The following is a 144,179-nucleotide window of genomic DNA, read 5'->3' on the forward strand; positions in this document are numbered from 1 at the left end:
TAAAGATAACTTAAAACAAACAAACAAACAAACACAGATCCCTGTTGCTCATCTGAAACTTTAAAGAACACTGACCAGACACTCCCCCAACTACTCCTTCTCACACACACATTTCTCGTTGGCTCCTGACTCGGCTCCTTGATTTAGGTCACCTGGCACTTTTTTTTAAGAAACCCTCAGACACCATGCACCTGCCTCAGCAGAGAGCAGCTGTGGTTACAGGAAAAACAACAAGCCCAGAGGACCCCGCAGCTCACACCCGCTGGACAGAGGACTCCTGCTTCCAAAGTACACGGTGATTTCAGAGATGTCTTTAATGGAAAATGTGGCAAGAGAAGAAGGCACACCAGTTGCCCCAATTACTGTAGTAGAGCATCTTGGTGAAGTCTCAAAACTACCCTAGGATGCTGATGTTCATCCCTCGTTTAGAGACAATAGGTGATGGGGCTCAGAAAAGTAGAAGAACTTGGCTACTGTGTCTCTCAGTCAATGGTGAAGTTAGAATGTGTGTCTCCTCCCGGTCACTCCCAAATTCACCCTCTCTCCATTACGCAATGGTGTAATTATACTCAGGAATGAAACCAACTAATCAAGGGCAAGATAGCTCCCTGACAATAACTAAACAAACTGCTCTGTGTTTGCTGAGCAATTCCTTAGAAAGTGGTTGCCCATGTAGCCGCCAAGGAGATCAAGAAGCAGAGTATTCCCAGTAGCCTCAAAGGCTACCCCCAGCCATAAACCCTTTCCTCAGAATCGTGGCTTCTCTGCCTTGCCTTCTTCATGGTCAAGGTATACCCTATCTTTTTATAATCTCATCATGTATGGAACTATATTAAATGTGTTTGTGTCTTGCTTTTTTCACTCAATAGATGGCACTTTTCATTGGCACTGTTCTATTCTAGTCTAAGAATAAACTATAGTTTCTCTAACTCCAGTGTTGATGCACATTGAATTATATAAAATGTACTACTATTACAACAAAGGTTGCTAGAGACATGAGTGCTTAAATATGAATATTGCTAAGAATATGTATTCTCTTGCATAACTTCATGAGGTTGTCTAAAATTATCGTTCTCAAACAATTTGGTCTCAGAACCCCTTTATAATTCAAAATTTATTCAAGAACTCAATGAGTTTCTGTTTATATAAGCTGTGTCTTACTAGAATATGCATATTAGAAACTTAAAACTATAATTTAAAAATATTTACAACCCCACATGTATAACAATAATAAACTAAAATCTAAAATGCTCTTAATGAAAAATATAACTATATTTAAAAAAACATTACTTAAAACTTTTATTTGTTTCATATTTTTGCCAATGTATTTAATATTTGACATAATAGAAGGCAGCTATATTCTGCTATTTACTTTTGCTTTAAATTTGTTGTAATATGTTGTCTTATCTAAAAGGGAAAAATCTCAGGTGTCACACTGAATAAATAAGCAAAAAAGACCCCGATTTGTCATAGTTTAAGCTCAAATTCCCTTGTTCAAGGAACAGGGTAAATATTTTGCCTTTTATTGCCCATTTATTCTTCTGTGATGGAATGGCCATATCCAATTTTATTCTGCCCTGACAATAACTCTCAGAAGTCCTTCAGTGAAGGTTTCTGTGTAACTGTGTATAAACATGGAACTTTGTGAGCACAGCTACTATCTTTCGTACATGACTGCTGACATGCTTCATTTATCTGCCTGTTTGAGATGCACTCGCTGAGTATGGTCACGTGCAGAATCCCTAAGAACCTGGAAATCCGGCTCGGTTGTCCATCCCACGGAGCTCTCAGCTCCTTTCTTTTCTTCTCTCTTTTTCTGTCAAAATTCGGGTTTTGATTGATGCCAATGTGCCACTTCAGACAAGGACTAATAAGCAAAGCCATCATAGATATGAAAATAGAACACTTCCCAAATAGGCAACCTTAAAAATTAGTTCAAAATAAATACTTTTGAAGATTTTAGTGTCATGTGTTTCAAATTAGTCTCAGGGGTTTTCATCAACAAGAAACTTGATTGTCAATTATTTACACCAAAAAGTCCCTTTGTTGAGCAAATCCTGGGGCTGTTACACCATCTCTGCTAACTCGGGGGTTCATTTCCGAGTGCTGTATGCATTTCTTCTAACTTCTGTGAAGCCAAATATTGGCTCAGGGTCTAAGGAATTCTTTCTGGTGGCTTCTCGGAGTCAGATGTTCCTCACCTGCATTACAAGGAAAAAGTCTTAAAATATTTAGAGACCCTCCAAGCTTGGGAGCTTTTAAAGACGCCAGGAAGCTCACGCTGGGAGCTTGGAATTGCCAGATCAACAATATTCCACAAGGAATTGTAGAGTTATTTTTTTCCCCTTTCTGCTTGGGGATAAATAAGGAATTGTAAAATGAAAACTTAAATTTTGCCATTTTTACTTACTATTGATAAGTTCCATTATGACCCAACGTTAGCCAGAGTTTCCAAAGAAGAAAACAAGAGGAAGAAGAAAAAAACAATCAGTGTAAGAATGCCTGTGGATTTTTTAGTTAGAACTTGGTTATGCACCCATGTACCCTGCTTCCCTATAACTGATTACCATGAGCCTCTATTTTATCTGAGTCCCCAAGTGGGGCTTAGTGTTTTCCAAGGAAATCCAATCAAACACAGAGATTCTTCAGCCTTTTTATTCATCTTAGGATACCCCCTGAGCCTTCAGTCTCTCCAGGTGCTTTGACTTGCAGGAAAGATTCCATCCCCTCTTCACCCCCCACCCTGACCCTGCCTGACAAGTCTCGGTCCTCTAGCTACCTTATCCCCCTCTTGGAAGTTATCCCATGTGGTCCCTACATGGATCAGCTCTCACAAAATACCAGCCAAATATGAGAATTGCATGAGTGTGATGCTGAAGAATTCTGGATGTTTCTCTTGAGTCTTCTGATGTCGAATGATAAGCATTCGGTGGCTTACCTGTTATCAGCTTTAGGTTTATCACATATAAAATAAGAAGGCTGTTTCTATACAGAATGTTTCCTCTTCATTATGTGATTTCATCCTGTCAAAATCACAGTGAGTTGGCTGCTCCTGCCCTCATTTTGTAGGACTTATGTAATAATCCCATAAAGTGCTTTGTTGGAATATAGCAGAGGGCACAAATCTTTGCTATTCACAAGATAGTGAAAAATAAAATTTGACTGGAGGTCAACTTTACTCTTAAAACACATTTATTTGGACAATGTTTGTTTACTCTTATAAATTCTAAAGGGATAAAAATCGATTGCATTCATTTCCTGGGTCTAACTGTATCTAAATATGAACGGTAACTTAGATATCTTTCTTATTCTTTCTGTCTTTGCCCTTCTTTTTAGGATCATTAATGTTAAGGTACAGAATAAAAGAAAATGAATTCCATCAGGAGTCATCACTCATCATCCAACGTCTGCAATTTGTCTTGGGACATTTATTTTTCCTAAGCTTTCCTAGTGAGAAACATTTCTATATTTTCAAAATTTTTTCTTAAGCCTTGGAAGTTTCTTTGATAATCATAGTATTATCCCACCACCCACTTGTATTGAGACTAATACGAACATGTAGGGTTGGGCCACACAGGATGTTCTAAGTCCAGAAGAAGCCGCTTTCTAGGGACTGGACCATCCCCAGTGCGGAGGTCAGGGCATGGAAGCGCTGGGTAGGATATTAGAGTAGGTCAGCTAAGGTGCCTTCTGACTACATCGACCCAAAAGGTGCATGCTGGAGGAGATGAAAACATTAGCATTTATGCATGAAGTCAACGCCACGTGGTTTATTGCAAACCAGAATAGGTCATGGAAACCAAAGGATGCTGGGAGAAGTCACATATCCTTTCAGAAGGAAGTATCTCGGGGTCCTTCTAGGATTGCCTCCTGATCACTGACTCACTGGTATGATGTATAGACGAGGACCAGGGAGCTCAGGTCCCCACGCAGGAGGACTGGTTTTGATCATCTGGTAGTTTTGTGTATATTGCCCTACATTTTGCATTTTGTGGCCTTGAGGAACATAAGAGATCTAAGAGAAAGCCAAAGCTTCTAATGTGTAAAATCTTTTCTGTTGATGTTTCTCTCTCGGCTCCTCCTCTCTCAGCAGTGATGTCAGGCAGACCTCGTGGAACAGGCCTGCTTTGCCAGCAGCCAGCCGTCTGTGGATGGGGAAGTGTTTTCCGGTTATCCTGGCATGACTGTAAGAGGTCTGCATGGGAACGAAGTTAATTAGGCTGAGCCCCCTGCACAGGTGCCTTCTGATGAGTTCACCAGAGTCCGTGCGAATCTCCAGCAAGTCATCTTCCTAGGATCAATTCCCATTCCCGAGTGTCTTCAAAACTGACAGATTTCACTGAAACATACTGGTGTGTTATCCTAGCGTCACAGTGGGGCTGAACTGGAGATGCATTAATGCTTTATTTCCCTCCCCTCCCCTCCGTTCTCTTCTCTTCTCTCCTCTCCTCTGTGGTTTCATTCACCCACACAGAATAATGCTAATGGCATTGACACCGTCTACCATAAAAACAGACTGGTACCTAGTGATGCTGTTAAATGATTCAGTGTAAACATTATACACCTATGGGAAAATCATGTTTTATTTATCCAGACTTAAGATGTGTGCTTTATTTGGAATCTGACATCTTGTAAAATAATATTTGCTTATCAGTTGCTTAAGACTAACACCAAGTAATAATAACTGTTGTTTTTTTTTGGTGTGTTTTTGTTGTGTGTGTGTGTGGAGGGGGGGAGGGGAGTATTTATTTATTTATTTATTTATTTATGTTTGGGTAGCGGGGAGTGTGGCAAGTAGGTAGAGAGCAGCTAACATAAAGTTTGAAGTCAGTTTCTAGTGAAAAAGTTAGGCTTGGTAAGGTATGGTGTATTTTGAACGGCTGATGCTTAATCGACAGCCTTAGGGTTGAAAGTTCTGATGAGGAAAACAAGACAGGCTTTATTCAGATAGAAGATGTTTTATAATTAAATCTTGTTGGGATTTTTTTTGTATAAAAAAATAGAAGATGTTAGAAGAAGACAAGCATTGTGTGGCATATACATCATTTTGCTACTCTAATGCTACAGTGAGAAGTGAGACAAGAGTAGATGAGAAAAAATATATAAGAAATAATCAGACAGATGGTTTTAGGAAAATTCATTGTTAGTTAACCATGGTCCAGCTATACACCTGCATTTTTAAAATAGAAGAATAGTTCTTTCAAGATAATAACAAAGTTGATACACAGAGTAATAATACTGGAATCTTAGAAAGGTTATCAAGCCAATGACCTCATAGATAAAAACAATAAAGAATCCATTTATTTCTATTCAACACAATCTAGCTTAAATCTGAGCCACTTAGGCATTTGATTTGTACATCTGTAATCTGGAAGTTCCCATTTACCTGCAGTCCGGACATGCCGCAGAGACTGTGTGGGGGTTGGCACACAGATAAGAGCCAAAATGACCTTGTCTGTCACAAAAGAAGAATCAACAAATAAACACCTGGCTGGGTGTGGTAAATATAAGTTTAGCATTGTTATATTATTGTTATAAGTGACTGAAGGGAATGTTTGATTATTTGAGAAACATCTATTTTAATTTTATAGGAAAAAGAAGTTTACAAAGTAGGACATTTCATTGAAGAGCTTGATTTGGTTAGGATACATGAAATTATGGCTTTTGGCGATATTTCCTAAGAAACTAATGGTAACTAAGCTTAACGTTATTATATTCAATCTCCAAATGGGAAAATAAGCTGACATCAAATGTGTAAAAACACATGTAACTTTTAAAGGGAATATGTTCCATCATGATCATAGAGCCAAATCTAGGTATATAAAACCAATCATCAAAAAAGCAAGTTAAATTGAATTCCATAGTAAGTGTTCCATAGAGGTAGTTATGATGTGATTAATTGTATTTTATAATCCCTTTCTAGTGAAGATACACAGTCTTGTATCAAAACAGGTTTGTGTGTCACTGGAGTTTATAGAGTGCTTTATGAAGCATCTTTAAATGTTTATTGAGCTGTGAATATCTTACATCAAATGGTTAACTTGCCAAGTAACAACCAACAAAGCGACACTCAAAGGATTAGAAATTAATTTACATTTCCATAATAAAATGACTGCATCAGGGTTGAGATTGGAGAGTAGGCAGATTCTTCAATCACTTTTAATTGACCTCCAAATGCAACTTTTCTGAACAGGAGCAGCTGTTTTTATTAGACCACCTCTATCTATGGCTGAGGGCGTCCAAAGTGCAGAACACACGCCCACACTCTGCGCCAACAGCGGGTGCTTCCATCCATCACGCCTGTTTCTGAGTCATGAAGAGAGCCTTCAGACAATGAGAACAGCACTTACACTTACTTGGATGCTGTCTCCAGAGTTTAAGAAACTCACATGTTTTCCCAATAATGAGGCTTGGACACAGGGTTTTCGGTGAGGTCCAGGAGGTTTTTATTTATCTATTTTTAAGTATATTTTTGTTGATTTCAGAGAGGAAGGGAGAGGGAGCCTGAGAGAGAAACATCAATGATGAAGGACAATCATGGATCGGCTACCCCCTGCACACTTCACACTGGGGATGGAGCCTGAAACCCGGGCAGGTGCCCAGAATTCAACCCTGATTTCCTGATTCATAGGTCAATGCCCAACCACTGAGCCACACCGGCCAGGTTAGGAGGACGTTTATAGCAGACGTTCTATTAGTTCCATCAAGCAGAACACAACAAAGATCAACACCATGTCTGATGTCCTCACTTTTCGTTACCGTCTTGGCTGAAGGATGAGAAACATATTAATGAAACACGTCAGCTCTTTACAACTTGATAAGGGACAAGAAGGAGGACTTCTAAGGTCATGGGTCATGGAAACTCACGTGCTCACCAGGCCCGGGGCCGTAGGAATGCTGAGGCCTCTGCTCCTGTGAGCTGCTACCCCCGCCGGCGGCCAGGGAGCTGGGCAGAGAGAGGTTCTCTCTCCCGAATCGCCTGAGCCTGAGGAGCCTGGGTGTCTAGATCCTGTCAGTGTGATCTTTGCTCCCGTCTTCCCACAGGATCCTTGCATTTTCTCTGCTGCTGTCCATCCTTTGAGAGGTCTGACCTGCACAGGTAAACCAGGTCTGTTCTGAGTGAGCCCTCCCCTGGGAGCAAGTGTGACCCATGGGTGTGGCGGCCAGACCCCAGTCATCTGGGCGTGTTCCCCGGAGCCAGGGTCTCAGTGCTGCCTCTGCTACATTCCTGCATAAGCAGAGTTTAATTGTCACATGTGGACAAAATGGCACTTCCACGACGCTTGTTTAACACTCCGGAACAAATTCTCTCCTTGTTTCTGAAAACCCATGCTCTCCCTCTCCCTGCTAGCTGAGGTAAGTGTCTTATAAGATTCTCATTTTATCCTCCTATTTGGTAGAGATCCACTAAGAAAAATGAAATTATGCATCTACTGATAAGTTCATTTCTCCTGGCTATTATAACAGCCAACCGTCCCCTCTGTGATTTTCAATTATTGTAGAGACTTTGGAATTTGAAAATAAGCCAGAATTTTTCAAAGAGATAATATAGTGTAACGATTAAGTAATACCAGTACTGCAAACAGTTTCTAGAAAAGAAAAAAAAAGAAAAGAAAAAAGTTTCCTTCAATCGCAAGAACTCTAATATAATACTCAACATTTTTTTAGGGGGAGGAAAAAACTCATTTATCTAAATGTATTGCCTGAAACCATTCAATTCAAAATTTAAAAATCAACGCCATTCAAATCCTATTTTCTTTTTAAATCCGTTTTGGGACCCCTGAGTCTGTGCTTGTAGAGAAGAGGGTTCCGTTTTCCCTGAAGTGGCACCCTGGACACGTGACCCTGCTCCGGGGGTGCCATTGGACTTGGGGGGAAGGGACCCTGTTCAAACAGTCAGAACCATCAGCTTGGAGGATCTCCCACAATTGCTGGAACATTCCCGGCACATCCCAGTCTGGAAGGCAGCTGCAGCGCATGCTCAGACGTTTCCCTCCAGGGTTTCTCCATCCTGGGTGTCTGTCAGGTCTTTGGAGGAAATGATTTCTCCTCTGCCCACCGTCCGCCACTCTCTCCTTTGTACAGACTTGGGGGTGAGGGTGGGGCGATGTCTCCACAGCCTGTGTATGTTTGGCCTGCATCCCTCCCTCTCTCTGTGAGCCCTGCTTGTCCTGTCTCCTTCCTCCTAATGGGAGGGGAGAGGCTGTGAGGCTGAGCCCAGCTCCTCAGGCCCTGCCTGCAGGAGCCCTGCGCCTGCCGGGGGTTCTGCCTCTCTGCCTCCACTTCTTCTGCTGCTGTTTGGGGGCATTTAGTCATTTACCTGGTCTGAGCCGTTCTCGTTCTCTCTCTCTCTCTCTCTCTCTCTCTCTCTCTCTCTCTCTCTCTCTCTCAGCATTTCCCCTGACCCCCACCTTGCCTGGAGGAAAAGTCGGCATGTGTCCAGGGAGCACTTCCTTGAGTGAAGCCTGGTTCTGACCGACCCCCTACCGTCCACAGAGAGAGATCTGGGCTATCGTGGGCCAAGGTGCGGGATTGTTCTGGAAAGCTGTTCCTCCCCTTCCTGTAGCAACAGGTAACCAGCCTCCCCTCCCGGCATCTGGTGCTGCCACTGCCTACGGGGCATTTTGTGGCCTGGTGCCCCCTAGACGGGTGCCCCTTAGATGGCTGTGAGGGGCACCCCCCTCCTCCGGGGCAGCCCCAGCTCTGCCAAACGTGAATGCCCCTCCTTCCTGCTTCTATGCCATTTTGTAGGAATACATTTAGTGAGGACTGCAACAGAGGGGGCACAGGCACCCTCTCTCCGGTTAACCCTGCAAGCGAAGCCACATCACTCACTCCCTGAGGGAGGCTGCAGAGACCACGGGGACAGATGTCAAATGTCACACTGGCCCCAGGCCTTGGAGTGGCCTCCTCGCGGGCGCTGATGCATTCTGCCCAAGCAAAGGCGTCTGTCTGAGGGGAGCCTGCAGCGGCTGGAGCAGGCTCCTCTCGGCCTCAGACAGGCCTGGTGCCTGTTCTCCTGTCACAGTGCTTCTCTCTGCAGACCGCGGACAGGTTTCCTGTGAGCCCGTGTTACGTGCGAGATGGATTACCGGGACCTGCAAAGCCCGGTGGGATCCGAGGGGAGAGGGATGGGATTGTAATTCAGCTCAGCAGGAGGACAGCACAGCATCCATGTTTAAGGAATGCCTCTGCCCTGCAAAAGCCAGCCCGGCCAAGGGCCCATTTCCTGAATTCCTCCAATGAGGCTCTGCAGGCACTGGTTTCATTTGCAATGCTGACAGCTGCTCCTCAGGGAAAATCCTGAGCCTGTGAAACCTCTTCATGTTAGCAGTCGCCAGGATAATGCAGTGACAGCTATAAATCCACAGCAAATGTGCGGCTTCCTCTTACCCACACGTCCACAGAACCCGCACGGCGGTGTGTAAGCATTTCCCTGGCAGAGGAACGTGCTCTGATTCTTTCAGGATGGCAGCTGCTGGAGCGCCCAGGTCCCCAAGCCCATTCCTGGAATGTTTCCGGAGCAGAGGCCTGAGGACAGGGGGCGCCTGGCCGGGGCAGCCTATGGCACTTCTGAGAAGGGACAGAGCCGCCCAGCAGCTGGCCCGCCCTGCCCGCCTGGCAGGCCCTGCGTGGCGCTCAGGGCTAGGTGCTGTGTGGTTTGGTCGTCCTGCTCTCAGTGTCCCTGGGGACTCCCAGTCCCGTAGATGCTTTCTTGTTTGGGCTGCAGACTCCGGAGACGTTACCTTCCAGGGAGGAGATCACTCTCGGCCCATCAGTGCCAAAAGCAAAGACCTCAGGGAGATGGAGGGCACCAGGACTGGCTGCTGGGCGTCCCTCAGAGCCCCCGGAGGCGGGGACAAGGGACCCTCCCCAGCTGGTGTGCATGGCTCCTGTTTTATTAAGTGACTCCTTAACGGATGTCCTAGAAATTAATTCATTTCTCTTGGCCAGAGGAGCTGATGACACAAACCCGAAGCATAAAAGGAAAAAAAGCAGAATAAATATGATCTTTTAATTGGTTTTCCATCACTTCCTTTGTCATGTTTCATTCCGAGGCCCCAGAGCAAGCACACAGGCCGCGTGATCGATGGCGTCTCCCCGACGCGCCGGCCTCGCTCGGGAGCTGGAGGGGAAGAGCAGAGCCCGGGATGGACCGCCATTAATTGTGCCATTGATTTGCTTTGTCGCCGTGTATTTAGCAAATATGGGTAAAACGCCCCCAAGGAAACACATGTGGCCGGAAGCGGGTGCTCTGTGGGCGCAGGCGCTGACATTGTCCGCCTGCTCTCATTCCAGCCTGAACACAGGGAGGAAAGTCCTGTTCCAGGTGGAGAGAGGGGAGGGGATGGGCCCTGACCAGGAGTCCTTAACCCTTCCCTGTCTGCACCTGGACGAATTTCAAATGATTAATGAATAAGGCTGCATAAGGCTAGAACTGTTCAGTTATTTATTAAGTTAACAAATGGCATGAGAAACTTGCAATTCCTTGGGCAGACTGAGGTATGATATAATAATACAAAATCTGACCCAACACTCCCTGTAGCCTCAAAACAAGCAAAACGATGGGATGAGAGAAGACTCGTTTTTGCTGTCTCTTCCAATGTTCCACTGCAAATTGTAGAATTATTTGGGGTTCTCCAAGAGTAGAAAAGGTGTATTATTTCTTTTATCATCACTTTTTGCACATAGTAGGTACTTAATTTGTGTTGCATGATTATATTCCTGTACACACAAGGAAAAGTTATTAAACTTAAAAATTGTATCCGTCAACCTAGCAACCATTATGGTCCTACCACTCTCCTAGGTACTGAAAAGGCAGTAATGAACAAAACAGACACCAGCTCCTGCCTTTACGACACTTGCATAAAATTCAAATTCAAAAGTGACATGTTCATGCTTGCAATATACACAACCTAATTATGAGCCATAAGACCTCCCATATCTTTTAGACATAGCAACTGAGTATTGAAGATCCTATTAGGATTAATTACCTGTTCATTAAAGGATCATACCTGTGGGTACAGTCTATGAATATTTAAGTGTTGGAAAGTTATTTCTGTAACGTGGGATTGCTTTACCTAAATTAGGGCGGTGCTGCAGGGCTGGCTCTGAAATAAAGCTGAACAGGTCCCCGAATCAAAGCCTGATTTACATATGGAGATAGTTAATCATTGTATATGAGTCTCTATGGAGTGTGGGAATAGGAAATTCAGAGTTTGGATACTCCATGGATTTTCAAGATTTTGCAAGCCATGATAATGTCATGGGCATTATTAATAAAGACTGAGCAGTCCTTCATGCATGGCTGTAATTGGTTTCATGTGCTTAAATCACACTCTTGAATATGTTAGGCCAGAAATCAAAATAGGTTTGACTTCCCTAGCTCCCAAAATAACAAATATTTCTTCAGAAATTTCATCTTTCCTGCCCTTCATTCATCTCACCATTTCTTTATTCTTCCAACCATAGTTACTGAGCATTGATGCTGTTGCTTGGCCGCCCTGATGCAAGTTTATGAAGAAAAGAGAGAGAGATTGAACAAATCTACAAAATATTGAGTTTGTTACAGTAAGGGGATCACTGCACACAAGAGATAAGATCTATGAGAGCATACACAGAATTCTGGTCAGTTTGGGGGGCTGTTCCATGGTGGTTTCATGAAGGATGTGACACGAGCTAAGATACGGAAGGCTGATTGAAGGGTAACACTGGTGCCATTAGGAAAAGGAAGACATATAAATAGCATTTGTTATAGACAGAGAAATCGACTGGTGGCGAGGGTGCGTGTCACCTTTAAGGAAGAAAAAGGAGACTCAGACTCACATGGCTGTGCCAAGCTGGAGGCATATTCACGGCCACAGTGCACAGATCCTGCAGCTGCCATGAGTCACTGTGATCCTCATGCTTAATAAAATAGTAAACCACCCAAAGGTTCTAAGGAAGATGGCGGTGTGTGTGTTGCTACACGTTCAATCTGGCTCTGAGTCATTTACAAGGCAGACGTAGGCATGGAGAGAATAGCTGAGAGAGCATGGTGGTATTCCAGACCAGAGACAGGGCCAGTTCCTTCCATTAGATGTGGAAGGAAACAAAGAGAATTAAGAAAACAGGGTGGATGCCCTGGCCAAGTGACTCAAATGGGTGGGTGGCTGTTCCATGCTGGTTCCATTCCCATTCAGGGCATTTACCTAAGTTTTGGGTTCATTCGCCAGTGGGCGAGTGTGTGGGAGGCTAGCAATCCATGTCTCTCTCTCCTGGTCTCTCTCTCTCTCTCTCTCTCTCTCTCTCTCTCTCTCTCTCTCTCTCTCTCTCCCCCCCCCCCTCCTTCCTCTTTTTCTAAAAAAAAAATCAGTAAAAATATATCCTCATGGGGAGGATTAAAAAAAATAAAATAAACAGAGTAGATAAAATCCAGTGGGGATAGTGGGTGAGAGATCAACAGATATTTGCTGCAGACAACGGGTAGACAATAGGACCAACTCAACAACTAGGGATCACGGCATGTGAGGCCATTTGAGTGGAAAGCATGGCTTCCTTTGCAGACATAGTTAACATTCCTGAGTAAACTGTTAGAGACATTTCTGTACCTGTGCACAGAAACTTTTGGAGATAGAAATGTTGATGTCATCCATGTAAGGTTTTGTACATATATGCTTTTTTTTTTTTTTCCAAGGATACTAGTTAGGCTAAGGACTAAACAATGTTACCTAAGCAAAGTGTCAGGCTGTGTACAGAGATGATTACCAAAACCTTCGCCTCTATAGTAACCAGTGGAACTAACAAACCAATAACTTGAGAAAACGGCACAAGAAATATTTTTCAGGGGAAACATTAAAAAATGGAATAGACCATATTTTTAGCTTGATGCTTCACTGCTCAAAACTGCCATCTGTTCTGCAAACAGATCAAAACCTATGATGTAAAGTCGTAACCCTTAGGCCACTGGAGAAAGCCCCATATAATGGGGTGCGGGCCAGCGTCCAATATTACTGGGCACTTGCTCATGTTTTCTTTCAGGTCTTGACACAGTTCACATTGCCTCCCTCTAGTTCCCACACCAAATCCCCGGCCTTCATGTCTTTCTTCTTCCTCTCCATTAGCACAGCAGCTGAATAGTAAGGGGCCAGCTCTAGTCACAACTTTCTTTTCTTAACTTTCCCACATGCCTACCCACCCCAAGGGTACAGAGATCATGGTCATCTCCAAATCCCTAAAGTATTATTGAATTTATTATACATTTAGGTCTTAGATATATTTCCTGATATATTTTTTAAATTATTTTGTAAAATATACATTACTAAGAAGTTATGAGTAGATACTCACAAACATTTACATTATTGATGTTTTTTTTACACACCCTTTATTTTACTATCGACAGCTGTGTACAAGATTGTATAATTTTTAAGATTCACAGCAAAATGGAAAGTAAGAGAAAGCACAATATATCCTAACACAGGATCCCCATGATGCACACAGCACAATCAGTGAACACGCTAGGTCACACAAGCAATCCATTAAGTGTGACTATGACTTTCGCAGTGTCTTTGAAAGCCCAGGTCTCTCTGCTTCAGTGGTTGGGTTGTGACGTGATATGTAGCCAATGAAGTAGAGTGGATATCTGGCACCAAAAAGTTCTGTGGGAGAGGCTTCTTTTTTCCTACTAATATTTCGTTTTTATTTTTTAATCAAAAGTATATTTATTTTTCTGCCTAGCCAGCTTTGCTCAGTGGATAGAGCATCAGCCTGTGAACTGAAGGGCCCTGGGTTCATTGCGGTCAAGGGCACATACCTCAGTTGCAGGTTCAAATCTCCCTGGCCCTGGTCAGGCTCATGTGGGAGGCAACCAATCAATGTATCTCTCACATCAGTGTTTCTCTCTCTCTGTCTCTCCCCCTCCCTTCCACTCTTGAGTGCAGCATCTAGGAGGCTCATGGGGAAGATCTTTGGGAGACAGACCCTATATGAGACAAGGGAAGCAGGGTGAAGTACAAGATAAAAAACTGTGGTTGAGTTGCAAATGAGACAATAAACATATGTTCCAACTATCCCAAGCTAACAGGCCATAGCGCATGAATTGAAATTCTGCCATTCTAAACCTAAATTCAGTATTGTTCTCATCACATGGCTGTTAGGGATTTAAGAAGTCATTCATTTAAATTACCTTTGCATTTACACACCCCTTTTTGGTAAAATTTAATTAATTGAAAAGGTGAGTAAAATTAATTACCTGAGTTCATTTGAGTTTTCACATTATCCTTCTAAACAGCTTCTCTATTGGTGCATGACACCTAACTATTCACACGTTCTGTTTCATATCCCGCCATGGAGGTGAGATTTCCTGAAGTGCCCACGTGGTCTGTCTCTTTGGTTGGGTCTGGGTTTTTTCCGGCACTATCACTTTATTTTGGCACAGCATACTGTATAGCATTATAATTAAATACAAAAGTTATGTAAGTGCTCAGACACTCGAGTTCTGATCAGCAGAGATATGTACACACTTTGCTTTCTGGATAAGTGCCTACAGAAGAGCATTACTGTCGATTTTAATTTCGTGTTGCTTCAGTGGCAGAGATAAGTGTGATGCCGAGCAGATGGCTGTCCTCACGCAGGGCGACTTAAAGCCCGGGGAAGGGACACAAAGCTTGGGACAGCTCTCAGCATCGAGAAATGCTCTTTGGACGAATGGAAACAGAATAAGGGCAAGTAAAGCAACGACATCAGTGTTAAGGATTAACACATATTGTAAGATTCGGAACGTTTTTTAAAAAGTAAGATCGTAATTGAAAGAGACTCTAAGACTCTAGAAAAATTTAAGTTCCCTGAATACATGCCCTATTTTATGGTGACTTCTTATGTGAACATTGGGGGCATGGGTGCATTTAGTCAAGGTTATGTACACACAAATAACTGTAAATCAAGCCAAATTATCCATAGGTTCCATTCATATAGTACTATTGTGCTAGAAAAGGACTCTACTAGACAAATTTACACTAAGAAGGCATGATTGCATTTCTCTGGTCTATAGGAACTTTGGAAATTGTTTGCAGTTCATGCGTTTATAGTTTATTTCTGTTTGGCAAAGTTTGCTTTTATTAGGTAATTATTTTTATTAGTTTTTTAGCCACATGTTCAACTAGACTCCTAAGAATTTTTGTGTTTGATAGTGATCTTATAATACAATTATTAGTAGTAAAATAACGACAAAATTTACTCATTCTCTTCACATCCCCCAAAAGAAAACAAATAGTATGTTGCTGACAAAAGCATGGGTGGAGATTAGTTTAAATGGCACCTAGCAGCAGGAGCATCTGTGACACAAATTCTCCAAACTTACTTGTTATTTTTCCCAGGGTTCTTCCTTCTTACATACCATTTCCTAAATTTTACTTCTAATCCATCCTAAAGAATAAAAGCCTAATATGCTAAGTGTCAGGTCATCCAGTGGCCTGGTCAACCAACCAAAGCATAATATACTAATAATATGCTAAGGCCGCTCACCTGCTCACTATGACATGCACTGACTACCAGGGGACAGACAGTCTGACCAGTAGGTTAGCTTGCTGTGGGGGTCTGGCCTATAAGGACTGAGCAAGATGTGCTGGACACGGCCTGGAGCCCTCACACAGTCTCTCGCTGGCAGGCCAACCTCCTGAATCCCTCCCCGACCTGGATCATACACTGGTGGGGTCCCTAGGCTTCGTCTTCACCCTCTTGAAATCCAGGACTCCTTGGGGGATGGCGGAGAGCCGGTTTTGGCCTGATCCCCTTCCACACAGGAGCTGACCCCTGGTGGTCAGTGTGCTCCCACAGGGGGAGCACCGTTCAACCAGAAACTGAGCACAGCGGAGGTGGTGGGAGCCTCTCCTGCCCCCACAGCAGCGCTAAGGATGTCCGACTGATGGCTCCCTCCCAGGCTCCCTGGGGGGCTTCTGGACTGTGAGAGGGCTCAGGCTGGGCTGAAGGACTGCCCCCCGAGTGCACAGATTGCACTGGGCCTCTAGTTTAAAATAAATAAAAAGAGATCCTCTTTGGGCTTTTTTATCCCCTAGCTACTTAAGATCACGTGTTTTTCTCTAGAATTCCTTCAGTTCTATTTACATTCTGTGTTTTGAGTTTGCAACAAAGATCAATAAATAAAACTGTCAAGGACACTGAAGACAGAAATTTATTTTAAACATGAGAGACATGATAAGACCATTTTCAAAGTCCTTTTATTATCTGACATCAAATAAAATAGTATATTAGAGGTTTTTTATTTCCCCTGCAACCTGTAGGCCTCTCTGCACTAATAAATGCCAGTGAACTTCCAGTTCTGTGGCGTGAGCACTTGTCATCCTCTCCACAGACTTGACGGAGGAAGAAAGGGAGCAAGGGATTGTCACTGACGTTTCTCACTGCTGTTTCCCATGTCCAGCAACCCCTGGGCAGCACCTCAGCCTCCGTTACCTGTGCTGTCACTCTAGGTATGATGGGAAATGACAAACTCTGGTCTCAGCTCTACAACCAACTCCATAGCTGATCTGCCGTCATGACCATGTGCAAATAAAGGACCACCTTGGGTGTGATGGAGGCAAACTACCCTCAGGAACCACCAGCTGCCTGGAAAAGAATACACTACATCTCTATCTGCCCTTCTGTCCAGCCAGCATCTGAACTCTGCATGAAGGATGCTCCTCTATTTAAAGCACCTTGCACTGTTTTCCCTTAACCTCTATCCTGGGTGGAGTGACATGAACAAAGAAAATGTTGATATCAGAGGAGACGCTAAGCTTCTCCTAAGACACTACATGTTCTTTCTGTTAGAAAGAGAAACAGTCATTTAAATGGATTAAATGGATGTCATATGACAAATTTATTTTTAGAGATCATTCTCAATTCTGCATAGAGAGCAGCCAAGAAGTGAAAGCAAGAAGATCAGCATTCTAAAACCAAGGTCACTGTATGTATTTATTTTTATTATTATTAATTTTTTTTTACTGATTTCAGAGAGTAAGGGAGAGGGGAAAAAGAGAGAAATATCAATGATGAGAGCGAATCATTGATAGGCTGCCTCCTGCATGTCCTACACTGGGAATAGAGCCCTCATCCAGCACGGGCCATGACCAGGAATTGAACTGTGACCTCCTGGTTCATAGAGCGATGCTCAACCACTGAGCCACACCAATGGGACCTATACTAACACAGCGGCAATGGGCATGGAAAGAAAATGGAAAATTGGGCATATTCTATAAATAGAATTTTAAATAGAATTGATTCAAGGGGAGAGTTATGGAAAACAAGAACGATGGAGAGAGGGAAAGAGAGAGGAATGGGGAGAGAAAATTACTAAATACACATAGCAATTACCAAAATACACAATACAAATATCAATCCTGTTGCCATGTTCAGAGGTGGGGTGACTGAGCCTGGGAATCTCATGTGTCCAGGTCGGACTTTGGCTCGTGAAGACAGTGATGGGCAAGACATCACGAAGCTCCATCCCCTCTTTGTGATGGCACAGCAAATACTTCAAAAAACATGCATTCGTCAAAGGGCAGGTCACATGCTTGGGAATCCTTGTGGAGCCCAGATTGACTCTCACAATGTCTGTACCATGTTTTCTTGTCAAACAGCATCGATGTTCAAATATTCCAAGGTGTTCAACATATCTGCAATTTCTCTCATTACTACCCTTACGTTCACTTGTGCTTTGGTTTAATTAAAACTTTGGTAAATGTAGAAACAGCGAGAAATGGAAAATTGCATATCCGTACCAACGTAAGGCATAGCTGATAGGATTTGATGCTTATTCTTCAGATTTTTTTTGTATTTTTCTATGATTAGCATGATACTGTGTATACAGCTCTACCAACTTTTTGTTGTGTTGTGTTTACAAAAAACCGTAACGAAAGCCTGTATATTATCGGTCATTATAAGGCTGACGCACTGTCAGCACATTTCCTACCTTTTGCTTTTGCACTGTCAGTACATTTCCTACCAATGTGTTTAAAAAAACCTATCCTATCAGTGGGATCTGGAGACCTACTGGTCATAGAGAAAAATAAAATGCTGGTTTTTTCTACTTCCTTTATTATTTATTTGGGCTCCGAGCTTCGATGAGTGGAAAAATAGGTCGAGATTCATATTCACATTATGCCAGAATTTCATATAAAGTGAGTGGAGAGCAGGGAGAGCTAAGAGCTCTGCTTCCTAGTGAGACCCACAGGAGCCCCCGGGCATCTCGGTAAGATGAGCCTGATTCCCAGAGCACCTCATTCTCTTCCTCCGCCCAGGACCTGTTCACCTCAATGGCCACTGGAATGACTCATTATTACTCAGTTATTATCCATGGAAATGGTCTTCCAAAACCCTATCGCTAAAATATTTACCGCATTATAATTGCTTTCACTTCAGGGAACAATAACAGGGGAGAGATTTTTTTTTTTTTTTTTTAAGCATGAGAACAGCTAGTTCATAAAAGAGATATATCTCCTAACTTTCCAATAACCTTGAATTAAAAATAGTGTGTTTACCTCTTTCTGAAGAGATATAAACAAATATTAAAAAAAAAACAACAGAGGCACACAAAGAAATTTATTCTGAGGAGAGAGGAACAGTGCAGCAAATACAAGCTGTGACTTCTGAGTACTGGAAAGCCAAGGTCATTATTAAGAAGTGCATATCCCTTCTCACCCAAGCCTTCTCTGAGCATTTTCTGATGTTATTGTCCATGAAATACATAATTGTTTATAATCATTGGAGTATATACATAATGCATGTCATTTGAAAACAAATCAAGGAGTAAAAATTCTTATTAGGAGCCATCACTTTGTGGTCACATGCCCATATCTACATATGCAGTTACGTTAATATCTGTAAGCAATACAAGCGCTTGGACTTTATGAGATTAGCCAATACCTTATCTTTAACACACAAGGTAGACAGAAGCCACATTGTCAAAGCCACCTTGCTGCTTTAGAATCTAAACTTGGGTAATTTATTCAATAGTTTGGATACTTAGGCCTTGGGTGTTGGTAATCCCACAAGTTCAACTTCATAAAAGGGAAGTTAGTGTCCACAAGATTTCAGGCCTGGCTGGCCTGACAAGGGCTCCTCTTCCCATAGACAATATCCAATCCATGTCAAATTTTGGGGTTTAAGATTCAAAACTCTGGGCTTCTCTCCTTCTCCTCTTTACCTATGCTTTCTTCCTTTGGTCTGGCTGATTAGACTGTTGCATCCTAATTCTAAAAACATTTGAGTTTCTCTTTCTTATTTTATTCCTAGATCAATTTACTTAAACATTTTGATGTTAGCATTCAAATTTTTCAAAAGCAGTTCCTGGAGTGAGTATAGAGAGTAAACATAGTGTCACTGTGCACAGCTTTGCTACCAATGCTCATCTTGGTCTCTTTACCTTAAGCTCTTGGGGAGCTACTTATGCTCACACCCCTTAAACCTGGGAGAGCATAGAGCCTTCCATGTGTATTTAAATAGCTTGTGTGCCAACTGTGTCATCATCTCCTTAATTGTTTTAGATTCTATCCCAGTTTATGAAGGTCAACAGGTTAGGATATGGGCTCCCTCCCATATACCTAAGAGGACATTACAAATGTAGAGCAGGAGAGAGAGAGAGAGAGAGAGAGAGAGAGAGAGAGAGAGAGAGAGAGAGAGAGAGAGAGCGAGCGCTCAATGATGAGAGATAATCATTCACTGATGCACCCCGCACACTCCCTGCTAGGGACTGAACCCGCAACCCAGGCTGGAACCTCTTGGTCCATAGGACAATGCTCAATCCACCGAGCCACCACCGCCAGGCTATAGCCAACTGATTTTTGAGAAGGGGGACAAGCTCTTTCATTGGGCAAAGAAAAGCCTTTCCAGTGAATTTCCTGAGTCAACTGGATTGGCACATACAAAAGAGCAGAAGAGGACTGCTTTGTTATACCACACACGAAAAGCATGTCCCTGATGGAGAGGAAGAGAAACTGAGACCAGAGATTGAGCACACAAGCGCCCAGCACAGATGGGGAGGGAGAATCTGGAGAGTCAACTTTTCATCAGCCCAACTGTGTAGCAGCCGTGTGGCCCAGTCTCCCAGGCCTGTTAAATCCGATGCAAGATTAATTGCCTGTCATCAGTCACTTCCACCGGAGCTAAAGAGCTGCCATTGTGTGTCACACATCTCCTCTGAGAGCTCTGTGGTGATAAGAATGGGATGCCTTTACTGAACTTTCTTAGCCTAGCACATGTTCCAGTAGTTCAAAGCCCTTGAAAGATACTTTCTGTTCATCCTTTCCCTTATCCATCCCTGTCTATGCTTACTGTAAAACACTAATAAAATAAGAATGAAAAGTCACACACACCCAATCACCACCAACAACAAAAAGTGAAAGCTAAAACAATGAAACTATAACAAAAAAAATTGAGATGTTTATGACTTAGATTTGTAATTGATTAGATCTGACATCAAATTCAAGACCAACAAAAGAGAAAATACATAAATTGGACTTCATCAAAATATTTTGTGCTATAAAGGACAAAAGTAAGGACAGTAAAAAGTCATATTTTTATTATTCCAAATTCCCCCCTTTGCCTTGGGGATGTCCTACCATTATAGCTCAGAATCAGCTAACTTGTTTTCCAAGTGTCGCAGACCCAGATGAAGAGGATATTATTTTTTCTCAAGATGAGCCATAACTAGGGTCTAACCCATACCAGAATTAGATGATTTTGAAAATAAAATGTTGGACATTTTGAGTTAATTGGATTCAAATAAGAGTGAGGACTTAGGGTTAATGCTGGAATGAGTTAGGTATTTTGGAATGTTGAGATGGAGTGAATATGTTTTGCATGTTGGAAGAACATGCATTTTGGGGAGGGTCCAAGAGGATTTTAGCACTTTACTGTTGTTACTGTCTCCCAAAGGGGGCACATGTCGTACCATCTCCCCTGGTTGGTGTCCTACAAGGGTGGGTCGGCTGTACAGATCACAGGAACTGCTGGGTATATAACTATTAAAGGTGGGTAAGTTCCTCTTGCCCTGCATTTTTCTTAATTCCTCCTTCAACCCTACTCTCCACGTGTTCTATTTAACTGGCCTGGGTAAGGTTGTTTAGAACTCATTCTATGCTTGTAAATAAACAAGGTTATGACTCTTTAAAATAATTGTTGAGGGAAAGATTATTTTCCTTAGAAAAAATGTTTAAAGTCTCACCCTGTACCTCAAAATGTGACCCTATTTGGAAAGAGGACACAGCAGATAGAATGAGTTCAGGTGAGGTCCCACCAGAGGGGTGTGGGCCCTCATCCAATAGGATTGGCGGGCTTTATCAGAAGATGTGCCTGTGGTGACCCAGAGAAGAAGGGAGCATGCCATGTACTGATGAATGCAGAGATGGAAATTACGTAGTAGCAAGCAAAGTTCCATCGAGGATGCTGGTGATGCTGGACATTGGGAGGAGAGCATGGACCAGATTCTCCCCTGGAGCCTTCACCAGAGCTTGGGCCTGCTGATATCCGGAGTTCTTAGTTACAGTCCCTGGAACTGTGAGACAACAGTTCCCTGCTTTGTGAGCCATTCAGTTTGTAGTACTGGGTTACAGCATTCCCAGGAAGCATAAAACGGATGTTATTTATTTTACAAACATTATGTTTCAACTACATCGGAATTTATAAAAGACCCTCTAAACTTTAGAGTCTAAAGTATGTTCAAGTGCACTGGGCTGGACAGGTCCTTAAAAATGCTGACTGAATACTAAATGGTGACAGGATAAGACCACTCAACCATTTGAAAGTAAGAAAACTTAGTTTCTTATTTTCCAGTATAGCCTTTTAATCCTGTCCATTCTCATGATGGCTTCTAATGCTTTCATTTTCATAAAACTTTATTGAATGGCTCCAACCAGTAAATGTGTGTGATTTAGAATTCATAATTATGGTGAGTAATAACACAACTTGTAGACCATCAGATGATGCTTAATTCAGCTGCCTAGACCAACAGACGTCTCCCACGATGGGAGAAATTTCTTAAGAACAGAGTCCATGGAATGTTCTTTTTAAATTTTTTCAAATAATTATATTACATTACTAATAATTATATTTAAAAAATAATTATATGCATCATATAGTGAGTGCCTAATCTACAGATTCTTTTTGAGGTGTAAATATGTAGGAATTTAAAATCTAAGGCGCAGAGAGCTTAGATAATGTGCCCAAAATCACTGATCTGAAAAGCACCAGACCTGGGAATTGATCCAGGTTTTATATAACTCCCAGGCTCCCAGCCATTACATTTTACTCTAAAGAATCTGCCCTCTGTGTCAGTACGTAAGAAATGGTGGGCTCACTGTCACTGCTTAACCTAAGAGCCTTAGACTCTTGGACACGGAAAGTTCTACGAAATTAGCTGGCTTTGCTTAAGAGACAGGGATTTCCACATTGGCTCGCTCCTCTGATGTGTGTAAATAATGACCAATTCTTACACTGGGTCAAACGTGTTTAGTCAGTTTAATTAAACCCACTATACTTACTATTAGTGTTCCTGAAAGAACTGTGGCATAGAGGTTATGGACATTCTATGACTGTACGTCTTTATTGGTTTAATAAAACGGTCTCTCATGGGGGTTGGAGTATGAGCCTATGACCCACTAGGAGTGATGTACTGTCTTCGCTTATAGGTCATATTAATCTGGAACTACCTCACGTGGAAAGCTCTTATCTCGCACTCTACGGTACATTAATTCATAAAGGAGAGATCTTGAAATTGGATATTACATGAACCTACCAACACCATAAATGCAAATTAATAATGTTTTTATTAAATGTTTAGTGTTGAAATTTGTGCATATATCCCCTCTTTTATTCCATTGACCCCTTATAATGCCCCTACACTCCCCCCGGCCTCCACCACTCTAACGTCTGTGTCCATGGGTTATGCATGTAAGTTCTTTGGCTGATCCCTTCCCACCCCCACCTTCCCTCTGAGATTCAACATTCTGTTCCCTGCTTCTATGTCCCTGGATATACCTTGTTCAACAGTGTATTTTGCTCATTACATCCCACCTATGAGTGAGATGATGTGATACTTGTCTTTCTCTCACTGGCTTATGACAGTCTCTAGGCATAAAGATAGAGCACCACCCATTCCTAGAAGCTTAACCCTTCAGAATCAGAACCACAGTCAATTTATTCTAATACCTGCTTCAATGTCTTCCCCCAGAGAGAAGGTTCCTGAATATCCTGTCTAAAGTAACATACCAATTGCTAGCACCAATTGCACCCATGTGTTTCCATCTGTCATTATCGATCATGAATTTAGTTGACACTTCTATTATAGAGAAAGGGTGAATAGCAATATTAAAATATTTCTTCCAATTAATTTCCTTTCAATGTGCATGAATTCGTACACTGGGCCTCCAATATATGTATATTAACCATAGCTCTAAAATGTTAGGCAAATTAAAAAAGTACAACATTTATTTCTAACATCAAAAGCATATTTCTACTTAGTATTTTACACTTTAGTAATGGAATAAATAATCTTTTGGGTCTAAAGTTTTATTTTTTTAAGTCTGTGAAAACTTTTATTTTTTAACTTGTTTGACCATCATAGAGACTGGTCAGATGGTAGGACACTTAGCATATTAGCCTTTTAGATAGATAGATAGATAGATAGATAGATAGATAGATAGATAGATAGATATAATAGATAGATAGATAGATAGATAGATAGATAGATAGATAGATAGATAGGTACCAAGTACACATTTATCTCTCTATATAGATGTATATCCACAGAGCATGGAAAAATAAGGGCAATGGGTTTTCCGTGGTTTAAGTGAGTATGCACACAGATACACTCTTGAAAACAGAGCCCACTAAACTCGGGCGATGAGATTCTCTTTGGGAGAAATTGAGACGAGTCTGCTTCACCTGTCACAGATTCTGAGACACTGGGAATCGTGCCTCTTCTGTGGGCTGTGATACTCATGGCCACATGGAGGGCAGCCTGGGTGGACTTTGCCTGGTTCTGTCAGAGCCCTACCGCAGACTCCCCCCTCTCACCCTGACTCAGAGCCATATGTCTCACTATGTCTCTATATGGAAGCCAACCTTGGATGTGGTTCATAAATTGTGGATGAACCTGCAGAATGCGAATTCAAAAATTAATGAGCGTGGATTAACACTCTCCGTGGGCAGTCTTTGTTTATGTGCTTCCCACATTAGACCTATGACCCATCCAAATCATTTCCTCTGCGTTATTGCAAACCTGTGATCCAGACAGGGGCAGGGCCATTGGCTAAGGCGCCATCATAAATATCACTGTGTCCCAGTGACTTCATTGCTCCTGCTGAGAGTCTGGGAGGCTTAGGGGCCAGGTATAAATAGAAGCTGACAAGTTTCATCCGGGAAAGGCAATGGCAGTGTGAACGTCATTATGACATCAGTATAAAAATTATATTTAAAATGTATTTTAACATTGTTCATTAATAATGCCAGGAAAATAAACTAGCTACAAAGGGGCAAATAGTCCACATTTTTGTAGATTTTATAGATTTTTTACAGAGAGGAAGGGAGAGAGAGAGAGAGAGAGAGAGAGAGAGAGAGAGAGAGAGAGAGAGAGAGAGAGAGAATAGAAACATGAATGAGAGAGAAACATCAATCAGCTGCCTCCTGCACATTCCCTAATAGGGATGTGCCCACAACCAAGGTACATGACCTTGACCGGAATCAAACCTGTTAGCCTTGAGTCTGCAGAACGACAGTCTATCCACTGAGCCAAACCAGTTAGGGCTAGTCCACTTTTTAAATATATTTTTATTGATTTCAGAGAGAAAGGGAGAGGGAGAAATAGAGAGAAACATCAATGATAAGAAAGAATCATGAGATGAGGCACATGTAAACACTTCACAGACATTTGGATCGGCTGCCTCCTCCACACTGGAATGGAGCCTGCAACCCAGGCACCAAACCCAGGATGCAGGCTGAGGCTCTATCCACTGAGCAAAACTGGCTAGGGCAAGGCAAACAGTTTAAATAGCATGTTGATATGATTTTTTTTTTAAATATTGGTATCTAGGGGCTGGGAGAATAGAAAATACATGTAGCTGCAGAGTAAGAATATCAGTAAAAGGATTCATTGTTGGATGTAGATAACTTATGCAGAAATGAATATGGAAGAGTCTTTATATACAGGTCAGGGCGCTGGCTGACTGCATGGACCTTGCCTAAATCTTGCAGAAGAAAGTTGAAGCAGAATTATCTGGTTCGCTCTTTATATGCCTGTTCCGAGAAATTTGCATAGGTCCACAATTTCATCCAGAAACTATGGCAATTTGTAGAATATTTGAATTTTAACAAGATGATTTTTCAAGATACTGAGGATTTATCTGTGACCACACGTGTGGTGGAATAATAAAATGGCTTCAGCAATCATACCAATGAGTAAGAAAAAAAAAAGCACAACTAAATGGTCTTCTGTATAAAATGATTTTTCTTAACATCCTCAGCTGTATCCTTTTTATCAAATTACAAATTTCACAGTTGCCGCGATTATCTGATTATAGGAGACGCAACTGGGAGCTACAGATCAAAATACCCAAACCGTGGGCCAAGGTGTTCACAATGAGCAAGCGCCGTTTTTTGTGGGTTTTTCTTTTTCTTTTTAACAGACTGTCTCTTTTTTCCCCTCAAACACATGCACTCTAAGTATCATCAAAGTTTCAGGATTAGAAAATAGAGTTCTGTGAAAAGGACATTTATTACAAGGCTTTTAAGATTGTAAAGATGGAAGAAGATAATAAATGCCCTTAAAGCACATACTCAAGTCCATAGTCACACAATCCCGTGTGTTCAATCATTAGCAAACCCTTCCAGCCAGTCCTTTTACCCATCAAACACTCCTCATTCTTAGGAAATGCTCATTTCTATGTTTGTGTCACTTTAAGACTTTGACATTATGGTCTTCTAATTTATGGGTCTCAAAGCCCTTGAGAGCATGGCTTTTTTATGTTACCTTTGTACTTTTGTTAACTTTTGGGTGCGTTATGAACAACTATTTCTAACGGGAAACATTAGGCCCTTGAAATAAGTCTTCTTTCCCTCTCCAAATTCCTCTTCATGTGTAGGGTACTTTTTCTGTGAGTGTTCAGCTCTGAGCCACCTATTTGAAGATGGCACGGAGAAAATAAAAATGTCCTTTTCATGTACCTAAGAAGTTGTCAACCTTTTCCAATGCTTGGCTGAATAGCAAACATGAAGAAATTCCTTTAATCAGCAACATAAAAATTGCTTCCTAAGCTTTTATTATAAAGGAGTTCATCCCCGTTGATAGCTTTTTTCCTTGTGGATAAAGGAAGAAGGAAGAGTGTGTTAGTTTTTGCTGCTGTGTAACAATCGCCAGAGTCAGTGGGTACAGCACCCGTTCTTGTCCCACAGTTTTTGCAGTTCAGAAGTTCAACAGAGTCATCGGACGCACCTTACGCTTTCAAAAGTTTGAAACCAAGGTGCCTGCTAAGCTGTGTTTTTACCTGGAACGTGATGTCCACCACCTGACGCACACAGGTGTTGATGGACTTTAATTTCCTGCAGGTGTGGAAGTGAGGTCCCCTTATATCTGACTGTTGGCCAGGGATACACTCGTACCCCCGAGAGCCCGCCCCCAAGTCCCTAGACCAATGGCCTTCCCACACGGTGGCAGCTTAGTTCTTGAAAGCCAACAGGAGAGTCTGAGTCTAATCTTCTAAAACAGTCTCATCTAATACAACGTCCTCTTGCCTTGGTTTAGTGGAAGTGCCTTCCTGTCATGTGCACAAATCTCACTACCCTTGTAGGAAGGGACATGGGCCTTAGTGCATGGTAATCTGGGTGGATGTCTCAGAAGTCTGCCTACCATGATTAAAACATAGGTCTATATAATTATGTATATATAATTTTATATGTATATTTGAGATTGCTTGAAGACCTCCGTTCTCTATCAATGTTTAGAACCCCATTTTTTAATTCGTGCATGCATTTGTCAATTTTTTCAGTAAAGACTTAAAAGCAGCCCCGCAATACTGCAGTGCCATTCTGATACCACGCACCGGGAATCGGCAGACTACACCACTGAAGTCACAGCCACCAGTGAGACCTCACACAGTGCAGACACAACAAGACCTGGGGATTTCACAACCACCTCAGGCTTGAAGGTCTGTTAGAATGACTGATGGGACTCAGAAAAGCTCCCTCGGGCCTCAGTGATTTTAATTGGGGTTGCATTTGGTAGATGTGATTGATTGAACCATTAGCCACATGACTGAGCTCAATCGTTAGCCCTCTCCCCTGCCAGGAGGTTACACCAGTAGCATGGCTCGGTTCCAGTCCTCTAATCACATGATTCATCTTTCTGGCAAGACCAGCCCCCAAAGCTGAGTCATTTCCTTAGCACAAACCGGAGTGTCTTTCAAGCACCTACCAAGAATAACAAAGGCATTTTAACAACCAGGAGTACTTCAAACTTTAGAAACTCTCTCCAAGAAACCCAGGAGAAACATCATCATCATCATCGTCATTCAACAGTCTCCTGTGTGGCATGAACTTATGGAGGCTCTATGGCTACTTTGTTGAACATGTAGACAGAGGTTTGCCCTCATAAGATTAATGTAGTAAGAGATTGACAAAAATTAAACAAGTGCTTAAAAAAAGAAGTCACATGTACAGAATAAGGAAAAAAGGAAACGATGAAAACTTTCATTAGGGAAAGCTTAACTCTTCAAGAGGACAGAGAAAGCCTTCTTCGAGAAGTGATCTGTAGACTTAGGTCAAAGAATAATATAGAGTGAGAGAGAACAAGGTCAAGTGGCAGTGGCCTCGTAATTGAATTACCATATGTAAAGTGTCCATGCAAAGTAAAGCCTGCATTAGGAGCGGCAATGGGGAATGAGGCACCCAATCTAAATACAGTGGGATGGTCAGAGTTGTCAGATGCGATTTGGAGAGTTAAGAAGGCAAAACACCAGGGAGAATTTTATGAGATCGGTGTTAAAGGAATGAGGAACTTAACACAGAAAACAGAAATTCACTGAAAGGTTTTTAACAACGGGCTGGCCCTCGCCACCAGTGTGGCTTTGACTCCTGAGGGGAGCCTGGAGGGAGGAGGACGGGACTCTCCCGGGCTGACCCAGTCCTGGTGGGAGATGAGGAGACTGTGCCGCTTGGGGTGCAGCAGTATGGCGGAAAGAGGTGACTTTTTTAACCTCCTGAGGACATATAAAAGGCGAGGCTGGGAAAGGACTGATCGTTAATCATGTAATTGCGCTCAGTCTAGATATCCATCATGGAGACCCTAGCGCAGCGTTCACACTCCCACCCCTTACAGAGCATCTGTTCCTCTCCTGGCTGTGCCCTGCACTTGCCATGTATCCCCTCAAGGCAGCTCACAAAGACAGTGACCTTTACATGGACAAGTGCCTAATTTTCTCTAGCTACCATGGAACATATGTGCATATCCATGGCCATGGACAAGGATTTGGTAAAGGCTACGGAGAGAGTAGGCTGGGGAGGGTGGAAGTGGGCAAAGGGGTGGGGAGGACAGACTCCTGTAATATGTCATGGGGATACTACTAGCTGGCCCCTTTGACTTTTAAATGACTCTGCGGGCGTGATTACTATTCCGTAATAATGGATTATAAGCTGATGATGTACAGCTTACACTTTGTAAGTTCCCACACTGCTAGCTTGCCTCCAAGAGGATGTGCAATGATTATCTGGGACAGGAAGTCTCAATGAGACTGTCACCCCAGGAAGAAAATCCACGCCCACAGTCTTATATTCGCCATGTGTTATATCGTACCAATTCATAAAATTTATTTTCTTAGTCATTCTGTGCTCATATTATAAATATGTCATGTGAGGGTAATTTGGCTATGCGGATGTTCATCATGATATTAACTTCAATCATAACCTTTACTGGGTGTTATATTATTGTGTCTGGCAGCTCATTCTCATTGCTTCACATCGATTTGAATTAAAAAGACTAAATGGCAAGGGTTTAGGATCTCTGTGTCAGTGTCTTGTTCTAATGAGGTGGCTCTGGATGGACTTCTGGCTGTCTCCCTGGTGGGAGGAGGGGCAAGGCAGGGGCGGAGGGAAGGCCTGGTCACAGGAAAGACCAAACTATGATTACAAGCTTGAAAGTGTCAGCCCTGCCCCGCCCCCCATTTTATTGAGAAAGGAGAAGGGTTGAAAATGGAGTTAATGGTTGATCATGTCTATTTGTTTAAAATATATTTTTATCAATTTCATTAATTTCAGAGAGGAAGGGAGAGGGAGAGAGAGAAAAAACATCAATGATGAGAGAAAATAATGGATCAGCTGCCTCCTGCATGCCCCATACTAGGGATCGAGCCCACAATCAGGGCATGTGCTCTGACCAGGAATCAAACTGTGACCTCCTGGTTCATAGTTCGACACTCAACCACTGAGCCACACTGGCCAGGCTGATCATGTCTATTTGATGAAACTTCCATACAATCCCAAAGGGGTGGGGTTTGGAGAGCTGTGAGTGAGTGAGCATAGGGAGCTGCTGGAAGTAGGGTGCACCTGCAGAAGGCCAGGGAGCTCCAGCCCTTCCACAGACGTCGCCCTACGCACCTCTTCCATCTGTGTGCTCACCTGTATCCCTTATCATATGCTCTTATAATAAACAGGTAAATGTAAACAAAAACAAAAAAGCATAAATGGTAAATAATAAGAGAGCAGGAATTGAAGTTAATTGGACCATAAATTGTCATCCACAAGGTCTGCCTCATAATTCAGGAAAAAGGTGATCATAACAAAAACTGTATATAATATGTATGAAGATTTTACTTTGGTTCCAAACCTTTGCTTTAAAGTGTATTAATTGAAAAGTAGATTCTGTATAGACACCTACGTTATTCTGCCTTAAAAAAATGGCACGGATCTAACACGTCTGTGCCCTTTATGAATGATTCAACAGCGCGCTGGCAGCCTCACAGCAGTTAGGAAGTAGGAGCTTCTCTTATCTCCTCGGGGTAGGATTTACGGCTCTGATGTCCTGAAACATCAAAGTGGCTTACCTGAGGGATGTGCCAAATAGGATAGTGTCATTGGCCTTTTCCCATAATGCGCATAAAGTTATAAATTCGTCCATCTCAAGATTCAAAATGCAGGTTTATAGGCCTGTTACAAAGAAAGAAAGACTATAGGGCACCTGGTGTATAAATACCATTTATTCTAGACACTTCCCATTACTCTCAGCTCTGCCCTCGATCTGATCCGAGAGACCAGTACCAGCATTTTTATAAATTCCTTGTTTACCTGAGGAGCATCTTGATCACTCCACTGGCTGTGTTCACCAAAGGCATTTCCTTGGACATTGTTTTGGGCCATCTGTGCCTAATGCACTAATTAGATTGCTTTATTTCCATGGTATTCAGAGTGGCTTAGCAGCTTAGAGAGAACATTTGGGAAGCATCTCCACAGAACTCCAGCCAACTTGTGGCAGCAACAGCGGCAGAAATTGAAAGGTTCTGGAACATGTTTCAGACGATGTAAGCAAGGAATTAGCTTAGCTCGGTCAGATTGGCTTTTAATTTAAAGGAACGCCATCTAAGAATTATGGAGACTCCACAAAGCTGGTAACCTGTCCATCTCCACGGGCATCGGACACAGGCTGAGGTGGAGTTAAGTCCCTTCTACTGAGGGACTGCTGAAATTAATAACCTCCTAGCCTCAATGCCAGTACACCTTGGCATGACTGTGATTTCAAAATATCGTGAGAGCAATAGACAGTTAGTTGATCATCAAAGCAAAAGACAAGAATGGGAGCAAGTGCCACTTCCTTAGTTATTTATTCATCTTTTAACCAGCTATCTTAGAGGGGGAGAAAGGTAACCTTTTCAGATTACTCTTAAAAAACGGAATACAGACTCATCACAGGAAACTGAAAATTAAATACAAGCTTACAGTGGAAAATGTGGGAAGATAAACCAACTTTTACAATTACCAAAAAATGTGTTTCCATAACATAATGAGCTCAATCACACTTACATGGAAATGTCGGCACTACAGTACTTTTCAAAGCATACTTATCCCCAAATGTGCTTATTATTTCTACAGAAGACAGCTCTGTGGTATCGGTGCAGTTAGCACTCTTTTCCATGAGCCTTCCAATTCTTCTTCAGAGATCGCTTCCCTAAGGTTACTTCTGAGTCCCCTTAACTCACAGACATTGGGATAGTCTCTTGTGTTAAGGACTGAACTCTTGCCTTAAAATGTAACCACCACTTGGAGTCTCTTAGCAACAGACTCTAAAATAAAGATGCAATTGTAAGTAGATTATTTAGGAAGTACAGAGAAAACTATTTGGGAAATAAATGTGTAATAATACTATAATATTCCAGATAAAATAAGTCTTTAATTTTTTTTAAATATATATATTTTATTGATTTTGTACAGAGAGGAAGAGAGAGGGATAGAGAGTTAGAAACAGCGATGAGAGAAAGTCATCAATCTGCTGCCTCTTGCACACACCCTACTGGGGATGTGCCCGCAACCAAAGTACATGCCCTTGACCGGAATCGAACCCGGGACCTTTCAGTCCCCAAGCCGAAGCTCTATCCATTGAGCCAAACCGGTTTTGGCAGTCTTTAATTTTAAAAAAAAATATATCCTTTTTAATCTATATTTTCTACATGTCACCAAAACAATGGCATATACTCCCTTCCAGGAGGCAGGGAAAATTATTCCTATTTCACACTTGAGTTATTTAAATTGGCCTTCTGTGACTTTTTCTTTTATTTACTTCTTACATAACCTATCATTGGTAATTTGGGCCATATTTTATTATTTTATGTTTCACTTTCAGTGAAAATGATAATACATTTCAGGAAAGAATAAAGCACTTCAGTTTAGGTCAACACAGAACAGAAGACAATGAGCAACAGAAGTGTGTGGAGGAGTGCAGTACTATTTCTGACCATTCAAAGTGATAAGGTAAACATTGTCAAGACAGATAGACATCTTGAAGAAGGCCAGTTTTTCAGACACTGGAAATCTTTCTGGAACAAAATAATTTCTACAAATCTTTCCACCGTTAAGTGTGAATACTGACAAAGGGGTGGTCTTGAATTTCTCTGTCTCTTTGATCTGTCACAATATCCCCCAATAACCTGCAAACCGCCTCACTTCACTGGAATCTTTGTAACACATTGCCACACTGGGTGGCTTAAAGCACAGACATTTATTTTCTCACGGGCATGGAGGCTAGACATTGGAGATTGATGTGTTTGAATCTCCTGGGGCCTCTCTCGGGCCTCCTCCCTGTGTCTGCAGTGGCCCTCCCTCTGTGAGAGTCTGTGTCCCAGTGAACACTTTCCTGTGAGGCCACCAGTCCCATTGGGTTAGACTCCAGCCCTGGGGCTTCGTTTTAACTTAATGATCTCTGCCAAGAGCCTGTCTCTAAACGCAGTCACACTCTGAGGTCCTGCGGGTCAGGGTTTCAACATATGCACTAGGGAGAGGGAGCATTTTACTAGGGAGAGGAAGTCCATATGCACTAGGGAGAGGGAGCATTTTACTAGGGAGAGGAAGTCCATATGTACTAGGGAGAGCGAGTACAGTTCGTCCCATAACACAAACTGAAGTCCTTCAGCTGCCACAATAAACATAGGAGAACCAAAAGGAAGACACCATTTTGTTTTCAAAAACATCTCAGTATCAAGGAAGTATTATGGACGGAGAGAAGCACCTGCAGAGGTTAGATACATACACTGCAGACTGGGGGGGGGGGGGGGGGGGGGGGGGGGGGGCTTTCTCCTTTTCTCGAGGCCTTAGCTTCATAACCTGAATCCAATGTACTTTCATATTTCCACTTCTGCATTTAAAAAAAAAATATATTTTGTGGATTTCAGACCATGGGCCTAGAAAAATAGAGAAAACTTATAACAGATAAAATTGTATAGTACTTTACTTTTTTATTTGGTTGCTTTCATAGGAATTAATAAATATTATGAATATTCAAAGTTGCCTGAATCCTCCATGTGGTCTTCTGAAGAACAGACAACCTCAACCCTCCACTGCATTGGTGAGAGCACTTACATCAGCTGGGTTTTCAAATAACAATTATTCAATACGAATTGCTTTAAAATAATAGTAATTAAAGGTATACACTCCATTATTTTACTCTTCCTCTTGACAGAAATTCAACTTACTATCAAATACATATGTCTATCAATGGTTTGCCTTGAGGTATTTCTTATAAATGCCATAGTGTGCACGCGCACACACACACACACACACACACACACGTGACATGCTTTATAGTTATGATTTGAACACAATATCTTAAATTCAGCATTTATGTCTTCAGTTCCTGAAAATTATTTAATAACAAAAGGAAAAAACAGCTCTACTTTTACAAAATAAGATAAAATTGAAACTCCTTATACATCCAATAAAAATATAGATGGGTTACAAGAGAAAGACCTGAAAGGCATATACATCACACAGAAAGAAGAAGTGGTGAGAATATCAAGACATAAAAAAACCAGCAGATATACACTCCCTGAGTGTGAAAGGCCCACCTCAAGGTAGAAAACCTGTATCTGTTTGCAACAGAATATTCAAAATCATGGACTAAAAATAAATGAATAATAATAAAAGTGCATGTATGTTCTGACAGCAGACTGACACCAGCATTTATTATTATCATTATTATTATTATTATTATTGTTGTTGCTATTGTTGTTATTATTGTTGTTGCTGTTGTTGTTGCTATTGTTGTTGTTGTTATTATTATTATTATTATTATTAGTTGTATCTCTCAGGGGAGCCCAGTAGCATTTGCAGAAAGCAAAATTAGGAAAGAGTTTGCCTTGTGAAAACTGACAACCGGCAATACTTGCCTAAAATCCACTCATCCTTCAGAGACCTCCTCAGAACAGTTGGATCAGGAAAAATCCATTTGCTTTGAAAAAAAATAATACATTTTTCAAAGTTGTTAGAAGAGCAACTGTAAGACAATGACATGAAAAAGGAGGTGGTAGGGAAAGTACAGGAAAGCCTGTCAACCAAAAATTGTTGCAACAGATGAAAATTTAAAACACCAATCTCAAGTTTAGTAACAATAACTCAATTTGTCTACGAATTATACAAGCAATTACAAAAATTGCAAAATGCAGGGTGGGGGAAAGTAGGCATACACTTGTGAGTACACAAAACACAGAGCTTATTCCTGTATTATTTATTAATGACTGTATTATTTTTCCATACAAACAACTGTAAACCTACCTGTACCCCCCCCATGTAGGTATATATACAGTAGAAGCTGGTAGAACAGAGAAAAAAATTGGAAAATTGATCACTTAAAGGAAATAGAATAAAATAGGAACATGACCATTATAAAATGCTCAGTAATAATATTAAGGAATGCATAAGAAAGAAGCATTAAAAAGAAATAAAGAATTTAAAATGATTATAGAGAAAATGAAAGACAAATTAGAAAAGACAGACATTTTGGAGTCTTCAATAAAAAAAAAAACACCCACATTTTAGAAGTAAAATGAATATTTCAGTAGATAATATGATACTTTTAATTAAAGGCATACATCTACATATAGGTACATCATATGTCGGTAGAAATTGTCACAGATTAGTAAGTATTGCAACCCTTACTTAAAATTAAAATATGACAACCCCTACTGCAAATGTCCTAAGACATCAATGCACAGATCAGTGAACTATCACATGATGGGCACTTGCAGAATTGCCACCTGGTCTGAGAAACGCAATGCAGCCAGCACCTCAAGTCCTTTTTCAATCACAAACTTCTAGTCTGTCTTAAGGAAATCACTTACTTTTACTGTAACACTGTGTATCATTCTGCCTGTTTTTAAAATTCATCTACATGGACTCACATAATATACATGTATTATTGTGTGTCTGGCATACTTGTCTCAATATGTGTGTGAGACTCATGCTTATTGTTATAAGTGTTCAGATTTATTCTTATATCTATACGTTGTTCCTATCCACAACTCTAGGCTAATTCTTACTGTCAAAGGCCATTCGGATAGTTTTTATTATGTGTTATTATAAGCATCACAATTACGAACGTTCTCAGACATCTTATTGCACAGGTGCGTGGATTTCCTTAGTGATTGAATGAGGAATGAAATGGCTGACTCATCCAACACTTCAGCTTCACCTCAGCAGGTTTTTAACAGTCTTGCCTACTGTATGCTTGCTTACCTGTTCCACATCTCCATTACCCTGTATGGACATTATCTCCGGGAAGTGCTGTAATAGCAAAATCAGGAGAGGTGAGATCTACAGGAAGCTCACTGTCCCAAGCCTCCTCGTTACCTAACTCTAATGTGCAATATGTTGGTTGCTGGGAGGCCCACTGCTTATAACAGGCATTTCCTGGGGAAATACCAGCACATGGTTGTCTGCCTGGGAGAATTTTTGTTCTTGGAAGGGTATGTTGTTGAGCTCCACACGCTTGGAAGTTGGGTTCCGAGTGCTGGGATATAAGAAGAGAGGTTTATTTCAAGGAGAGTGGCACATTTCGGTGAAAACTCCTGCCTGGGGTGGCACATTTGACTTTGACCTATAAGTTAATGTATCTTTTAATTTTCAGGAATTAGTCCCAAGAGGTAATGGATCAAAAAAGCAGTTGGCATTTGAAACTTAATCAATTTGTATTTCACAGGAAGTTACTGGAACACATCCTATGCGGACCAGTGCTGGTTTATTTGCATTCACTGGACACAGCCATGGGCTTCACTCCCTATCGACGAGGAGGAGGCAAAAAAAAAAAAAAGAAAGAAAGAAAGAAAGAAAGAAAGAAAGAAAGAAAGAAAGAAAGAAAGAAAGAAAGAAAGAGAGAAAGAAAGAAAGAAGAAAGAAAGAAAGAAAGAAAGAAAGAAAGAAAGAAAGAAAGAAAGAAAGAAAGAAAGAAAGAAAGAAAGAAAGAAAGAAAGAAAGAGGCGGTACTGCTGGGTGAACAATGTGGATTTAAATGTTAAATTTTTAAAAGACAGATTCAAGAAGTTAGTGTTTTCCTATTGGTCTTACCACCTGGGAGGTGACTACTCCATTTTTGTGCCTAAAAAACCTTCCAGAGACTCAAAATCGCAAAAGCACAGGTGCAGCTACCCTGACGTGCGTGCAGCAACATCGCTGAGAAACACGCAGCACAGACACAAATAGCCAGAGATGGCCATGCGAAGGCACCACACGTTTCTTGAGGGCATTTGTCTACCAGGTGATTAACATACCTCTTTACACATTTATTGTTAGGCCAAACTCAAAGTTGAATGTGCCTCACATGTCTGATGCTAAACTCTATTTCCTTACAGAATCGGTTGTTATCTTAATATAGTCAAACTTCCCATTTGTCTTTCACAGCTTATCCTTATAAAAATGTGTTTTATTAAGCCCAAAACAGAGCAGTGTACACCTCATTACAACTATGCATATCATTAACCTGTTCCATTTGACTTAGAAACTAGTTTTTAAATGAATGTGCATTTGGCTTCCAGAAAATGCTGGCAAAACAATGCCTGGGCCCAGCGCAACATGAAACCCAGGGCCCCGCTGAGGAAAGGAAGTTCCAGCCCCTCACCCAGGGCCCGCTGTCTCAGCCCAGGACTGCAAAGCATTGCAACCTCCCTGCACGATGCTCTCAGCACTTGCATTGTGGGTGGGTGGGTGGGTGAGAGATCATAGAGAAGCTGCCCATTGAAGGCCCTCTCAGCCTGGGATGGGATGGCCCTGCCTCAATCTGCCCAGAGATGCAATGGACCACATATCTGACCCCAACGCTTCCTAGAGTTTAAGTCTCCCGTAGGGTCTGTGTGTGTGTGTGTGTGGGGGGGGGGGGGGGTAGAGGTAACAGCAAAATGTGTCCACCTCCACCTCATGCCCCCAAACTTCCTGGCCACTGCTGCAGGTGGCGGCAGTAGGAGTCATGGAGCTGATGTAGATAGAGGGAGGCAGCCAGGGAGCTGAGGGAGGCAGTCAATGAGTGCTGGGACTGCACAAGAGCTGGGTGCCACGCCCCAACACACACTCTGTTCTTCTATAATATTAGACTAAAGATACAAAACCCAAAGGCAGAGATAAAATTCGTAAGAATTTCAAGATAATGACCACAGAGCACTGAAGCCCTGAGCACGGGTAGCAGGTGCAGCCATGTGACTGCATTGGGAGCAGCCTGGGAAGCCTATCCTGCCTCTGGATTTATAGCCCCATCGTCCTGGACACGTCAAACACCCTCCTCCCAACATTACTCTCCGGAGACGGAGCTCCTGGGTCAGTTATGAATGCCTTGGAGGTGACCTACGCCAGCTTAGTCAGTGTAGTCCAGACTTGGGAGGAATAGCAACCAACAATGCTCACTGGCTCCTTTTCTCCCCAGATGCAGGTCATGGTCGCCTGTTGCAAAACCGAACACAGATTTTGGGTAATATTACATAAGTGCCTCTCAGCCTTCTTTCATGCCTCAAAACTATTCACAGAGCAGCACGATTTTGTGAAATCCTCCTGAGACAGGCGGCAAATGAGATGCCTCTGCATTATTCTCCCATTGTCACAGCCAGCCTCTGATTCTGGGGCTCACTCTCCCCGGAGCTAACGCATTCTAGTCTGAGACCTCTCTCCCCATTAGGGAGGACCTCAATGTATTCAAGTGGATTTTTCTTCTGTACAATGTTTGCTTTCCGGTCCTGGTTCTGCACTACACATACAATATATTTAATTCATTTTTCTTGTGAAAGCTATTTAAATATTTAAGGATGGTTAAAATATCTTCTTTAGATTAATATGCTTTATATTTAGCAGCTGAGAAAAAGTCAGTTAATTCATCCTGCTAATAATTATTGAGTGTCTCCCCTTTGTCAGTGTGTAAAGATAAACATGATTTACAAGAGAGCATTGCTCCTGCTCTGGGCGACTGCAGTGGTGTTGGTGACACTGACAATTCTTCAAACAAACTGAGTCTGATACATGGGGTGGGGGGTGCCAAGTGCTAGGGAGTCAGAGAACAAGATACTCTAACCCACAGGCACCTGAGGATCAGCCAGGCAAACATGCACAGCTGTGAAGGGGGATTGCCGAGAAGGGGTAGGAGGAGGATTGGCAGTATCCCAGGTGGGTATAAAAATGATAATATATACCAAAGGCAAGTGACAACATGGTATAACTGGGAGCTAAAGTGATACTTTGGTTCATCTGGGAACAATGTGCAGAGGATGCAATGATGAAATAAAAAGAAGCAGGATCATGTAGACCACTGTAAACATGTCAGCAAGTCGGAATTTGACCTGAAGGTTAAAGAAATCATCCCAGTAATTTCACAGTAACCTGCTCATATTTTGGTTAAAAATAAATTACTCCGAATGCATGACGACTCAGGGCAAGAATGAAAGAAATACTTGAGGCCACAAGACCAGCGCTAGCAATGGACCCATGGGCAGGAGGAAGCAGGCACATTGGCTTTCTCAGTGAAGTAAATACTCTATTAACTTTTCTTTGCAAATACTCTGTAAATCAAAAATTGTTCTAAAAATGAAATTTACTAAAAACTTGATTACCTACATATTAATCTCAATAAGTAAAACATTTAACAGGAAATCTTAAATGAGAAATGTAAGAGCAAACATAATAAAGTTAAACAAATATTATTTTTTAAAAAAGTCAATACAATCTATTTGTCTTTTAAGTAAAAATAGTGAAATAAAAATAATAATGGTGAGATTAACCAAAGCAACAATATGAAATAGATATTTAAAAAAACAATCATAAAATAAGGATGGGACATTCACAGGCTGTGTGGAGATTCTGAAAATCATAATAATACAATAAATTCCTTTAAACCAATAAATTTGTTAGAAATCAGTTCAACAGAAAAATATAGGAAAAAATGTAGGCAAAATATTTAAGAATGTTCCCAAACTGGTGAAATCTATCAACTCAAAGCTTCCAGGAGGTAGGTCAAGCCAGGGTTGGATAAAGATGAAGAAAGCCTCTGTAAGAACAGACAGAAGCTGCTGAAAAATCAATGGCAAGGGCAAAAACCTGCAAAAGAACAGATAATCTTACATGAAATGACAATTACATTGACAGATAAATGCCCAAAAGAGACATTGAAAGCAAGAATCAATTGAATATTGTTAAAGTCTAAAAAGGAAGGGGGAAAAAAGCTAACCTAAATTCAATGTTTAATAAAAATCCCTCTCTCTCCCTCTCTCTCTCTCTCTCTCTCTCTCTCTCTCTCTCTCTCTCTCTCTCTCTCTCTCTCTCTCTCTCTCTCTCTCTCACTAAAACCATAGACCAAAGGTATAAAGTTGTGTTTCAGATTCTGGACATTAGTCAGCTCAGGACACTGATCCTTGAGATGCAGGCAGCAGAGTGGGGGCCCTGTGTGTGGTAGTCCCTCCCAGCTAACGCTGGGGAGACAGTTTCCAGGCCACAGACCAGTGCCGGGACAGGCAGAGGGGACAGCCTCTCCCAGAATTGAAGAGGTAGAACCAGGAGCCAGAAAAGCCAAGGCACCTAGAATTCCCAGGACTGAGCACCAGAGAGAGGAGAGCTACAGAGAGATAAAGATGTGGCGTACCAGAGAGGGCTCGGGGAGTCAAGCATGGCATAAGCCAATGCAAGGGCTGGCCCCTGGGGCTGGGGAAAGAGCCACCCTAGGGGGCAGGAGAAACAAATCTGAGAGCTCATACAGGAGTATTGATATGCCCGCCCATCGTGGAAAGCTTTGTGAGTCCAGCATGGCAGATACTTACTCAGAAGTGCGTTGCCTCGGCATTGGTGTAAAATCAGCCCTAACTGAGAGCTTCCTTGTTCTGCCTGGAAGGCTCCCAGCAGGGTGAAAATCACAAGACTTGGCAAGCGGTCAAAACATAGAGTCATTCAAAAAGAATAGCATAAAGTATAACCCAGAATGATGAGGGGGGGAAAAATCAATCCGTAGTAGATCCAGAGTGAGACAAATGAGAGCATTAATTCAAAATGGCTTGAACTGTTATAGAGCTTTATTCCATATGTTCAAGAAGATAAAGGCTGAGCGTGTTAAGTAGAGATACAGAAGGTATAAATAAGACTCAAATTGGAAATTTCAGAGTTAAAAAGAGAGGACAGTGGCCAAGAAGAAAAGTTGTCTGAGCATGACGGAATGGCATGGATGAGCTGAGCAACAATGACAAACCACCCAAAGAGGTGCAGCCTGAACCCCCAAGAGGAATCCTTGAAGATGAAAAATATTTTAAGGACCAATGTCCATTTTATAATATGATTTTATTGATTTCCTAGAGGAAGGAATAGGAAGTGAGAGAGAGTAACATCAATGATAAGAGAGAATCATGGATCGGCTGCCTCCTGCACACCCCACACTGGGGATGGAGCCTGCAACCCAGCATGTTCTCTGATGGGAATTCAATCGTGATCTCCTGGTCCATAAGCTGATGCTCAACCACTGAGTCACACTGGCCAGGCCTTAATATATATATATATATATATATATATATATATATATATATATATATATATATATATATAATCCTCAGCTGAAGACATGCAGAGAGAGAGAGAAACAGAGAGACAGAGAGAGAGACATTGGTTGCTTTCTGTACATGTCCCACCTGGGGATCAAACCCACAACCTATCTATGTGCCTTGATCAGGGATTGAATGGGCAACCTTTTGGCACTCAGGATGACACTCGACCCACTGAGCCACTCCAGCTGGGCAGGACCAATGTCCATTTTTAAAGATGTTGAAATTTGTGAATCCAAAGAGCTGAGAAGCTCAATGAACTACAAGCAAAAGAGGCTATTCCTGTATCATATTCAAAATTCTTAAAACAATGAGAGAATCTTAAAACCAGTCAGAGGTGGAGGAGAGGAAAACACTATACACAGACACTAATTTCTCAGCAGAGATGATGCGAGTTAGAGAGATGGGAGAACAAAATGCTTCATGAAGTCCAAGTGGGAGATCTCTTGAGGATTCTGTACAACCAGGTATCTTTCAAAAATGAAGGGAAAATACGAACAATTTAGTTGCACAGGATCTGAGAGGCTTCCCATCAGCAGAGCTGCAGGGACAATGAAGGACGGCCTTGGGGGAGAGAAAAGGATGCGGACCTACACAAAGAAGATGGGCAGTGGAACGGGGCCTACGTGGGGGCAGGATGACACTTCATGGCAGACTTTGGTACGTGGACAATGAATATTGGAAACCAGAAGGTAATCACTGAATAATCGAAACAATGAAATGCAGCTAATAGGTCTTAAAGAAGAAAAGGGAAGTATGAAGCCACTCAATTATGTATTAAAATTACAGCCGAAACTGGTTTGGCTCAGTGGATAGAGCTTCAGCCTGCGGACTGGAAGGTCCCAGGTTCGATTCCGATCAAGGGCATGTACCTTGGTTTCGGGCACATCCCCAATAGCGGGTGTGCAAGAGGCAGCTGATCGATGATTCTCTCATTGATGTTTGTAACTCTCTATCCCTCTCTTCTCTCTATAAAAAATCAATAAAATATTTAAAAATATATTTTAAAAAAGGCCTTTTCTCCTTTAAGACTTATAATCAGCATAAATTTACTTTGGCGACCTTGCTAGCATCTCTCAACCTGTGGGCCGCAATCCTCAGATTGAGAACTGCTGCTGTAGAGCCCAAGACCATCGGAAAACACAGATATTTACTTTAAGATTCATTAACAGCAGCAAAATGACAGTTATGAAGTAGCATCGGAAATAATGTTATGATTGGGGGTCACCACAACATGAGGACTGTATTAAAGGGTTGAGGCATTAGGAAGGTTGAGAACTGCTTTATGCAGACCACTTGTGATGATCGTATTATTTCTGAATTGTGATGACTATGCAGTGGAGGGTTCTGTGTCTGGGTCTGAGTGACAGGAACATGACTGAGCTGTGCACACACAGACCTGCTTCTGAGTAGGGAGCCTTTGGTTGCAGAATGTTGCATGGAACGATAGCCACGGGCCATGTCACTTCACACCGGCCAAGGGCGGGGTGGCCCGTTTGGAGGCACATGTTGTCACACTCAGTGAGAAACAGAGCAAAAGACCTGCTGCCCATTATGAGCGATGACCAAAGAGGCCAGACAGGTCACCCAGTGGAAAGGGGGCAGGGTAGCAAATACAGCATCTGTGAGCAGAGATCACTTCATCATCAGAGCACGCCTGAAACCACTGGTTCCTTCCCCCCGTTTCTCAGAGCCGCAGGGGCCCTCGTCTGCCTGGATTGCCATAGCGAAGTGCCACACACACCACAGAAAATGTCCTCACAGTTCCGGAGGCTACAGGTCAGAGGTCAAAGTGTCCAGGATTGGTTCCTCCTGGGGCTCTCTTCTTGGTGTAGATTCTGTCTTCTCCACCGGTGTCCTCTTGTGCTCTTGCTCAGGGTGTGTAGCCACATGTCCTCTCCTTGGAAGGACACTAGGACCCACCCCCACTGACCGCATTTTAACTCAGTCACATCTTCCAAGACTCCATCTGAAGCACAGTCACACTCTGAGGGACCAGAGCTGTGAACGTCAGTGGGGGCAGGGAAGAACCATTCAGCCTATACCAATGTCCTTATTGGGTTAAATAGGACACATGATACATTAGGGCCGCCAGCATTCAGACCAACCCCTTTGTTATCAATGCCATGATTTTATGATGGAAAATTCCAACCAGATATGGCTCTACACTTTAGAAAGTTATTAAGAGTATTTCACGCATACTGTCGCTTATTAAAATGTTTTCATCTAAATGCTTAACCACTTACACTTACATCCCATTACTTTCGATCATGTCTGGACAAAGCTAACTACAGTAAATGCAGACAAGGGAGAAAAAATGTCCCCGATGGTCACACTGCTGAGAAAACGACTGCATAGCTGTTTCATTTTCAAATATGAAGTGCAAGCTTATAGGTATTTTTGTAGCCAGACAGAGATAAATTTGTTTTGAGAAACTAAATTTATCTGAAATCAAAATGGCTTACACTTAACGGGTCTAGTTTATTGCTAGCAAGCATTGCTTTGATGGTTCCTTATCTTTGGTGATCAAAGATATATATGTTTACTTTCCTCATTCAGAATTTTTTATAGATCCATTTTTCACATGTCAACTTGCTTATATGTGAGCCTACCTGCAAGTCCGATCTGAACATAGTGAGCGTACCTGCTGCTGTCTGCTGGGCTTTCCACGAAGGTGAGGGTTGGGATTTAGTGTCCCTCCTCTGCTTCACTCCCAGGGCTGCAGACTTGCTTGGGATGCCACCTCTTGCAGAGGCAGTGCGATGCCTAGGAACATGTAGCTGTCTATTACTACGAGATTGTTACTCAACCCAGAGCTAATGTAATGTTCAATAATCTCCCCAAATAAAGTATTCACGTTCAGGTTTTATCAATTTCGAATTGTCCATGTCAAATCTCAGAAAAAATAATATTACTGATCATGGGTATTATTCAGGACACTGAAATGAAGGATTGTTGGTGGAAAAAAACACAAAACAAACAAAAAAAACCACACACAACAACATCAATTTTAAAAAAAATGTGGTATTGGTCCAGAAAGTCACACTCAAAATAGATGTCAATTTACATAACAGAGATATTATTCTGGAATAAAATCATGGCTTCTTAAAAGTTGTAGAGTGGTGACAAGGTTATTCAAGAAGGTAGGAAATGGAGGCCATGGCTAAGGTCAAAAGCCAGATAAGATGGCTTTCTAAGCGCTGCCATTCTTGCTGTCAGTATGTCTACTTGTCCCTGGAAACCTCCAGGCTCAGCTCACTGCCTTCTGAGTGTCGAAAAGTAATTAAAGATGCATCAACAAACACTGTCAACCTGTTGAGGCAGTATGTTGAACATCAAGGTTGCAGTAAGTTTTTCTAATACTTATAGTTTATACATGTCAGATTTACCTAATGTAGACAGTAGCTTTTAAGTTCAATTAAAACCATAATTTATAATTTGGGCTTCATAACATACACTTTTTTAAACATTTATTTCAGGGAAGAAGAAATAGAAACATCAATGTTGAGAGAGAATCATTGATCAACTACCTCCCTCAAGCAGAAGCACACAGAGGGACTAAAAACAACAGCAAAAGAGCTAGAAGCATGTTGGCAGACTTGACATGGATGACCATGTAGGTCTGACTCAAACCCAGATATTCCAGTGGCTAAAAAAGGGGGTTCCTAGCTACCTATTATACATCTACCTCCCAATAGTCTGAATCTTCAATAAGCAGTGTTTGCCTCACAGCGCAGACTCAGTGCTCCTCTTAGCCATGTTCACTTCGCTACACACTTAACAAGGAGCAATTTTATATTATGACTAGTTTCCCTTTACAGGCAATGGGTTAAGAGTTTATGCTGGTTAAAAAATACTGCCACTTTCACCTAGAGGTTTTCTTACAGTGTTCAATAAACTGACATTGGTCAACACTGATATTTATTTACAAATCTTACTTCACCAAATCTTACTGCATATTTTGTTAAAATGTGTCATTCATCACCCTCAGTTTTAAAATATGCTGTATAGAATTTTTAAATTGTAACTGTTATTACAATTCTATGTTCTTGGACATAATATGCTCTAAGTACTTATCCATTTAGCCATTCTTCAAGAAATTAGGTCAACCTAAAATTTTAAGAGACACTCAATAAAATAAAGCATAAATTTAAAAATATCTTAAATGCATTTCAGATATACTCATAATCCTTCAGGAGGAGTGAAAAGGGAATATATTAGCTAGTTTGACACTTATACATTAATACATATATTTCCATAATGGAACTATATTTCAATTAAAAACGCCTATTATGAAAGTCTGCTGAGTGCGCGAACTGTCTCAGAAAATGAATAAGCATTTGCCAGCATAATATTTACTTATATTACGGGCCCGATGCACGAAATCCAAGCCAGGGTAGGTCTTTACAGCCCCAGATGCCTTGTGCCCGCCCCCAACCCGCACCCACTTTGGCCTGGTGATTCCCATGTCCACCACACACCCAGTTTCCCAGTTCCCTTGTTCCTCGGAGGCCCCACCCCATCCGATTGCCCGGCAGAGGGTGGCCTGGGTGTCCCCTGTGGGGTGATGGTGGGGCAATGATGGGCCCCCAGACCAATCTCATCGCATCCGCTTGGCTGGTCTGGTAAATAATGGCTACCACTCTCCATGTGGCTGCTCAGACTATATGGGTGAATTTGAATGCTTTGCAGGTGCATTATGGGAAAACGGGGAAATAGACGTGTAGGCCATCTGGCCTCCTTCAACCACAGGAAGAATAATGCGGTGTAAATGTCACCATCTTAAACTCAGGGGAGTCAGGATCTGGGTGTCACAAGATTCGTGCTGATGGCTTCCTGTCAGCTCTGTGACCCTCATGTATTGTAGGTTCCTGTCATGAGAAGCAATGGTCCCCTTCCACTCTAACAGGCACAGTCAGATGTCAGGGCAGCAGAGGATCTGGACTTAGGGGTGACTGGAACCTCAGGACCTTCAGGACCCTGAACCCAACCAATGGAGACTTGGCCCAACCACTGGAGACCTGGCCCTTTACTTACAGCATCATGCATGTCGATGAGCGCGACAGTTGCCGCCGGGGTACGTTACAAAACCATGCCTAGTCAAGCCCATTTGGCTCTGATGAGACCTGAATCTAAGTGAAAAATATACACCACTTAATACAAATGTGAGCAATCAGCTCTTAATGAGATCATTTGTAAGCTTCTAGATTGTTCCATGGTGATGTATCATTTGGTACTTTCAAAGCCCCTCTGAGGCAGGTGTTGTTAGTCCGGTTACAGAGGAAGAAGCAGTGGCTTATAGAGAGGAATTAGTCTGTTCAAGTTCACACAAGTATTGGACCTGGGAATATGACAATCTTTTGGAAACTCTGAGATAAACATATTTGCATGAGGACTGAATTTCCTTTAATTTACATAAAGCCGAGCAGAATCCGGTGGGCACCCCAAGAACACCTTTATAAACATAAAAAGAAATGCGGTGCCAGCTTCCTTTGAACTTAAAACACCCCAGGGAGAGCTACATCCCCTCTCTTCCATTCCTGGAAAAAACGTGCCCCGATAAAGCCTTGACTACCACGCCGTTTTTCATTTGAAGCCTAGAAGTATGGTAAAAATAAATAATACTCCAACGGTTCCCAAAAAAAAACAAAGCAACATCAATGGCTCTTGTGGTAAATATTCACCACGGTATTTCATTTGACTATGTTATCACGGGATTTTTCATCTTTGTGTTTTAATAAATTGCTATCATTTTTTTTTCTTCGCGTTAGACTAGTGAGCTTTCCGTAGATGGAAGTTATAACCCAATCATCTTGGAAGCGTAATATTTATTCTACTTGCTAATGCTGTTAGGAATTTTCTTATAGTCCAACGGGGAGTACTTACGTTTACTTGGAATAAGTCTGTTTTTATACATAGCAATATAAATGCTTGGGTCTATGCTCTGAGGTGCCAAGTTCACGGATACGGTTGGAGGGAGTGGAATGGGAAGGCTGCTTCCAGGCACCAGTCACATGCTTTTTCTGGTCTCCTGGTTACCAGAGTGAGCTCAGTTTTAGCAAATTCACCCAGGTGTATGACTGGTACACGGAGGTATGTGATGGCATGTGACTTTTCCATATTCATATAAATCCCAATTTAAAAAGTGTATTAAAAAGTCAATGTTGCAAAGTAGAAAGCATCCTTTAAAAAAGTCATTTTGTCACTGATGAGGTGACAGACGTTTGAAGAAAAAGATGGGACTCAGTGGGAGGAAATCCACCTCACGGCGGCTCTCTCGCTTACAGCTCTCAGTAAGTCGCTCCAACTTTACATACTGTTGGGCCTCTGATCATCTAAATATAGATCGGGAGGCTTGATTTAATTTTCCCAGACACCATGGAACCCTGGTCTTCTTGCTGTAAGAGCTAAACCACTAGCCCTGCCGCTGAAGTCACTTTAGGGTGTGTGTCTCCTGTTGGTTGTGCTTCTCTGAACCCTCTGATTGTGAGAACCATGTTAACAAAATAAACACTGGTCTTGGGTTTTAAGGGGAACCTGAGGATTTCACTCACACTGTTCTCTGTGGCAGAGTCTGCTTTCCTGGAGAGAAAGCCCGGGGACATATTTGGCTGCAGGGAAGCCAGCCTGGTGCATCCTCTGCAGTGAACAGCCGGTGCTGCCTGGGTCCCAGAGGGACGGAAATCCGAGGGGAAGGCCTCGGCTCTGATATTAAAATTGTGTTTCCCCATCAGCCTGAGCCAGTGGCACAGACGGTCCTTGTCCTCACACCTCGGAGCTAGGCGGTTCCGAAGGTCCACGCTGCTCATCGCATCAGCGCTAACATGTCATCCAGGAGCCCGGACAGAGGACCTTCCTCCTCGACACCCCAGCCTGGATTCCTCAGGGGGAACCTCATCATGGAAACAGACCTGAGGCCAGGGCGGGCTCCTGGCAGGGCTGCCATGTGCTGGGTTCTGGGGGGTCAGGGGCTGAGGATGGCGTGGCTACAGACTCTAGTTCCACATACATAATACTGCAGTGCCAAAGCTACTACCCTCCCCCCTACAGCTGTAAGGGGTTATGCAAAAGCTAACATTGGGGGAAGCTGGGTGACAGTCACATGGAAACTGTAATACCCCTACAGCTCTCCAAATCTAAGGTATTTAACAATAAAAATCTAAATTAAAAATGTGCAGTTCTGCCCGACTGGTGGGGCTCAGTGATTGAGCATCGACCTATGAACCAGAAGGTCTTGGCTTAATTCCCAGTCGGTCAGGGCACATGCCCAGGTGCAGAGTTGATCCCCACTGGGGTTGTGCAAGAGGCAGCCGACCAAGAATTCTCTTTCATCATGAATGTTCTATCTTCCACTCCCACTCTGAAATCAAGTTTGTAAAATGTGCAGTTCTTACACCACGAGTACCATATAACGAGGATAGTCATTTGCAGAACGTTAGCTCTGCAGCAAGAAAACAGCTTGAGAGTTGATTACCCCCTTACAAGTTCAGGGTTTCGACTTCAGTTTATTTCGTGCATTAAAATCTAAAGAAAGCAACTATTAAATATTAATCAAGTCTCCCCTCTGACCTATATCATAACTTAATACAACACTGTAGGTTTAGGATGAGACTCAAATGTACGGTCATCGATCAATGTCTGAATTCCTTGCAAACGTCGTAAAGATCCTCTCCTCAGACTCCCAGACGTGCAAATGCTTCATTATCAGATTCCTGGTGCAGGAAGACTTCACTGAGCTAACACAAATACCCATTTATTTTTGTACCGAGCATACCATTCTCAGCCTCTTATTGTGACAGAAAATACATTCAATTAAAGAGCGATAGTCCTTGTATCTTCCCATTCCCAAGGTAGAACTCCCATCTTTCTTCTTGTTTCAAGAACCCTTGCCATCTTCTAACAGCACTTACGAGTCTTCAGCTATCCCTGATAATATCTTAGAAGCTAAACCGAACGTGTTATATGCGAACTGATATAGTTAACACAAATTGAAGAGGGCTCAAAAATCTCTTGTCTCCATACATTCATTTGTTAACATAATCTCAATTCCAATAAGCCCTTCATACTGACAGACACTGATGCATCCTCACCTCCTTTCACTTGTTTCTTAGAAGTATTTTTGATCTCATATTTTTTAATTTGGTTTTCTAGACCAAATAAAGGTGATTAGGCATTGTTCTTACAGAAACATTCTTAGAAGAATTACAGAACTCTTTCTGCCTTTTCAAACTATTTTAAATACTTACATTCTCTTTTTGTGTGATCTTTGAAGTTATAATATTATTAATATCCTTAGCTGAATCACCGAGGAAGCAAGTAAGGAATAAAAAGAATTAGAAGATAATCAAAAAGCAATTTTTTCTTTGTGAGTTAATGATTATTTGTAGTGGTGGGCTTTGATTCTTTTCTCCTTATCATTTATCTGTGATAGGCTTGTTTTGTGAATACTATAAGGCTCTCATAATACATCTTATATGTATAACAGTCAATTTTTTTAAATATAATTTTATTGATTTTTCACAGAGAGGAAGAGAGAGAGATAGAGAGTTAGAAACATCGATGAGAGAGAATCATCGATCAGCTGCCTCTTGCACACCCAAGGTACATGCCCTTGCCCGGAATCGAACCCGGGACCTTTCAGTCCGCAGGCCGACGCTCTATCCACTGAGCCAAACCGGTCCCGGCATAACAGTCAATTTTTAAGTTGCATCACATTGTGATTTATAGTAAATATATATGTTTCTTATCTTTGTTTCTGACAGAGATCTCCTAATACATGAATTTCATTACTCTAATGTTTTCATATTACTAATAGCATCCCTTTTTTTCAGCTTTAAGAACATCCCTTAGCATTCCTTATAAAGTGGGTGAGTGGTGATAACGTATTTACCTTCCCTTCATTTCTGAAGGACATCTTGTTGGGTAAAATATTCTTAATTGACAATTTATTCTTTGAATACTGTCATGTGCCACTTAATGATGGGACTATGTTCTGAGAAATGTGTCCTTAGGCAATTTCATTGTTATGTGAATATCATAGAGGGCACTCACACAAATCCTCTAAGTGCAGAGATAAACGTACTCTACACTTGGGCTATAAGGTACACCTTATTGCTCCTAGTGCATTACTGCGCCAAACAAAGCAAGACCAAATCAAGCACAGGATAAAATGAGCCAATCAAGAGAGCGGGTAAAGCCAGCATAACACAGCAGACTGTTTTAGAGCAAACTTTTTTTTTAATAAGTAGAAAGAATGCACTCTAAAATATCAATAAAATGTATAGAGTAGCAAGTATATAAACCAGTAATGTAGTCATTTATTATCATTAGCAATCATCACATCCTACCTAATAAAAGAGAAACATGCAAATTGATCTCACCTTCATTATGCCCACAAGCCCTGCCCACCAGCCAATCAGGGTAAGTATGCAAATAAATCCAATCAAGATGGCAGTTAATTTGCATATCCAGGCCAGAGGGAAGACTGAAGATGTCCTAGAAAGAAGCCAAGCGCTGCAGAAGGGAATGAAACTGTGGAGAAGCAAGCAGTGGGGTGGGGGAGAAGTGAGAAAAGCAGGAGGGGCAGGGGAGTAGGGAGGAAAGTAGGCTGGGCAGCGACTACAGCAGGAAGCCCTATTGCAGGAATCTTCCTGCAAGGGCATCTAGTACTGTACATAATTATATGTGCTACTAGAGGCCCATGAATTTGCACACCAGTGGGGTCCCTTGGCCTGGCCTGTGGGATTGTGTCAAAACCAACTGTCAGACATCCCCTGAGGGGACCCGGATTTTGAGAGAGTGCGGGCCAGGCCGAAGGACCCCACTGGTGCATGATCGGGGCTGGGGAGGCACACGGGAAGTTGGCCAGCCAGGGAGGGACCATGGGAGGACTCCAGGGTGTATTTGGCCCATCTTGCTCAGTTCTGATTGGCCAGACCCCAGCAAGCTAAACTACCATCAGAGTGTCTGCCTCTGGTGGTCAGTGTATGTCACAGAGAGCAGTTGATTTGCATTAGCATATCATTAGCATATTACACTAAGATTGGTTGAACTGCCGACCAGAAGACTGGAAACTTAGCACATTAGACTTTTATAATATTATATAGGATAATTTTAGATGACTAGAGAACAGTAGGTTTTTTGTTTTTTTTTTTATACCAGCATCACTGAAAACATGAGTAAGGCATTGTGCCATGATGCTAGGGCAGCTATGATGTCACTCAGGTGATAGAAAAGTTTCATTTCTGTTGTAACCTTTGATACCATCATCATATATTTCGTTCATTGTTGACTGAAAAGTCGTTATTGGAGCAAGAATGCACTTTGAATATAAAAAGTCGTGACCTGTGGGATTTCTTAACAGAAATCTGTTGATAGTCTTAACAGGATCCCCTTGTGTGCGCTACATCATTTTTTTTCATGCTGCTTTCAAATTCTCTCTTTGTAACTGAGAGCTTAATTTTAATGTGTATACTATATAAATCACAGGATTTGAACTTGAGCAAACTCTAATTAATGTTCCCCTGATTCTGGCATGAATCATGATAATTCATGATGCCAAAGGATTATAAATTCTACAAGAATACCAGTTCTCGGGAACATCACCTGGCAAGGCCAGGAATGCGTGCTGAGGCAGGGTGGGCCACTTCGCTGGCACAGAGAAATGGAACTGTCTCACCGTGTTATACAAAGCCAGCTGAATTAGAATTCATTCTTGAGAAGATCACAGATGGTAGAACTAATTCATATAACCTGCTTAAACGATGCTTTAAATAATGATACATCTAATAATAAGGCTATTTTTTTGTTTTGTTTTACCATTTTTTATAATCAGTTTTTATACTTAAGTTGGTTAACTTAACACCATATTTGAAATTCTCATGCCCTTAGATGACAAATGCATTAGTGGTAAGGACCACATTGTCTCCAAAGGTGGAAAGTACCTTCACGTTCATAAAGTACCACAGCCCATAAGTAGTTGAACATTTGATCTGTTACAACTTCTCCATCATGAGACTGAGCAACCCATGCTGAAATAGTTTCAAGAACAAAACTCATCTTTGTCAGAATATGACAATGGCAATAATAATATGTTCGCTCTCTTTACCAAATCACAACATAAACAGTTCTGAGAAATTATGGGTAGAATTAGGCACGGCATCATTGATGCTGCCGATGCTCTGACAGATAGGTAGTCATGGGTGATCAATCTTATGCTAATATTAATGATGTCCCAGAAAATATGAATGCATTTGTACATGTGTCATTTCACATAGCAGCACATTACGGGTATAAATGACTTATATTATGATCATCAACTTCATCTTAATAGAGATTATACAAATACATGGTCTCTGTATCTCTGTCTCTACCTCTCTCCTTAGATCACCTCTCTGCGTATCTGTCTACATAATATATGCACATGCACATATGCACATAAATATGTATAGTATTATGAATTTTGCCTAAAATGGAAAATGATATATTATGGTTTTAATTTGCATTTCCCATATTTTGCAAGTAGCTTAGCATGTTTACTCATATTTAAGAGTCATGTTAACTTCATTTTCTAACACATTTGTACTCTTTCCTGTGGAGTTATTCCTTTTGCTATAATTTGTGTAAGTTATTTTATATATTAAGGAAATTACCCTTTATAAGCTTTAGGATTTATCGATATTTTCTTTGGTGTCTCATTTGCTTTTAAATTTCTTCTGATGCTTTTTTCTATGCATTTAAAAATATGTTATGAGAAAAGCTTATCAAGCATTTCTTTTATGCCTTTTATTTTTTATAATTATCAAAACCTCTGCACTCCCAAACTAATGTATGAAATAAAGCTTTTATGATTTTTTTTCCTCATGCTTTCATGGTTTCCCTCAGTATAGTCAATTTCTCATCATTCTGTTTTTTGGGGAGATGTAAGACATGCTCTCTGGCTGATCCTTCGGGTGGCTGTGTAGAAGGCAGAGGTGAGAAGGACAGAACCTGAGACGGTATTCAGTGAGGCCGAGGCATGGTCACCAGTTGGAGCAATGCCGGGGAGAGCGCAGACCTGGTTTGTAGGCTGTGAGCTCCACACTAATGACGAGAGCCCATCGGAGCCTCTGCACAAGCTTCCATGATGAGCTTCTCCTTGAAAACTGATATACACTGTAGTTTATACCAAAGCTCTATCAGTTCCAGAAATCATATTTTAATTTGTAAATTAACGTATGATTAACAAAATTTCATCTACCTATCATCTATCTACCATCTATCTAGTGGTTATTTATCTATATTTACCCATGTGTCTATTTTTAAATATCTAAAAACAATCAGTTTTCATTTGAAAAGTAATCCATCTGCATTGCTCTGGAAAGCTTTGGGAGGAAAGAACATTTGAATAAAAAGAAAGAGAAAAAGAGAGAGCCACCCCCCCAGGGGGCCTGGAAGGAGCATGTTAGAGCCAAATGCTCTGAAAACATGTTCTTTGAAGTTCTGAGAGCCTTTTTCTTTCTAAGAAAGCATGTCTTGTTTGACTTAGGTAGTCCATTCTTCCAACCTGCTAAAGTATCCTATAGTAGCAATTTGTCCCTGCTATTTAAGAGGTAATTGCATGGTGATTTCTGTTACACCTAATGAAGCTGGGTGACTTAACAACTCCGTGGTAGGCACTGGTTTCCTAGTAACTTTTCAAGGGTAAAACCTTCAGGTCAGCTTTGAATAACTCAAGGGATTGTGAGAGCAATTTAGGGGAGAAATATTGGGCCCAGCTGCACATTAAAAAATGTATTTTCCTTACAAGACATCATCATCATGAAGATGAAAGCAACCACAAGCATTGATGAAGGGCTTAGAAAACCGCTCTGAGATAACCCCAAGACCGATGGACTGCATTTGAATGCCGCTGCTTCTACTAGGGAAAATATGTTTAACCAGAGACAAAGACACAAATGTCCAACTTATGCATGCAGTATTTGAAAGAAACATAGTTCATTTAAGTCATCTCCCATGGCTCTCTTCTAAGACAAACAAGATATTTTTAATTACGTGTTCAATGGAGTTCTATTTTCCCTTCCATGACTGTTTCACACCAAATGTCTGGGGTGCTCAGGACTTTGCAGGCTTTGTGGGTATCCCCCAATGACACAGAACGAACTCGGTGCATTGATTCCGAGGATAAGATTGGGAGCATAATTTTGTCTTTGTTTTCAACTTAGTCACTTTTAGTTCTTACTATAAAGAGATATATGGCAGTATATAATATTGCAATAGTGAGTAGACAGTCAAAGAAAACCTACGAACTAACTATATTTTGGGGGAGAGAGAGAGAAATGTATTAACTTTGGATTTCAAAGCTGGGATTTAACTTACCTTAACTCACCTCAATAGCTGGCAGGTTAGTACATGACTAGTAAGTCACTAACCTAGTACAAAGCTTCCCGTCTCCCCACTCTAATCTGAATATAATTTAAAAAATAAAGAAGGAAAGAAGCAAAGGGGCAACTTGCTCACACACTCACTTTTAGATTGTAAACTTTTAGACTGTGAGCATTCAAACAAATATTAGATAAAACCTATAAAAAATACTTCCTTTAAAAATGTTCTGACTGCAATCTTTCCTTCCAAATTATCACAACTCCCCCAAGCAAACTTGCACTCAGAATAGATTGTTGAACAAGCAAGGGAAGCAATGGTCTGGCACTTAAAAGAAATAACTACCTCTCTGGCCAGTTGGCTCAATGGTTGAAGCATTGTCCCCTACACCAAAAGGTTGTGGGTTCAATGCCCAGTCAGGCCACATGCCTAGGTTTGCAAGTTCAGTCCCTGGTTGGGGAGCAGATGGGAGGCAACCAATTGATATTTCTCTTTCACATGGATGTTTCTCTCTCTTTCTCTCTCTAAAATCAATAAACACATATCCTTGGGTAAGGATTTAAAAATAAATAAATAAATACCTCTTGATGAGAACTGCATAACAGCTCTTGGATCACAGTTAGCTTTGGGATACCACCTTAAAAGTGACCTTTATTAAGTTAGCTGACTAGTCAGTAGATACTTTATGGAGTTCAATATTCTAAAGACTGATCAGAAAAGGAAACTTTTAATGCCCTTAATAGGGCCATTAGTGATATTACCAAATGAAATTAAACTGAAGGACAATCTCAACAAACCTTTTTTTAGTTCTGATAGCGTACCTCTGGGAAACTTAATTGCTGGTGTAAATTGGTGCCTATTTCCTGTATCTCATTTTCCCCATCTAGCTTAAATAGATAACCGATGATTACCCTGAATGTAAATTAGAAGCATTGCCTATATTCTAAACTTGACTCTTGTAAAAATAAATGCATAGACCTTTATAAACTCAAGGAGAATTTTTATGGAGAGTCAACAGTACTTTTATTAAGTTGACACGTTTTTCATGGACAGTAATCTCAGTGCGGAGTGACACCTGTAAATTGGTGATTCAGCCATTGATCCCAATTTCCATTTGTGGCAAATTATCCCAAATGACAAGTCATAGGAAAGAAAGTATTATCCAAAGAGAGGCTTCTGCATGGATGGGACAGTGTGGACTTCCGTGTGCTCTACCTACCCCAAATGAGGACACGTCATGGCGTAAGTGCCAGAGAGGAGTCAAGCATGGCCAACCATTAATGATATTGGCAAGGACCAGGGGACATAATCTTCTGAGCCTCAGCCTGCCCTTGTCTCTACTGGGGAGTAACTTTACACGCCTTGCCTCCTCTCTAGGGTCTTGTAAGAATCAAATCAGATAACATGTGGGAAAGCATGATGAGACTATACAACAATGCATAAACAAAGGATATGTACAGGTTTCGCTACGTTATATTCGCACTGGGCTTCAGATCGCTCTTGTGAGCAGCAGGGAGAATTCTTTGGTCATGGCCGTCTGCTGCTTCTTCTAAAGTAAATGAAACAAACCTAGGACGTGCACATCTGCCTCACAGGTGAGACCTATGAAGTGGGAAATCCACCTAAGGAGTGGTCTATAATCAGTATGCAGGAAAAATGATGATGAGCATGTCTACAATATATTCAATAGATAATTTTTATAACATATAGAAGAAATATAAATGCCAAAATAGGCCTAGCTGGTTTGGCTCAGGGGATAGAAAGTTGGCCTGCAGAGTGAAAGGTTCTGGGTTCGATTCTGGTCAAGGGCACATGCCAGGATTGCAGGCTTGATGCCCAGTAGGGGGCGTGCAGGAGACAGCCAATCAATGATTCGAATTCATCATTGATGTTTCTATCTCTCTCTCTTCCTCTCCCTTCCTCTTTGAAATCAATAAAAATATATTTTAAAAAAGAAAAAATAATGCCAAAATACCTATCAGAACAAATAAACAAGTGTCCAAGGTAACAAGGTTATAAGATCAACATACAAAAAGTAATCCCATTCACAATAGCATCACAGAGAATGAGGTAGATAAGAATGAACTTAACAGAAGTGCTGTAACAGTTGTATACTAAAAGCAAGGCATCCCCGAGAGTAATTAAAATTCTAAATAAATCAAGAGGTATTCTACATTCAAGGCTGAAGACTCGGCATTGTTAAGAGACCATTTTCTACCTGAGTTGATCCATAATTTTGAAGAATCCCAGTGGGCTTATTTTATTTTTTGGTAGAAATTGGAAGCTGACCCAAAAAAATATTACATAAAAATGAAAACTCAAGAAGCAAAACAGTTGCAGTAATCTACACATTTTGGTATTGATGAAAGAATACACTAGGCCAATAAAACAGATCCGAGAGTTCAGAAATGTATTTATAAATTCTTGGTCAATTGCTCTTATACAAAAATGCCAATAAAATTCCATTAGGGAAAGGAACAGTATTTTCAACAAATGGTGCCAGGAGCAGTGGATGTCCATATGAAAAAAGAAGAAGGAAAAGGAAGAGGAGGAGAGGGAGGAGTAGGATTTCTACCCTTATTCATATCACACACAAGTAATAACTCAATGTAACATTTACCTAAATATCACACTGACAATGTAGAACTTCTAGATGAAAATATGAGAAAAATCTATATGACCATAGGTTAGACAAAACTTTGTTAAGTATAGCATGGAAACACACAGCAATTTAAACCTTTGTCTGAATTGTAATTAGACTAGAGAGCATTGGGTCTCTGCAGAGGTGGCATTAATCAAGAGACATGAGAAAAGTGTGTATACATTATAATCATCGCAACATGAGGTGAAGACTCCACATGCGGCGAGCTTCCTGACACTGGGAGTGTGCAATTATAATCCACCCGATGCTGCAGCCATTGTACTGCACTAGAGGGAAAGAGGAAGATGCCACCCCCTGGTCCGAAGGACTCCCTGTCTCACTCTGCAGCAGGCAAGTAGAAGAATGAAAATAAGCTGGACGCAGGTTGAGAACAAAGGGTGCCCATGGTGGTCCCCAAGGTTGGTGCATAGCAGACATGGAGGTCGGAAAGGCTTGCTGAAACAGGCTACAACCGAACTGAGTTTTTAAAGGACTGGTGCGCATTAGCCAGACAAGGAAAGCAGAATGGGGTGATACAGACAAAGGAAGGTGCAAAAGCATAGACCAGTGGTTAGCAAACTGTGGCTTCTGAGCCACACGCGGCTCTTTGGCCCCTTGAGTTTTTAGCAAAGGCCAGCTTAGGAGCACCCTAATTAAGTTAATAACAGTGTACCTACCTATATAGTTTAAGTTTAAAAAATGTGGCTCTCAGAAGAAATGTCAATTATTGTACTGTTGATACTTGGCTCTGTTGACTAATGAGTTTGCAGACCATTGACATAGACCATCTCTGTCCTGGTGGAGAGGCCTCCTGAAGCTTGGTAAGTGCAATGACCTCAGTCGGTGGGTTGAGGGGACTGGAGCTGCAGCAAAGTTGTTTACCGGAATCAGATGATGGCATGATGTTTGTAGCCTCCTTCCCTCCAGAGCCTTGGGAAGTTCATTGCTTTCACATGCTAGTGAGTCTTTAATGGGCAGTGACCTTTGGTACATTCACACCAGGGAATACTATGCAGCTATAAAAAAACAAGGCTCTCTTACCCTTTGAGACAGAATGGAGGGACCTGGAGAGTATCATGCTGAGCGAAATAAGTCTGTAAGAGAAAGACAAGTATCGCATGATCTCACACATAGGTGGAATCTAGTGAACAAAGTAAAATAGATACAGAGACATGGAAGCATGCAACAGATTGACGATTCTCAGAGGGAAGGGGACAGAGATTAACAAAATAATTTATCTGCATAAATGCATAACCCATAGACACAGTAATAATGTGGGGAAGGCCTTGGGAGATGGGGAAAGGGGTCAATGAGAGAAAAAAGGGGACACCTGCGATATTTTCAACAACAAAGATAATTTTCTTAAAAAAGGAACCGTCTGTCCTCTGAGCCAGGCTGAGGGTGCCTTTGTGTCCTCCTTCATAATCTGTGAAGCGTGACAGAAATTAGTAGATGCTTTGATGCAATGTGCTGGAATGCTGCACAGATACAAAGCATCTTATCAAAGTGCTTGAGTTGGCTGAAAGGCTCTGTAATGGGGCATAATTCACTATTAAGTCATAGTTTTAGGCCATGGTGTTTATTATGTAACTTTCATCTCATGAAAAACTCGCGAGCAATAACATACTCTAATCCTAAGGAACTTCAGCAGACAGCCGAGTCACCTAAATAGCCAACGTGTCTGCTTCGGAAGCAATTTTAAAATCAAATAAATCTTAATTTTGATTTTTAATAAACTTCACCTTTCAGGAGATTATTAATCACCATCAGGATGAGGGAAGGAATTAGCATTCATTAAGCTAATAAATATGTCAGACAGCATTTGAATGCCATCTAGTTTCATCATCCCAACCACCTCAGAATGCCAGTTTTTACGAATTAGCAGGCTTACCATGGTCAAGAGACTTCACCGAGGAGACTCAGTTAAGAGGCCCAAACTGAGTACAAAGCAGTTCTGCTAGACTCCAAAGCCCCCACTCACCTCCCTAAACCTGTTATTCTCTCTAACTGTTTGCAATAAGCATCCCACTGAATAGTCAACGGATAAAAAACTAAAAATACAAAACCATAACAAAATATAGTTCACTCCAGGTGTTGGTATTTCTTAATGTGCTAAAGAGAACCATTGCTTCAGCTCGAAGTAATTCTGTGGATTTGGTCAAGTTGGGTTATGTAGCTAAGTCTCTTCTGTGTCTCCAGTGGGCTAGATGACAGTAGTTCTTTCGTGGGGTAGTTATGTGGATTAGAGAAGGCAAATGCAAATGTCAAAAATACTACCTGGCCCATCACATACATGCAAATCATTCTCGCTAGTCATGTCTTCCAGGTTAGCGTATCCATTTAGCCAGGTCCCACGCAGGAACCACCACGCTCAGTGTAACAAGTACTGCTAATTAATTTTGCATGTAGACTTGCATGTAAATGATTAGTATAAACATTCCACCACAAATGGAATGTGCAGAAGGCAGCTTTGAGTGCACACACAGGGATAAATAACAGTGCCACCTGAAGGACGAAGTGTTTCAAAGCAAAGTAGTCATTGACTTGGGCAGTGTTCTACTTAGTGAAATGCATAAGGAAGAAGAGTTCACAATACATGCCAATAAGTTGAAAAATATTGCATCTGCCTGAAACTCTGGGTTGAAACTATTATTTTTAGCAAATGCCTGAGGTGCTTCTCATAGGAAGGGACCATGTGGTCTCATTTCCCAAGTGATGTTTCCACCAACAATGGTTTCGGTTCCAGGGAACTTAAAACTAACCAAGAAACAAGATAGTTCACCTCTGCACATTAGAAACCTTGTCTTGGTCTATGCTGTGATCTGAAAATTGGTTGAACGCGAACATAAATGACCTGAGATGTGAAACCTGGAAATTTCACTTTCTGCTCTAGATGAGACAGCACTACAGGGATTCAAGAGATATAGAAGATAAATGGATACCGATCCGTTGCTTTAAAATGTTTTTCTATATGGCACAATTTTTAGCAACACACTGAAGATAATATTGAATTTTCATTTGGAACCCAATATATTCATGTGTAATTTCTATGGTATTGGAGATATTATTAGTCTTATCTTCTATTGGTTTACATAATTGATTGTATTCAAAGAGCTCTATGGATTCCATGGAAATAAAGTCAATAAGAACAAAACATTAAGCAAATTGTTTTATTTTCGTTATTACTATATTGGAAAAATTGTCTTCTTAAATCTCATTGATTTTTTTTTAGAAAGAAATGTATGATTTATTGCATATGAAAATTTATGAGTATGGATTTTTTTCAGTGCTGGTTCTCAAATGCAAATAACACCTCATTTAAAATGAAAGATTGTATGCATAGCAAATATTACACAAAAGTCTTATACAATACATTTAAATATTACTGATCTGAAAATGCTAATAAACAATATTCTGCACCATTATCTACTAGATAAATAGAGCAATGGTGGAAGAACTTGTGACGAACTGTCTATTAGCTTAGTAGAAAGAGTAAATTTTTCATTTGGAACCCATTTAACCCTTAAAACGGGATACGCTTTGTTACTCACATTATAATTTTTTGTTACTATTTCTATCATATTATAAATTCTACTCTCAAATCTCTTTACAATAAAAACATATTTAATATGGTCCCATTTAAACTACAATTTTTTAATCATAAAACAAATAAAATATGGCCTTGTGATTTTAACAATTTGTTCTGATAACCATTTTAAACTATATGTGGAAAAATATTTAATACTAGAGACCTAATGCATGAAAGTCATGCAGGGGGGAGGGGAGTGGTCTCCCTCAGCCCAGTCTGCACCGTCTCCAATATGGGACCCCTCAGGTCCAACTGCCAGTTTAGGCCCGATCCAACCTGCAGTCGGGCATCCCTCTCACAATCCAGGACCCCTAATTGCTTTCCTGCCTGCCTGCCTGATTACACCTAACTGCTCCCCCTCCCCACATGGCCTGGTTGCCCCATGCAGCCTGCTGCTCAGTCATTTGGTCATCCCTCACTAACTTCCTGCCAGTCTGGTCGCCCCACACAGCCTGTGGTCTCGATCTGGCATCTAGAAGGGTTCAGGAATCTGGAGAAGGAGCTGTGTGTAAATTAAATAAGAGTACAGAGATGAAACAAATTTTGGAAGGCATCATAGGGAGTCAGAGAGGACTTAGCTAAAGGAACTAAGTTCACCTTGTCTCAGGACCCCTTGCTTTTTATTAACACAATCTGTCCCAAGGCAGAGATATACACATCAAAGGGTAGGGTTTTGTATACACCATCCATTGTCTGATTGGGGAATTACCTCCAGCTGTTCAGGTGTTTGGCCAGGAGGAGGCAATAGCATGTAGAGTAAGATGCCCTTAGCTGTCTAGCAGCAAGCAATCATTTAATGCATCCCTTTCAGGTTTGGGGAAATGCCCTCAGCCATCTCCAGATGATTCATCTCTGCTGACTGTGCTGGAATTGGCTTCTGGCAGGCTGGTGCAGCAGGCAAACAGGAGCACTGACAGGTGCACGTGCTGGGCCATAAAAAGGATGACATGTGGAGTAGTTGGAAATCCTCAGGTGTTGACAACGAAAGACCCAATTCTGTTGCTAAGGCCTCCTGTTTATATTGTATGGCCTCGTTTTTCATAATCTAGTTCACCCATCAAACCAGAAGCTTAATGAGAGTGCAACTCCATTTTATTTACTCGCCATATCTTCATTGGCTATCCCCTTTTCTGCCACGGGGATGAGGTCAAAAATTAATTTCTGGTGTAACATATATTTTTAGAGCATTCGTATCCTATTTCTGCCAATAAAACATGACTTTTAAATATGCAGTCGACCTTTTATTTTTATTTTTTTAAATGTATTTTATTGATTTTTTACAGAGAGGAAGAGAGAGTTAGAAACATCGATGAGAGAGAATCATCGATCAGCTGCCTCTTGCACACCCCCTACTGGGGGTGTGCCCGCAACCAAGGTACATGCCCTTGACCGGAATCGAAGCCAGGACCTTTCAGTCCGCAGACTGACGCTCTATCCACTGAGCCACACTGGTCTCGGCTGCAGTCGACCTTTTAAAAACACAGGTGTGAAGGGCGCAGGTCCACTTCCCTGCAGGCCTTTCTCGCTGAGCGCCTGTGCTGTGTTCACCCGCAGCTGGGAGCGCGTGGATGCAGGCGCCATGCGTGCATTGGTCTCCGCCTTTCACCCAGTAACAGTTTTTGTTCGTACAAAATGTTTTTAAGTTTAAATTTTTTTAAATTTATTTTACATCTCCAGCTATTAGCTTTACCCTACTAGCAGTGTAATTTAGCCAAACCTCTGTTTCCTCAGTACCCTGATTTGTAAGCTTCCAGGCAACTTCCAACAAGAACAGAGTTTTTCCCAAAATGAAGTGTCTTTTGTATTGTTAATTTTAGCAACTTGGTGAAAGCCATTCCATTTTCTATATTCCCTGTCTCTACTCTGTCCTCACACTTAAATTTGAATTCCACATAATTTTCACGTGTCAAAATGCATGCTCCTTTTTGTTCTGTTTTGTGTCTAACCGTTTAAAAGGCAATAACTATTTTCAGCTGGTGGTACAGAAATAAGTGGCATTGCATGGCTGGACATGCCTGGACATCAACGACTACGTTTTGGAAGTTTAATTGGTGGGATCTTTCACAGATGTCTCCTTTTGTTTACTCAGGGAACTGAATATTAACACATTTCCCATAACCAATCACGGTCCAGCATCTACATGAACACAGATGTTCCATGCATTTCTCAGAACGTCCCCATGGGTGGGGAAGACAAGACAGATGTATTGATATTTGTCTATGAACTCTCTGGAGCCAGGCTCAAGGGCCGGGGTCCCCGCCACCTGGGAGAAGGTGCTTTCCCCAGAGGAGATGGAACATGTGATGTCCAGAAGCCAGAGTGTTGCCTGGAGAGATTTCCATGCATCCCTTCTGGGGCTTCGCTCCTCGCTCCTGGTTCCTGGGGCCCTGAGAGGTCTCAGGGTTCCCACTGGAGAGCAGCGCTGTGTTCATCGGATTCTTTCAATGCCATTTGTAGCCAGCTCTCTCGCGCTGGAATGTAATCTGTTTTTATAGCTTCCACAGCTACTAGCAAACTCCGTCCTGACATTTTCAATGTGGGAAGTTCGCTCAAGACATGACTTCTCTCATCTGCTCATATTTTCATGGCAGAAATGACAATGTATTAGGCTGTCATCTCGGGAGGGCATGCATTTGCTACAAAGGAGATTCTGCCAACTCATTGTTACAGAGTGTGCCCACTCCTCCTGGCACAGCAGGATGGCCAAGGAAACCAAGCATGGAAAATGCAGAGGCTCCCCACCCCTCCCCCACCCCCCAGGGCTTGGCAGGGTCCTAGATCTGGGCCAGACGGGATGTTTTCTGTTACTACAGGAAAGTATTCAGTACCCTTTTTTCATTTTTCTAGACACTTAGACATTTGTAGATTATTAAAATAATTGTATGTCACTGTTTATAAACTTCGAATCTTATTTTATTTTCATACAAAACATCTTGTACTTTTCAATTTATTCGTGATGGTTTAAGGACCCGGGCACTTATAACATTTATGGAAGTTGATAGAAATGTCTTTGGGAGTTCTTATAATTCTGTGCACCTGTAAAAGCTTTCACTGTGTAAGTACTAATAGAGTATTACCCTAAGTACTTCCGCTCTATTTTATGATTTCAGTTTTTAAACTAGAATGTTTTCCTGATAATAAACTCATGGAATGCTTATTGAAAATTATGGAAAACACCCAAAAAACCCAATGGATAAAGTAAAGAAAATTTACCCCAAACCACAGAATCCCCGTGTCACATTTTGAGGAGGTGCATTCTTCAAATCCCTGGTGTTATTTTATATATATATATATATATATATATATATATATATATATATATATAGAGAGAGAGAGAGAGAGAGAGAGAGAGAGAGAGAGAGAGAAGAGAAGAGAAGAGAAGAGAAGAGAAAGAGAGAGAGAGAGAGAGAGAGAGAGAGAGAGAGAGAGAGAGAGATTATGTTAAGTGACCCATCATCAGACCAGCCACTATGACATGCAGGGGGCAGACACTCAATGCAGGAGCTGCTGAGCTGCAGTGACTTTGCAGCAGTGGTTCTCAGGTGAGGCACCCAGAACCAGAGAGGAGGGAGCCCAATTCTTCCAGGGGCTGCACAATTCCACTGTTTGCCTCGACTCTGGTTTACTGCACACTTGCTTTTGTGTTCCACACCTTGTATGACAGCAACTTTGCAGAGTGCCCTCTAGGACTCCGGGACCCCTTAGGGGATGTCGGAGAACTGGTTTCGGCCTGATCTCACAGGCCAGGCTGAGGGACCCCACCTGCCAGAGGGACCCAGCTCACTCCACAGAGACCCTTTGAGCCCTCCAGCCAGGGAGGGACCACGGGAGGTTGGCTCCAGGGCGTGTTCGGCCCATCTTGCCCAGTCCCACCCCCTGGCCACCTTCTAATTAATTTCCTTTTAATGTGCCCTGGGTCACTAGTTTTGAATAACAGCCAACTTTGAAGAAAAGAAGTTAATTGTTTAAAACTTCATCTGCAGTACTAATGAAGAACAAATGTCTATTCATAGGATTTGGAGTTATTTGTGTTTCATATTCATCATATTTTGACACTTTTGCCTATTAAGGAGTTAATCGTTTTCTAATTGATTTGTATGAACTTTTCATGCGATTGATTTTAGCCTCCTTCTGTCTTATTTTGCAATTAGTTTTCCGGTTTATCATTTTAATTATCTATTTTTTATTGTATCAGTCAGAATATCTGTTCTTTGTAACAAGTTACTCTCTAAATCTTGGTGACCTAACACTGAAGGTTCACTTATCAAAAATGCAGTTTCTAATTCGGGTGGTGGAGCCCTCCATGAACACAATGATTGGGAGGAATGGGTATTTAGGTTATAAACATGACCATTGTGACACATGTCTTATATGTTGCCCAGCAGGGCAGAGAGAACTACAATGCAGCCTTTTAAATTTGGGCTGGAATCCCCACACTGAATTCTCTCAGCTGGTTGGATAGACCAGGCACAGTTGGGTAGAACTGGGCACAGCTGGGTAGAACCAATCACAGTGGGTAGCACCAGGCACAACTAGATAGAACCAGACCCAGTTGGATAGAATCAGGTACAGTTGGGTAGAACCAGACACAGTTGGATAGAACCAGGCACAGATGGATAGAACCAGACACAGCTGGATAGAACTAGACACAGCTGGGTAGAACCAATCATAGTGAATATAACAAGGCAAGTTTCAGGGAGAAAGCAAACATCCCAGCCATGGCATCGGCCTAGGAATGTTATTTTGTTTTGGAATACCTAAATTTACTGTTGAAACTGCTTGTCAGGTCATGATGCCACACAATTCTCTTCCACCCATTTACTCCTCTCTCTGCTCAGACTGACCTCAATCTTCTCTTCAGTCTGAAGCCTCCTGTCTACCCTTCAGGTCAAGAGCAATAGTCAGCTCCTCTTCCAAGTCCTCTGGATGCCCAGAGCAGAATGTCCCCTTGTGTACCCATCTAATCAGACGTGTTCCTGAAACAGCTGCTTCTTACTGTGCCCATCTCGGCTGTGGGTGCCCTCGGGAAGACCATCATGACGTTTATGTCTCCTGTCCCATTCCGCCTGAAGCAGCATAGCTTCCAGTCAGAAAGCCTAAGAATGGAAGTGTATTTCATACGATTCACTATTAATGTAACTTTGATTAAGTTAGCAGCCACTTTGGGCTTTATTTTTCTCACCTTAAAACTAGAGTTGCAAAAATAAATATCAGATTTTCATAGGAATGAAATGAAATAGCATATAGCCAAATGCCAATGACAACACCCAACATAGGTTAGGAAATTGATAATTTTCCTTTTTATAAAAAAGGAAAAGTTTTTCTTTCTTCTATTTCTTGCATAGTTTCTGATATAACAAATGCTAGGATATTTAAGAGTTATTATTTGGCAAAATACTTCCTAAGCTTCATTTATTTATTTACCAATTATACAATTTTGTAATAAGTGTTGACAACATACATTATAGTATGCCTAGTAGTATTTTGTTTATACAGTTACAAAATATACTTAAAATGAAAGTTTTTTATTACTAGCATTAATGGAAAATCAGCAGCACTTGCCATAAATAAAAGGAAACAAAGCAACTTTATTAAATGTTAAACTAGAGGCTCCATGCACAAAATGTGCACCAGGGCTTGGCCCTCGCAGCCCAGCTTCCTCTGGAAGGTTGTCCAGTTGGTCGCTCTGCTATTGGATCTAATTAGCATATTAGCTCTTTATTATACAGGATTATAAAATAAAAGCAAACAAAATTTTAAAGCACATTTAAACATGGAAAATGCTCATTAGAAAAGTTTTTTTTTAATGAGAAGTTCTGAAATATTTATAATTATTCAGTAATGAGAGGGTATTTGATTCAATATTGCTTGGTGAAGCATGCCACAGTGGTTCCATGCCTAAAAGAATATTGTGGTGTGGTGGGTTTTTTGTTTATTTTTTAAATTTTTGATGTTAGTCTGCACTAAGTGACTCTGAACTCAGATGTGTATATTAGCAAAAAGAACAAAATGATTTAATGAATTTCCTAAGCAGTCTGAACACTGAGACCAAACACTCTCACGCAGAATCATGCCCATGATCCTTGATGTACAAATTTCCATTTCAAGAGGTTGTTTTCTTAGAACCATCTTTCATCTTGTGACTGGCATAGATCTCTCAGAGTGAAAGGACCAGTTAAAAAGTTCATTGAAGTTCCCACCATATCAATAAAATAAGGAGTTTTCTCTTAGTGAAATTCGGTGGACTTCAAAATAAAACTGTGAAAAATACATCTTCACTCACATATTGTAACGCTAAGGAACAATGAACTGCTCAGTCACTGCTCCTCGGATGGCCGGCCCTCCCCTGGTCTTCTCACACATCTCCCAAAGGTCCATCCCCGGCCAGACACCCTCTCCACAGCGCTGATGACTCGTGGACACGGACCTCCTGTGGCTGTGTCTGCATTTGCCTGCTCCTTTCTATTCAGCGCCCGGCTGCCCCTGTGCATTCCCGCTCAAACATCTCTACATTCCCACAGATCCACAAATATTTGCAGAATCCTGTGACTTCAGGGCTCTTCTGCACCTTCAGGCTGGTCAACAATGAAAGACGCTCTGTGTTCACAGCAATGGTTGTTTTATCAACGGATAATATTTTTTTGCATCTAGACAAACATTTACAATGGAAATAAATTTAAATGCTAGCTGTATCACTAACTAAATATTTTCCTTTTCATCGTGGAGTTATTAATCTCTCCTTGTACTTAGAATAGATGTTTCTACACATTCTATGTTCATGTATATGTGCCTGACTTTTATTCTCTCTTGTATCATTCTAGGAATCATTCTGTGGTAGCCATACTTCTCTATGAAGATTCGGCCTTCAGTCAATTTTGTCTGCTATGAGGCACCAGCTCTGGGCGTGTTGTTAATGTGTATGGAACTGCACGTATGTTTACATTGGTCTGCGCACTGGAAAATGTTTAGCAGTTGCCAAGGTGGGACCTGGGTGTGTGAAGCACTTGCTGAACTAGACGGTGTAATAGCCAGAGGTGGGGACCCGCCTGAGCTCTCCCTGGCCAGCGCCACCAGGACCCACGCTCTCTGTACACAGTGAGAAAGAGGCTGTGCCACCCTCCCCGCAGGCCCCAGGGCCTCACTAAGTGGTGAATTGGGGGAGGGAGGTATGTCTCTTGCGGTCCATCTCCCCCACGTACATGGTTCTCCTCCTCTCTGCTCACTGCAGGATCCACAGTCTCATTCCTCACTGCCCGCTTTTGAGCCTGGCATCCTCCACGTCTGAGGCCTCAATCCCTCCTCGTCCCTTTGCGTCTAAAACAGTATTTTAAGAAATATGATCATAGCTATTTCAGTCCCAGTTTTACCTGAGTTTTAGCTGACATATTCCAAAGTGAGGTGTCAGACAGCATAATCTTCCTTTCAGGAAAATAAAGTGCCTGAAAAGCAGCATTTTAGCAGGTAACTGATCTCAGCTTAAGAACGGTTTGGAGAGACTGAGAGAGTAACTAACGGTGGGAAACGTGTGTGCACACGTGGATACGGAGAACTGTCAGTATGTGCAGGCTGCAGAGGAAACGTGGATAGAACCAGAATTTACGTAAAATAACAGCTTCCTGCCCAGCCGGCATGGCTCAGTGGTTGAGTGTCAACCTATGAACCAGGAGGTCATGGTTTGAATCCATCAGGGCACATGCTTGGGTTGCAGGCACAATCCCTAGTGTAGAGTGTGCAGGAGGCAGCTGACCTATTGTTCTCTCTCATTATTAATGTTCTCTCTCTCTCCCTCTCCCTTCCTCTCTAAAATCAATAAAAATATAGTTTAAAAAATAATATTAAAAAAATAACAGCTTCCTTCCCGGCTTACATAGCTCAGTGGTTGAGCATCAACCTATGAACCAGGAGGTCACGGTTCAATTAGGAGGGCACATGTCCAGGTTCAGGCTCAATCTCCAGTAGGGGGCGTGCAGGAGGCAGCCGATCCATGATTCTCTCATCATTTATGTTTCTCTCTCTCTCCCTTCCTGTCTAAAATCAATAAAAAAGATTTAAAGTAAAGAAACAAAATAACAGCTCCTATACCATTGATCTATAAACTTTTTTGTTAGCTTTCTGTGTGATGGTGTCTAGGACAATGGTGGTGTTTTCCCAGGGAAACATCCACACAGACTTATGGGTTGTCAGGGGCCTCTCTCTCTCGGCAGAGCCAGGAGACCTCACAGCTGGAGAAGGCTGCCCATCCCAAGCCAGCGGCAGCTTCGGCAGAACCGCATGTTCCTCTGGGGACAAATTAATGTGACTATGGATAGTGATTAGAAGTCATTCGACTCAATTCCATTATTTATTTTTTAATATATTTCAGTTATTTATTTATTTATTTATTTATTTATTTATTTATTTATTTTTACAGAGAGGGATAGAGAGCTAGAAACATCAATGAGAGAGAATCATCAATCAGCTGCCTCCTGCACACCCCCTACTGGGGATGTGCCCGCAACCAAGGTACATGCTCTTGACCGGAATCGAACCTGGGACCGTTCAGTCTGCAGGCCTACACTCTGTCTACTGAGCCAAACCAGTCAGAGCATCAATTTCATTATTTTGAATATCCACCTTTCATTTTATTTTCAGGGGTTCACTTGCTAAATAAAAAGGTCTAAACTATAATTGTCCTTATTTTGATAATAAAGGTAAAAGCCCCACCAGGACCAGTTTGGCTCAGTTATAGAGCGTTGGCCTGCAGAATGAAAGGTCCCACGTTCGATTCCGGTCAAGGGCATGTACCTTGGTTGTGGGCACATCCCCAGTGGGGGGTGTGCAAGAGGCAGCTGATTGATGTTTCTCTCTCATCGACGTTTCTAACTTTCTGTCCCTTTCAATTCCTCTCTGTGTAAAATCAATAAAATATATATTTAAAAAAAAAAAAAAAAGTAAAAGCCCTGAGCTCTAGAGAAAGTTCTGCAGATGCCTTTAGTGAGGGGGCACCTTACAGTCTGTCCACTGGGAGGTGGACTGAGCCACCTCCAGGCCTTCCAGCAGCAGCCACGCGGGCCCTGCTTGGATGAGTGGCTGCAGCCGGGACCAGGAGGGCGCCTGTGACGGAGGGCCAGAGAGCTGACATCCCATGTTCCAAGCAGAGGCCAGGGGCTCCCACTCAGCGTCCCCACGAGGGAGCCAGGAACCCAGGCTCAGTGCCCCACATGTCTGAGTCGGTGACCAGGAACATGTGACAGGAAGCTGTGAGCTGGCCACCCTGCAAGCTCCACAGTGGCCACCGCTGGTCACTGTGCCTGTCTGTGCTCCGCGGCCTCCGGCACTGCCGGCCTTCCTGCATTCCGCACAGAGAGTGGTTCTCGCCACAAAGCCTGGGAGGAACAGATGGCCGTCTGTTCCAGGATAATGGGCCTCTCTAAACACGCACGTGGTAAAGGGAAGAGACGAAGTTTTTAAACTCTGTGAGGAAAACGACTCCGAGTGCGTTTCAATATTTATCCATTAAACAGCAAATGGTGTGTTCGGCTTTACTTCTACAGCACGTTAACCGCCCAGCTCCCTCGCTCTCCAGACCAAACTCCCTGGTGGAACATGCAGGCTTGCTATGGATCCAGCCTGTTCCTTTGCAGATTAATAATCGGGCTGAGACCAGATCCTGCCCTGCCCGCAGTCACAGCTGAGAACTGGGAGCTAAAGTCTTTGTCCTCCCCCCGCCCCACCCCAGCTGTCTGCACCATACTCCCTGCCTCTTCTCTTCACCTAAAGGAAGCGGTAATCCTGTGAGCTGCAGGTGACTGGCCGCACAGATAATCCACCTTTAGATGACGCTCCGTTCTTCATACAAATCGCCTGTCTTCCCCTCGCAGGCCTTTCCACAAGCCGGAGCTGTTGCAAAGAGCAATGGCCCTGCCCTCAGGCACTGAGCATCACATGAACACTGTCTGCCTGGGTCCCCTTGCTCCTGTCACCGCCTGCTTCTTTTTTCTTAAAAAAAAAATATATATATATATATTATTGATTTTTTACAGAGAGGAAGGGAGAGGGATAGAGAGCTAGAAACATCGATGAGGGAAGAAACATCCACCAGCTGCCTCCTGCACACTCCCTACTGGGGATGTGCCAGCAAACAAGGCACACACCCTTGATTGGAATCGAACCCGGGACCTTTCAGTCTGCAGGCCAACGCTCTATCCACTGAGCCAAACCGGTTTCGGCCGCCTCCTGCTTCTTATATCACACAGGCTCTGCACCTGATGCCAGCACAGCGGGGCTGGCTTGTTAGGGAAGGCCCTGATCTCTGTCTTCCGCCTCCTACCCTCCAAGCACGTCCCTGGGGCCAAACCATCTGAGTCACAGTGAACCGCACAGAGCAAACCTAGGCCCTTGGGGTGGGTGTGGGAAGTGGGGTTGGGGGGGGGGGGGAACTCACCATACAAACCCAGGGGTGGGTGGGGCTGGAGGTGGTTAGAGGGGATGCAGGAGAGTGGAGAGCTGGAAGCAGACAGGAGGGGCTGGAGAGGAAGGCCAGGAGGGCTTTCTGAGGGAGATGAGCCCCCTCCCGGGCAGCCTGGCTCTGTCAGGGGCCGTCTGCAGCGGTGGGACTCTGCCCACAGCGGGTGGGCACATGGCCCCTCATAGGGAAGGCCTTCCCACACCTGGAAGGAGGCTGGTGATGGCCACGCACTCTCCATCCACCACGTTCTCTCCTCACAGGGAGCCCGGGAGTACCGCAGGGAGGGACAAGGGGCTTTGTGGATGGGACTGTGATGGAGCACAGTGCCTCCCCCCCGCCCCGCACCCCTCCCTATCAGCCTGACAGCTTCTCCTTCCAGGGGAGGGGGGGGCGTCCCCAGAGGCAGGGGAGCCAAGCTGCTCTCTCTCCTTCTCCTGGAGCCTTGTCTCAGAGAGGAAGGAACACCCGCCATTCAAAGTTCTCCCAGGACACTGTTCCCATCAGCGTGTGTTTCTCACAGAATGCGTGTTTCCTAAAGAAGAAAAAAAAAATCACTTATTTTAGGACAGAGTTCAACCTGAGACGTGGCTTCAAAGAAGGTTCTGAGGGCAGAGAGAGGTGGGAGGAGTCACCCTCCTGACACTCACACGGCCTTTAGGAGAGAAGGTGTGGGGTTCTCTGGTTTCCCACCAGAGTAAAGGGGGCCTCTGCCCACTCAGAGCAGGGTCTGTGTATTCATTCTAATTCACAGGGAAATTTTTATTGAGGGCAAAGGAAGGAACATATGGAATAATATTGAAATAAACAATAAAAATGCATGGAAAATAGGTCTTCCCGGTTTCATAAAGTTATCTCTTCGGTTCCCCTGCTGGAAACAAGAAGTGTTCTGTATGTAAAGCTTTTTATTCAAATGGTCCAGGGTTGTGTCTTTGCAGCCTCTCTGCCAGCTTCCTGGGAGTTCTCCCAGCCACGCAGAAGCAGGAAAGACGAGAGAAGATTTAGTTGCTGGGAGAACATCCACCTGTTCTCTGTGGAAAAGGAAATCAGTGAGGATTCTGTTCCTGAGAATGGCCAGTGAGCAGAGCGGCCTTGGGAAAGGCAGCATTGCTCAGAGAAGGCCTTCAAGCACACAGGACAGCAATATCCGGGGCCCGGGTGCAGGGGAAAGAGAGTTAAATGCAAGAGAAAGAACATCCTCAGAGGTGCTGGTGATCCTGCTGTGCATGGCCAAGGGCGGGGGCTAGGCAGGGGCCTCTGCCAGGACTCGCAGAAGAGGAGGAGAAGTTGGAGCATGGGAAGTCTCTTCCAGGTGCCCTGGCTCAGCAGCTTTGAAAGAGCGGCCCAGTGCATTGACAGCCAGCCCAGAGGACTGCAGGAAAGCCACAGAGCAAAGCTCTGGTTCAGGCATCTGCAGAGCCCACAAGTGACAATAGAGCCGTCGTCACCAACCGCATTGTTCATTATTGGGGGGCAAAAATGAAGAAGTAAGAGTTTATATAATTGGAAGAATACCCAACTACAAGCAAATATGAAAACCAAAAACAATAACAAATAATACTGGCAATGTGTCAGTTATAGCTACATACGTATTTAAAGTGAGCCAGACTAGAGACGGTCCTAAAATACACACACAAACACACACACACACACACACACACACACACACACACACACACACTTCAAGCCTCGCTATACCTCATGGGAAGCTTATACAATACTTCCTGGTTCATCCCTAATTCGCAGATGAGGAAACTGAGCTCACGTTTCCCCAAGTCCCACTGCTAACCCCCGGGCAGCCAGGATTTGAGGGGCGGGCTTCTCACACATTCTGCACTACAGCTGGGAGTTCAACACGTTTCTATTAGCAACCTATTGTATCCTTGTGAAGAAGGCAAGAAGAGAAAAAATGAAAACAGCACATGGCGTCTGGCAAGAGGCAATAATTTAGTGGGAGAGAAAATTGTCTACGAGAGCTCAGAACTGACTGGTGGGATGACATGCGCCTGCAGAGAGAAATATAGGGATGACACTGTGGGTTAGCGGGGGGGGGGGGGGGGGGGGCAGGGGCAGAATGCCCAGGCATTAGGATCTGTGTTTTCTCACCTACCAGGCATGTGATGATGACTCCCAATTTCCTTATTTGTCAAATAGGATCAGTAACAGAAACCTCACAGAGCATGTGTTGAATGTCCTCTGGACACTGTATAGCAGGTTGTAGTTTTTTAAATATTTTTTTTTCTGATTTCAGAGAGGAAGGGGAGAGAGAGAGAGAGAGAGAGAGAGAGAGAGAGAGAGAGAGAGAGAGAGAGAGAGATGGAGAGAGAGAAACATCCATGATGAGAGAGAATCATGGATCGGCTGCCTCCTGCATGCTCCACACTGGGGATGGAGCCTGCAACCTGGGCATTTGCCCTGACCGGGAATCAAACCATGACCTCCTGGTTCATAGGTCAATGCTCAACCTCTGAGCCATGACAATTGGGCAAGTAGTTTTAACTAGTTAATTACTACACTGTATTTTCCCAGCCAGACTTCTCTATTTCCACTAAACAACCATGACGACACGTTGAGAACATTAGTCAAGACTGAAAAATAATGTATTTATTTCCTTTCAAATGAACGAATGAGTGATAACTCAATGACTTGGTCTTTTAACTGCATGTCTGGTTATATCATTTATCATTTTACTTTGTTTTCTAACCATGTTAGAGGAATAAGTGAAAAGGAAAAGCAAATTGATGCTGATATGAAGTAAACTTACAAAACTTGGCGTTAAACCACGTTGTTTACCTCACAGGAGAGTCTCCCTGGTAACCACATGTCTCCGGCTTTCCAACAGGCCTCTGCTGGAATTTTCTCCTCATCAGGAGAGGTGCTCGTTGCAATCACATGTGTTTGGGGGGAGAGCGCGTTCTGTTCCGGGGTAACAGCTATGGAGAGGAGCACATTCTGCTGATTAGCTGTGTGGTGTTGCTGATTCAAAGTAATTGTTATTAGTATTGAAATGTCATTCAAATGATACACTTGGCAATATCAATTTCTGTAGCATCCTCTTCCTATTCATCACATTTGTAATTCTTGTGTTTATCCGGTTCATGGGAATTTTCCTTTTATGACTGTTTAGATCTCATTAGTCATCTCTTCTGATAACAGGCCAAGCCGTGGGTATGTTTGTTAGCAAATGATCACGAAGGAGAAATATGGAAGGAAACGGGCTTCTCAGACCCAGAAGCCAGAAAGAGATCTGATGCCTGATGTCTACTGTATATGGGATATAGAAATGCTGCAGAATTGCAGGCGGAGCCAGTTAAATTCATGAGTAATCAGTCGTTAACCACTATCAGTATTGGGATCCATTAAATTAGTCGGAGGCTGCTGCAGTGAGAACAGGTATTAGGTTAAATCCCTATTGAGCCAGAAAATATGGATTGTTCAATCTGTTGTGGTCTGATCAGAACAATGCGTCCTCTGTATGTGACTAACAGCATTGCGTTTTTAACCCTAATCCAAGGGACAGGGACAGTCCACTGCCTTTGGAAAATATCAGTCTGTTATATGAATGCATGTGATAGGAATTCACTTTCAGACCATTGCAACATCAAGAGATGGGGCTGTGGGAATATATGAACTTGACCTAGTTCCTCAGAAATATATTTAATAATATATTTAAAAATATATTTAAAAAACCACTCACATATAAATGTGTCCTTCATGTATTTAAAAACCTATTGCAGACATCTTAGGTCAGGGTAAAGGTAACATAAAGAGACCTGATGGGCTTTGGATTTTAGAAATTGATAACGGCTGGATTGAGTGAAGCTAAATGGATAAAGGTTGAGTTTACTAGTATAGGGTCATAATTTCCTTTCTGTTTTTGTATGTCTGTGCCCCCATCTTTTGCTTCCTATGATGTGCATTTTCTGTTTCTGGTTTATAGAATTTTAGAATGTGTGGCTCTCAATATTCATGAGAATTACCAAATATTATCAATGATCAATATTATCAATTGTCAATATTAATGAGAATATTAACAAGAAGTATTTCCATGTAAGGGCTATTTAGAAGTTTTTTGAGGGGATAAAATTAACTATCTTGTACTTAGTGTAAGTTCATGTACAAAATATTTTCAAAATATATATAACTGAGCAACATTGACCTGTTGCCTCTTGCATCCACCCTGACCAGGAATGGAACCCACAACCTGGCCATGTGCCCTGACCAGGATTCTAACCTGTGACCTTTAGATGCACTCGGGAGGATGCTCAACCATTGAGCCATACCAGCCATACCAGGGGCACGCTTTATAAAGAGCTGTATCATCACGGCTGTCTTTTATTGTATATCAACTATCTGTGCACACTTTGAGTTAAACTCTCACAGAACAATCTATTTGAGAGGGGGGGGGAGAGGGAGAGAGAGAGAATGCTAAGTTTAGAACATCTAAACAAGTGACCAGTATATCACATCATACACACCTGAACAGTACATGTCTGTAAAAGGCAATCATGCTTAGAAAGGAAATGAATACATCTAACTTAGGGATAATTATAAATACTTTGCTGTCTTGCTGTGAAAGAATTTATGGACACCACGGTTCCATTCGGACTGAATAACGTTTTTCTTCCCTGCGAGAATGACAGTGGAAACAGTAGTGGTGCTCTCCACACGGTCATCACTGCGCAGTAATTAACCTTGGCCTTCATTAAGGCCCCCCGCTCTGCTGGCAAGATTTACATGATTGGAGCGAGGCGTGTTCGTGGTGATATAATTTCATGGGCAGTAGTAATAATCCAAATGGGAGGACATTAAGACCGACTTCGCAGGCTTTGTTTTTCTTCAAGCGAACGCATTATCGAGAAAATGTAATCCCACGCATGCTGGAATCGCAAGGCAGAGGGCTTATGTGATAGAATTACACCAGACAACTAATTATCTGTTGTCCATTTGAAATTTAAACAATTTCACTTTCCATAATTACTTCTTCCTCGTTGTAGGTTCAATAACTAAATCCACTTGTTAAAATGGCATTACAGAGAAATCCTTGAGAGGGAAAACATGATTCTAAAGATTTAGAATTAGATTTAAGTAAATGATCACTATATAGTATTAGTGCTCTGATTGTCTCATTTGATGTGCTCATTACCAAGAGGCAATTCCTTATCTGTGCTGGGAAGGAATCCATTCATTTGCAAAGTGGCCATGTCAGGGAGGTGAAGGACAGCCACGTTTTTTCAGGGTTATTATTTATTGATGTCTAGCTGAAACCAGGTTTTAGAAACTTGTACTAACGTGTTTCCTGCCATCGTTTATTGTATTATAATACTATGCAACTATGCTTTGAATTTATTCAAAACTAAGAAGAATTGTGGCTTTCACACTTCTGAAGGGATTAAGAATTCATTTTTAGATGGTAAGCTGTTTCTAATCTTGCCTCTACGTGCATGCATGCATACGTCCTCATGGGAATTGTGTTAGCATTGATCTCATTGGTAGCAACTACTGAATGCCAGAATCTCACCACCCATCGTCCATGCAGACTGAGTTAAGACCACCCACAGATACCCAGTGTGCGTTTATGATTTATGGAAGGGGGTTAGATCGCCGTGGTAGAATCTATTCTGTCACTAAATCGAAGGTTTGTTAAGTTTTCTGCTTCTTCCTTGAAGCAGTCTTTCCTCCAGCTGTGTTATGGCTTCATGGGATTTCCCATGTTCTGCTGAATCACATCCATACAGCAATAGGAAACTGTGGTTAACACATGCATCCAGGTTCCTTTTAGCCTACTGTGTGTTCTAGTCAAATACGCTGCCATTATTTTAATGATGTCTATGGCACCAGTGGGCATGATTCAGAGTTTTTTAAATTAAATACATATTCAAAGCTCATAAAAGGTAAATATTACTTTAATACAAGAAGAATGTAATTACTTTTAATAATTATTAATGTAATTATTCCAGAGTAAAATAAAATGGAAACAAGCTCCTCATACTTAAGCTTTAGGTTGTTCTTTGTGGGATTTTTTAATAAACTCACTTTTCATTTTAATCAACCAACTTAACCATTTTTCTCACAGTTTATTGACATTGCGAAGAATGGGATTTTCATTTTGCTCAGTGGTGTATATTTTGAAAATATTTTGTGCATGAACTTACGCTGAGTGTATCTCCTCACTGAGCTTCTAAACCACACAACAGCAGCCTTCCACGGAGGTGATTCTCATTACTGTTATGGGAAACCCGTGGCACGTGATTGTGAAAGTGGGGCTGGAGGAGCATGAATGTCTGGGTGCTCGCGACGGTGATGGCTCCGTCTGATAGTCACGTTTTTAGGTGGAAAACTGCTGTGACATGGGGAGAGGGCAGCATCAGAAGCCTCCGGATCTGTGGCTGAGAGAGGTGATGCTTCACTCTGAGTTTTCCCAGGACCCACTCCCTCCCTCACCCTCTGCCAGGCTCATTTAGGAAGCTGATCTCCTCCCAGGATGGAGCGGATTGTTGCTGATTCCATTGGGAAGCCAAAATCGGTGAGATGCTTTTTTAGGTCAAGATTTACTTTCTTGTCCCATACATGCTTCCCAAATAGTATTCAGAGTCTATTTCTGTGTCATGTGATCATTCAAAAAAAAAAAAAAAAAAAAAAGCATGCAACTGTGGCTCCCTGTTTTGAATCTTAACTTCCAAACTTCTGTAATTTCCTGGCCCCTGTGCATGGCCCACCCCTGTGCCCCTGACTTGTGAAGGGTTGGCTGGGGACCGGGGAGCAGTAGGTTGGGGAGGGAAGCGCCTGGCCCTTGTCTTTGGGCTGGTTCTCCGTGTCCTAAGGGAGGGGGGCTTGGGAAAAGCTCTGTGTCCTTGCCTCCTGTCGTTGGGGATCCTGAAGCCAGTGGCTCTTTTGCTTGCCAGGCCCCTCTCAGTGCGGCCCCAGCTCCTCAGACTCCAGGCTGCTGGCATGAGCTTCCTGCTCAGCAGAACTCCCTTCCTCCACCAGGTTGCATGCCAGCCAGGCCCTGCTGTGCTGACCTCACTTGGGGTCCGTTGCTCAGACCAGCCAAGAGGCTGCCAATACCCTCCCGCCTTCTGCTTTCCTGGATCCATTTTTCTAACGTGTGAGGCGCTTGGTAACGCGATTTGTCTTCCGAGTCATCAGAGTGACTGTATTAGTAAACATTTGCCGCAGCCTGGCAAGGGACAGATGTGTTCCAGGTGGAGCATCTGCTTCCTTGCTGCCTGCTACCTGGTCTCTGAGATATGGGAGCTGGTCCCACCCACCCTTTCCTCGGCAGCACTCGGCACACAGCTGCTTGTGTTGTGACTGAGGAGGGAGCAAGCTTGGGTTGACCAGAAGGACAGAATCTGATGGGAACTGCTAGCCTTCTCCTCTTCGTCTGTTTAGAAATAGCATACCCCCACGGACCCACCTCTCCACCGTGAGCTGGACGCCTGGCAGCCAAATGGGACACTAACCCTCACAGCATGCCAAGTAGCTAACGGTGAGCATGTGAGTTGGGAAATGGAATGTGAGTTGAAACATCCTGGTCCACTCTTTTGAAGAGAATCAAGATAGCCCCACACAAATGTCACTTCAGCAAAAGAAATAATTTGAACTGAAGGCAATTAAGAATCAAAAGATATGAGTCCCCTCTCCTCCTCTTCTCTGCCCCAAAACAAGAATAAATTCCCCTGTGTGAAGATGACATGCATTTCCCGCTCTCCAGAACCACGATGAGGAAGCAGCAACCTGGGAGGGCACGGAACACAGCTGACTAAAACCCTTTCACCTTCCATCCGCTGCCCACCAGCCACCCTTTCTTGAAGCCCAAACCCTCTCTGCTTTAGCAAGAGAGTATCAGCTCCTTATTTCCAACTCTTTTTGGTGGTTCTTGTTTATAAAATGTATGTGCTTTACTTCCTCAAGAAAACTGCTTTAATTTTTTTTTTATTTAAAAGAAATCGCTGGGAAGCGATTTTGTAAGTTTTTTTTTTTACATTTTGCTCTCAGTTTATCAGAAGAGAAGATGCAGCTGGCAATGATGAAGCTGTCAGCTGAAGTGTCAGAATTTTCCTGCATAATATCGTTATGACTTCCTCCTCTTGGAAGAAGAAATACAAATGTCGTAGCGAGTGCAGATTAGATATTGATTATTTTTGAATCACCAAGCCAGGCCAGAGGGAAAGCTTACTTTTTAATATGAGCAAAAACAATCTGTTTTCCCAAACCAATGATGGAGGTGCAGGAATGGGGAGCTGTCACCTGCTCCCCGCGGCTCTGCCTGGCGCTTAGGGGGAAGAACAGGGGTGGGGAATCCATGCTTCGGAGGTGATCTTTCCTGAAGGAGATCAAAGAGTAAGCCTGGCACAAGCTGGCTTAGGCCATAGACAGAGGATGGGCACCGGGCGTGACTGGCGGTTACAGAATGGCATATCTGCCTTGTTTTTCCATTGCATGAGATCCTATCCTGTTTTCACTGCTTTCTTCCAGACAGAAGGCTGAAGGAGAATTTCAGAATTCACCTGAGTCTGAATAGCATGGACACTCACCTCCACCAGACATATTCACAACAAGGTGGATCATCCAGATAAAAAGATAGTAACTAACGGGCAGTTGCATTCAATCATCTTGATTCAAGTGAGTCCATTAAATTACTGTTCACTTTTACTCTAGATTGTAATGTGAAAACTATTTAGTTTGGTCAAAAGGTAAAATGGTAAGAAGAACTAAAATAATTTTTTTTTAAATGGTGAAGTTTGACTTGAAATAAAGTAAAATAAATGAAAGAGATTTGACTTGGGTTGTGGGGGAAAAAGGGAATAAAAAACCTGCTATAAATTATTCAGGCTGGTTCAAATGCTATTCTGCAAACCTACTTTGTAAGTCATAGTTATATAGGTTCAGTTATCAGAGAGAGAACAAGATTACATCACCCAGTGTCTGGACCACAGAGGCCTATGGCACAGATTTAATTTTCATGAATTAGATGTAACACAAACTATTCTTGCATAAGCAAAACAAATAGGTACAAGAAATTAAATATGGATTAAATGACTGTATTTTAAACAAATGGTTTACAGTGCTCAGTATATACTTTTCATTGAAAAGACTAGAGGCCCAGTGCATGAAATTCATGCACGGGGGTCCCTCAGCCCAACCTGCACCCTCTACAATCCAGGAACTCTCAGGGGATGTCCTACTGATGGCTTAGGCCCACTCACTGTGGTTCTCTGGTCTCTGCAGGGCCTGGGGTTTTGCTGCAGCCATGGAGATAAAGCCCCCATGCCCTGTTGTCGCCTCTCTGTCTGCTGCCACCATGTGCTATGCAAAGGAAGCCCCAATGCCCTACAGTGTGCTCTTTCTTTCAGGCCTGGACACTTCACCAATACCAACACACTGAGGAAGCATCCATGCCCTGCTGTCCAGGCTCTGTCTGCTGGGCCTGGGGATGCTCCCACCGCCTCTGTGCTAAGGAAGCTCCCAAGCACTGCTATCCAGGTTCTGTCTGCCATGTCTGGGGTGGATCCAGCCTCACTGCTTGGTCCCTGTGAACCCTGGTGGGTCTGACAGGCCTAGACACTGCAGCAGCAGTGAAGTGGGGAGACTGGATCTTCCCACTCCAGCAGCAGATCCAGCCTCACTGCCCTGGCAGACAGGCCTGGACACTCCAGCAGGGGGCTGAGGGACTAGGCACTGCTATCTTGTGGCTATGGGGGCTGCCATTTTGTTGTGGGGTGTTGGTTAATTTGCATATTACTCTTTTATTAGATAGGATAACTATTAGGTTGATACTCAACCAAACCCTATTTTTTTTTTAAATATATTTTATTGATTTTTTACAGAGAGGAGGAGAGAGGGATAGAGAGCTAGAAACGTCGATGAGAGAGAAACATCGACCAGCTGCCTCCTGCACACCCCCTACCGGGGATGTGCCCGCAACCAAGGTACATGCCCTTGACCGGAATCGAACCCGGGACCTTTCAGTCCGCAGACCGACGCTCTACCACTGAGCCAAACCAGCCTCGGCCAAACCCTACTTTTTTAAATTATAAATGCACCAAGGCTTAATACAGGTTCTCACTGGCTGGCTAGTTACCTAGAAGTCGAATATCTAAAGACTGTCAAGATGCTGAACAGGAACCCTTAGAGGTTTCGTTGACAATAGGACACTGGGTGACAGATTCACTTCTCGTGGTGATTTTTTGCCCAAATCTTAAGCTACAAGCAATTTCTGCTTAACACTCTGCTTCATTTTGCCTTTATTTCCATAGAAACCGGCTAGCATGGGAATGTCCCAACAGTTTTGCTGGCATCAGATCTCTTGCCAGAATGTTCTGCTGCACCAGGTGTTGGCGTTATAATGTACAGTGACTCAGATTTCTGTTAGGAATCTGATTGGTAATAAATGGCCTCCATTGAATTTCCTTCCTGTTTTTAATTTTAAAAGATGCTATATTAAAAATTTAGCACACTCATTTCTTATGTCACTTAATTATATATTTCAAATTAAAGGGTGCTTCTGCATATATTTATTGTGTACCTTTTAATCAAGATAAATATGTTTCATTTAATCTTCAAGTATGTAATATATTTTAGACTGTTGATAGTTATAAACATCTATAAAGTAGGATACTTGTACTCTAGAAATCACATTGAGTGAAGGAGAAAAATCATGAAAATCATCATTTGAAGATACAGTTTTTTAAATGTAGGCTATCTACATCACTGCTGATTTATGAGATTGGGTAATTTTCACTGAGGGAGAGAGAGAGGATTCTATATACATGAGCATTTGCCAGAAAGAACAGCTGAGGGAAGATATTGAAAAAGAATGATAGGACCACAGAAGACAGAAGATGGAAAAAGATCCAAATGTTTAGGGAAAATAAGTAGCATAATGTGCCTAAAGTAGAGAACACTCACAATGTTAGATTCTTCAAACAATCTAGCATGTCTGCTTACATGGAAACGGAATTTGCAAAGAGAATGTTGTGCTGAGAAGAAAGGACTGCATGCGTTGTAGGAGGGCTCACGTTGTTGTTGCCTTCATGTTTCCAGTTCCCACATCTCAGTCCTTCCTTCCATGAGGCTGCCCAAAAACCACCAGGTCCCATGGAGTCTGCACTCAGTGGCCAGTGGCTGAACTGGCCTGGGCACCAGGAGAGTGCTTTTCCGTTCTTAAAGGGTCAATATTTGTTGGGCACAGTTTTCCTTGAGTTAGAAGCAATTTAATGTCCTCAGTCTCCTAATCTGTCGTTAAACATAGTAGACACTTGATACATTACTTTTTTGAGCTACCCACTGACATCTGAGTGCCCTCACACCAGCAAGTGTCCATCGCAACGCTGACCTTGGGAATGTACGGGAGGCCACCCTTTTCAATCCTTAAACAGCCGGAGGTCATGTCACTCCTAGTGGCCTCCTTCCCCCATGGGGCAGCTGCCATGGCAAGTCACGCATCTGAGTGAACGTGTTTGCAATAACTTTGGAGAAATTCAATTGAAAACTAGATTTTCTATTATGTTCTGAGACTTTCAAGCTTCAAAGATCTTATCAAGAATTTAATTAGACTAACGTCCTCCATGCCCCCCCTTAGGGAATATCCATTAAAGCAGTTCTTTCCTTAGGTGGTTGGGATAGAAATGAGTTAGCTCAGGTGTTTTGGTTCAGGATGATACAACGGAGCCTGCATGTCCTAGGCCCATAGGCTCCATGAATGCCAGAGCTAAACTGCACAAGAGAACCTTATGACAGTAGATGGAATGAATGAAAACAAAATTAAAAGGATGCATCTAATATGCTAATCGCAGTCAGGTATTTTCTTACAGATCCCAACACAACAACACAAGGCACCTTTACTTACGGAGAGCCGGATCTTGTCTTCGCCTCCCTCCGAGCAGGTATATGTATTGATATGATGTTATCCGGGAAAATGGCCATGTGTGTAAGCACGCAGGCTGGGCTGCTTTCTGTTGGCTCCTGCCTGAGCTCTGATCACTCCGCCATCCCCTGGGCTTGGGAGGAGACGTTAGGAACTCCCAGCTTTCAGGAGCAACCAAGTATGACTGAAGAGCAACCCAGGAAGTTCTGCCCCACTCTGTATTCCTGTGTTCCTGATTCAGACAAATCGGGGCACATTTATCTAGGAACACTGGCTCATATTTGCCTCTAGGTAAACATTTATAAGCACATACAGCTACACGCATGAGCAACTGCAATGTGTCCAGCCCTGTGTCAGTCAGTTTGTTCACACTCCCTCTTCTGATTCCAGGAGGAAGCAGCCCTAAGAGCATGCCCCGCGCAGAGATGAATGGGACGTGAACGAATGGGACAGGAGCACAGGCCACAGAGGTCTCACCCTGGGAGGCATGCAACCACCTGCAGAGCTCAGAGAGATGCAGACCCTGTGCCCCCTACTGGGCCCTGGTCTCCCAGGGAGGGCTTCAGCATCATGTGTGTCACAGTGTACCACGTGGTGCCGTTACTCTCGAACATCTGTGAACCTGCAACTCACACAGGCATGGGCTGTTCCATGTTAGGCTCGTTTCTCAGCAGGCATCCTAAAAAGCTGGCAGGAGTTTTGATGACACATTTTGTTCTTAAAGGCCTGTCACGCCCTGTGGTTCCTGTCCATCCCACTGGTGGTTCGCAGCGGTTCGCAGCTCCCCTCTATGCACAGCCATCAGCGTGTGAGGACTCACTGCTCAGCGCTCCGGGAGGCTGTGGTTTCTGACAGGAGACTCCCCTGCTGAGCTGCTTCTCTCTGGACCTTGTGGGTCTTTCATCGCACCCCTTTCTGAGGGCCCCGTCCCCTCTCTGTGACATTCTGCAGGCACAGTGCATTCTCTTTATGTCCACGTTTCTTCCTTCTTCCAGCTAGGAGCAAAGACATTTCCCAGTACCCCAGTCCCAGATGGGACCCTGACCCCAGATAAGTGGGATCACGTGGTCACCCTGAGAGCTCTGCTGCTCCCCCTGCTGGTCTGTAATCAGCCTGCCTGCCTGACATGGTGGCCCATGTCAGGGGACTCTCCATCTCCTGTTTTTTTCTGAAGAGATGTCATGCCCAGGTTTACCTTTCTAAAGCTATTATTCTTTCCTGACCTGCTGGACCGTTTTTGGAAATTGCATTTTGTTATGTACAGTTCCCAGTTCCCTTCTCCCGCTGGCCTGTGCCACAGCTGAGTCCTGACACTCCTCTGAACACCTCTGATCTGAGCCATGCTCTGTCCCGCGAGTCCCAAGGATCTCCGAGCTCTCTCTTCTCAGCGGGATGGGGGACGCTCATCTGCCTTTTCTGATTTGAGAGAGAAGGAACAGCATCCCAGCTGGTTCACCCCGAGGACACGTGGACAGACATTTTCCCTGTGATCTTTCCCGTTTCATTTTCAAATTTATTTTCGCAGGCAGCATTGGTATGGCCTCCTTGAACTAACTTTTAACTGTGAGTGGCACGAAGGAAGTCTTTATTACATTGTCATTGCCGCTATAGATTTTTCAACGTAAAGACTATAAAATATCAAGGATCGGGTCCAGAGCCAAGGCTTCTTTCCCCCGATGCCATAATGTTAAATGGAGCTAAATGCGCATGCATCTATTAGCTGGAAAGTGCGAATCTTGAGAAGTTACCTCAAGGTCACCAAAGGTCATAGCATCCATAAATGGAAGTCATGAATATCATGGTATTAGAGACAGCTCTAAATGGGCAGTGAGTTGGTTTATTTTAAAGCTTATCACACACAATGACAGAACCGGGAGAGACATTTAAGATAATCTATTCTAACACCTTTATTGTAAAGATGAGCAAATGAAGGTCCAGAGAAATGATATTACTTGCCCAAGGTTACAGAATGACTTAATTATCTTTTCCCATAATGTGATAAAGCTGTGTTTTGAACTAGCATTAATTTTACCACTGAGAGAATGTGTAATCCACACAGCAGCCAATAAAAGGAGGGGGCATAGAAATAAAAATCATGGCTAGAGGAGGTTTGAAACATTTTGAAACTTGTCATTTAGTGCAATATGCTTCTTTTAATGGTGGAAATGGGGATTTAAAAGACAATGACTGACACACATTTACAAGAATGCTCAAGCAGGCCCAGTTTCCCCACTAAGTTATAGTTGACTCTTCATATTTCATTCTATCGCGTTTTTGTTGAATGCTGGGAGACTCCAGGGGTGTGTGAGAGCTGGTGACAGGTAGGGTTTCTGGGAGGTGGGAATCTGCTCAGCAGGATGCGGGAAGCTGACCACAGAACCTCAGGACCGATGTCCAATACTAATAACCCTCTGAGAAGGAAGCACCCATCCACATTTAAGGTGTTTCGAGCAATCTTTTCTTCATGGAACAGAAACATGCCCATAGCCTTATGGTATGCTTGTTCAATTTCTTTAAACAAAAGTTTAGCCTCCCGTAGGAAGTTATTGGACTCTGGAAGCAGGCTGTGTATGACTAGTGTTGGGTCCAACACCTGTCATACGCAGTGGGAACCTAAGCAAGGTACACATTCCCTTGGAGTCTCCAGTTCCTACTGTAAGAATTCACTAGGTGAGCACACAGAAAACACCCAGAACAGGCCCTCACATACCTTGCGTGACCTCCATCGGCTGTAGTCACCAGTGATAGTTGGCGGTAGCGGTAGTAGGCATTGGGGTGAAGTGGTCACATATGATGCTCAAGAAAACAAAACGCTGCTTTGAGAAAAAACATTTTTTTTGAAACTGTCTCCTGTGGGTTGTGGAAGCTCTCAGCTGTGTCCTGGCTGTATCTCCCCCATCTGGTGGGGGCCTATCCAGGTCTCCAACTGTAACCATGGGTCCATCTGCTTCTCTCAAAGTCCTCCCAGTTAAGCCTCACGAAGTCTGACGCTGGGCTGTCAGGTCACACACTGTAAGGATTGTATGTCTCTAGAGAGCTCTCCCTTTTTCTCTGCATAGCGCTCTCTGCAGGTCCTTGCTTTAATGCCTCTTCTGCCTGCAATTAGTACAGCTGAAACTCCTTTTTTTTTTTTTAAATCCCCACCTGAGGATATTTTTCCGTTGTTTTTAGATATAGTGGAAAGGAGGCTGGGGAAGAGAGAGGAGGAGAGAGAAACATGAATATGAGAGAGACACATTGATTGGTGCCATGACTGGGAATCAAACCAGCTACCCTTTGGTGTGCCGGTTGACACTCTATCCCCTGAGCCAAACCAGCCAGGGCTCCTTTCTTTGGAATAGTATTAGTATGATATCTTTTTCTTTATCCTATTTCAAATCTTTATGTGATTCTTACAATTCCATTTGCAATGGCATAAAAAAGAATAAAATATGTATGAATAAATTTAACCCAGGAGATGTGAAAATCTGCACATTAAAAACAAAACATTAATGAAAGTAATTGAAGGAGATGCAAGTAAATGGGAAGTTTTCTGTGTTTCTGTATTGGAAGAACTGACATTTTAAAATGTTCATACTACCCAAAGGGATTTACAGATTTCATGTAATCCTAATCAAAACTGTCATGTCATTGTTCACAGAAATAGGAGGGAAAACACAACCTAAAATTGCTAAAAAAAAAAAAAAAAAAAAAAAAAAAAAAAAAAAAAAAACCTACAAAAGCCCCTGAATAGCCAAATCAAAGTAAGAATAACAAAGAATAACAAAGTAAGAATAACAAAGTAAGAATAACAAAGCTGGAGGTCTCAACTTCTGATTTCAAACTATATAACAAAGCTACACTAAGCAAAACAAGTATGGTATTGACATAAACAGACTCATAGACCAACAGAGCACAATAGAGATTCCAAAATTTCCAAATATATACACTAGAGGCCCGGTGCATGAAATGTATGCAAGAGCAGCCCTTCCTTCCTCTGCTGCCAGCACCGGCTTCCCTCTGGCACCAGGGAACCGGCTTGCCTCGCAGTCCTGGCTTCCAGAAATCTGGTCTAATTAGAATATTGTGCTTTTAATATATATATGTATATATTCAATTTTGACAAAATTTCTAAAATTATACTCTAGGGAAAGAATGCCCTTTTGAATAAATGGTATTACAAAAACTGGATATTCACATGCAAGAGAATGACTCTGGATTGCGGACTTATAAAATACATGCAAGTCAACTCAAAGTGAATTAAACACTTAAATGAAAGACTTGAAACCACAGGACTCCTAGAAGAAAGCATTGGTCTTGGCAATATATTCTTGGATTTGACACCAAAAGGAAAGGCAGCAAAAGCGAAAATCAATGAGTGGAACTACATCAAAGTACAAAGCTTCAGCAGAGCAGAGGGAGCAATCCATGACATTAAAAGGTGACCCATAAAGTGGGAGAAAACATTTGCAAACCATGCATCTAGTGGTATAGGGGATTAATATCTATCTATTAATATAATAATAATAGTACAATGTGCTAATTAGACAGGACAGCCGAACGACCTTCTGGACATCCTTCTGGACAAAGCCAGGGCAGCCGGGGCCAACGCAGAGTGGTTAGGGGCAATCAGGCAGGCAGGCAGAGTGGTTAGGGGAGATGACTCAGGCAGGCAGAAGGGCAAGTGAGCAGTTAGGAGCCAGCAGTCCTGGCTTGTGAGAGGGTGTAGGCTGGGCTGAGGGATTCCCCCTCCCACTCCTGTGCACAAATCTTGTGAACCGGGCCTCTAGTGGTACATAAAAAGAAATCAGACAACTCGATAGCAAAGAAACAAATAGCCCCTCTGTCTCTCCAATCCTGTGGTGGTTTTCCCTGTGGCTCCTTCCCTCTCTTATGAATCCCAGAAGAGTTGTTGATGTTCAGTCTTCTCAACTTCTTCACTCGTTACTTTGGAGATTAGATGTGACCAATGTAGGACAGAGCAGCAACTTCCAATCTTCCATGTGGAAATGAAAAGCTATTGCTGGCGTTCCCTCCCTGTATCTTATTATTCTGCCAGCTTCTCTTAAAACGCTTGTCTAATTTGAATTCTCATCTCTTCCCTGCATTCACATTAATAACGTCTCTAACTTCTCAAGACAATTTATAATGGAGTATTCTGTGTCATTGATAAAGCAGGAAGTGCCGGGAGAAAACAGACGTGGAGGTAGATAGTGGCAGTTAATAGATAAAAAGTACCTGATGAAGCTGAGAAGCTCATTGAAAATCACCTGGTATTTGTTGTTCTGCAAGTAATTTGGAATTTTGTGTCTCTGGGCCAGGCAAGAAATCAACATGAGATAGCTTTGTATCAAGCCGCTATTATAGAGGCAATAATTTAATTTGTGTGATTGAATTAAATCTTAACAGAAGAAGCACAAACAGAATATTTTTCAAAAGCACCAACATCAAAATAGTAGGAGTAGATTGGGCAACAACATAAAACACAACATTCATACCAATTCTCCTAGCCAGTTTGCTCAGTGGATAGAGCCTGCTGACCAAAGGGTCCTGGGTTCAGTTCCAGTCAAGGGCATGTGCCCTTGGTTGCAGGCTCTTCCCTGGCCTGGGCCCCAGTCAGGGTGCATGCAGGAGGCAACCAATCAATGTGTTTCTCTCACATCCATATTTCTCTCTGTCTTTTCCACTCTTCCTAAAAAAATCAATGGAAAAATATCCTCAGGTGAGGTTTAAAAAATAAGAGATAAAAGGAAAAAGAAAACAGTGTAACACCATTTAAGCGTGTAGGGTGTAGACAAGAGCAACTCATGTTAGAGAAACTGAAAACTCTCTTCTGGGTGATGTTTTCAGGGAGTCAAGGATGAAATCTTAACCAAATCTCAATAAAGGGTTGATCAAACGTGAGCCTGTGAAGTGTTGTGGGTGGGTCAGAAATGGGTAATGGGGGACGAAGCTACTTAAATAGATGAGGGGGAAACAGGAAAAGTTGGATGTGAATTTTAATAGAAACAGAAATGCTTACTAGGTATTTACCTTGAGTTCATTTTTATTTCCATCCTACCGTATCTTCCCATTCCCAATGACAAAGTCTTTGAAAGTTGTGTGTTTTTGTATTATTTTCTGTGCATGACACAAAACTTCTAGTATTCAGCAGTTAATTTTTTTTTTTTTTTTTGGTTGTTAGGTCTCTGGAGATTAGATACGACCAATGTAGCAAAATGAATGCAATAGCCCTCCTGTCGAATATATCATTCTTTCTCATTGTTCCAATATGCTCACATGCATTTTTCTTCCACAATTATTTTGTTATTCCATTTAAGAAGTATTTGTTGAATATCTTCTAAGCATTTTGGGGCTTTTGCTTCTCACAAGGGGGAAACACACAATTCAGATCAAGTCTCCGTATATTGAAAACTGAAAATATATTTTTTAAAAACACCTACTTGATTGCATTGGAGAGCTCACAAGTTACGGAGACTTCATTAGAAATGGCCGTGGGGAGGACTGAGAAAAGGGCCGTGAGTCCAGCTTTTAGTGCTGCTTCCTGGTAATGGGATCTTACTGATTCTAGAGTGGACAACTGGGAGAGTAGGAAGCTGAATAAGGCTTTTAACAACTTCAGGAGCCTAGAAAGAGATTGGAACCCGGGACATGGCAGGTGTGAGTTTTAAGACTCTTCCCTTTCCGCTGGAAGCTCCAAGTAAAAAACCGCTGACTTAGGGCCCAAAGGCATACAAATGACTAATGTGCACGTGAGAAATAAATGCATGCAGTGCAAATTAAAGATCACAGTGAGATATATAATATCCACTGGAAAAGCCAATGTTAAAATGACAAGTCATACCAAGTAAGTCAAGGATATGAATCAACCACAACTCTCAGATACTGGTTAGCATTTAAAGGGACACAAATATTTTGCAGTTTCTTTTAAAAATTTCAAAATGCAATAAGTTGTATCATGATAAAATTAGACAAAAATATGACATACCACCATGCTATTCCACTCCTAAGTATCTGACCAAGAGAAATGTCCACACAGGGACCAGTGCACACATGTGCATAGTGGCTACCCTATGCAATAGCCCAAGGCTGGGAGAAACCAGATCATTGGTTCTCACATACCATGAAGAGGTATTGTATTATTAATTCACATAGTAACATAAATTAATCTCAAAATAATGATGCTATGCAAAAGAAGCCATACGAAAATAGCGCATGTTTTATCATCCCGTCTAACTGAAATCTTTGCAAGTGTTAACTACTCCATAGCGACAGGACCCCCGACCACGAGTTGCTGGCTTTCAGGCCCAGGGATTACTAGAGAATGGACATGAAGCGGGCATGAGGCATGGTTGGCCTCTTCTTCCTCTCAATGGCTAGGATGGTTACACGGGAGTATACATGTGTCAAAACTCACTGAATTTTACACTACATATGTTCATTTTATTGTGTGTCGTTTTTACCCTTGTTTAAACAACCTTGTTCAAAATGGGGGCAATGGGGGGTTAATTAACTAATCGCAGCTATTTGACCTCAGAGGGAAGGTAGGGGAGGGTGAGAATAAAGGGAAGAGATCAACCAAAGGACTTTTATGCAGGCATATGAGCCTAACCAGTGGTCAAGGACAACAGTGGGGTGGGGGCATGCATGTGGACGGGTTTGGGATGAAAATGGGAGGATGAGGACAAATATGTGATAGCTTAATCAATAAAGAAATTTAAACAAAATAATAAAAATAAAGGCAAATTAACCAGAGTGGATAAGAAAGGTAATCTAGACATATACTATTTAAAGAACTATATCTAGAACATAGACATATAAATAATGAGAAAAAAGTACAGAAAGGTTACTATATATTTTTAGAAATAACTGCTGAACACACACAAAGGGAGCAGAAGGGAAGCCATCACACAGCAAAGAACAGACATGTGTCACCAAATACGCTGACCCAGAAGAGGACAGCTCCTGGGACCTTTGAGAGGCCACAGGTGCCTGTCACCATGTTCACAGACTATGCTGTGGCCATTCCAGTAGATTTGATGCAGGAGTCACAGCTTTCTGGACAAAAAGCCCACCATCTCTTTCTGATACTTCGTTAAACAAAATACCCTCGGCACCCTGTGAAAGCAAACAAAGAAAGCCAGCAGGAGGGATCCCGCCAGGAACCAAGCCCTGGGACTGAACAGAGCCTGGGAAAAAGTCTTAAACTAGGAAAGTGAGGCCAAGGCACCACCAGAATCAAGCCAAGGAGTCAAATAGATATAATTCAATTAATTTTTTTTTAATGTTAAACAGTCTACAATTGATATTGCTGAACTATTTTGTAACTGCCCACTGCCAGTAACCAGATACAGGATGTGCCGACCGGAGGGTGAACAGCCATTGCCTTCTCAGGTGCCTCACGTTTCCATCCTGGCCAGTCACCCGGCTGGCAGGGAAATGCATGCACTTGAAAGTGGGTTCATTTGTATTCCTGTCCCCAAACTTCAAATAAAGTCATCCATAAATTAATTTTATGCGCAATTAAGTTCTTCCAAGTCAATACTTTCTGAATTGATTTTCCTTTTACAATCAAGACAGGGTTTAGCGGCTCTTACAACCCTAGGCGCACTCTCTGATAGTTGGCCTTCTCTTTTGGTTCCCTTTGTAATTTCTTTTTAGATTGGGGAGAGAGAACGGGCTTCGGAAGAGTTGGTGAGGGAGGAGGCTGATGTCATGAGCTGCTTAGGCAAAGGGACTGTGGTCGCAGGGAAGGGGCCCTCGGGATGAGGGGCTTCAGGCCAGCTAGCAGCACCGCATGCAGACCCGGGCCGGGCGGCAGTCATATGTTTTAGGAATGTGAGTACATGTGATTTTAGGCTATTCTGGCCTCTCCGTAAGTGTCCTTATGGTGATTCACGAGAAATTTTACAGAAGACAATTTTAATTAATGTAAGAGCTTTCAAAACAATGCTAGGAGAGAATTCCAGAAAGTGGGTAGGTCCCATGGAATGACGATGCCTCTTCTGAGGAAAAATAAACAAGTTTGGCCAAAGGAGCAGCAGAAAGTCAAGTATTAGTTCACAGGGTTACTATGGAGATTGAATAAAAGAAGATGAAAGAGGGGCTAGCAAAGTGCCTGTCACAGAGCAAGCTCATTAAAAATGGTGTGAATGGCCTTGACTGTCATTGCTCCCTGTATCTAGATTTTTACCTTGGGGATTTTTGTTTGTTTGTTTATAGTTTTACTTCATATTTATTTTATTTTATCCCTGCTTTTTATTTCTCCTTTTCAGAAAATCCAGGCCATCAAGATTACTAAATCCCATCAAAACCAGTTCGGCTCGGTGGATAGAGCATCAGCCTGCGGACTGAAAGGTCCCAGGTGCGATTCCGGTTAAGGGCATGTACCTTGGTTGCAGGCACATACCCAGTAGGGGGTGTGCAAGAGGCAACTGATCGATAATTCTCTCTCATCAATGTTTCTAACTCTCTATCCCTCTCTTTTCCTCTCTGGAAAAAATCAATATAAATAAATAAATAAACAAATGAATAAATAAATAATAAATAAAACTGCCACATTTAAAAAAAAAATCCCTTTGCCTGATATCCGCAGGGGGAGGTGGTGAGGAATTCCTCATCATCTGCAGGATGGTGTTTCCCATGTTGTCGACGAAAATCAAGGCCAAGGCCAGAGTGTGTCAAGAACTTTAAATCCATTTGCTGAAGAAGGAAAGGCTGAGTTCATTGCCAACCCTGAGTCTCAGTGGCACGGAATGATGCTGAGAACAGAACCGATCAGTCAGGGAGGGGAGAACAGAAGCAAAACCAGTGCAGAGCGCGGAGCCCACAGGTGTCCGTGAAGAGAAGCTTCCAGGGCACAAGAAGATGCTGGTGCCGGTTCGCACGCACGGGGATGGCAGTGAGGAGCGGGAAACCAGGGCGTCCTCAGACTCATGAGGATGTGCACACGACGACAGGACGGTGGGCACGAGCAGAAAGCACCCGTTTGTCTCGCGCCCTTTATCCTGGTTTCCTGAGCATTTGCAAGGCCAGGACCTGAGTCAGGGTGTGCTGCAGTGCAGACCTCACGCCAGCTTCTGAGCACTGAGCACACCAGACAAATACTGATGTGCTTTACATGTTGAAAGGACAATATTTTATATGTTCTTATGTTTGAAATGAAATACATTATAAAATGAATTTCAACTGTTTCTCTTCACTGTGCCTACTATAAATAAAATGTGCCTACTATAAACAAAAAATTATGATGGCCTAGTGTGTGTGGCTCAGTGGTTGAGCATCAACCTATGAACCAGGAGGTCATGATTGGACTTCCAGGCAGGGCACATGCCCAGGTTTTGGGCTCGATCAGCAGTGTGGAGCACTGAGGCAATCAGTGATTCTGTCTCATTATTGATGCTTCTATCTCTCTCTCCCACTCCCTTCTTCTCTGAAATCATTTAAAAATATATATTAAAAAGATAAGTAAAAATGCTACTTATTATTTCATTACAATGGCTAGCATTGCATTTGTGTTTCGGGAACTTAAATGGGCATCTTGTGCTCTTGTCCCTCCTCCGGAATCTGCTTTTAAATGGTTTGCAAGGAAACAGAGTTATGGAAAGTCTACCCTTGGCCATGGGAAACGTGCAAAGTCAGAGGCCATGGGAGGGCAGAGTGCTCCCTAAATGAGAAACCACGGGCTGCAGTGCTAACCAGGACAGACTCCAGGAGCACCAGAGCGTCCGTGACCCTAATGGGAGCTTTGTGCTCCTTTATGAACCCTGCCAGCTGAGTGCCTTCTGTCCTTGGCATTTTCCAATGCGTCTTAGCATCGACTCCAAATAGAGAGCCCGGTTTGGCCAGGAGAACAGGTAAAACCAGGAGTAGAGCAGGACGGTGCATGTCACAGTAACAAGCAGAAGTAAACATGTCCTTGGCGTGATGGAGGCAGGGAGCTGACCACAGCCCAGTGTGCCGGAAGCCAGTCCCAGCCAGTCACTGAACCATCTGGGATGGCTGAGGGCCTTTCCCCAAACCTGGGATCACAGGTGATCGCTTGCTGCCAGACAGCTGAGGGCATTTCAGTCTCCATGTGCTGGGATTGGCTTCCGGCACCAGTGGATGCTGGGAACATACCAGTGGAGGGGTGAGTCTTTGAAAGGCAGTCACCCACACAAAGCCAAGCACTGACTGCAATGCTGTGGTCAGTGCCTGTGCTTAAGAGATTTAAATGTATTTTTTTACTGAACATTTCAAGTTGCTACTCCTACAAAATATTCCTTTCAGAATAGCTGATTATCCCCCTGTAACTGATAAAACACAATATTCCAAAATCAAAATATGTACCACTCAATCCATCTATCTGAGTATTTTTATGAGTATGTAGATGAGCACTCGAGCTTTGATAGGTCCCAGGAAATACACAGGAAGAAGATGACTAAGTCACAGACTGGCACGTGTTGTTTGTGGATGGAGTGATAAGGCGTGCTTTCCGCCATGAGTGAAGCTGGGTTTGGAGATCCATGTTCATGGAGCAGGAAGCAAAGTTCTCCCAGGAACCATTTAGCTTGTAAGTATAATGGACTGTGCAGAGCAAAGCCACGTTATTATCACTGTCCCTAAAATAAAGTCTCTTCGATTCATAACAGCATTACATTTTATAGAACATGATAAAACAGACTTTGTTACAGGATGCATTTTGACAAATCAGTCGATAATTTCAACTGAAGTCATTCTACAGTTACATTAATAGCCACCCATGGTCAAGCACTTACTGTGATGCCAGCGATAGTTGAGGTGTTTTGAATGCACTTTATCACTTCTCACGCAGGTTATATAACAGAGGTATGATTAGCCCAATCACAGGGATGAAGACAGAGTTTTGAGCTTCTACATAGCTCGCCTGATGGCCCTCTTGGGGCTGTCAGAGCGGAATCCCAGCCAAGCCCTCCCGCCTCCAAAGCCTTTGCTCCAAGCTTCCACCTCCTTCTTCCTGCTTAAGGCAACAGGAGGGAGCTCTGGGGTAAACGCATCTGGATCCAATGAAGTAAGGAACATATTTCTGCACTGATGTGCCTTGGTGGAGTTTCTAGTCTGTTAAGTGTCTGTGACAAAGATGTGGCCCATGAAATGGTGTAGACACTAAAGACCCAGCACTCACTCTCCGACGTGTGCACATAGGACCTCCCACACCGGCGCCTTCTCACACTCAGCCGGAGCAGCCCCAGCACCCTGAGGGTTCCCTTTGCCTGATGGGGGTGAGCAGCTGTCTTGGTGAGTGACAACTACAATGGCCTCTCAGCACGTCCCTGCTTGTGTCTGCGCCATGCCCTCCAGGGTTTGCACGGAGTGCCTGCTCTGGTCTGGGACTTCTCACATAGGATCTTTCTTCTTGTCGGTTTTGAAAGACCATCGTCCATGTCCATGTTGCTGTCCAATTATCCATGCATCTTAGGAACTGTTCTCCTCAGGGATCAGGATTTGGAACAACCTCTCTCTCTCTCTCTCTCTCTCTCTCTCTCTCTCTCTCTCTCTCTCTCTCTCTCCCTCTCTCTCTCTCCCTCCCCCTTCTGCCCTCCCTTCCTTTCTGACCTTCTGCAGTGAATCACCCTTGAATAATCAATTCTCTGGAAATCTTATTCTTTTTGTTGTTGTTGTTTATCCTCACGTGAGGATATGTTTCCATTGATTTTTAGAGCGAGTGGAGGGAGGGAGAGAGACAGAGAGAAGCATCCATGTGAGAGAGGCACACGGATCAGTTGCCTCCTGCATGCACCCCTTCTAGGGACAGGGATCAAGCCTGTAGCCTAACATGCCCTGGACTGGAATCGAACCCAGGACCCTTCAGTCTGCAGGCTGATGTTATATCCACTGAGCCACACCAGCCAGGGCCATCTTATTCTTTTAGATTTCCTTCTCGCAAGGGTGGAAATGTACACTCCCTTTTCGCACGGTCTTTCCAAATCTGTTTTCCTTTTATGGAGAATAACAGCGGAATAATGCTCCCCTCGCGTCTCCTGCTTTTTCGGAGGCACCGGAACGCTCCCTCTGGCCAATGGTGACACCCGGAGGTGGTGGCCGGGCTGCGGCCCTCACTGCCATCGGCATTCACTAGCCAGGCAGTGCTGTCACCATAAAGCAGAGACTTCTCTCTGTTGGCAAACATTTAGCTAGTTCCAAGGAGCCAGCATCGCAGTACAGGGGAGGGTGCTAAGCAAGTGTTTTATTCAATTAACAGTTATGAAAAACTGAAAAGCAGAATCCGTAAGAAAATGTTCTCTTCCTAATGCAATAAAATGTTCCATGTTTCACTGTTTATTTGGATAATTCAACCTTGTATTTTTTCACAACTTGCATTAATGTGAAGGCATTTAAAAGGCTATTTTTGTTGCCTAGCATTTTAAACGAATTTTACTGACTTTATTTAAAATGCGACATTTTACCAACTCTCAGAGCTCCGTGGATTCTGTATTCGTGTGTTCGGGCCGCTGGGACAAAGCACCACAGACCGTGTGACTTAGCAGCAAAGGGGGAGGTTCCTTTCTCAGAGTTCTGGCATCTACACGTCTAAGGTGAAGGTGTGTCATAAAACCTACTCAAGTTTCAGGCAAAAAAATTCAAATGTGTCAACCCAGAAAATACCTATTGTCTTAGGAAATATTGTAATCCTTTAGGCTTTGGATGAGATTAGTCAAAATATTGAATCTCTCCTGAAAAAACTTTCAGTACGTGGCTTTGTTTTTACATGTCACCTTAACGCACTGAGAGAAGCTAGGGAAACATATGTCAGAAGAAGCGAAACAACACAAGGAATTATCATGAAACAAAGACAGAATCCTGGACTTCTGGGCAGTAAGGGCCAACAATGTACAAGTGCTCACAAAGATCAGGCTGAAAGTATAAATGACCGGGAATTCTTCTTAAGGGACCAGTTATGGTCTTTCCCTGCCTCCCCTGAGGGACTCCGCCTTTTCTGCAGGTGCCTCAGCCCTCACTTCAGGCCATTCCTTTGCCCCAGGGGCATTGAGGTCAGTGATCTGTACCATGCAGTCCGTTCTTTCCTATCACTTCATCCCTGCCCCTTGGCAGTCATAACCAGTAAGAAATCATTTCTTATTTCCCTTCCTGTTCCAACGTATTCTCCGTTCTGCATCTGGAAGGCCCACATGTGTATTTCATCGTTCCGGTCAGGAAGTTGCTGGGTCCGGTCTGTAAAGCCACGGCCCTCGTCTTCGGACAGTCCATGTTTTCCTGGAGATTCAAGATAATACCATCCGCTCAGGCCCCTCTTGGGCTCGGGGCCACATTGATCAGCGCTGCTCAGCCAGTCTTCGTGGGGTTCACGTCACTCTTTGTGACCCGGAACTTTGTTTCTTACCTTCACTGAAGTCAGTTTTTTATTTCAGTACTTGGATGCCTTAAGTTGAGTTCAGGAAAGAGAGAAGCGGGCTCCTTCATTGTCAGTTCTAAGTAGAGGACATGAGGGGATTCTCATCACTACTGAACTTTGAGGTGGAGGGCTTTCCACCTTGGGATGGGCAGGGTACCCCCTGGTTGATCCGAGGCTTAGCCAAAGATGTCTAATAGGGGGAGATGACCCCGCTGTGCCACGCGGGTGGTAACAGCGACACGTCCCACCGGCTGCTGAAAAATGGTGCAGAAATCTCTTCAGTTCACTATTTTAAAGTATCTTATTTCCTCCAGAAATCCTGAGCAGAGCAAACCCATTGGGAGTCTCTTGGCTCACCCATGAAGGCTATTAATAACTATAGATCCCAGGACACAGCTGCCTGTGGCTACAATGAGAGTGATTGTTGGAGCACAGACATTCCGTTGACCCAATTTTCCTAGTTTTACAGAAGGAGATTACTGAAGGGAATTTTCAAGAACTGATGTGCCCCATAACCATTTCTGTGGACATCCCGGTAATCATCTGCGATGGGTGAGAATCTCTGCTGAGAGGATATTGCATGACAATGACAGCTGTGCTTCTGCCCAAAGTGTGCCCTTTGTTCTGCTAAATGATTCTTTGTAATCAATTTGTTAGATTTGTTTCTCTCTTCAGATACGGAATACTTCAATATCCTTAGCATCAACGATTGAAGAGGTTTTTATAAAATGTTACATGAAGTTTATGAATTTCATTTTTTCATTTCCAGGTGAAGCAAATGCTTAATCCATAACTACCCAACATTCTGGCAGGAGAAATGTGGAACTTTGACAACAGTGAGAGGTCTGTGAGAGGAGAGGCCTGGCCTGAGAAAGAGCATCTGCCGACACACTGGGTCCTGGGATGGAGTGAATTTCTATCTCTATAGGAGCATGAAGGGTAGAGCTTACAGATTCCCCTCACAAGGTCAAGAATAATAGTACCGCCCAGCTGTAATGACTCAGTGGTTGAGCATCAACCTATGAACCAGGAGGTCATGGTTCAATTTCCGGGTCAGGGCACACGCCCAGGGTTATGGGCTCGATCCCCAGTGTGGGGCATGCAGGAGGCAGCCGATCAATGTTTCTCTCTCATCATTGATGCCTCTCTCCCTCTCTCTCTCTCTCTCTCTCTCTCTCTCTCTTTCTCTCTCTCTCTCTCTCCCCCTCTCCCTTCCTCTCTGAAATGAATAATAATATAGTTTTTAAAAAGAATAATGATATCATTGTGCCAGCAAGCCGTATATATTGAGGTGGTAAAACAGTCAAGGATTGAGACAGGCTATATACCAGGGTCAGCAAACCGTGGCTCGAGAGCCACATGTGGCTCTTTGGCCCCTTGAGTGTGGCCCTTCCACAAAATACCATGACTTGGGCGAGTCTATTTTGAAGAAGTGGCATTAGAAAAAGTTTAAGTTTTTAAAAATTTGGCTCTTAAAAGAAATTTCAATCGTTGTACTATTGATATTTGGCTCTGTTGACTACTGAGTTTGCCAACCACTGGATACCAGGCTATTGATTTGTGAAAAGCCTACAGCTGAGGAATTCAGGAGACCAGGCCTCAAATCAGCTTCTTGCTTCACCTCTGTAGGGTCCTTTCCCACAACATCCCTTACCTGGCTTGTTCTGTACAACTCAGCACGCCTTCAGCTGCAGGTGTTAGAAACCCATATTGAACTCACTCAAGTTTCTGAGGAGGAAGAGCCCAATAACCAAATGAAGGCGCAGAATGAGTTAGCTTCCAGAACACTCCAAAGCAGGAAACAGGAACACAAAGGCACAGTCTGATGGCCTCAAATCCAAATGGAGAAACTTTCAGAAGGGTAATTTCCAAAAGAAAGAGAAGTATGTATGTTTTCATAAGACACGCTGCTGCTGATCACATACAAAAGGGGCATGCGCATCCCCATTGCCATTATTGACCTCTCACCAAAAAGTCTATCAACATTGATTATGCTAAATGTTATATAACAGAACATCGCTGCATTTCTTGGACTTTTTCTTGCTCCTTGGGAAATTATAATACACTTAATAATTGGTGTGTTTCAAGCATGTGCTGACATTGAGAGGAATGGAACTCAATGACTGGTCACCTGACTGCAGGTTTCTTCCAGAAGACATGAAAACTGGGTCTTTAGGAGTTGAAAGTGGATGAGATGTCAGGATTAAATGATTTCTTACTATGTTTATTGTGGAGAGCAGCTACAGTGTTTGGACAGGTTCAAGCCTCGGACTTTGGAGGGCACAGTCCTCTCATGGCCACGGGCAAGTCCCAGCCTGGAGGGCAGGGCCTTCCTGCACAATGATAGCCAACAGCTGTGGTTGTCAGCTTGAACCTGTGGTCCGAACACGTGGCCCCACGTGCCTGAGTGATGTGGGCTGCAGGTGAACAAAGCTTGATCAGGTGCATGTAACTGAGTGGGATTGAAACCCATGAGAATGCTCTAAACATCTTGACCTCGCCTTTCCTTTGCCTCGTGACATCGGCTGTAACATAAAGACTCAGCTTGTGGGTGTCAGCGCTGTCTCTCTCCATCAGAGAGAGCAGCATCCCACCGAGACCCAGCTTTCCTCCTCTTGTCTCTCTTTTCTGTGCCTTTCAGCCGCCCCCACTCAGGTTCACCCTCGGCCGAGCCGGCGTGGCAGTTTATGAATTACCCGACAATAAGTATGTTTAGTATGTGTATAAGGCCATGTTGACAGGCCTGAATGATGACAGACATATTACTGGCAAATCCACAGCCGATACACATTCATCATCAATACTTAACGCCAGCCTCTGAGTTGATTGTAAGTGACTGTAGGGTGGCAATACACAATATAAGATTCCCTGTTGGGAGAGGAATCAGTCAAGGTTAAACGTTTTCCGGAAGTTGAGAATATACGGAGAGAGGAAATAATGTGGGAATACAAATCAAATCTCAAAGATAAGATTTATTGTGGCTTCTCAGCCTTTCGTTTTTTAATATTGATTCTACCTAACCAACACCTTTCTTTTTTTCCTGCAGACAGTGGAAGACAAAAATTAAGAAAACCCTGAATTTAGTTCTTACCAGACTACTTGGCTTTGTAGTCATAAGCAAACTACTTAATCTGTCTGTTTATTGTGGGGATCTCCTTTAACATCTCAAACCTTCACCCTCAAAGCTGAGGAGCAAAGCATGCTGCCATTCAGAGGATGGGGCACTGTCCCAGGCCCCTTCCCTCGCCTGTTGGACTTGAAGGGCACCACAGGGACACACACAAGGTCCGCACTGGCCCTGAGATCTCTGCATGTTCTGATTCACGCTCCAGCAGGCGGGACCTAATCACCTGGGTGTGGGCCACCTCTCAGGATTGTGTGTCCAGGGAGCAAACGCGAGAGATGCAGACAAAGGGCAGGCTTTTCACTCGCTGGGAAGGAGTGTGTCCGCAGCTCCGTGTTCCTCTCCAGGAGCACCGCCCTGTGTGTGCGGGACCCAGGGATCTTCGTGTTGCTTTCAGGGAAAGAGGACAGAGCATGAGAATCGGGCAGACACTCCAGTGGCTGCTCTTACCCCATGATGCGAGGTTGTGCTCTGATTCCAGGGAGTTGTGTTTCTGTGAAACTGGATGGCAGGCTAGATTGCTGGCTCACATATAGGGTAGCATTTCATTTTCTCACATCCTCCCTCCACAAGGATTGATAGCCACATCTCCTTGTGGTGGTAAAAAAATATTATTGTTATTAGGTTTTAATAGGGGAGAGAGTACCTTTGAACTGATAGAGGATGAGCAGTTTAAAAGAGGGATTTCTTGTGAGGCCAGCATGACTCAATGGTTAAGTGTGGACCTATGAACCAGGAGGTCACGGTTTGATTCCTGGTCAAGGCACAGGCCCTGGTTGTGGGCTCAATCTCCAGTGTGGGACTTACAGGAGGCAGCCAATCAATGATTTTCTCTCATCATTAATGTTTCTATCTCTCTCTCCCTCTCTCTTCCTCTCTGAAATCAATTAACTGAAAAAAAGGGGATTTCTTAAGAGTATAAGCTGTGACCTGGGAAAAGGCAGTAGGACAAATCAGAGACTTTGGGAAGAGATGATGTGTTTACAAAGAACTAGAGAAGAAGTTAACATTTGGAAAGAAAATTTTATAATGTGGAAAAATCTATGGTTGTGGGTAGTTAGGTAGCTACATGGTTCAGGTGGGCAAACTGTTAAATTGCATAAACAACAAAGTTTCCATCTTCATATGTCCAAAGACAGATTGCAGGCCTCACACGAAGAGCCTATAGCATGCTATCACCTTTGGATAACACCAATCCCTTTGGTGTGAAGTGGTGAGAACATAATATGTGTTCATTAAGCAGCCGTGTGCATCAACTTCTGTAATGAAAATAGATAAAATCTACACCAATAAAAGGGAAAGATGCAAATTGACTGTGCCTTCCTGACACCTACCAGCCAATCAGGATTAAGTATGAAAATTAACCCAAAAAGATGGCTAGTTAATTTGCATATGCAGGCACTGAGCAGCCGGGGGGGAGTAAGGGGGAAAGGGTGGAATCCTATAGGTAGAAGAGTTAAGTGCTCCTTGTAATACATGGATGTTGTCAACATATCCCTTGACATAAATTTAAATACAAGCAATAAGACAACATACTTATATGCAACTATTCAGGAGAGTTCAATGCCTAGCTTTTCCTCAATGGTGAGTGAAAATTGAACACTTATCTCTAATATGCTGGTCCCAAAAGGTGTGCACCAAATTAAAACCGTACTAAGGCATGAACATGTTAAAGATGTCCTACCTAAAGTAACACAGTTGTATGTGTGGTGCCAGGTGGGTTCTGGAAATATCGGGGGATACTTTGTAGAATATGTGATTGTCCAACCATTATGCTATACACCTGAAACCAAAACAAAACAAAAAAAAATATTGGATGTAAACTGTAATTTAAAAGTAAAATTAAAAAAACAAAACACATAGTTGAGTTTTTGGGGTTTTTAACCTAACTTTCTCTTTAAACCAGAATCTTACTCCTTCTCTGGCACTAAATTTATGAATTAACCTTACCTGTGAATGAGTGTATCACTCTGCCTAAGGGCAGGTTTCTTAATTAAGGATGTGTATTTCAGACCTATAATACAAATTGCGTGAACTCCACATACCTTGTCTTTGTGATAATAAATTAAATGTCATTAGGAAGAATATCTTTCCTACTATATTCTTCTGATAATATATCTTTGAATACCATATTCCTCATAAGACATGTCTGTCAAATATTTAAATTGGATTATTAATTTATTCTTATAGCTCAGGGGCAGAGTTTAAATTTATATGCAAATGTCACAACTTCTAAAGGTCTGAATTCATCTAGTTTGTTGAAGTTTGACTTTGTATCGAAGATAGTATGCATATAATCCTCCGGAATAGGAATGACATTCTACAGTTATCTTTAGTATAAAAACTGAACCGAAACATTTGAATACTCATAAATGTGTAAGAGCTATTTCAGAATTCCATAAATATTTTATACAATAGAGTCTTACAATATATGTTATCATTCACTTTCAAGTAGATATCATTAAATTTCAAGATGAATCCAAATAAATATCCTTTAGAGCTGATTGTCAAACAGTCATAAAATGACAATTATTAAATATCCACAAAATAATGTGCAAAAAAAGAGACATTTCCACACTATTCCTGGTCAGGAAAATTACAATATATACTTTGGTCCATTCTTGTTTTGAAATAGCACTAGGAATAATCATGACCCTTGAGTTAACCTATTTTTTATAGCAACTATTTATAGAAACAATCTTCATTTAGTACTTAATGGTCTTTCTGGGTTTTCAGAAAGATAGAGAGCTCTATAATGTGTCTCTTTCCCCACCCTTAACACAATCACACTCTGTTATTAAATCATCCCTAATGGTTCTGTTCTTCAGGGTAAGTGCATTCTGATCCCTCTTTTTCTATAATAAATTTTTCTGTGGGTCAAACTGTGTCCACCACTGGTCTCCAAAACCATGTAGGGCAGGCCCTTGGTCTTATTTATATCCCTGTCTCTCATATCTCACACCACCCACTGCTTTTATAGTAGGCATTCAATAAATGTTTGTAGAAGGAATGATTTCCACATCAAAATTGGAAATAACACATTCCTTGCGACTGAGGGACTTTCAGAGGTGAACAGAGCATGTCTATAAACAATGAAATAATAGGAAAATATGCAAGTCCCCATGGAAGTCCAGCAAGGAAAAAAATCATCCTGAGGGAGTTGGAACGACTTCTAAAATTAATAGTAAGGCAGAGTGTGCAATAAAAGCATGCGAGGCAATTCGAGGTGGAGGAATTATAATATCCAGGGGCTGGAGATACAGCCCCGGCAGTAACTTCCTGAGAACTGCACTCGGCTCGGTATTTCCAGAGATCTAAATGAAGGAGAGCGTATCTGAGTGCAGACATGGCTGTGACATGAAAACATTAGCTGCGCCCGTGTTCTCCCAGCACTCGCCGAATAACCTGTCACGTCCCCACAATGGGAAAGGCCACCTTTAGTTTGCAGTCTATTTTGTATGTATTTTGTTCTATATTTTGGACTTTATATTAGACTGAGTTGATTGACGTGTCTCTCCTTACACTCTTATGTACATATTAATTCCCGGCGCTCTATAATTGACTAGAGTGTAAGACAAGGGCTCCTTATTTTCCTCAGTGTTCAATGATTTGCTGAGTGGAAGGTGGAGGGGATGGATTTGGATTTGGACAGAATGCCAGTTTCTAGAGAAGCTTACATAGCACGATTGCTAGGCAGGATTGAGACTTCAGCTCTAAATGGCAACAAGCTGAAGACACCCATCTCTCGCATCATGTGTTTATTTTCTTTTAGCCCTGCGTACATCGTACCATGCTGACTACTGCTTTGACTCAGAAGTCCAGCTGAATTCTCTCAAAAGGCAGGTGGGCCGACACCAGTTTGGCTCAGTGGATAGAGCGTCAGTCTGAGGACTAAAAGGTCCCAGGTTCGATTCCGGTCAAGGGCATGTCATTGGCTGCAGGCACATCTCCGGTAGGGGGTGTGCAGGAGCCAGCTGGTTGATGTTTCTCTCTCATCAATGTTTCTAGCTCTCTATTTTTCTCCCTTCCTCTCAGTAAACAAACAAAAACAAAAACAACAAAAAAACAATAAAATAAAATAAAATTTCAAAATAAAAAAAGGCAGGTGATCTCATGCATTCCACTTCAGGTGGCAGAAGTGTTGAATGTCTGTGGGATCATGGCGCCATTGGCTCAAAGACTCATGGGAGTGAAAAGGAAGTCGAGGTTGGGATACTGTGCTTGGTGAACAACAGGAAACACCTGTGTCTGCCACAGAGAAAATGTGGGCGTGAGAGAGGTGAGAGGAGGAATGATGATGCTAAGAGAACTGGATATCCCAAAATTCATTTTCTGGTCATTCTTCAATCAGAGTTGTGGTCACCAAGGTGAGTGATAAAGTAGATGAGATTTTGTGGTGACTGGATTAAAAGGGTCTAAGCAATCAGAGGTGAGAATGTAACCAGTCCTGTCTTAAAAGACGTTAAAGAGCGCCACCACGGTGAGACATGTTTTGTTCTGAAAGGTAAGATGATCTTTGTCCCCAGGAGTTGTGGGGCGTGAGGAAGAGGGGAGGTGGGAATGGAGGGAGAGCTGCATGAGAAGCACACTGAGTGAGTGCCATTATTTCTGAAATCACCGCAGCTATGTATGCTGGTTATTATGAAGTCACAGAAAAGGCTGATTTGGATGGCTGCACATGCAATCAGATCTGGTATATTTCTGAATCATGTATGATTCCTTTCTCAGGATATTCTAAACTTGAGCAATATCATCATATATCTGGACTCTGCTTATGCACTTAATCAAACTTCCCTTTAGACACCAAGAGTTGACCAATTATATTCCAAAGTGTCTCTTATTTCCTTTATGTCTCATACAATATTCTGACCCCTGGCAACTCAGAATTAAACGCAGGTGCTCAGCCCAGCCCTGCAGCTGGCACACTTGTCTACAAGAGTGCTCACTGGAGGACAGCAAATGCCCTGCCTCTGACACCGGCTGTGCCAAGTGAGGGACATCATACTGAGGTCCTGAAAGTGCACAGACATGGGGCCTGGGCCCTCCTAGCACAGCACATAACCCCCACCACCACCCCGGGGCTGACTGGGCACATGCCTGGCACTGACGGTTTTCTGAATTGTAAGACGTCATTACAATGTTCCCCTTTTCTCTCCTTGATGTTGCTGTCGTGGGCCGGAGAGTATTAGCGGAAGGGGAGGAAGCGAGGCGAGACCACCAGCTTCTGCTGGGGTGTGTCCATGGAGGCTGGCAGGATTTCTACGAAGAGAAACAAACTTTTGTTTTCTCTATTCTTCTGATTGCCCCAGCTTGGAAAATGGACACATTTTAATTGAATTTCTTTTGTAAAATGCTTAGTCACAGCTTGCCTGGCAGCTCGGTTGGTTGGGTGATTATCCTGTACACCAGGGGCTGTGGGTTTGGTCCCAGGGAGGGTCAGATACAGGAGGCAACCCATCAATGTTTCTTTAACATCTCTCTCTCTCTCTCTCTCTCTCTCTCTCTCTCTCTCTCTCTCTCTCTCTCTTTCTCTCTCTCTCTCTCTCCCTCCCTCCCTCTCTCTCTCTCTCTAAAAATCAATGAGATCATGTCCTCAAGTGAAGACTTTAAAAATGCTTAGTCATGTGTTAAGCGAATACTAAGACCTATTCTATAGGCAACCTTTTCTGAGTTTCCAGGCTAATGGCTGTGCTGTGTCCAAGAGTTTTTCTTAGATGTGGGCTCTGGAGTTGCCTCGTGGGCTTGCTTTCTGCTTTTTAGGGATTGTGACATGTAGTTAATGAGCACATAAACGCACCCAGAGAGCTGGCTCGGCTTTATGTAGACAGACAGGCCTATTTCGGGGGGGAAATGGGACAGAATTTTCTCTCTCAGTAATGAGAAAATTGGAAATGGTATCTCTTTATTTAATTCAATTTGCCCTGGAGTTTATTGGACATTTATATTATCTCCTCGTAAATTTCCTCCTTTTTATTCTAATTTATAAGCATTCTTTTAGAATTACAACTATTAATTCTCCTTGGCAAGAATTCTCCTCTCTTCCACTTTGCGGGGCACGGTGACCCACAAGCCAGCACCACAGGCCTCTGCAAATCACAGCGCCGGATCCCTGCTTCCATCCAGGAGCCCAGGATGCTGACCACATCCACCCGGCCCCCGGTATTAAATGCGGCCTCTGGGCCCCTCCCATCTCAGCATTCAATTACCTCGACTGCATTTGAAGATCCCACTTTAATGGCAGCAATCGCTGCTGTTTCTGACCTGCAGGGAGCATCCTCAGAGTTCCTCCCCTCCCAGTGGACCCCTCGCATCATGGTGCATGTGTGTCCTCCCAGGGAGAGTGTGTCCCCGCCCCCAGCGGGTGGCCCACTCCACATGATACATCACTCCACTCTCCCTGAGCCTTCGGTCCTTCCAGGTCAGGAGCGAGCACTTTTGAAAAGTGCAATACCTGGCTATTTAGTCAGGGCACCGACCTCTTTTCCCTTAATTATCCAACAACGAAAACAATGACAACAGCCACCACAATGGCTGTTGGATGTGAATGAATCAAAATGATACCTACTTCTCAGATTGGCAAAAAATATAACCTGTTTTTGGTGTGCTGCAGAATGTTAGTGGTGAGTTTATGTGAGCCCTGAGATGAGAAAATGGAAAATCGCTGCTCTTCAGAACACTAAGACAATGCCAGCATTTCAAGGTCATGTGGTATGCGCCACCTTTTGGCTTACATTTCTTTTCATTTTCAATCTTTATTGTTGAAAGTAGTGCATGTGTCTCCCTACTTCCCCATTGACCCCTTCTAGCCTGCCCCTGCCCCTCCCCAGGCCTTCACCACACTATTGTCTGTATCCATAGGTTATGCATATATGCATACAAGGTCTTTAGTTGATTTCTTCCCACCCACGCTGCTTACCTTTCCTCTTCGATTTGACAGTCTATTCCATGCTCCAATGTCTGTGGATCTATTTTGATCATTAGTTTATTATGTTCATTAGATCCCACATATGAATGAGATCATGTGACACTTGTCTTTCTCCAACTGGCTTATTTGGTTTAGCATGATATTCCTCAGGTCCCTCTACGCTGCCTCAAAGAATAAGAGATCCTTCTTTTTCATAGCTGCACAGTATTCTGTGGAGTAAATGAACCACAGCTCTTTGATTCATTCATCTGCTGATGGGCACTTGGGTGCATTACAGTCAACCAAGCAAAAGACGTATGGAGCCTTCGCTACCCCTCCAGCTATAACATCAGCAGCAGAATCTCTGCTTTTGGATACCAATATAAATCTCTTGATCTCATCCAACTTATGTTCCTTTTACCACTTTCCAGTGCACTCCCACATCCAGCCCCAGACTCCTGCGGGCATGAATGGAAAACACCATGCAATCCCTTTAGTGTACCAGCTCCTCATGGCTCCTGCATTATGAACCATCTTTGGGGGCTGCTGGGACCTGAGTCTGATTATAAGCTCATGGCGGAGGAGGCCATTGGAGCCTTCTCAGGCGCAACGAGTAATGGCCTCCGTGGTGGAAGTGCTGCTTCTCCTGGTAAGAAGACGCAACCGAATTTAGAGGATTAAGGTCCTCAGCGTCACTGGGCTCTGCCTCTATGTCTCCATCTTTATATATATATATATATATATATATATATATATATATATATATATATATATATATATATATATTTTATTGATTTTGTACAGAAAGGAAGGGAGAGAGATAGAAAGCCAGAAACATCGATGAGAGAGAGTCATCGATCAGCTGCCTCTTGCACACCCCCTACTGGGGATATGCCCGCAACCAAGGTACATGCCCTTGACCGGAATCGAACCCGGGTCCCTTCAGTCCCCAAGCCGACGCTCTATCCATTGAGCCAAACCGGTCTCGGCTATGTCTCCATCTTAAGGCTGAGGATCTCATTTCTCCCCACTCAATGCCTGGAGATGCCATCACTGATCTCTGGGTCAATTTCCCTGTTAAATCAATATGTTAGTTTTCTGGAATTTGTGTTCATGTCTCACCAGCTATGCTATTGGGAAATAATAGTTAAGCTTTTTAAAAAAATATGACTTGTGGAAAATTAAATAAATGTGTGTGGTATTTATCTCTGCGTAGAATAAAGCTAAATAAACTATTTTGCAAACATGAGCTCGTTAAGCGACATAACATTATTTTTCCCCACAGTCATTTAGCTTATGATTTCCAGCTGTTTAATTCTCTATGGCTCCCATAATAACTCAACTCCTTATTCCAAGCTAGGCTGCGCAGCTTGCTATACATTAATAAAAAGATAATAATAATGATAGCACTTAAGGATGGACAACCTTGTAATTAACTTTGAATTGTTTGCACAAGTGATAAAGATGTTATATTCATTGGGGAAGTAGGAATCATGACTGTTAATTATTTTTTAATGCTTGTAAGTGTCTTTTAAAATTAATAGAGTAATATATAAAATATTTTCAAGTTTCTATTGTATTAAAACAAAGTACTAAAAGTAACCGACATTTCAAGGGTATGTTGACATTTGGTGGTTTTGGACAAAAACATCAGCACAAATTATTTAAGATGCTATCTAAGTCTTTGGTTTATTATTTCACAGTTTTCTACAAAAACAAGTCTTTAAAATTTGAGAGGACAGATGAAAAACCATGGCAGCAAAACAAAGTAGCAACTAATTCATATTCTCTGAGCAAATTTCCCATAAAGCATGGCACATTTAGCTGAAAATAAATCACGGGGGGAGAGATGCTGACAAAAATCTTTAGCAGTGACCATAATAAGCACTTCTTTATCTTTCTATACCTCTTCCTTGCACTAGCATTTCCTACTTCTAAGTTCAGAAATCAGGGTGTGTCCCATCCAGAAACAGAAAGGAAACATTGGTCTCTACTGGATGAATACTTGCTTGAGTAACCACCCGCTCTTAAAATTCTTTTCTGCTTCGCTCATATGCAAATTTAAAAACCCTCCTAAAGCAGTGGTCAGCAAACTCATTAGTCAACAGAGCCAAATATCAACAGTACAACGACTGACATTTGCGAGCCGAAAACTGACTTCTGTGCATGCACCATGAAGTTTCAATCGTACTCTACGTGTGCGCCCACAAGTGGTATTTTGTGGAAGAGCCACACTCAACGGGCCAAAGAGCTGCATGTGGCTCTCGAGCCGCAGTTTGCCGACCACTGTCCTACAGAAACCAGCATGAGAAACAGGTTTCCAAAAAGCACCACTTAGTCGGCAGATCATAGAGGAAGAGCCATTCGTCCCTAAAAATGGGGCCAGATGCCTATAATGAGCTCTCCCTTTAATCATTAAAGTTCAATGTCTTCTATAAGAGGAACACATATTCAGAACACCGAAGCAGAGTTCCCTTCCGCTCCATTAATATCCTCACGTGAAGATGATAATCGGACTTTACGGGTAATTACAAAAGACCTGGCTAGGTGGCTCAGGTGGTGGGAGTGTCATACCGTAAACCACAAGGTTGTGGGTTTCATTCCCAGTCAGGGCACCTACCTGGGCTGTGAGTTTGAACCCCATACAGGTGGCAACCAGTTGATTATTTTTCTTCCTTCCTCTCTCTAAAAGTCCATGCAAATATACTCTTGGGTAAGGATTAAAAATAATAATAATTGCAAATATATATAGATAAACCAAAAAAGAGTAAACAAACCCCAAATCACATAACAGATCTCATCAGGCTTTGTCATTAAGTTCTATAACCAAGAATTCTCAGGGTGTTCTTGTGCCTCTGTCTTCTCTCACTCGACAAACATCTCAAGTTTCCGTGTATTCTGCAGGCAGTGATATTTTATTCATTTTAATTGCTTTATGGTGTTTTGTTGTATGAATATACCATAACCTCATTATGCATCATACATTGACAAGAATGTTGGTCGTGTCTTGGTTTTCTGTTTTTAAAAACAATGCCAGTTTTGAAAACATTATCGACCTTTGCTGTTGCACACATGTGCACACTTGTTGAATGTACGCCAAAGGGAAGCAGTTGGCATGTGAAGCACATGGCTCCAACTTCAACAGAAACCACCAAGTTCATTTCCCCAATGGCCGCATCCATGGGGTGCCAACCAGCTCTTGGCATTTTCAGACTCTTTTTTTTAAAATCTAAAGTATTCATTTAGCAATCATATTATAGTAAAGACCCAGGAGTGAAACAAGAACTTGGAATTATCCTACAAATAATCATACTGCCATGTGCCATCTCATTACTTTTCACTAATTCTACATTTAAGTGTTACCACAGTATTTTTATCTATATTTCAAAACATCGTATTGAACAGTCTATGTACAAAACGTCTAATCGTTTCTGCTATTGCCAAGGCTGGATAGGAGTTAGAGAAACATACTTCTATAAGCAAATACAGCTGAAGAGGGGGCACAGGCACGACTTAGATCTTTGGAATCGCCAGAAAGATACTTGACAACTTAGTCCCTGAAGAGCCTCTGAGAAGATGCGTTTGCCTGACTAATTCTTATTTCCCACTGTGCCTGTGTACTATTAACTGTTTTCCCAGAATAAAAACAATCACCCGGGTTATTGGTTATGCTAGAATGGAGAAAATAAGGCCATTAAAGATAACCAACTGTCTCTTTGTATTTCTGTGAGGAGGAGGGGGGCTGTCCGGCTTCAGCTTTCGGTGGATTAAATGCTCTAAGCCTCATTTCCTAAATAGGGCAGATTATTCTCATAAAGACCGAAATTAAATTCATAAACATAAATGAGCAGCAGGTTTATAAATTTTCACAGGCGGATCACTCTTCTGTTTTTCTGCATGAACAAAGAACTGCAGGCTCAGACTGCCTACCAACTTCAGACAGTGAAACCTAGCTCAGGGGGCTGTGAGGGTGGCTTGTGGGATGGGGAAACCGAGGCACAGGTCCTCTCTGGAACTGGAGGCTGCACTTGCTGCTGAGAAAGTGCTTTCTGTTATTTCCACCCGCAACTAGTAGTTCACCTGAGGAAGGTGATCGCGCGCCTAAGGAAGCTCTAGGCTTCGCATCCAATCAGAAACCGGCCAATTCCATTTCACTCGGAGTCATTATCTACCAGGAGAGTCCATCTGAGAGAGTTCCCTCCAGATAGAAAAGAATAACGAGGCCATTTGCAAAAGTTCATTAGACAGAGGGAAAGGGGGCATTGGCGTGTTGACTTCCTGGTGGTCATCGTGCGATAGACAGTATTCTGATAACATTCAGAGGTGTGTGTGTGGGGGGGGGGGGGGTTGTGTGAACTCTCTGAACTTGTATTTGCAACACTTCTTTAATGATTTCAAAATAAAAGGTTTTAAAAATGTGATGCTATCGTGTCAAACGATGAACATTTCATCTTCCCGGTGCCCAGCTGTGGGATAGTCATAGAGATAGCTGGATGCACTCCTACGCTGTGCATAGCTCCATTATCTCAGCCCAGCTCATGTCCTGTGTGGTTGATACTCTCTCCTCAATAACAGAGAAGGGCCGTGCGATTGGTCCATGTGGGTTGGTATCTCTGAAATTCTTCTTTGAAAGGAAAAAAAATCTCTAGTTTGCCAGCTCCATCTGGAGCCTGCTAGTAGGCATCTGTTCGCTGCAGATACGTGTGTGGCTATTAGATACGGACGATTTGTTTTTATTGCGCCAACAATGTCTAAGTAAATGGGAGCACTCACAACAGGTGTGTGCAGAGTGCGCCCCCAGAGGGCGGGAGGGAGTCAGCCGCCCTCCCTCTTCTACCCCCTCTAGCGCTGTACCTGAGAAGACGGTCACGTGTTTCTTGTATTAAAACTCATGGAATAGCACAAATATACCTCACACATGCCCATGGCAATGACCCAGTCTTGGGAGTTCCTTTAAAATAAGGCATTTTCAGTCCCTGAATGTTGCCATCTACTTCTCTCTTTTTTTCTTTTTCTTTTTCTTTTCTTTTTCTTTTGGGGGGAGGGGGTACTGGGTTATAGGGGGAGGTAAATTTACTTTTCTGTTTATAAAAGTATTACATGTTAACTAGAGAATTTTTTGAAAAAATTATGATGAAAATAAAATTCACCAATAATTCTATCACCTATCGCATTTGACATTTGGTGTTGTTCCTAATAGTCTTTCTACGACTGTTTTATAAAATGTGGGGAGTTCTTTACACACAGGATTTACCTTCAACCATTGCCGATGTTGAGTACACTGCTTCACATATTAGGTAACTGGAACCAAGAAATTTTACTCATATAACTTTCCTTTTAAAGAATACCTTACAGCTCTAACCAGTCTGGCTCAGTGGATAGAGCATCGGCCCAGGAACGGGAGGGTCCCGGGTTTGATTCCTGTGGAGGGATGTACCTCAGTTTCAGGCTCATCCCCGCTCCTGGTCTGGGAGAGGTGCAGAAGGCCACCAATCAACGTCTCTCTCACATAGATGTTTCTCTCTCTGTCTCTCTCCCTCCCTTTCACTTTCTCTAAAAAAAATCCATGGAAAAATATCCTCGGGTGAGGATTAACAACACCAGAAAACTTTAGTACACACAGCAATGCCTTTGCTGCTAAAACCCTTCAGCCTCACATTCAACGCTCCTTGTAGTTAGCCTCTGTCTCAGGTGAGGCAAGTGTCCCTGGAAGGGAGCAGCTGGCCTGTCCACGCCACAGTCACAGAGAGGACAGCCGGGCACCGTGACAGAGTGACACCAGGGCCAGCCATGCAGGGCAGTGGTCACAGGTGGTCTGTAGACTGTGCACTCTTCCCTGCACCGTTACATGCCTTCCATGCGTGATGATCAGGATCTCACCCACATGGCTGTTTCCTTAGACAGCAGGGCTCCTATCTGTTCAGCTGCCGCCCCTGCTGAGACCATCTCCCTTCTGCAAGACAAGAGAACTCTCCAGGTGTCTTACTCAGAAATGTAACGCGGGACAGAGAGGCACGTGGCTTAGCCAAACACTCCACTGGCTTAATCCACGGTAATTGAAGATAATCTCTCACTAAAGGAGGAGCAATGCAAAACCAAATTAATTAGTCTGATATCTATTATAAATCCACAAGATTAAGATGCACAGTGTTTCAGAAGGATACATGGGCATCGTGTGTTAAATAAATGCTGTGTGCGACCAGACAAATGAATTGGAGCCAGAGGAAGATATTCCGGAAATTAGCAAATTCAGAATTTAACATGTATTTACAAAGAAAGTGCATCCATGACTTTAAAGAGCCCAGTTGAAAAATAATAATAGCCGAAACCGGTTTGGCTCAGCATTAGAGCGTCGATCTGCGGACTGAAAGGTCCCAGGTTCGATTCTCGTCAAGGGCATGTACATTGGTTGCGGGCACATCCCCGGTAGGGGGTGTGCAAGAGGCAGCTGGTCGATGTTTCTCTCTCATCGACGTTTCTACCTCTCTATCCCTCTCCCTTCCTCTCTGTAAAAAATCAATAAAATATATTTTTTTAAAAAGAAAAATAATAATAAAGGAAAGCATCCACAGCAAATGAGCATTCCCACACATGCTTCACCATGAAGACAAAAGGCTGGAGAAGTTGATATACATCGTCACTCATAAGACGCACCTTGCCAGTGTGTCCATTACTGCCGGGAAGAAGTGAGAGATGGAACACACAGCGATGCTAGTGCTTCTACCAACACGACTTCACTTCAGGTCCACACTCAGTGCGGCTTCACAAAATGTTCCTCCTGTGCCCTCCCACTGTGTTCAATGACTGTAGTGTAAATCCACTCTCCGGCCTGCAGCTTTCTTCAGAAGACAGCCTTGACGCGCTTTATAGGAAACCAGAAAACATGTCAGGATCTCCCTCATCTCCTGGCCACTGTGTCTGCAAAACACATGTGGCTCTCGCTCCTCACTCACTTAGAGCCTCTGGACGCTGTGAAAGGTAAGAGCCTCGTCCAGTCAAGGACCACTGCCCTCCTGTGAAGCATCCTCCTTACCCACCTTCTCCCAGGAAACACCCTATCCGCCCTGACAACTTCAACATCTTTCTCTCTCCTGGCTCATTCCCATCAGCATCCAAGCACTTTTCACAATTCCCTCTCCGTAAACCAAACCAAACACGAAAATAACAAATCCACACCCCTTACTCCACACCGGCTCAACCATAAAAGTATAGTAGTATTTCTTCTCCACCCAGCTAAGGCCTCAGACATTTTCTAACCCAACCGTCTGCCAGTTTTACTCTTTTTCTTTGTTTTGAATTTTGAAATGTTTCACTCATTTAGAAAAGCACTGTTGAGGGTATAATTACCAACAACATTGCCTTACAGAGATTTCATAATTGTTATTTTATAATAATGGGTTCAGACTTTTTAAAATATTTTTATTGAATTCATTGAGGTGACATTGGTTAATAAAATTATATAGGTTCCAAGTGTATAATTCTATAAGACATCACCTGCATATTGTATGATGTGTACACCACCCCAAGTCAGTCTCCTTCCATCACTATTTATCCCCACTCTACCCTCTGCTACCCCCCAGCCCCTCCCTCTGGTGATCACCATATTCTTGTCTGTGTCCATGATTGTTTTTTGTTTGTTTGTTTTCGCTTAATCTCTTCACCAGCCCCTAATCTCCTTCCCCCTGACAGCTCTCAGTCTGTTCTCTGTAAATATGAACCTGTCCCTATTTTGACTTTCATTTTTTTAATAAAATAAATCTTTATCATGTGAGTTGTCAATGCCTCTTCCCCAACCCACTGCCTTCTCATGTCCCTCTAAAGTTAATGACTATTTTAAAATTTCAGTCTAGTTTTATGTTTTTATATTTTTACTACATTTGCTTAGATGCATATGCCAGTAGAGTATGTCACATAACTCTTCAGTTTTTAGTTTGTAAGTTTTTGAGATTTATCAGCATTGTTTTATGTAGCATTAGGACGTTTATTCAAGATGCTCTGTAATGTTCCCTCGTACAAAGCGGCCATATTTTGGATGAGAAGGCTGTTTCCATTTCTTCTGAGCCTGAACCCTGCGGGGTGTAATGAAAATCCGCTTCTTGCCTCTGTAGGTCCGCCTGGGACCGGGTCCGGGAAATAGGACGTGAATTACTTGCCCGATTGAATAGGCTCCTCTTCAGCGGAAATAGATGCTGTCAAGTTGCTCTCTACTTTGGTTTTGTCAATTTCCATTACCGCCAGCGCCGCGAGGATCTCTCCTCCACCACCAGCAGCAGCATATGTTACCGCCAGACTTCTGACATGTTTGCCAGCTCGCTGTGTGCGCGGTGCATTTGCATTTACCTGATTATAATTGTGATTGACATGTTTTCATCTACTGCAGCTTTGGGTTTCCTCTCCTGTGAATTGTGTTGCTGTTGTTTTTACCTGCTGTGCCTCTTGCTAAGTTGCATGCTTTTGTCTGAATCTAGACTTCATTTATATATTCTGGAAACTACCTGTACTAAAATTTTGTATGGGCCGTGTTCTTGCTGTAAAATTAATATGCACGTCTTTTTAATATAAATGCTCTGTATTTTTTAACTAATCACATTTATTTATATTACCTTTAAATTTTCAAAAACTTTTCTGTGAATTTTGTTTTTCAGATTTAAATTACCAATTTATTGAAGATTATTTGATACTAGAGGATCTATGCACAAAATTCGTGCAAGAGCAGGCCTTCCTTCCCCCGGCTGCCAACACTGGCTTCCCTCACAGCCCCGGCTTCGTCCAGAGGATTGTCCAGAAGGACGCCTGGAAGGATGTTTGGTCTAATTAGCATATTATGATTTTATTATTATAGATGAGGTAAGTCAGGTTAAAAATACATTAGGGGAGTCATATTAATACTCTATTGACAAGCACTATTACACTGCCTTCAACTCATAACTGCCTAAAATTATTTTTATCCAGATATTTGCATAGCTTGCTCTTTACCTCGCCATCCTCATTTTAAATGTCACTTCAATCAAGGAAATATTCTCATGAAATATATTCCTCTTCATTGTCCACAGCAAACAGTTTCTGGCACTTTGTGAGCTCATTATTATTTATTAGATGGATAACAATACAAACCACTTGTATTATTATGTGAATGTGAGTCAGTGTCTAGAGCACAGGTCTGTCAAGGCTGTCTCAGAATCCAACCAAATATTTTTTGTGTAGGTGAATCCCTTGTCTACATAAATAGTTTTATTACAAAATAGAAGATTTTACAAAATTTATGTTCAGCATAGTGATTCTTTTATGAAGACTAGAGGTGTAAAGAAAAGGTACTTTTTTACATATTTGTCACATCCAGTGAAGATGAAGTCTTTTTTAAAAAATATATTTTTTATAGATTTCATGATCATAAACAGTAGTGTGGGATTGCCAGAGGGAAGGGGTAGGAGGAGAAGGGGTCCTAATATATGGTTACAGGATATCTGACTTTGAGTGGTGGGCAAATAGTGCAATGTACAGACCTTGTAACAAAGAAACCCACACCTGAAACTTATATGTCCATGTTGACCAATGTCACCCAAATAAATTAAAATTAAGATAAGTAAATAGCCCAGCCAGCATGGCTCAGTGGTTGAGCATCAACCTATGAACGAAGAGGGCATAGATCAATTCCCTGTCAGATCACATGTCCAGGTTGTGGCTCAATCCCCTGGTGGGAGTTAAAGGGGGTGGGGGTAGGAGGTATCCAACCAATGATTCTTTCTCTCAATTTATGTTTCTATCTCTCTCTTCCTCTCTGAAATCAATAAAAGTATTTTAATAATAAAATTTTAAATTTAAATAAAATAGAATGATGATCAAACAAAGCCAAATAAAGAATTATCCAATGATATAGGCAAGCTATGTGCCTCATGGTATAGTGCAGGCAAAAAAAAAAAAAAAAATGCAGGCTACATTCCCTGGTTAATTTCCCATTTTAAATGAGCTGGAAATTGAGAGAGGAGCAAAGCCAGCCATACAAATAATTGAAAGGCTGGGTGATATGAGTAGGATTTGAGTTAGTGGACTTTAAAAAATACCCCGTGGGTGTGCAGGATGTCTCTGTTACTCTTCTCAAGCAAATGAGGGAAATGCTCATTAGAGCGCATGTGTACACAGAAATGATTTCTTTGGCAAGAGCATTTTTCTACGAGGCATGCCTTTATTTCTACATGCATTGCAGCCCAGTGTTGACCCAAAAGTATAAATCAGAGAAGGAGAACACACACACACACACCGCACACACACACACACACAAGTCACTAGGCTTAGGACCCAAAGATTAAAGCATGACTCATGACCAACCTCATCTTGATGAGTTGACTCATGATAGATTTATTATATATTCATTTATTGTAATATTATAGTCTATAGACTCTTCAATTTGCTCTGTTCGGGGCTATTTTGTAACCTGAAAATTATTCAGCTTTTATATTATTCTAGGTTTAAAGTTTTTAGTTCCTCACACACACCTGATTCAATCTCAGTCTAAGAAGCAATGACCGTCCAGAATGCGCCATTACACGTTTACCTGTCGGAGTTAGCAAATGGCAGCCTCCAGGCCCTCCAAGCCATGCCCACTTTTGCAAATAAAGTATGAGAACACAGTTACTCCCATTTGCTTACATGTTGTCTATGGCCATTCTTTCACTGTAATGGCAAAGAAAAATAATTCGAACAAATCTTATGGTTGATAAAGTCAACAATGTTCACTAACTATCCTTTAGGTAAAAAAAATTTCAACCCCTTAACCCCTTATCTAAACACAACCACAAATATAATATATATATTTGCCTCTTAGACTGGCAAAGCAAATATTAACCAACAAAATAAAGTATTTACAATTTACCATTTATACTACTGGTCTAGCACTTAAGGTTATTCTTTGAAAATGTAAGAATAAATGTAATCTGAGAAGTCTAAACATTTATACATTTTTTAGAGAAAAAAATATGCTTTCACAAATCAATAGAACAATATACTTAATTACATAGAAGTGAATTTCCTAATACAGAGAATACATATAACAGAAAATAATTTGTAAGTGATCAAAATTGTGATCTTTCTTAGAGGTATATTTGACATCTGACCATTGTCATTGCAGTTCTTTTTGAAAGAGAGATTCCAAATTATAGACACACTAGCCTTAGCAACTATGGAAATGCAACCACACATGCATCATAGAAAACACTCTCTCCTTTACTTTATGCATAAGCCCACTTTAATAGCGTCTCACCCCTTACAAGGCAGAACTAGCTCCACTCGAATAAAGGCACTTCATTTCACATCAGTGGACTCCCAAGGGTGACATAAAAGCTGGCAGTGATGTAAGTGGCATACCAATATCTATTTCTCGCATGTCTGTTCTAGGGTATTAATCGTGCTGTTGGTATTTAAAGGGTTGCAATGAACAGTCCCACTGGTATTTTGCAACAATTTAATCACAATCCTATTCATCATTAAGTGTTACCCCATGGATAGTATCACTCATGGCAGGCTGATATTACAATACCCCAGAGGCACTAGACAGCTTTGTCTTCATTAGCTGAGTGATGTGGTGACGGGCAAGATGAAATGCCACCAGTGACCTCCTAATTGACAGATCCACAGGCTTCGTCGGAGGTCCCGGCTAATCGTCCTTTCTCAGGACGTGGCCCCACTAAATGCCGCGTTCCTTCCACGCCCTCTTCTCTCTGCGTGTCCCGTGAGTACATTCTCCTAGTGCAGTCCTTTTCTCAGACTCTTCATTCAGACTCGGTTCTGATGACTATGTTCCTCTGCCTTGTTCTTAAAGAAGGCATCCCCAAGATTTCTTCAATAAACGGCTTTTTTGCTCTGTATTCCTCTCTCAGCGGTCATCTCCACCTCCATAAATTAGGTAGCACTGCTAAGAAGAGAAACTTTGTGGCATCCAGGCATATTATGGGTTTAACTACCTGGTGGAGGTGGCGGAGGGGGGGGGGGGGGTCGGGAGTAAGGTTCACGTGGAAAATACAGGAAATAAAAAAGGAGTTAAATAAAGAAGGGTCTTTTGTGCATTTTTATTTTTATGTTATTAGCTATACACACTAGCTATGTCATATATCTTTTAGCTATGTCATATATCTTTTGACAAAATTAGTGGGAATCTAGCTACAAAATTAGAGAGTTTATTTTTGAAGCGGACACAGTGAAATTTTATCAGAATGAGAGGGGATATATTCTGCTCCTTTTCTTCACTACTGCTATTGTAGTAGAGCTACCAATAAACTTTATTTTTCTACTTCAGGTATGTCACTTTAATTCTGGCCATGAAGTCATTCAAATTGAAGACATTTTATTTCAATAAATTTCAAGGATGAAAATTGCAATTCAAGTAGTTCCATTTCTAGATTTGAAGATGAAAATGGCATTTCACTATTTAAAAGAAACTCTTAAACAGTGTTTTATGAGAAATACATACAGAGTTATTCTACAAGCCATAATTAAAGACAACTCTTTCTAAAATTTTTACACAACACTGTGTTTCATTTTGTTGATGGTTTCCTTCACTGAGCAAACATGTTTTTAGTTTAATGTAGATTCATTTGTTTATTTTTGCTTTTGTTGCCCTTGCCAGAGGATTTATATCCAAGAAAACATTTCTAAGACCAAGGTCAACATGTTTACCACCTATTTTTTCTCCCAGGAGTTTTATGGTTTCAGATCTTAATTTAAGTCTTTTTTTTTTTTTAATTAGGGGAGAGAGAGAGAGAGTGAGAGAGAGAGAGAAAGAGAGAGATCACTTTGTTGTTCCACTTATTTATGCATTCGCTGATTGTTGTATGTGCCCTGATTTGGGGATCTAACTCACAATATTGGCATATCAGAAAGACACACCAACCAACTAAGCCAGCTGGCCAGGGCCTTTACACTTAAGTTTTTAATCCAATTTTAGTTTATTTTTGTATCTGTTCAGTTTTCCCAATACCATTTACTGAAGACACTATCTAGGACACTTTTTAGACTAGACCCCAGTGCATATATTTATGCACAGATGGGGTCCAGCCAGCCGGCCCCCAATGAGGAGGGCAATTAGGGGCAGGGCCGGCTGGGGGAGTTATTAGTGTCAAAGATCTTTGCAGGGTGTATACATGTTTGCTGTTGGCTTTTGGGTGAGTTGAAGCTTCAAAGGCGACACTTATAACTTCCATTTCTAAGCCTCTCCCTAGACAGGTGATGTGGTTTGGTTCCCTGCTGACAAACCCTCTTGAGAGAGGCCACGGTCTCTTGTGGCTGCCCTCTTTGGTAGGAAGCAGTGGAGAGAAAACACAGGAAGATGGTGGTTGGGCGCCTCTCTGGGCACCTGACTATATCAGGGTGGGGAGAAGGGGAGGGCTGATCAGGGGTGGGGAAGATGGTGGCTCTCCTGGACCCTGACAGACGGTGCAGACCGTAAGCAGTTTTCCTCCTGATCACTCATCATTCAGGTTCCTGGTCTGTGAAGGCTGGGGAGCATTTACTTATCAATACTTAGAATCACTAAAGGTCACACTTCAGTGATGCAGGGGGGTGGGGGGTCAATCAGGGGTGGGGCCAGTTGGCCACCAGTTGTTCTGGTCATTCTGGTCCTTCTGCCATTTAGTCATTTGGCTTTTATATATATAGTTAATTGATTTTCCATGTTTTACATCTTAGGTCTAATATAAGAACTGACTGTAAACATTTTGGCCATATATATTTTAATAAATGTCACCAAAACTACCTTTGGGCTATCTACCTAATACTAAATTAAATTAATGTAAAAAATTTCTCCATGCTAAAGATTGATTCTTTGATAACAATTGTCAAGTATATACTAGTATTCAGTTAAAAATTTTTTGACAGGCCCTAACTGGTTTTGCTCAGTGGATAGAGTGCCAGCCTGCAGACTGAAGGGTCCCAGGTTTGATTCCAGTCAAAGGCATGTACCTTGGTTGCAGGCACATCTCTAGTAGGGGATGTGCAGGAAGCAGCTGATAGATGTTTCTAACTCTCTATCCCTCTCCCTTCCTCTCTGTAAAAAAATCAATAAAATACATATTTTTTAAATTTTTTAACAGTCTCATTAACTAATTATATTTCTTTTTAATGTGTGCCCTACCTGCTTGTATCCTTTGCCCATTAGTCCATATGGCCTTTTTCACTGTAAAACTCTAATTTTAAGGAAATCAGTTCTCTGTATGTTTTATGTGTTTAAAATAACTTCCCAGTGGTTTCTTCTCAACACAACTTATAAAATAATCCATCTGTTGAGAATTACTTAAATTCTCCATAATCACATCTTAAATAATTAGACACCCATAAATTTATTCTTATTTATTTCATTCTATTCTTTCAAAAGGCCATCCTCTTGATTATCAGAGCATTAGGGTATATGTTGAGACATTATAAAGCTAGTTTCCTGTATTTCAATTGCTTCTTTAAATATGTTTTCAAATTATTTTCATTTGTATGTACTTCAATGTTTTTAAAAGCACATTTTGTGTAATTACTCACAAAAAAATGTTGATATTTAATTGGTATTTCATTTTACAGAGATTATAATTTGTGTAAAACAGTAAGTCTTCTTCAAAGTGAACTCTACAAATCAAAGCATCTCCAGTGTCATATGTTGACTTTTCTTGGGTATAAGCATCAACTCTCAGTGGAGTTGAATAATGACAAAGGACATATTGACTCTCCTGGTGTGGGTAGAGGCATATATTATACTTTCTTGCAGGGTGCACCAATGTAAGCATTGTTAGCCAGTTGGCTAACTCACAACTTGCTTCTGATCTAAGCCTAGAGCTCAGAATGCTAGCCACCTCACCCTCTGAGGTAACACATGTTAAGCAAATGGCTTCAGCTGGATCTTTAAAAATTATGTTCTCCAGTGGTCTCTCTATTTTCCAAAAAGTTTTTTCCACTGGCCCATTTCCCGGTCCTTCAGCATTTTGCCAGAATATTCCAGAATACTTTTCTCTTACAGGGAAGGCATACTCAATTCCATTTGCAAGTTCAGATTGCATGATACATTCTGAGTATTATAGTTCAGTTATTTTTAGCACGGTTTATTGCCCATATTTGGCATGTGGAGGTCAGAGATTTATACCATGTTAGCTTCTACTGCATCCCCAGCTGAAGACCTTTAGCAGGCCTGCGAGATGATTGCTAAGAGACTAATCTATTAGCAATTTTCTCAAAACTGTAATTGGCCTTTTGTTGAGTCATCAATTTAATGGTCACATAGAGGTCAAATGTGGAATCTTAGAGAGGGTAGTAAGCATTCAGACTTCGCTCCTTCCACCAATTCACTGCCAACACATCTCAAAAAAGGATAGTCTTACATAATAATTCATCTCAAACCCAGCTCATGTCTCTTTTAAATGACTTTGGCCCAAATACAGGACTTTGTAAAGAACCTTGTACATGTCAATAACAGAATTTTTATTCTCTGTAAACGTATAATAACCATAGGTTAGTCTGTAGCTTCAAAACAACGATGTAAAGGTCCAGATCTTCAATATTCATGAATGAATGGTGAAGGTCATTAAAAGAGAAATCTCAGGTGAACAAGAAAGGATCCATGTTCTTTGGGAAACGTGGAAGTCATAGACATCACGTGCTGGTTATTCATGAATCTCAAATTATACTGACATAGGTGCTTAGAGAGTCAAATTGGGGGGAAAAGATAGCGGGATTTGGGAGTAATATTTATTCTGAAACTTACAGAAATTTTGAGAAAGCCACTTAAATAGTTGGATTCAGTTTGGAATATGGCTGTAGAACCATGAGTATGTTTGCTAGAGATGGACAATCCACGTTCAAAACAGCTCTTAGGATTCTACCAAGTCCAATAATTGTGTTTACTTATAGCACCCCATTTCCTTAGTGAACTTGACATGAATAATGTGTTGTCAAGTCCTTGATCTTTATCATTAGATTTTTTTTTTTTGGGGGGGGGGGGGAGTGGTAATTCATCACACAAGAATACTTTCCCATTGATTTTTAGGGAGAGTGGAGGAGAGAGGAAAAATAGAGAAAAACATCAGTGTGAGAGAAACACATCAATTGGTTACCTCCTGCATCAGCCCTGACCATGGCCTGGGCCGAGGAGGATCCTGCCACGGAGGTACATGCCCTTGACCAGAATCAAACCCAGGACCCTTTGTTCTGCAAACTGGCACTCTATCCACTGAGCCAAACTGGCTAATACTAAATAATATTTCTAATAAAAAACATGATGATAATTCTGCCAAGTATTTATTTTCCTCAATTATTTATTATTCCTGTGCTACCAAACCTTGAAAACATTCTGTATTAATGAATAGCTAACTCTGTCCTTGAGAGAAGATATTTTACTAGACAAAGTAATGACTCACAATGAGTTTTAGTACACAGGTTATGTTTTGCTTGCATAAATTAGCTCAGTGTATCTATTATTGCTGAACAAAGGCTTGATATATCAATAGTACATTTACAATAATGCACCACGTGTTTCTAAAATTTGAGGTTTTCAAGATATAACCAAAGTGTTACATAAGCTTACAGAATGCCATTTGAACTCTTAAATGGCAAAATATAAACACAAATCTAGACACTGACATTTGCAGTGCATTTTGGTTCTTAATAGAGATGCTATCAGACATAGTAGGACCTATCCAGTGATGATCAATTGTCATCTATTTTGCAAAACATTTAACTACTGCTAAGACAATTGGCAAATAAAATAAAACTGTTAACGCATGTTGTTCCCACGCACATAATTTTCTAATAACTAAAGATAAATGGTCGTTTCAGAAGTATTAACTGACTATATAGGATTGCTCTATAAGCTGTGATTCAGTTTTTTTGAAATTCTTATTCCATAAGGACTATCATTTTGTTTGTTTGGTATCTCAAAAACTTGGTGCATTACAATACATCCTCAACATATACCCTTGAAGAGAGGAATGTAGAATGCACATCAATGCACTTGGTACTAACTAAATTAGAAGATTAGTGTGGCACACTTTTCTTAGTAGAAGAAAAATGTCACATATGTTATTACCTGAAAAATGTAAAGGGTTGCATCTTTTAGTGAATTTAGTAATTATTAACATACTAGAGGCCCAGCGTGCAAAATCTCTTGAGACCCAGACCTGCTATGTCGTGAGACCCATCAATACACCTCCTGGCGACCAGTCGTTATAACATTATGGCATTATGGCCACTGGCCTTTTATAATATAGATGGATTTAGAACCCACAACATTCAACTCTGCAGCTGAAACCAAAACTATATCTCAGAGTAAGCTGGATAGGACAACTTCTCCTTAAAATAATTTATTGCAGAAGATAGGATACAAGTTTCTTGATTTATATTTTTAAGTTACTGCTATGTCTCCTAGGAAATGTTTGTAAATCAAGATGGAATAAATATATAGCAAGTATTCTGAGAAGTGAAAAATTATGGACATCCTCTATTCATGGAAAATTTCAATTTATTACTTTATGAAGTTTTTCCACATGGAAGACTCTGAATTTATCTGTAGTTGCAGTTCACCAATTATCCAAAATGCTTGAAAATTAGCTAAAATGTCTAAGGGGTTATTTTGGCAGGAAAATAATTTTACAGAACACTTTGGCATTAATTCGTGGGTATTTATTGTATATCTTCAGTGTGTGGAAAATAATTATACATAAAATGGACAATTACTAGGAATGAATTCTTGGTGTTTTTCACCTGGAAAAAAAATGGTATTCTAATTTTTTCTATTTATAACGCAGTAATGGCATGTTGAGAGATGAATAATTCTGTCCTCCAGCACTTATATTTCCCACACAGTAAACATCTGGATTTTACTCTTGTTAATCAAGTCAAACCTGGTAAATAGTACAATATCTCATACAGATAGATGGTGGAGAAGATGTAGAGTCGATGAAGACCGAGGCTTAGAAGTGAGAGGCCCAGAAAGAGTCCTTGAGTAAATGACTTTCATTCTGCCACACAGGCATACAGAGTGTGCTGGTGGGGGTCATAGCAGGAGTGCAAACTGAAGGTTTGGGGTAAATATTTCCCAAAGCTCTTGAAGCATAATGTCCCAGGTTTACCTTTTAAGCTCTTGAAGCATAATGTCCCAGGTTTACCTTTGACCAAGGAGGAAACCATGCCCGAGATGCAGAGCCACCTGGACAAGATGCTAATCCAGGTGTGAGAGCACACCCAGAGCGTCTCCTAGGATTCTGCAGTCACTCATTCCATTTTAGAAGAGTAATGGATCATTGCGGTCCAGGTGAAAGGAGGCATCCAGCAAGGAAAGACATGAGCGAAAATATGTAGCTTAAGGTACTCACCATGGTAGTGGAAAGGAAGAATGTATTTGCTGTAGAAACAATAAGACCTGCTTAAAAATTGAGCCTGGTGGCTGAGTGACTCAGAGACAAATCCTAGGCTTGAGGCTTGCTGTCTTCAGTGAATGGTGCCATTAAAGGAGAGGTACGTTTTGGGTACTTCAGAAGCAACACAGCTCCGCCTACAACCTTAGTGTTGAGTTACTTCGTGGAAATCTGTTTCAGAAGCGATCGGAAACTGATACACTATTTAATAAAATGCATATGCCCCTCTGCATGTTCATATCACTGCATTGAAATTATTATTACTCCTCTCTCTGATTCGTTAAAGCCACGGGATACAACTTTCAATCGTTACCCATGTAAGCCATCACTATGCTCTCCTCAGCCTCTGCTCATTTGAACCACGCTTCCTTGTCGTCGGGGTCTGTTGTCCATGAAACATGCACTCTACTTACTTCTTAACACGACTGATTATAAATGATTTCCATTGTCTTAGCATAAAACCCAAGTGATCTTTGGAGAGAATATTTGACAGAATGAAATAAAATGTAGAGTTGGGACAACATATCAACTTATACAGCAAAAGCAAGACTCCTGATGCTGGTAAGGGATTCTTCGTGTCAAATCCCAGAGAGCCCCAGGGGACTTGACAAAGATGAGAAAGAGCCCAGATAAAGATGGAGACATTTGTGTAAAACACACCCGACTTACACAAATAGGCTTGACCTGATCTTTCCACCAATATGATCGCGTGTTTTGATTATGATGAAATACCCTGAAACCTTAAGTTTACTCTATAAATGTTGCTATTTCCAATTCACCTCGGTCACTGTAAGGGATCATTTACTATAACACCCAACAGCAATTTCCCTTTTCTGCAAAGGCTAAAATTGATATCGAATGAAGTGTGCACCGCCTACGTTTCTTAATCCTCTTCCAGTTTGGCATTTAGATGCCACCAAATCTGAGAGGGTCAATGCTTTATTTCAATGTGCACGGTAAATAAAAAACCCCTCCTAAGTTCTACAAAGCCTTCGATATCAGCTAAACGAAATCAGATCCCAGGTATGTCAGAGAAGCGCCAGGCGCACTCCACTGATTGTTGGAGCTTCTTTAACCCTGAGGCAGCCTTGGGATTACATCACAAGCCGTCAGTGCAGATGGGTCATCTCCGGAGAAAGCCAGACTTGAGCCAGGGCTCCAGTGACCTCCGGATCGTGTCTCGCCAGGTAAATGTTATCTCAAGTTCACACTAAAATATATCCAGGACAGCAAATCCCCTTACTGCTACTAAACTGCCTCTAGTAATACCTCCATTGACCTCTTTAAAATATGAATTTGAATTTATTCTGTGTCTGGTGTAAGGTGTTGGTCCAGTTTCATTGTTTAGCATGTACCTGTCCAATTTTCTCAACACCATTTATCGAAGAGACTGTCTTTACTCCACAGTATTCTCTCGCCTCCTTTGTCAAATATTAATTGAGTGTAATGGCTGGGGTTCTATGGTCATAGCAGTGCCATTTACACTAGCTAAGATGTGGAAACAGCCTAAGTGCCCATCAGCAGATGAGTGGGTCAAAGAGCTGTGGAACATCTGGATTATTACACAACTGTAAAAAAAAAAAAAAAAAAAAAAAAAGAAATTCTTACCATTAGCAATAGCATGGAGAGCATTATTCTAAGTGAAATAAACCAATCAGAGAAAGGTAAGTATCATGTGATCTCACTCATATGTGGAATCTAATGAACAAAATTAAACTGATGAACAAAACAAATCCAGAGACATAGAAGCATAGGACAAGCTGAGGAATCTCAGAGGGAAGGCGGGTGGGGAGGTAGGGAGGGAGGGACTAACAGGGGAACTTGGACACAGAGAATAGTGCAGTGGAGGCCTGGGAGGCGAGGGTGCTAGGTAGAGGGGGTCAATGGGAAAAAAACAAAAGAGACATCTGTAATACTTTCAACAATAAAGATAAATTTAAAAATAAAATGTAACATAAATTTGATGAGCCATGGCATAATACTGATAAACCACTTTGCTCCTTAGGCTATTTCCGTGGTTCTCCGTATTTTCTGCTCAGCCCAGCCCTTGTGATCTGGCTGTCACATTAGAACAGCAGCACAAGCTGTCATCTGTCCAATACCAGACAGGAAGCACTGTGGATTGGCTTTCCTCACTTATATGAAGGCGGTCTTTTAACAGGTGGCCTTCTTCCTGTTCACCTCTGGCATTGTGGGAAAGAGAGATGAGGTTGGGGATATTTGCATCAAAAATGTTTGGTGCTATTGGTTAGAAGAATGCGTATTAACGCAGAGAAATCTTAAGTAGGTAGGGATGCTGAATTTACATCGGGAGCCAGGAATTTGCAGTAGCCTGAAGCTACAGGATGACTCCTGTTTCTCCCCAAACAATTTAGCTATTGGAAAATGTCAGCTTTCAAGGCATCTGTCATAAAGTCATCAGAAGCGGTAGGGGTTTCTGGTCATGCAGCGTCAGTCTGTGGAGGACGAAGTGAGGAAATCATGAGAGTGATGGAGCGAGTGTCCTGAGTCCCCGCTGGCCGCTGAAATATGATGGCAGTGTGAAGGTGGAAGGCAGAAGAATGAGGGACTGAGTGCTCGGAGCTAAAGACCAGAAAAGCAGAGCAGCTGGGACAATCAGCTCCAGAGAGTGGCCACAAGGAGCTTTTAAAGTTCAGTGTTTAGAATCCTGAAAGCTGAGATGTTGGCTATTTCAGTCCGCATGGTTGGAGGAGAGAGCTGTGGGCATGGAAAAGCCCCAAGAGAGGATTGTGGGGCGGGGACCATGGGCAGGGCACCGGGTGGCATTCTGCATGAGCTCTTCCAATCCCCATCGGAGTCCTAGACCGCCTCACAGAGGGCACAGCCCAGCCAGGCAGCATGGGCAGGGAGAGAGGACAGCGCCTTTCCGGTGAAGCATCTTATCAAACAGGTTTCCGCTAAGGTGAGGCAGTCTGTGCAGGGTCTGCGGGAGGTGAAAGGCCAGGGGAGTTTGGGGATGGGAGAAGGGCCATTCCAGCCGCCCGGGAAGCTGGGAGTTGTGTTTCTGGAGAGAAAGAGAACCACGTCATGCCTGCAGGCCAGTGTCAGGCTAACGGGTCATCCTGGTGGGGAATTCTCTGGAGCTTGTCCAAAGGCATGGCCTTCCAGGCCCGCGTGAGGCCCTCTAACATGTCTTCTGGGCTCCATAGGCTCTTTCCCGCTTCCTGCCTGCCAACCCAGGCACCTGACGATGCTTTTCGGGGTGGCTGAGACCTCCAGTGTCTGAGAGTCCCCGAGCAGGAACAGGCAGAGTCCAGAGACCAGACAGAGCAGCCAAGAATGAGTGGGTGCTGAGGTGGGAGACCCAAGGATGCCTCCATGAACAGGGAAATGTGGGGAAGGACACTGCCCCTGGCTTCACTCTTCCTCTCTCAGTCCTGTTTCCTGACAAAGCCACTCCAAGACCAATACCAGGCCCTATGCGGGTGCTGAGTGTGAGCGGTTAAATGTTCACACTCCGGTCTCCAACCTGCTGCCTCCCAACTCCTCCCAGAGCCTCTCTCTGCTGTGTCCCGGCCGCATCCTCTAGGGGAGCCGGCTGCTTCTCTGGGTGCTTCCTGACCCCGTGAGAGGCTTCCCAGGCTTTCCCACAGCCCTGCGCTTGTCCACACGCCTCTGACATGTGTGTCCTGTGGGCGGGCAGACAGCGCACAGAGGGCATGGGGATGGGTGAAGCAGGCGTGTGTCCAGGAACAAAGGCACCTATGCGAGCAAAGCCATCAGGTTTAATTGCTGTTGGTACTTTTGCCTTTTTTTTTTTTTTTTAAGAAGTGTGAAACAATGCACAGCGTTATCACCTCTCTGTGGAGGAAACGTCTCTCAGAGCCTCTAAAAGGAGTTTTATTTTTCCTCCTGCTCGCATGCTGTAGATCATTACCCGTTTAATGATCATTGTTCTTTCATTATAACACGGGCCCATCTGCTCCGTTCCTATGGAGATCACCAAAAATATCACAATGTAATAAAAGTCAAACACATTTTGGTAGATCCGAGCTACTGCAAATTCCACTGTGTGCATGCCTGTGTGTGTGTAAGTGTGTGTAAGTGTGTGTGTGTGTGTGTGTGAGTGTATGTGAGTGTATGTGAGTGTGTGTGAGTGTGTGTGAGTGTGTGTGTGAGTGTGTGTGAGTGTGTGTGTGAGTGTATGAGTGTGTGTAAGTGTGTGTGTGAGTGTGTATGAGTGTGTGTGAGTGTGTGAGTGTGTGTGTGTGTATGTGTATGTGAGTGTGTGTGTGTGAGTGTGTGTGAGTGTGTGTGTGAGTGTGTGAGTGTGTGTGTGAGTGTATGAGTGTGTGTAAGTGTGTGTGTGAGTGTGTGTGAGTGTGTGTGAGTGTGTGTGTGAGTGTGTATGTGAGTGTGTGTGTGTGTGAGTGTGTGTGTGTGTGTGTGTGTGAGACCTGTCCCTACAGGAATAGAGGATGTTTTAACCACAGACAGGAGCTCCTCCATGGAGGCCCAGGAGCAGGCCACAACCTTCTTCCCCAAAGGAAAGTCTTTCTGGAAACAAAGCCAGTGTTTGCTTACAAATCCTACAGGCCTGGGCTGTGACTCACCAACAGGGACCTGCCAAAGCCGCTTCACAGAACCATGGTTGGCAAACTGCGACTCACGAACCACATGCAGCTCTTTGGCCTCTTGAGTGTGGCTCTTCCACAAAATACCATAGCCTGGGCCAGTCTATTTTGAAGAAGTGATGTTAGAAGCAGTTCAAGTTTTAAAAATTAGGCTCTCAAAAGACTTTTCAATCTTTGTCCTGTTGGTATTTGGCTCTGTTGACTAATGAGTTTGCCAACCACTGGCACAGAACATCTGTTCACCACTGACACACCCGGGACCACGGGCCATCTGGTTCAGATGGGCCAATGGCAGAGTGGCTGAAGAAAACCCACCAGAACCTGTGATCAGAGTTCTTATTGGCCTTCCACTCACAAGCATGAGTAACGGGTGGCTCACTGGTTGGCCTCGGTCTGTAGGCTGCCTGAACAGAGTGACAGATCCCCTAACTCAGGCACATGAATGAGCAGGTGGAGTGGTCTTCCCCGACCGGAATCACATTCTCACGGCCTGGCTCGTGTGGAATGGTGAGGTCTTGGAAGGTGGTTGGGAGAATGTTGTCTTAAACATCGAGTGAGACCAGAAACATTAGGAGACGTGGGACTAAGAGAGACCATCTGGCTCCACGGAAAAGGATCGCTCTTCGGATGACCGTATCCTCATGCTTCTCAGACGAGGCTGATATATTTGTGAGCCTTCCTTTTGCTGCACGAAGTGTGATATTACATAAGTGGCTCTCTTTCGGGGACATTGTTTCTGCCCATCCTCCTGTTCCTGGATGTGCTGTTTCCACTTATAATTGTTGTGGTTTTTGTACAGAAAGGGAGCATGGCCTGCTCAGTGAGCCATTGGGTTCTGGGCCAGGTACCGGCGATGGCTTCCCAGGTGAGTCCATTTCTAGGATGACTTCTCCATGCCTCAAACTCCTCACCTTCCTCAACATTTTTGTATGAAGAATAAATGTGTTAATGTGTGTTAACTACTTAAGTAGTGCCTGACCCATAATGCACCCTTAAAAACTGGTGGAAGTTAATTTTCTTATTCTAGTATATATTTTTTAGATTTTCTTATTGTTCTAAGAAAGGAAGGGAGAGACAGAGTGAGATATAAACATCAAAGATGAGGGAAAATCATTGATCGGCTGCCTCCTGCATGCCCTACACAGGGGATTGAGTCCAAAACCCAGGCATGTGTTCAGACCAGGAATCGAACCATGACCTCCTGGTTCATAGGTAGATGTTCAACCACTGAGCCATGCCAGATAGGCTTATTCTATTACATTTAATTTCATCAATTTATTTTTAAGTGGATTTTAGCATTTTTCACATTTCTTCTGGTTAACATTATCTTAGTATAAAATTTCAAGATAAGTTTAATTTTTTATTGCAATAACTTAGTTTTTAGAAATTTTCACTGTTAAATATTCAGGCAAGATGTAAACATTCAGACACAAGTCATAGTTCATTTTTTATCAACATTTTTCTGATTATAACATTTACTCGTTTTTATCATGTACTTTCCACATATTCCTAGTTAGGTTTTTCAACAAGTTTGATCTTATTGTTGTTTCTTTCATAATTATTTCTTCTGTGTGCCATTCTAAAAATTATGTGAAACATTGCATTTGAACTTGCTTGTGTGGGCTGTATATATTTACACACATTTCTCAAGAAGGGCCCATTGCTTTTAATGGATTTATCAAAGCAAACCTCAAACCCATGAATATTTTATTCCAAATATTTTGTTATAGGTTCCCACACATAACCCACAGGGCTGTGCTTTACGATAGAAACAGTCCTGTGTTTCCTCTGATGCTATTGCTTTGAATTCAATTTGGCCTGGAAAACAAATAAATCAATCCAGCAACAAAGCCAGGACGACGCAGATCTGATTTTGTGCCTGATAAAGTGCGCAGTATCTGAGTGCAGAAATGGCACGCTCATGTACAATCTAGGGGCTGCGCTCTTAAGAGAAAACCATTTATTTTCTTATCTCCTCCATAAAAGTGAAGGACAAGCCATAAACTTACCAGTGGCAGCATTACTTAATGCATCTTTTCTCAGAGTGAGTATTGAATATTCCTGAAATTATGCTTACCTTGCTTTTTAGACTTTGACTTCGCTCTCCTGGGCCCCTTCTCTTTAGCACGGCCCCTGCATCCTGGGATGCATGGTTTTATGGCTGCGTTTCAGCCCCGGTGATGGCTGGCTCCTGATTGTCCCCCAGGGAGTGGGGCAGCCCCGCGGGGAGGCGCCCTCGGGGTTCGGCCCTTCCCTGGCGCTGTTGCCTGGGCTCTGACTGACGGAAGGAGTCCAACGGAAGCAGCGGGTCCTCCACACTCCGCCCAGGCTCAGCGATGAGTGACACACACACACCGCCGAACACCTTCTCTTCAGAACAAAGCACTCGCCACCTCACTTTCGTGATTACCAAGCGAAGTTCTCATTATAGAGAAACACCCTTGCTGTCACACACCCGATCCTCATCATCACGCTCCAGATATTTTCTTCCAGTGAGTGCCATGCTCTCCCCGCTCCTGCACGTGCGTATTTGAGCAGGTTGAAAGGCATATCTGGTCCTTCTCTCCCAGGCCCGGTGAGCCAGGGTGAGCGTGTTGTTATGCAGGTGTGAAAGGCTCTGTTTGGGGGATGGTGCTTGTGACTCCATCTTCATATGCAATTGTCCCGGGGATCTGTCACTATCTCTGAGGGGTCTGGGTCCAGCACAGAGAAGCTGGAATCCAAGCCTCCGCTGGGGGACTCCCAGTTCCTCCCTCTGTCCGTCCGTCCGTCTGTCTGTCTGTCTGTCTGTTTTTACAGGGCCTGCTGCCATCTTCCAACAAGGGGGTGAGCTGGATAGAAAGGGATGGTGTTCTTCCCTCTCTGCCTTCGGATCAGTGCCCCCGCAGCTCCCAGGTGTGGAGCCTGAGGAGGGGAGCCAGCCGGCCCCACCTTCACCTGCTGGCCTTTGCACTCTGACCTTTCCCACGAGGGCCTGGGTACTTACTGATGTGCTAAGTACAGAGCAAGAGGTAAGACAGTGGTCGGCAAACTCATTAGTCAACAGAGCCAAATACCAACAGGACAGCGATTGGACTTTCTGTCCCCACCCGGCCTTGCTCTCTGAAAGGCTTCCCCTCTCCTGCTCGGTCAGGTCTGAACCCTCTACTTTTGGCAGGAAATGTCAGGGAACACACCTCTCTTCAGGCCTCTCAGAAATGAAAGGTGCTTTTTTCCTTCCTCTGGAATTTCAAAACTAAACTGCAAAAGCTGAGGATAGATAAACCCACTTTGTGTTACAAAGGAGAGCTCAGACCAAGGCAGAGCTGGCTGCCTTGGGTGTCCTGTCTGCTGCTGATGGAAGTGATTGGAGGGTTTAAGCCTAAAAGTGAGACAAATGAGAACCAGGAGTCAGAATGTGCACCCCCAACGGGAGCCACACACTGTGGGCCCTGCGCTGCCCTCCTCTCTGCTCACATCTGTCATCAGCAACATGCACTGGCGCTCCCGCTGTCATTGCGCGGTTACTATGGATCAGTTAGCTCTCACATTGGCCTCAGCAAATAATCAGAAACCATTTCAAAAGGGTCCTTAAAGAAAGTCACCCAGTTTGTACCCCACCCTGCTCCCTCCCTGAGCCCAAGGAAGCTTTCCCCATTTCATTTCCTTAAGTCAGATGGAAGCATTTTCCAATGAAACAGACAGGAAAGCTTCTTTGTAATGGTAAACAAGCTTAGATTTTTTTCAAATCCTAATTTTCTTCTGTTAAGGATGGCGTATAATATAAATACTTCCTTCAAATCTGTAATGTTCATTAGACAGAAGTACCATTCTGTCCCACATTAGAAACAGTCAAATGGTCCTTCTATTATTTGAAGAAAGCATTTTTCAGCATACTTAAAAACACAGCTGTCTAATCGAGGAAATATTATTTGAAACATTTAGCACAATAAGCATTAGCGTTATATTAGTGCATCTTTATTCCAAGCTATAAATTTTTAATTAATTCAATTGGAGTGAGTTTCCTATCTCATAGCCTGTGTTTCATAGTAAAATTGGGCGCTATTTATCTTCTTCCTCCAGCTTCAGTAAGGAAAGTAAGATGTGCCAATCATGTTTTTTTAAGGCAAGAGTTTTTTGATATATTTAAATGCCTCCTCCCTTTAGAATTTCATCTGTCAAAAAAGCATTACATTTATTAAAGCAATGTTTTGTATTAATTGTAAATACATTCATAACAGGAGAAAATTACATGAAGCAAGACACAAGCTATTTTAATGGCATATTTCACACTAAATATTAGGTATGCTTTTCATATGGTGTGCTATTATTTTGAAAGTGTTGAGCCAGAGAATAGAAAATTAAATGAACAAAAGGGACAAAATCGTTAGAGGTGAAGACACATAATTGATAGGATGATCATATAATTGGAGAACTAAAAATAATAACTATAGTGAAGGCATCTCTTTCATATCTCAAGCTCTCATCATAAGATCTTTTTTTTCAAAAGAAATGTAAAAACTTTTGTTACAGGAATGATATTAGTATGAATATTCTTTTTCAATTGCAATTTACATTTAATACATTTTGAGAATTCCTATGCGCATTAGTAAAAATACAACATATCTTATACTTTAAAGATGTTCCCCCTAGTATTTTCAGTTCCTATCTGGCACCCCACATAGTTGTGAGCGAGCATTTTTAAAGTTAATCTGCACTATAATATATCTTTTCCACAAGTGCCCCCAGAATATTTATAATGTGTTTATAGCCTGAGCCACAAATCAAATGCCAATATGTATAAGAGATCATAAAATGTGACAGCATTTTGGGGGAATAACGAAAGTAATAATACTACAGATATAAACTGCTGAAAGTGCCACCTGGATTATTTTTATCTAAATTATGGCTTAAGCTCATAGGGTTTGTTTGTTGGTTTGTTGTTCTTTTATTGATTAAGGTATTACATATGTGTTCTTATCGCCCCTTCCCCTCCCCCAACCCCACGCTCTGCCCTCACCCGCTGGTGTCTGTGTCCGTTGGTTAGGCTTATATGCATGCATACAAATCCTTTGGTTTATCTGTCCCCCTTACCCCCACCCTCCCCTACCTTCCCTCTGAGGTTTGACAGTCTGATTGATGCTTCCTGCTCTGGGTCTATTTTTGTTCATCAATTTATGTTGTTCATTATATTCCACAACTGAGTGAGATCATGTGATATTTATCTTTCTCTGACTGGCTTATTTTACTTAGCATAATGCTCTCCAGGTCCATCCATGCTGTTGCAAATGGTAAACGCATAGGTTTTTATCTTCTCTTTTTTGCAAGAAACTCTGTACAGATATAATGCCTTTGCCCTAGCAGTCTTGATTCAGTTATAGGTCTTGAACATAAATTCCCTGTGATTATTTTTGAGAATCTCTATGTGCACCAGTAAAGATTTCACTTCAAGTTGACCACATGTTTCTGTTCAGATTCCAAACAAGGACCCATCTAAACCTCTACTCCATGGCTGGCTGTTCTTACAAGTTAACGGCCTTCAGTCTCATTTAGATGGTCAGGATGCCTGACAAAATGTGTACATGTCCTAAGACCAGTTCCATCTCTCTCCCGCCGTCCCTGCCACTCTGCTTCCATGGCGTGTCTACTCCGAACTTCATCGTTTGAACACAGAGGGCAAGTGCCAGCCGTGCGGTGGATTACTGGCCATGGGACTGAAACTCCCAGGCCGACCTGGCAGGAATATGTTTTAATGACAGCGTGCCTGAAGTGGGTTCCCCTGGCCACTCTGAATCCCACTTACTTTCCCTAAAAATGCAACTTGACAGAGCTAACTCACGCCCTGCGCACTAACTACCGGTCAGGGCTGTTTGCTGCTTCGGGGTCTGAAGTTGGGGCTACTCTGTAGCTTATTTTTTATACTTTGATGTATATGGTCCTCAGCGTGGCTTAGACATAAGTAGTTAAAATCAAACAAAACATTACTTTTGGTCAAAAGTTTACAAAGGGCACCAGACAGCTCCCAATCTCTGCAGATGCCTGCGGACTTTCCCACAATTCCTCACTAACTCCCACTCACCTGACTTTCTAGAACATTAGTTACAGGGTCAGGCAACCTGGTTTTTTATGGCTGGTTTTCTTCTTTTAATTTTTATTTATATCATATACATAATACAGGGTTGGGCAAAAATAGATTTACAGTTGTGAGTACACAAAACAATTTATTCTTATATTGTTATTTATTAGTTATTGTATTATTTTTCATACAAAATCTGTAAACCTAAGTTTACCCCACCCGGTATATAGAGATATTATACTTATTATAAATTGTCAGTTCCATGAACATGGAGTCACCATATATTAAAAGTAGCATTCTGGTCAATTAGAACTGACAGCTTTGTCTGTTTCCTATGGTAGCATAGAGAAGTTTATTTTCTTACAGTTCTGTAGACCAGAAGTTCAAAACCAAGGGCTGGCAGGCCACACTCCCTCCAGAGTCTCAAATAATGATTTCTTACTTCTTCCATCTCCCAGTGGCTCCAGACCAAACAATCTATGGCAACAGGCTTCACATCTCTGCCCCCACCTGCACATGGCCTGTCTCTCTGCCTGTCTTCTTCTGTTATAATGACATCTCTCAGCAGATGTAGAGCCCATCCAAGTGGCCAAGGAAGATCTTACCTCCAATGTCCTCTAAATATGTCAGCAAAAACCCTTTTTCCAAATAAGGTCAAATTCGCAGGTTCTGGGCGCACCTATCTTTGGGAACCACCGGTCAACCCACTACAATGATGAAGAAAAGGAACCATTCAAAAATGTGTTTGTGTAACGTTTTATGTACTCGTAGAGTCCCTCGGAGTCTTTCTCCTGTTATAAGCTCTAGCTGAGTTACAGAGGGAAGTTGAGTAGAGTAATGAGCGTCATTGTTCTAATTTTAAAACAAAACCAGTCTGTTTCCATATGAAATCAAATTTAGTTCAGATAAAATTGCACTACCCTTGGATATGAGATTTTTTTTAACCCTATCAGCCTAGTGTGTGTGTGTGTGGGGGGGGGGGGGGTAATGTGCTTCTAATGCTGTAAAATCTAAACCAACTTCCCTCCTTCCACCATATCTTATGTCAGGTCCTTAATAGTAAAAACTTTCAGAGAGAACAAAGAAAACAAAGGAAGAAATAACCACTATAAATCATTCTTGAATTTTTTTTTAATGACTTTTCCTTCAAATACAAACACACTGTTTGTATATCTATGTACTCAGACAGCTTCAGATTCACAATTTAACAAATTTCACGACTGATCCTGGGATGAAAGTATTAAAATCTAAAGATATGATATCTTAATACTTGGTTACAAGATCTATGGCTAAGCAAGTTTCCAGAAGACCTTCATTCTGAGTAAAAAGTGTTTGCATCTCACGTAGCTGTATCAAGAAAAAGTCCCTTTCGAGGTCCAAGGAAATCCTATGACTGCAAAATCCAACCCATATAAATGCCCACCTTAACATGAATTTTGTAATTGCATCATGGTTGTAAGATCTTAAAGGTGATAAGTAATTTGCAATCCACTTAAAAAATAATCACCCCTAAGCCCCTCCCCTCTCTACCCCTGAATCCTTCTGATTACTTTTGCAAAATTCCAATTACAAGCAAATCATTGTTCCTGGAGTTCCTTCAATAATGAATTAGATTTGGTTTGATTAATTCCTGAGGCCTAGTTTCTACAGAGGCTGTTCATTGATCAGACGCTACCCCTGGGGCCCAACAGAACCTGTTCTACATGATGGCCATTCTAATACCTATTCTTCTAATTTCCTGCCCACATTCCCCTTTAAACCAAGACAGTATACCCAGGTCCTTCATTATCTGCTTTGTTTTTTTTTTTATTGTTGTATTAAAACTAAATGTCAATTAGATATTCCTCCAACAAAAAAGAATTTATTCCAGAAAAAAAGAGATTTAAAACAAATTTGCAACCATAATGAACCAACCCCCTTCAAGTTTGCTGAAGAGGAAATTTTTGAATAGGGGGAGAGAGAACGTCAGGAGCTTGTATAAACAGATTTCTTCCTGTAGGGCTTTGTGATCAACATGGGGTGTCAGAGTGCTGCCTGCAGCCCCTCTGTGGTTTATCTTCTCTGATAAGACTTACGGCACTGAAGAGGCAATAGGCTTTATACAAGGAAAAGCCTCGGTTCAGTTGGAAGATATACAGGTAATAACATATATATACATAAATATATATAAAAGCCTAATATGCTAAGTGTCTGACTGGTCAGGCCAACTATTCACTCAACCAGTCACAATGATGCACACTGACCACCAAGGGGCAGAGACTCCAAGTGGTAGGTTAGCTTGCTGCTGGGGTCCGGCCAATTAGTACTGGACAAGATGGGCTGGACACACCCTGGAGCCCTCTCTTGGTCCTCCCCAGCCTCTAAAATATTTCTTCTAATTTATTTCCTTTCAATGTGCATGAATTTGTGCACCAGGCCTCTAGTATATTTATATCCACAAGGCTGAGAAAGATATATGCCGTGCACATCTCCAATGGCTCATCAGACTATTTAGAATGTCCAGGGGCAGTGTGCATGGGCTGTGCTTTGGAGAGTGGGACAAGAGAGGCGGGCACTTATTACAGCCTTATGAATATTTGTTCAGAGTGTTCTCATTTTGTCTGTAGACCAATGGTGTAAGACATGGTCAGTAGTTAGGAGAACACATTTTTGAGTCTCGGGTAAGACTGGGTTGTTATGGTGCCCAAACCAAAGATGTCTCTTTTTACAAAACCAACAATTGTTAGATTTCCAATTATGTGTTTCCTTTCCAGAGGCCAATTGCTGGGCTTGTCTAGCTAGTTTTTCTAAGTGGTCGATTGGAGAAATATCCCTTTGGACCATGACAGAGGTTTGATGGGGTCTGGCCCTTGAAGGACATAAACAAAAAAGGGGTGCTGAGGTTTACTTGAGATCCCCACTATTGGAGCTGTTTTAGTCTTCCCAGGCAGGGGCAGCTGTATAGCGGTGGGTGAGCCCACAAGTGTCCATATTTTCTGGCATATAAGACGACTTTTGAAACGAAAAAAAGCCTGCTCAGATTGGCCAGAGCCAGAGAGGCTGTCTATTAAAAAAAGAACTGGTGTTGCCTCGGAAGTGGGGGGTAGTCTTATACAGCAAATATAGGCCTAAACCTATGTTTTAACTGTAAAATTAGGGGGGTCGTCTTATATGCCAGAAAATACGATAAGTACATGCAGAGTTCACTCCCCTCCCCCAGTTAAGAGGAAGGATTGGAGAGAGGCCCTGCATTTCCTCAGAGCCTCATCATCTGGATTAGAAGAACATGGGAACGGCTGGTTAGAAGGACCTGAAATCCTCAAATTTGTGACAATCCCTTGCCCTGGCTCTTTGCAATAATAGCAGTAATTAGGTTTTTAGTTTCATGGAGGGAATTTTATTTGCCAGAGTTTAAAATTAGGAATGGCAGCAGTCTTACTTCTAAGTGGCTCATTTAGTGTATGAGCGAGTCGATTGACCTTATCTAAATCTTGAGAAAACAGTTTTCTGTTCCATGTTGATCAGCTTTTCATTCCACTTTGGCCCTTTTGACTAAAAGGGAAAGAGCGCAGTTCAGCCCATTAAACAGGAGTTAAAGACTACCTGATAGGAACCAGTGTCTGAAGAAAGATGAAAAATCTCTTTGAAAACACCCTGAAGTTAATTATAATAATCATCAACAGGTTCATCCGATGTTTGTGCACAAGCCTGAATTTCATTCCAATCAACAGGCTTTGGAAAGGTTACTGTAATTGCTCAGTGGAAGTCTCCAGTGAGTGTTACAATGCTTGGCCAAAAATTAGGAGTTTGTATTTCTAAATCCCTTTCAGGATATTTTTTCCAGCAAGCTTCATCCAATGTTTGGCTTGGCTCTTGCCTATAAGCATGTAGACTGAATGATATAAGTCAGAAAAGCCAGGCTGGTAGGTATGAAGGACTGTGACATTTCTCTCACCAAAACCCTGAAGATCCCAAGTTACTTTGGGAAATTCTTTGACCAAGGCTTGTAGTTCAGCTTTAATGTACAAAATTAGGAGTTTATCCTTTCGATCCTCAGAAGACTTCACTTTAAAGGGGCAGGTACTGACATTTTAGAGGAGGGGGAGGAGGGAAACATTCAGAGGGTGTGCAAGAGGAAGGCAAGGAGGCAGAGCCTGAGACAAAGGAGCCGGGGGTCTGGAGAAAAGGTGAAGAAGATGAGGAACAGGAAGCTTCAGGAGCCATTTTCTCTTTGCTTCAACATTTCAGTTTATCTTAAAACTTTATATTGCAAAGAGGCTACTTCAGACTCCTGGCAACATTCGGAAGCTGCAAAATACCAATCAAAAAAGCATTCCTTTCAGTTTTGCCAATTTGAGAGCTATGATTGTCTGATTCGTTTTAAGAAAACTCCCCATACTGGTCATTGGTATTTAAGGCACCATCATGCTCTGCATAATGACATTTTGGTCAAGGATGGACCACATATAGGACAGTGCTCCCATGATATTACAGTGCCGAAAAGCTTTTCTTGGTGAGTGATGTGTCAGCTGATATGATGTCATGACTCACATGTAGATATCTTTTTATGACATATTGGAAAGTTTAGAAGAAGCCTACAAAAAAACTCCCAAAACTGAACGTAGCATATTTCATATCTTAAAGTTCATCGTCTACTCGTCATTTTTGAAAAACAACTGCATATTTTGGTTCTTAAAGGTTATATCACAAAGGTTTTACTTACAATATGTGTTGAGCTATTGTGACTCAGCCCCTCAAGAATCTGGAGGAGAGCAGTTGTTGAATGACTTGTGGAGAGTCAGCAAATGTGTTGGTAGAGTGATGCTATCATTTTCTTTTATGCAAATGAGCCAATCAGAAATATGATCATGGAGATACACCTGTCCAGTGGGAAGGCTTTGCTCAGTAGTTGCATATGAGTGCAATGTCAATGCTATTCTTAAGTATGCGAGGGTCATATTTGGCTTTCACATTCATCCTTGACATGTCTGTGTTGAATCCTCAGATTCTAAAGAGCACAGTCTGGAAAACAACAAACTACCTTGAGAATTGCCTACGGTTTTAAAGGCTAAATGCCTCAGTGCTGCTGGGCTTTGCTGGAAGTCGGTGGAAAATGTTTTCTTGCTGTTTATTCCCAGCAGCACAGAAACGTCAATGTATCTCTGGCTGGTTTGCCCTTACACCTGCCCTCCCACCCCCAATGGGCCCACATTCAGTGAAAGCCAGCCCTCGCCCTCCTCATCTTGTTCACAGCCTTCGGTTTTAAGAACTACTTCACAATGAACTTCACCGTGGGACACTTTCATAGCCAGCTACTTCTTGGCTTCTTACCTTGTATTATATCTTGTCTCTGGCGCTGTCCTTATCCCAGGCATCTGATCCCTGATCCCAACCTGCGTCCCTTCTTCTTCTGGGAAATCTGGGTGAAAACTCCCTGGAAATAAATGCCAGGCTCACGGAGGCTCCCGTGGCATTTGTCCTCTTGCTGTGTCACCCACAGCAGTCTGCACTGAAATCCCGTGACAACACGTTCTCTTATTTCACTTACGTTTTGTGCCACGTGCTGAAAAGCAGCTCAGATGCATGATCTTGCTAAATATTCATGATCGCTCTTGGTATGCTATTTAAAGACAAGAAAACTCACATGAGGTCACGAACAAAGGGTGACATAATAAAGACTCAAAACTTGGTTATTCTGACTGAAGCTCTGGCCGTTAGACTCAGGTTTGCTGTGGGAATGTGTTGATCTTCCTAACTCCAAGCACACTTCCGGTCCAGGAGGCAGGTTCCGAGGGAGGGCTGGAATTTGGAAAGACAGAGGAAGTAGAGTGCACCTTCAGCAGGTGAAAACCAGAGGAATCAGGCAGTTGGTAGGAAGCGCCCTGCTTTTGTTGCTCCTGGAGCAGACCTAAGTGAGTGATGGAGCCGCCCTCAGGGTTCAGGAGATTGGCCTGAAGGGGGATGCAGCTAGCAGACAATTCCTTTGGGGTTGCAAGTTCATCTGAAAAATAACTGCATTTCAGTCACCTTGACAAGAGATCGGCCTACAGAGAGAGAGGGTAGATACATTCTTAAGTGACCATGTGAATAGGCCGTGTTTGTAACTGTGGGTTTTTTACACCGTATCTGTATGTATCTCAAAAACCCTGGCGGGTTAAGTCAGCATTAAGTTACAGCTCTTGACCTCTAGATTTAGAAATGAGGTACATCCCAAATTCTGAAATTCCTTTTATGCAAGGAAGGATCAGGACCAGAATTTTACAAAGGACATTTATCTCTCCATTCTGGATGAGCAATCATTCATTGCCAAACTAGTTTATCAATTAATAGTGATCAATCATTAATTCCAGATGATTCTAAAATACCTGAAGTAAGTATCAGACCTGAGAGTTTTGATGAAGACACTGAAAATGAGACACAGCATGAAGACCAGTTCCGGTCTCAGGTTTCTTAGCCTTTCCCACCAACTTGGTCATTCACCCAGGCCATCCAGCAAGCTTAGCTTTCGAATGTGAGAATGGCTACATGATAGAACTAAAGCTGGGCCCAGAGGGAAGAGGCTGAGGCTTCAGGAAGAGAAGACGATGAAGATAAAATGGAGATAAACATGGGGAGAAAGGTGCAGGAAAAGATGGTGGTGGAGAAAGGAACACAAAGAAATGCAGCTCAAAGGAATACGGTTAAATTTTCATCACAAAGGTTCCCAGAGTTTAGCAGCTAAAACAGAATTGACAGCTCATTCAATTATTCTTTCATTCACTTTTTCCCCTAATTATTTATCCAGTGAGAGGTCCTGGGCACTCTGCCAGACACACATGTTAAGCGAAGCAAAACTGGTTTCTGCTGTCAGCAGCGCTTATACTTCAGTGAGCGAGATGAATGTCAAGAACCAGAATGGGTCTGAGATTTTGCTCCAAACGCTGAAACAACCAGCCCTGGTTTCATGCCTGCTGCTTGCAGAGCCGTGATGGTGTTGCTGGACAAGAACCCCAGCTCAGGGAGATCCCCGTTTTTAATGGGCAGCAAGCAAGGTCCCCAGGTAAAATACAGGACGCCCAATACAATCTGAATTACTGATTAGCAAGAGATGTTTTCAGCTTAAGTATATCCCAACTAATGTGTGGGCTATCCTTATACTAATAAATGTTGTTCAGCTCAAATTCAAAGTTACCTGGGCTTCCATATTTTTATTTACAAATCTGGCCCCTCTAGGCCTGCCAGACTTCTGCCCCTGAGAGACACACGGCCTCTCCCTCCCAAGGCCATCATTCTCTGCACACACCTTTTTGAAGGGAGGCAAGGACAAAAGCAGAAGGCGACTCTGCTCCGAGGTTGTGCAGAAATGTAAAGACTCAATACCAGGCATTCACCACATGAAAACCCAGTACACAGTTTTCGCTTGAGATCAAAGGTGCAAAGGAATTTGAAGGGTACTGTTAGAAAGTGACCCCAATATATGCTAAAGCAGTGATCGGCAAACTCTTTAGTCAACAGAGCCAAACATCAACAGAACAATGATTGACATTTCTTTTGAGAGCCAAATTTTTTAAAACTTAAACTTCTTCTAATGCCACTTCTTCAAAATAGACTCGCCCAGGCCGCGGTATTTTATGGAAGAGCCACACTCGAGGGGCCAAAGAGCCGCATGTGGCTCGTGAGCCACAGTTTGCCAACCACGGTGCTAAAGGAATACTGTTAGGTAGCTCCACTAAATATAAGTTACACTCTGCAGTTACATTCTTCCAATGAGTTCTTAGCTAATTATCAAAGCAAGCCTCAGCTGTAGCTGCCCCTGTCACCCCCACTTACTCAAGTCTTATTCCTATCTACACCTGCGGCGATTAGATTAACTCAGCCATATATTAGCTAGCAGACTAGGGTTAGCATCTTGGCTAAAGCATTCTCCCTCTTCCAAACGTGTGATGGATTTGTCCCTGTGATCACCTCATTATGCTGGTCTTTTCCCTGACTGATTGATTTCACAGAGGAGAATCAGGCCCCATTATTGTCAGCGAGGACAGAGATTGGATCGCTTCTCCAGCTTTCCCCATCGAGCCTGGCCCTTGGAGCTCAGCCAGAACCTGTGTGCTGAAGCGGCCTGTTTTGCTTTTGATCCGTGGGCTTTAGAAGTCTCGGCGGTGGTATTTGAAGTTGGCTTGCAAGCAAACTCCTCGTCCTTAAAAACCTGCTTGTCCCTTAGGGTTGTATTTTGAATACCTGCCGAAACATTTTAAATTTTGCATTTATCACATCATGTGCATAGCAATGCTAAATTCTGCTTGATTAACTCATCAGATTAATTTATATTAGTTGTTAGGCAATGTAAGTGCCACTTAC

Source organism: Pipistrellus kuhlii, unplaced genomic scaffold (assembly GCF_014108245.1).
Source record: "Pipistrellus kuhlii isolate mPipKuh1 unplaced genomic scaffold, mPipKuh1.p scaffold_m20_p_26, whole genome shotgun sequence".
NCBI classification, from domain to species: Eukaryota; Metazoa; Chordata; class Mammalia; order Chiroptera; family Vespertilionidae; genus Pipistrellus; species Pipistrellus kuhlii.